The 144,179-nt window shown below is 38.2% G+C and overlaps 1 protein-coding gene across 1 annotated transcript; it reads right to left on the bottom strand.

The window, feature by feature from the left end:
* Positions 1-102,058: 102,058 nt before the first annotated feature.
* Positions 102,059-105,645, bottom strand: LOC145570517 (RNA-binding protein CP29B, chloroplastic-like). The gene is made up of 4 exons (XM_081629634.1): positions 105,194-105,645; positions 104,860-104,961; positions 103,236-103,538; positions 102,059-102,524 (listed from the first exon to the last, which is right to left on the bottom strand). Exons 1-4 carry the CDS (start codon positions 105,548-105,550, stop codon positions 102,462-102,464), a joined length of 825 nt encoding a protein of 274 aa, XP_081485760.1. The 5' UTR covers positions 105,551-105,645; the 3' UTR covers positions 102,059-102,461.
* Between the last annotated feature and the right edge of the window lie 38,534 nt (positions 105,646-144,179).

The raw sequence follows: 144,179 nt of genomic DNA, 5'->3' as shown, positions 1-144,179 counted from the left end.
TACAATTTTTTAATACTCTAACTACTCCACTTACCTCTTATTTTATTTAAGTCAATTAAATTGTCTAAAACTATATGATAGTCAAAGTGTAATACTCCCTCCGTTTTTTTTTTATTTGCATCACTTTCCTTTTATGGGTGTTTTTTTTTAAATGCATCACTTCTATATTTAGTAACTTTATACTATATTTTATCATTTTTCACTCTTACTTTAAACCCCACTCAACTTATTTTATCATTTCTCTCTCTTCCATGGTCCCCACTAAAATAATAAAAATATTTATCCTCTCTCACATATTTTCTCTTTCATGGTCCCCATCTTACTTTAACTATAATAATTTATTCACCCACTCACAATATTATATTAATTTCCTAATACTTTGTGCAATCCAAAGTGATACAAATAAAAAAAACGGAGGGAGTACTTATTAAATCATGGAGGGAGTATAAAATTGTACAATAGTGGGGTTCATTAGAGGAAAAAAAAAACATTTCTATTCATAGTGTTGGTTTGAAATCTTATGAAATAATAATAACTGAGTTAGTTTTCAGTTAAGCATTTCAGGAACAATTTTACCAACTTATAACCTTTTTTTTCCATGTTTTAACTATACTGAAACAAATCATGCTCACATCGATTATTTTGGACATATGTCAAGCTATCATTAAAAAATTTCGCACAAATACAATATATGATGTCAGCTTTAAACTTTTTTTTTTAAACTAAATTTATTCGTTAATTAAAACTCAAATGACATCTACATTGTATAGTTTAATTGGGAATAACATGCATTCTTAATGTAATATAATGTATACTAGTTATTTTTAAATATTTTCAACACAACTAATAAAAAATAATATTTTTTTTGTCAAAAAACAAAAGCCTTACTATTTCATTGTTCTTATATGCATTGCATTTATTTACTCCATATAATCGAGTTGCCTCAATTTTACATTATATCAAAAATTAATTATATGGAAAAATATTATTACTTCCGTGCAGCACACAAGTACTAATCAAGTTAATCTACTAGTGATATGTACATTAAGTGTTTTTGAGTGATAAATATCTTCCTACCTTTTAAGTTCAAGAATCTAACTTAATAGGATAGAGATCGTACCTTTAAAAAAAAAAAAAAAAAAAAAAAAAAAAAAAAAAAAAAATAATAATAATAATAATAATAATAATAATAAAGATCGTAGCTCAAAAATCAATAAGTGTTAATTAAAGTCCAAAGACATCAATATTTTGCAATTGTTTTTTTCTTTCCATGAACTTCTACAAACTTTTAAACGGACCTAATTCACACTAATTTATTATGGACCGGTAATATTAGTGATACTATATATGGTTATTTTATTAATAAAAAAAAAATCCGTTACATTAAAATAAAGGTTACTATGCTAAAATAAAAAATCATTGTAGCATTTAAAAACTATAAAGGGTTATTTTATTTTTACAATGAAATTTTTTATATACTGGTCAATATGAATAAACCATTACGTCATACTCAAGGTTCATCACATTTATATTAAAGGTCACACATGTTTTAACAAAAATTACTATATTAAAAATAAGGTTACCATGTTAAAATTAGGGTCATTATGTTCCATATAACGTCAGTTGCATGCATATAAATCTTAGGTTCATAGTAATATTATTTTAAACTTGAAAATAGTATGGTGCACCATGCGCATGGTGCACCCGGAAAGAACATTAGGCATATTTTAAAGAACATGGGCAAAAAAACAAAAGAACATACTAATGTTTAAAAAAGAACATACATATTAGTGTTTGATAAAAGAACATGTTTATGTTTGACAAAGAACATGACAATACAAAGAATATAAAGTCTTTACAAAAAGAACATTTTCTTTTTCATGGTTTGCTCAGGTGGTTGAATGTGTTTGAAAAAGAACCCTATGTTTGACAAAAGAATGTGTTTGTTTTTGACCAAGAACATGATATTACAAATAACATAAAGTCTTAGAGGTGATCATTGGGCGGCTCGGGCCACGAGCGCAAAAAATTCACTTCTCGGTCCAGGCCGGGTCGAGCCAAGATTCAAGCTAGAATTTATGTGCCCAAACACACCCAAAATGGCGGGGCCGTGCGGCCTTTTCGGGCCATTTTCAGGTCGGGAAAAAAAAACAACTAAAAACACATTTCCAAACCCGTCCAAATAAAATAAAATTTCGGGTTGTGTCAGGCTGACCCGATTTCAGGTCGAAAAAATATGCGCAAAATCCGTCCTAAATCGAGCCAAGCTAAGTATGATCGGTTTATAAAGTCTTTACAAAAAGAACATGATAATACATTAAAGAATATGTTCTTTTTCATGGTTACTCAAGTGGTTGAATTTAACATTTTTTTAATGTACATACATTAAAGAACATATTGTATAATGTAAAGAACATATTTTCTAATGTAAAGAACATATAGTTCAAACTCAAAAAACATATTAGTCAAACTCAAAGAACATATTATGCTCGTGTTCGTTATAATTGTCTATAATGTTCTTTTTTTCACCCATGTTCTTTTAAATATACATACATTTTTTTTCGGGTGTACCATTCGCATTATTGTGAACCAGGTCCACACAAGTTTTTTCCCTTGTACTTGTGGGGGAATATTGTAAGTTAGCTGGAGAGCTCCAAAGAAAAACTCATTCAAGAGTTGGAAGGAAAAGGTTGAGTGAAAACCATTGTCCCATATATAACATATACACATTAGTTTCTTAGTGGTGTCAAAACCGAACCAAACCGGAAAAATATGCGTTTCTATTCAATTTGGTCTGAGAAATTCAAGACCCAAAGCCGATCTGTAATTGAAGTGAACTCAACCCGAAACCGAATTGGACCCGATTTGAACTTAACCCGACATAGATTTGACTCAACTTGAACTTAATCCGAAATTGATTTGACCCGACTTGTACTCAAACAGAACCAGTTTGACCCAACTTGAACTTAATCCGACCAAAATTGACCCGAAAAACACCCAATTCAATCCGATTTTTTTTTTTTTTTTTTTTTTTTTATTTTTTTTTATCCAAAGTGATATTAACCTGACCCGATTTTAATCTAACCTAATTTTGACTTGACATGATTTCAAATCAGCCATTATTTTATGCCCAAGCTATTATTTACCTTTTATTTTATTTAAACACATATTAATGACACGATATGGAAAGATGACACATGAATAACTTAATACCAACCCAATAACAAGATAAAATAAACTCAATAATTACTCTAGTTTTTAAAATGAACTTATTTGAATATTAAATTTGGTCAATTCAACCAAAATTCAACAAAACATGAAAAGTATGTGAATCAAAATTGACCTAATATATTGAATCAACCTTAGTAACCAAACCGAACTTAACACAACCAAGATCAGTCGAACCGAAACCTACCCGATCCAAAGTCATCTGACCCTAAGTTAACCCGGTTAAACTCGCTTTTGAACCCTATCCGAATTTATTCGAACCGAATATGAACCGATATGTAGTTGACCCGACCCATAATACCCTATCTAGACCCGACATATCGTGACTCGAAAATGACCCGATCCGACCCAAGGTGGATTAAGGGTAATTTTGAACCGAATATACCCCACCCAACTAGACCAGACCTATCATTGACCAACCCAAACTCTATCTGATTATCCGAATTAACACCTATAGTTATACTTTATTTATATATGGAAGTATGTCTTTACGTAATGTTTAAAAACGATCAAGAGGTTATGTGGAACACACATGTTCGAGATCACGTTGACCAGGCTTGTGATGTGCGTGTGGGCTATAGGTATGTATGTATTTATTAGGACCTGGCCTTTCTTTTTTGGTATCTCGTTTACTAATTTTTTTATTTATTTTTTATTTTTATTTTTTTTTTTTGACAAAGAGTTCTATAAATGAAAAGCAAGATTACAACCTAAACTAAGTAAAGAAAGTAAGATTACACGATAGAACATACTCGGTGGGACATGATGCTTTTCTTTGATTAGTTGTTACAAGCAACATTACCTAGTTGTTACAAATCAATTAAAGGTTTGATTGATTATTGGATACTCAACCATTTTTAATCTTCTTTGTTGAGCCTATAAAACCCGAGGCCATTACACAATTGTTAAACTTCTTTGTTCATTATTGGATATACCTACCCTATTCTCTTGAAAACAATCTATGGTTCTAGGCAATAATTATGATCTCCATCCGTCAATTGTTAGTTATACAATTCAATTTATAGAGTCGTGCTAATCTTAGAGGGGGCCGTTTACTTTTTACAGCATTAAACGAGCGTAAAATCATCTTTAACATTAGTGGCTCATCTCCATGTCGTGATAATTCTTGATTTCATCAATCTATGTCACATCCATATATATAAGTTTTGATTACTTTTTTTGTAACACCTAATTGCTAAGGAACCTACAATTAATCCGATAATCAGGAATATGAAGCATTGAACTTTAGTTGTCGGCAATAGGAGTTGCTATTTTGCCACCAACTTTCGGAATTTGCTTTATGTTATAGAAAATTTCAGAATAGTCAACAAACTTTTGAATCCTTTATTACAACGTCTTATACAAAGTTAATGTGATAATTAGTTTTAGACTATTTGGGAATCTAGATTTTGTAGTTAGTGCTCGTTAGTTATGTACTTATGTAGTTATGTTATTGTTTAAACATTCTACTGTAAGTTACACCCCGTAAATTCAACAAGATAAGTTTTAGTGGACATCTATGTTTTGGACATGTTTTACTTAAATACTTGTACGTTGTTAAATTTTGTTTAAACAGTGTATAATTTCGGTTTGACTAATTTTATAAATAAATTAAAAAAGTTTCTGTTTGACTAATGACTATAATTATTCATTTATTTGAGCATACTAGCTAAAAAGCTGTCCTCAATATTACTTTCCGACACTAAAGGCCACTCTTCTAGTTGATCAATCACAAAAGGCTAGCAAAAATGAAGAAAGGCTTAGGCCTTGTTTTTTAAAGCTGCTCTAATATGTTGAAATATGTTCTGCTTTACTCTATTCTGCTTAGGGTCTATTCTGATTTAATGAACTGAATTGAAGTGAATTAAACTGAATATTTTATGAGAGAAAGAAATTAGGAACTGATCTAAATTGAATTGAGCTGAGCTGAACTTAACTTAACTGGACCAAAATTAAGTTGAAGAGAATAGACCCTAAAATTTGCTATGCTGAAATCTACTTTAATCTACCTAAAACCTCAAAAGAACGAAACCTTTTGATGATAAGAATGAACATGGAACAATCTTTTATTAACGACCTCAAATGAAATATGGGGTAAATAATTAGGGATATGAAGAGGGACGATCCTCGGTAAACTAATGCGTAGTTAGCCGGAAGAGATAATGAAACATTGGGGAGTGAGGAGGCCATGCTAATGAGATGGTAAGTGCCTAATAAAACAAAAAAAAAAATGTTCCCTAAATCCAACACACATTAGGAACAAATTAAGAACATCCCATAATCAGTTGCTCCAATTCATGCCTTCATTGTCAGACTGTCAGTTATATCTCAACAATCCCACTACTCCTCTTTATTTCCTTTTTTTTTTCTTAATTTTTGAAATATGTTCTCCTCCATACTCTAGTATAGCCCAAAAGCTCGTTCACTACAAAACCAATACAAACAATGTTTCTCAAAGGAAAAACAATATACTTACATCCATATTGTCATGGGCTAATGGCATGTTAAAATTCTATATTAAACAATTATATATAATCTATATAGAAGCAATTGCTTTAATTTAAAAAGTACTTCGTATTATTTATTAAAAAAGAAACGAGTGCATAGTTTGTAATTTATTGTAACGACTCTTCATCTTTTACTTGGGGTTGTAGAATGGTATGTTTCTTCTTGATTTATTTATTTATTTATTTAAATGCAAGCATATATGATAATTCAAAGGTTACTATATTATGACTAATTAGGATTTGAGATAGATCAAATTCCAATTTGGGGGTTAAAATCTCTCAACAAGCTAAGTGAACTGTTGTGTTCCTAAGTCTCAAGCTTAAGAATTGGGTTAAGTTAGACTAGCTAAAATACCAATTGCTCTAACTCTCTATGCACTTGTTGGTTCCCTATGGTTGTTCGCATTAATCAATACATATATATAGCTTCATAAACCCAAAATACCGAGTGCGTGTTTTACGAGTATAATTTATATATTGACTCTTCAATGCATTATCCTTTACTTTATAAAAAATAAAATAAATAAATAAAAAAAGATACATTAAGAAATTAGGAACGTTTTTTAACAAGACCGTAACCTTGTCGAGTAAAAGAAAATAAGAAATCTTGCTATCTAAGAAAGGGTCAATATTTTAATGCGTTGGAGTAGAATAGCCAAGAAACGCAACATAATCTGCTGCTCTATTTCCTTCACTGTAGATATGCTGAGATTTGAATATTGAGAACGATTCCAAAATCCTCCTAATGTCCTCCATAAGCAAATGCAACTTCTTGGGAAATTCATATTGTTCCTGCAAAATATTAATTACAATCAAATCATCACCTTCAATTAAAATGTGGGTAATGTTATGATTTCTAGCCAAGAGCAAGCCATTTTGTAGGGCAATTGCTTCAGCTTAAAAGACCGAGCAGCAACCCTTGTAGGTCCGATTAGCTACATGATTGCTTAAGTGGTCTTGAATGACCAACCCAGCGGTAGCAAATTTAGACAAGGCTGAACCATCAACATTAAGTTTACAAAAGCCCATTGGTGGAGGAGACCAAGCGACGTATTGATCATCCGAAGATATTCCATTCTAGGCGGCGAATGAGAAGTCGAAGAAGAAATTATAGCCGATTGGGGGGGGGGGGGGGGGGGGGTGTCATCAGCAAGCGATCTAACTAGCCATTCTTAAAAAAAGTCAAAAAAGCACGAGAGAAAACATTATTTAAATTAAAAGCAGTCATCTTAAATACAACCGCATTCCGACACTTCTAAATGCTCCATAACAAGCTATTTTAGGAATAGAACGAGGAGAAGACAATTTAAGAGAGCGTAGTAAGTCATGAGGAGAGGTAGTTGTGACTAATTTTCCTATGCCTTAAGAAACAGCATGGTCAGACCAAACATTATATAAGGACATAGAAGAAAAAGATGATCCTAAGTATCAGGGCAATTTATACACATGGAATAGGCCGAATGGAGCATAATATTAAGAGTTACCAGGTTTTGTCTTGTCGGAAGGCTGTCGAGAAGAATCTTCCATAAGAATATATGTATTTTGGGAGTGAGGGGTGGGAGGATATCCAGATTCCATATCCAGCGAAACTCCCATTTTGCAGAAACTATAGGAAAAGAATGGGATAACCAAGTTGCAGATTTAGCAATAAACTGACCATCCGTCGAGAGACACCAGCACGGCTCGTCAGGAAGTTCGGAAGAGGGGAGGGGGATACCTCGGATTGGGAACTAAGAAGATCTCGAGGGAGAATAGACTGTAAAAGAGGAATATTCCAGGAGTTATCTTCATTAATAAAATAATCAACAGTACAGTGATTTCGATTTTAGTAACATTATATAGATCGATGTTATAAGAGCAATTAGATTTGTTTTTAACACCATATATTCACCCAAAATAAGATGGAGGAACCATTACTAACTTTCCATCGCATACCCCTTATCAGGAGAGAACGAATCTGAAGAAGCTTTTTCCAAATCTTAGAATCTCTTGGCTGAGAGATGTAGGATAAGAAATGTGAATTCTTTAGATATTTTGCAGTAACGGACTTAGCCCATAAATTAGTAAGTTTTGTAAGAATTCTACAACCTAGCTTAGCTAAGAAGGCAGAATTTACAGCTTCAGATTTTCGTAACACAAGGCCGCCTTGGCTTTTTTGTTGACAAATGATATCCCAAGCAACCATATGCTGCCCTTATTTAGAGTGGGATTGTTTCCAAAAAAATCCGATTAATTTTATCTAGGGAAGAAGTAACAGTAGAAGGTAATCGAGTTGTTGTCATAGCGTAAGACGGGATTGACTCCAAATGGCTTTGAATGAGGACCACTTTTCCGGCTTATGAAATTAAATTAGAAATTCAGAGATTCATTTTCTAATCTGCTTTTTCAATAAGATGATGGAAATTTTCCTTATTATAACAGGTGGAGGAAAAGAATTTACATGGGGTACTAGAATGGTATATTTCTTCCTGGATTGTTTTTCTATTTTTTTTAATGCACACATATATGGTAATTCGAAGCCTGCTATATTTTGACTAATTAGTATTTGAGAAAGGTCAAACTCCAAACTCTCTCAACAAGTGAAATGTGTTCCTAAGTCTCAAACTTGAAATTTGGCTGGTTAAGTTAGGACAATTCGCTTACCAATTGCTCTAATCACTTGTTGGTTCCTTATGATTGTTCTTATCAATCAATATATATAGCTTCATAACCTAAAATTTATTTAGTAAACATATATAAACCTTATTAATCCTAAATAGGATTTATAAATCTTGACCATATTTACTACAAATTTACATTTCTTGATTGATATAAGTATAAATAAGCTGAAATGGATAGGGCAACCTTTCACATTATGCACATTTATTTTTGATGCTTATCAATTGTCCAGCAGCATGAAGTTTTATTTTTTATTTTTTTTTAAAGAATACCCAATCAAATCTTAAAGTGGCTATTAATAGGTGATGTCAGCAAAAAGAAATGGGATTAAAAATATGAATAATAATAAAAAGTTAAAAAGAGGGTGGGCACTCACTGTTGGTACAAGTAATTTACAATCAATATTACATGCTTCAAAGTTCAAACCGTCAACTTTGACTCGTGCCTCTTGCTATTGCTCTTCTACGCTTTCGTATAGATCTTGAACTAATTATACCAACCACTATATTATAATTTAAAAATATAATTATAATTATAATTATAACGAAAATTTTTTAAGTTACCACCCAAAAATGACTTCATTTTCAAAATAACCACCCGTTTAATTTTTTTATTTTGTTTTACCACCCCTTAAATTAAAAAAATTACTCAGATTCTCACCTTTTTTAAAATTTCTGTGGATTTTCCGTCTATTGGCCCAACCTAATGGCTACTAACTGCTATTTTGACCTTTTTGACTAATTTTCCCCCCGATTTTTCTCTTTAAAACAACTCTCCTAACTTCAATTCGCATTTCCTTCACCAAATTCCACTATAATTGGGGTAAATAGGTAGAAATGGGGGTTTTATAAAATTAGGGTTCATGATTCAATTGAATTGGGGGTTTTCTTAAATTAGAGTTTCTATTTTAATTGAATTGGGGGATTTCTGAAATTAGGGTTCCTACTTCAATTAAATTGGGAGTTGTTATGAAACTAGGGTTCCTTCCTCTTTTCCCTTTGCTTGAAGTGTTTCCGTTGAGTGCAACTCCTTCCTCTGCCTCCCATGGTGGTTTCAGATAAGGAGGAGAGAGAAAGTGAAGCAAAAAAATGGAGAAGAGAGGTTTTGCGGTGATGCAACAGAAAATGGAAATGGAGGTAGGGCCACATAAGGAAAAACCATCGAAATTTTGAAAAAGGTGGAAATTTGAGTAATTTTTTAATTTAATGGGTGGTAAAATAAAATAAAAAATTAAACGGGTGGTTATTTTGAAATAGGTGTTATTTTTGGGTGGTAATTTAAAAATTTTCCTAATTATAATATAATATAACAATCAAAACTACTCCGTAGAAACTAAAGTGGATGTACTTAAGGCGAATGAATGTTTTATTCTATTTTGGGTGATCACTGATTCACCGATCAGTTGTAAAGTATGATCACGTTTGCCTATTCATTAATTTATTCTTTTGAAAATTATACATTATTTGTTTGTAAGAATAAAGCGTCCTTTTAGGCTAAAACCTCTCACATGTCAATCTGACCTAAATTAGCAAAGAATAAGTATTTAAGAACAGACAACTGCAACGAAATCCTAACCCTCAAAGTACTTTTTATGAGATTTTATCCCACAATAAAGTTATAAGATACATGTACCATAAGACCAAATTAATACCCTTTAATTTACGATATGTTTTTTTTGTTTTTTGTTTTTTGTTTTTTTTAAGAAAGATGCTAATTAGACCTCAACTCTCACTCTTTTTTTGGACCATTTTCAGAAAATTATTCATGTTGACGTATAATTATAGTATACGATATATATGATATTGGCCACATTCTTAAGTAACTCTCACTTTTGCTGATCTCCAACATGCCCTTAGAATTTCTTTATGGCTAAATTTTAGTGTTCTATATTTTTGACATTTAATTGAAATAGATAAATACTCTCCTATTAAATCCAACCAAAATTAGTCCCTCTCTATTATTTCTCTTCAACCCAATAATAAAAACCGGGGGTGAGTGGTTTCAGGGAGGTGGCCCGAGGTGGTTTCAGAATGGGATGCGGTCGGATTTGGTGGTTTTGGGTGGTGTTGGGATTGGGTGGGATAATTTCAAATGGTGCAACATTCACATATAGGATCCACTAGGCCAACTAGCAACCACAAATGTTGCTTCTTTATTGTTTATTTTTTAAAACTCTTAAATTTTTTTTCTTAAAAAATGATTATGGTGTAGCAAACAAATAAAAATGCATGCAAGTCCCCATCATTTTATTAATCAATGATAATACACATATAAAATTTTACATCGTAACTTTGAACAAAGTAACTTAAGTTACCTTCCTTGATTTGTCATGCCTAGTGATTAATACAACATTGATTGTTTCTCATGCAAAAAATGGAAATAACTTGATTTAATTTTAACCTAATGTCTCCCCTTTTTTCACGAGCTCTTTCAACGTGTTAGGCAACTAAAGACAAGCATGTTATTGTGGTAAGAACTTTAAGAGGAGGTTTTCTCTACACACATAGAGAATGACGGCTTCTTATATCTTATTCATTTCCTTTATTTAGTTTCGTATACTTTGATGTTTTTTTCATTTGAAATATGACTATTGTATTATTATTACTATTATTATTTTAGAAAATACTATTATCTTATTTTAATGATAAAGAAAAAGATCGGTTCATTTTACCACATTATAATATGGATATAGTTAGTCTTCTAATGTGTACAATGTAAATATAATTTTTTTTACTCTTTTTTTTTAATGAAGTCCTAAAGGACACTAAATTTAATTAAATAAAGCCATACGACATCTACAATTGACAATTAACGATGGTGAAAACGAATTTAACAAAATCAAACAAGAATTAATCGGGGAAGGACTAAGAATCCAAATACAAAAATCTAACAATTCGGCACATTTTCGATTCGCCGTCTCAAATAATTTTTCGAGTGGATCTGTCGTCACTTCGCAATTTTGTGTGAAATAAAATTCTTGTGCTAATTTTGTAACCCGAATCCGAACCATAACCAATCGTAGCCCCGCACAACTGGTGACCAAATTAAACGCAAATAATATCTTGTCTTTCAAAGGAGACCGAAAAACCTTATCATTTGAAGGAGATCGAAAAAACCTTGTCTTTCGAAGGAGATAAACCCTTTCTTTCTAGGGAGACATTATTATAACCATAATTTTTGAAAATTTTAATCTACTTTGAGAAATTATAAAATAAAAATAACATTACATAAATGAAACTAAAAATTTGATAAATAAAAAAATGTTGATAATATTGTTATGGGTAATGGTATATGTAGCCCTTATGGCTTTATAATTCCTAAAATGGAATTAAGTTGGGAATTCATGACAAAATCACGCGCAGATCGGTGTAATTAATGTTAATTTTTCTTCAATATTTCTTTTTTTAGCTTCTTATACAAAGCCCTTAGGGCTATGTTTATCATTTTCCTACTATTATATACCGAAAATAAAGTATTACAATTTATTACTTGAAGAAATATATGTCACCTATGAACTACTTAATCATTAATACATTTTGATAGTCATACTTCTAACAACCACTATAAAATTTTCACCTAAACTTACTTGTTACTAAATTATAACTTATGTCCTGAAATTCTGATGTATCAATTACAAGTTTACTCGGTATTAAGGAAAATTTTCCAATTGCAGCAACCATTTTAAAAAAAAAAAATTACAAATTGAGGCCCAAAAGTTCTTATAAATTGTAAATTATAGCCCATTTCAACTTTTTCATCGGTTTATGTGTTGAAAAATATTCGGTTAAAGTTTTAAGGGCCATTTTAGTGCTTAAGGATAAGAATTGAGCTCGAAATTAGCAAAAAAATAACATAAGTGTTTCATTTTGGGTAACAAAAATGTATCGATTTGTGGAAAACTATTTTTTCCAGTAAAAACGAGGTATTTACGTTATTTTTTTGCTAATTTCGAGCACAACTCGGAACCTTAAGGGCTAAAATGTCCCCTAAAACCTTCACCAAATATTTTTCGCCAGGTAAACAGATGAAAAAGTTAAATCGCGGTACAATTTACAATTTTTAAAAACTTTTGATCTACAATTTGCAAATATTATGTATATAAAAAAAAGTACAGGGATCAAGAAAGAAATAGAAAACTAACAAATAAGGATTAAAATGCTCGAGACAATAGTAGAGTTAAACAAATTAAATGTTGCTCATAACATAAATTCTTGAACTTTGACTTATGATATTAGTAATATTACATCTTATGTTTAATCATATTAGACATGTTGATTTGTAGTATAATTTGAAATATCAATCAGTCAATTTTATTCGGACACGTATTGTTTCGGGTGATTTTGTGATTTTTCCCTAGGACACTGGTCACGTTATTCTAACAAGTAGACTCGGACACCTGCAAAATATGAATATTTCGGCGACGGAATATTTGCCTCTGACGGTTAAGTTAGTAACTTGAAATCGGAAAAACTAGAGAGAGAAAGTAGAGAGAAGTTAGAGCTGTTTTTTGCTCTATTAAATGATATGTTTTTAATCCACCCCTTCCATCATAAATGATTGGGGTATTTATAGGGGTGGGGATATGAGATTTTTAGGGTTTTGTACCTAGAATGATGTTTTCTGATTGGCAGCGCAATCAGGTAGGGACACGTATCCTTGGGAAGCGCCGTTTTGCGGCTTTCTCGGGATTTGAGCCTCTTGATGCAAGGAGGCTCATTTTCTCTCTAATTCAAGTGCCCTTAATAGGGTTTGTTTACGTGGCATCTTGCTATAGTGACACGTGTTGCCTTTTGATAAGGCCACGTGTCAATAGAGGATTGATCCACTTTTGCCCTAAACATTCGCCCCTCAAAGGGGTGGCTCGTACTCTATAGGGCGCCTCCTCTAATTTTTTACTCGTACAGACATGTCCGACCCTTTGTAGAATTTTTTAGCATTGTCTTGGTATGCAAACAGTACCGTCGCCTTATAGGAGGATGTCTCCCTTTGGCCGGACGCTTCGTCCTGTTCGCCAGTAATTCCTTTATTTGGACACTTCAGGGTCTTGGGGTTTCGAGAAAACGGTTTGGATTCGGCTGACCCGACCGTCTATTTTGACGTGCCATCAGCCCGTTCGTCTTCCCTTCCGTTTAAAGTGACGGAAGAGGGTTTTTTTAACCATTTGGATTCTAGGTTAACTTTTTGAAAAAGTAACCGTTCGAATTTTTAAGCGGGAAAGACAGATTTACCATTTTGCCCCCATAAATTTGCCTATAAATATAGGATGTTTGATTTCATTTTGTTACTTTGTAACTTTGAGAATTCTAGAGAGAAGTCAGAGCTTATAAAGAGAGAAAGTGATTTCTTCCCTGAATCTTCAAGAGCTCCGCCGTACGTTTGATTTTTCCGGTCAACCTTCGAGATTTTCCCAAGTTTTTTCTACTCGGACGAAGGTAACTGCCTGCTCCTCTTTCTTCCCCTTTTACTTTGTTTTGTTTTTCTTTTTGTTTTTAAATCTAGCTCAACACTCGTCTTTGTCCGTTTCTCCTCATGAGGCTGGCCGTTCGCCTAGGACTGAGGAGTCTAGAGTGGACGGGGATGAGTCGTCTCCCTCGTGGAGTGGGTCCATTTCTAGTGTGTACCGACTCACATCCACTATAATTCTCTGTCCCTGCTGTCGTAAATGGCTCGAACGATGCAGACGTACGACAAGTACACCGTTAGAAATCCAGATGGCAGTCTAGTAAACCCAAGAGTCCCCTATGATCCGAATAACACGGACGGGGAGACGGCCACCACCACAAACACTAACACAAACACTGCTATAATTTGTGGCAGCGAATGCTCGGTGGTCGAAGTGACCGCCTCATTCGAAGAACGTCAAAGGCAAGGCGTCTCTTCAGGTAGGGAATCGTCCGAGCAGGCTCCTGGCCTTCGCTTTCCACAATTTTCCAACTCGATCATAGATCCGGCCGAGTTGCTATCTTTGAAAGAACCTTCTTATTCTTCTCAGGTGGACGTTGAGGCGTTCGCTCAAATTCTTGAACAACCCCTTCCATAAACTACCAGGTCGGCCAAACCTAGAACTGGCAAAGTAATCGCTGAACCAGCCGACCTGCCATCTCGCAGCGCTCCTCCTCCTAGAAATCAGGCGGACACTAGGAGGAAGGGTAAGGGCAAAGGACCCTTAGTTTCGAAGGGAGTTTCTATCTCCGAAGGTGGCTAGGGCTCTAAAACTAGGAGCTCGGCCGAAGTTGCTGAATTGGACATCGTGTTGTCCTCAGAATTTGGGGCCGCCCCCCACCCTGATGAAGGGGAGGCGGAGAATCAATAGACCGAGGAGGCCGGTGAGGAGGCCAATGCGAACAATTCTAAAGATCTGAATGCCTGTCCAGTTGGGGACACGGCCCTAGGCTTCCTTAATTATGGAGGAGTTCAAGAGCTTTCTTAAGCTGGGGGAAGGATATGAGCTCAAGGCTCCAAAGCGCTCTCATTCAGTGGTCGCCTGGGAGGATGAGCGACCACGCAGGTACTCCTTCAGCGTGTACCGCGCTGCCCTCGAAGTGGGACTCCGTTTCCACCTTCATCCGTTCGTCTGAGAGCTCCTGGATAAGTACAACATTGCCCTCTTCCAGCTAATGCCAAACAGCTGGTTGAACATCTTCGGATACTTGGTGACGTGCATCAGGCAAGGCTTTAAGCTGGACATCCAAGTATTTTGCGAGATACATTCCATGGTCCGCCTGGACAAAGTGGCGGACGGATGGTTTATTTTATGCACCACCATGGATTATCTAGTGGTGATGAGCCGGGTTTCTAAGTGGCGCAACTAGAAGAATCGATTCTACTGCATTAAGATAAAGGACGTGGACTTCAAACTGCGGATGAATAGGTTCAACGCTGCTCCCATCCAGCTTGGTCGAGGGCAAAACCGTCTGTACAAGCCACCCTTCTATCCAGACTATGCTTACCAACTTGACTACTTTGGATTCAAGAGAGTAACTAAGGGCGGAAAGTCGGTGGCCGTGCCTAAAAACTGGATTCCCTTTTCTAGCTGGCTTAGGGATCCGGTATTTATGTTGGCATGCAGCCTGTACCGCAACATCCCCCAAGGTAGAGACTCATACCTTAGCCACTTGCGAGTAAATTATATCAAAAATTTTACTAACTCTTTTTCCTTCTTCTTGCACAAATGAAGCTCTAGCCATGTTGGACCCAGAGTAGAAGGGGGAGGTAGACATGTCCTAGCTTGACTTGGCTCGGTACAAAGCCCGCTAGCAATTGTACAAGTAAACCAAGGAGGTACTGGCCATCTGCTTGCCTTTCATAATTTTTCTCTCTTTTTTTTTTCTTTTTTTTTTTTTTGCCGAGCTGGTATGTTAGAAGAGGAGTCCTTCTGGATTTAACACGGACATCTCCATTTTGGCCCTTCGTTTGACTCGGGACTCTGGAGAGGGCTTCCTTTACACCCAAGCTCGGACGCTCCATCTTGGCTTTTCCTAACTTCATATTATTTTCTTTCAGTTAGCCACTCCCACCCCAAGGTCGATGAGGAAGCAGCCGGTCTCTGCTTCAAAAGAAGGGAAAGCGTCCAAGTCCCGTAAGAGCACTGCCTCTAAGGGGACGCCTCCCGTTCAGGCGGTCAAGACAAAGTCGCGGACTGCTCCAAAGCAGTCCGAAGGAGAGCCACCCCAGCTGTCACCTAGTGGGGGCTTCAGGTCCGTGGATCAGAACGCTTAGTCAATCCACGAAAATTACGTGCGAATGAATGACGGGGGTAAATCGATTCCGGCAAAACCGACTGGCCCCATATCGACTCTGCATGTCGAGTTAGTCAAAAAATCTGATTGGCAGACAGTTGCCTCTCAGTCAGCCGAGGATCAGCTCGGTCGCCAGAACGGAGAGGGGGTTGAACCCATTCCTCCTCCTACTTTCAACCTTCCCACCCCACCATCTTTCTCGGACGGTAAGGTTCTTGTCATGGTTTTTAACTTGTCTTTTTTTTTTTAACTCATTTTGTTTATTCTGACCTTTTTCTAAAGCATGTGCAGATATTGCCGAGGAGATGAATATGAAACCACCTGGCCAGTCGCTTACGGGCGCGGACCGAAAGGCTATGAGGGAGGCTATGTTACGGGCCGTCCCTCAGGAGCGGTGAGAAAAATTCTGCGAAATAAACGAGGGCTTTCTTTGCCCCATGGTCAACTGCACCGCTGAGATAGTCTAATCTTTTATTCTTGTGTCCTTTTTTTATTTTTACTTAGAATATTTTTCACTTTTTATGCTTGCTGACTTTCTCTCGTCCGGATGTAGCACTTCGTTCGTTTCTGCGCCTTCCAGGAGTGGAAGGACAAAGAGAACGAAAAAATCAAGAAAGCCTGGGCCCAAATCCGGAAGGCTGAGGACGCGAACACTTGCAACGTCGCCCTCCTGAAACTTCACTACCCCCACAACGCTTTGTCCGACGAGGAAGCTCTACGGAGGACATCGTCAAAATAGGGAAGGCCCTTGAGAGGGAAAAGCTAGCAAGGCAGGCGCTCTAAGTGGAGCGGGACGAGGCGGTCCTAAATGCCTCTTAGTGGAAGGAGGGCTTCGAAGCCTCCGAGAAACTGAAGGCCGAATTATCCTCGTCCCAGTCTACCCTCAAGTCCGCCCAAGACGAGGCGACCTCCCTCAAGGTCCTGGTAGATGAGCTGAACAAGTCCGTGGCTGACTTGACTGAGAAGCTGAAGGCCCCTCGGCCGCCTAGTGTAATGGAAATTGTCCACATTGAGTACAAGGCCAAGGAGAGTCTCAAGAGTCATTTCTTCGAGGCCTTCCAGCTGATGAGCAAGGAAGGGACGGCTACCTACCATTAGGAGCGCTTTACTAAGCGCTTAGAGTGCGTCTGCCTCAAGGAGGAAGCCGAGAAGGCCGACCAACCTCCCCCAGAACTTGAAGTTACCTCGTCCGACTCTGAAGACCAGGAAGACGATGATGGTGATGAGGAGGAGGAGGACGAGGCCGAGCCAACTGAAGAGGGGGAGGCAGCCAAAGGGGAGCCAACGGACGCTTCGGCCAAACCTACTAATGAAGGGGAGGCAGCCAAGAGGGAGCCCGCTGATGCTGCGACCGAGAAGGATTTGGCCTTGGAGGAGCCTTCCAAAGATAATAAGCCGGCTGAGTAAAGAGCTCAGGTCCTCTAGTTGCAAATTTTTAAAGCTTTCAGTACTTAGATTTTTTTTTTCTTTCATTTCTCTTAACCAAACAATTTCAGATCTGACTGCCTGTTTGAGCGTTCTTGTATAAATTTTATTTGTGCCGCCTTGTTTTGAGCAGCTTGGTTTGAATTAATTCAACTTTTGTTTCTCCATACTTAGCATTTTTAACAATTTTTATGCTTTTATATATGCCTGTACGAGTACTGGGGGTATGCCCCTTTGTTCGGCATTCGCATAGTCCATATTCTAGGTGGTTTGATTAACTTAGTAGGTTTCATACCTCAAAGGGTATGACAACTAATAAGTTAATCAAATCATAATAATGATTGCCCTTGGACTAGGTGAATGCCGAATCAATTATCATATATGGCCGCTTTATTGGCTTTGTTTAAGTTGTCCTTTGATACTATGGCTCGGACGCAACTCAAGAAATTTCAAGTAATATTCTGAATATTGGCTGGGCTTGTAAGCCTAGGCATGCCCTTGCCCCCGTTTAGGTAATATTACCTTGGGCAGCTTTTGTGGCTTCCTATCGCTCAGTCGTCCGACCATGTTGAGGTCGGACTGGCTGGTAGACTTTTTAGTTTTTGTGGCCAAGTTGTATAGCTAAGGGATGCCCTTTCTACACTTCTACTCGGCTATGTTATAACACTTTTGTAAGGGCCAAGCTACTATGTTGCAAACAACATCATTATTACTTTTATCCGGCATTTCTGCTTAAGTAATCATAAATAAATGGCAAGAATTTAAATAACAATGTTCGAATTTTCATTAATTATGTCAAAATTACATTGTTGAGGGTCGTACGGCTTTAATTACAAAGCTCGTTCATCTAAACCCAGTTGCATATACAACTTTTTGGCTAAGTACTAGAGTTAAACATAATACTTTCTTAGATTGTCCGTATTCCAAGTACGAGGAATAGGATGGCCATCTAAGGATTCGAGGCGGTATGTACCATCCCTTACTTCTTCTTTGATTCGGTATGACCCTTCCCAGTTAGGAGTTAACTTTACATCTTCATCAGCTCGGCCAACCGCTTCCATTTTTCTCAGAACAAGATCCCCCATCTTTAGCGGCCGCTTAGACACCTTGCGGTTGTATGCCCTTGTCATTTTGAGACGATAAATTTCATGTCTAAGTGCCGCATTGCCCCTAGCTTTTGGAAGAAAGTCTAGGGCTGTCTTCATAGCCTCCTAATTGGCCGACTCATCATATATCATTACCCGAAGGGTAGGTTCGTACATCTCAATTGGGAGTACGACTTCAGCACCGTAGACTAGAAAGAATGGGGTCTCTCCTATTGTACTCTTGGCTGTGTTTCGAATAGACCACAACACATTTACCAACTCATCCGCCCAAAGGCTGCCTGCTTTCTCAAGCTTACGCTTGATACTGTTGGAGATCAGCTTGTTGTAAGCCACAACTTGGCCGTTAGCTTGCGGACGTCCGACTGAGGCAAAACAATGAGTGATGCCCTGATCACTTAGCCAGTTTTTGAGTTGGGGTGTTTAAAACTGGGGTCCATTGTCGAACACTATTGATTGTGGCACAGCATAACGAGTGATAATATTTTCCCAGATAAAGGCGGACACATCCGCCCACTTGATCCCTCGAACAACCTCATCTTCCACCCATTTGGTGAAGTAGTCTGCTGCTACTAACACATACCGCCTCTGCCCGGACACAGGAGTGTACGGCCCCAAGATGTCCATGCCCCATTTTGTAAAGTGGAGTGGATTACTTATGGCCGACAAGCTATTTGCAGGTCGGTGAATAAGGGTGGCAAACCTATGGCATTTGTCACATTTTTTTTTACCATTTTCATGGCATCCGAATTCATGCTCGTCCAGTAATAACCCAGATGGGTAGCCTTTTCCGCTAAGGCCCATCCACCTATGTGGGATCCACATTGCCCTTGGTGGAGGTCGTCCAACACATCATACCCTCTCTCTAGGGTGATGCACTTCAAGTAGGGCTTAACAAATGCTTTTTTGAATAGTTCCCCATTCTTCATTTCGAACCAGGATGCTCTCCTTTTTAGCAGCCAGCTCTCCTTGGGGTCGTCCGGGAGTGTCCCATCCCTCAGGTAGAAGACCACCCCATCCATCCAAGTGGAGCTTCTGTCTATGTTGTGCACGGGCTCGGCATTCATACTCCTCTTTTCTTTTACTTTCCAAAATACTGATATGGGAGTATCACATGATGCCGAGGATGCTAACTTGGAGAGTGCATCTGCTTGATGGTTTTCTGAACGAGGAACTTGTTGTAGGGCAAAATGTTCTAGACCGTCGGCCTCATTTTTCACCATCTGAATATATTTCATCACGGCCAGCTCCCTGGCCTCATAGTCACCATTAACCTGGCTGACTATTAGTTGGGAGTCTAAACTAGCATCAATTTTTGTTGCCTCGGCCGCCTTACGCATTGTAAGGCCGGCCAGAAGGGCCTCATACTCGGCCTCATTGTTAGAGGCTTGAAACTGAAATCTCATTGCGTATTCAAACTTATCTCCTTCAGGAGACTAAAAAATGATACCAACACCACATCCAGTTGCTATAGCACTTCCATCCACAAAAACCTTCCAAATTTGATCCCCTACCGGCTGTAAATCCAGCCGTGTCATTTCAGCTAAAAAATCAGCAAAGGCCTGCCCCTTGATTACTTTCCTGGGCTTGAACGTTATATCAAAACCTCTTAACTCCAAGGCCCACTTAAGCATTCGGCCACTGGCCTCTAATGTTGTGAACGACTTCTTCAACTGTTGGTCCGTGTAGACCACTATTGAATGAGCAACGAAATATGGCCTTAGCTTTTTTGATGCCATGAACAATGCCAGCCCAAATTTTTCAATGGGTGGATACCTCAGCTTGGCATTGTGTAAGACGTGGCTTATGAAATACACGGGGATCTGATGGTCGTCCCTCTCTACAAGGAGGACGACACTTCAAGAGTGATCTGAAATAGCAAGGTACATGTATAGCTTCTCATTTTTTAGCGAGCTGATGAGCCGAGGAAGTGTATGTAGATGGTTCTTTAATTGTACAAAGGCTTCCTCGGCCTCTTCGGTCCACTCAAAAATAACCTTTTTCTTGATTGTTTGAAAAAAATATCGGCACTTATCCCCTGACCTTGACTGAAATCGGCCGAGCGTCGCTAAACAGCCACTTAGTCTTTGCACTTTTTTGATTTTCCTCGGCGACTTCATATCTAGGACCGCTTGGATTTTTTTAGGGTTGGCCTCAATGCCGCGTTGATCAATCAAATGGTCGGCCAACAACTTTGATTTAACAATCACGTCATCAATGTATGCCTCCATGTTCCGGCCGATTCGATTTCTAAAAACAGTGTTAACAAGTATCTAAAATGTAGCAGGGGCATTCTTAAGGCCGAATGGCATGACTTTGTAGCAGTACATACCCTGCTCGGTCACAAACGCGGTTTTCTCTTGGTCTTCTTCCCACAAGGGGATTTGGTGGAATTTGGAGTATGCGTCCATAAATCTCATTAAGGTGTGTCCGGCCATTGAATCGACCAGTCGGACGATTTTAGGCAAGGGAAAGTTATCCTTAAGACACGCCTTGTTGAGGTCAGTGTAATCCACGCATATTCTCCATGTTCCATTCGGCTATTTTACCAAAACTACATTTGCTACCCAATCAGGGTAGTAACATTACTGAATGAAACCGGCGTCCAGCAGCTTCTTAACTTCTGCTGCGGTTGCCTGATTCCTTTCTTCTCCATGATTTCTCTTTTTCTGTCAAACAGGCTTTATCATTGGATTTACCGCCAACTTGTGGATGGCCAGACTTTGATCTATACCCGGCATCTCAAGAACCTCAAATGCAAACACATCCTTGAATTCTCTTAACAACTTTATCAGGTCGTCTCCTAGCAAGCCCACGGCCATAGTACCCACCTTGATCGTTCGATTAGGTTGGTCCGGATCAAGCACTATGTCCGTATGATCGCCATCCGGCTGTGGCCTTAACTCTTCTGGCCGGTCGACGACCATTAGCTGCTATGCCTGCTCTTTCTTGATGCGCTTCTGGGCGACCTGCTGTGTTTGGAGTAACCCTTCTTTGAAATTTGGCTCGGACGACCATTGTCGTCCCCTAGCTGTTGGCTTCACGGCCAGCTAATTACATTCCTTAGCCACTTTTTGGTTACCATGAATGGTACCAATTTTTCCGCCCGTCCTCTCAAACTTCATCAGCATTAAGTGAGGTATGAATACTGCTTTGGATGCTGTTAAAGTCGGACGGCCGATGATGACATTGTAGCCTATAAGCTCTTTGACCACCAGGAAGCGGACGATCATGTCTCTTCCTTCTCCCTTCTTCCCAAATCAGACGGGTAAGTCAATCCGTCCAACCGGGTGAATAATACTCCCACCAAATCCAACAAGTGGATGGGAGATATCCTGGAGAGCATCTTCTGGAAACTTCAAATTTTTCAAACATCCTAGGCTGATGATGTCGGACGAGCTGTCGGTATTAACTAGCACCCGACCGACATTCAGGTTAACTACCTTCATGATGAACACCTTGGGGTCATTGTGAAGGGCCTTTATCTCACCTCGATCAGCCTCGCAGACCGTCACCTCCGGGAAGGGCTCGTCCTTCACCCCCTCGGCGTGCATCACATTCCCTAATTTCTAAGCGTCTTGCTTGATTCCCTTCATGGTAGGGCCGCCTGTGGCAAAGCCGCCTTATATGACGGCCACAAAACCAGAATCAGTGCTATTTCCATCCTCTTATTTGTCATTTTGCTTTTTCTTCTCAGATTTGTTGTCTGTCCGAGTGTATGTAAATTTTGACTTCAAGACGTACGAATTCAACATGCCCTTTTCAGCCAGTTTATCCAACAAGCTTTTTAAATTGATGCACTCATTCGTATCATGTCCTACGTCCTTGTGGTAATGACAGTATTTGTTTTTGTTGTGGTACTAGGCCGAGCCTCTAATTGGTTGGGGTTTCTCGAACTCAAATTTATCTTTGATTTCCATTAGGATTGAGTAACAATCCTTGTTAAAATCGTACTGTGGCTCGTACGTCTTGACCTTCTTTGATTTTGTCTGCTGGCTGTCGGCCACCCAGACTTCCTTTCGCTTGCTTCCTTCTTTTTTCTTCCCGGCCGAGTTTTGCCGAGAAGGTTAGTTCTTCTCAGCCCCTTGGCCGACTGTTTTGCTTTGGTAAGCGAAAAAAAATCAGATGCTTCAATATAGGCTTCGGCCTCCCGCAGCACTCCTGTGTACGTCCGAACCTTTTTCCTAACTAAATCAAACTTGAAACCATTGTGCCTTAACCACCAAAGAAATTCCGAATAGGCCATTTCATCCGGTAGGTTATGAATTTGGGCTTTCTTTTGATTGAACCTTTGAACATACGAACACAAACCTTCATTTTTCCCATGGACAATCGTTGCCATGTTCAGGCTTGTCTTCCTTAGGGGAATATTGTATGAGAAGTTCCCAACAAATAATAGACTGAGAGTGATAAAGAAGTTGATGCACCCGGCCGGCAGACTATTGAACTAGTCCTGCGCCACGCCCTTAAGGGTGGCCGGGAAGCACCTGCACCATGTAGCATCGTCCACACTTTGCAAATACATCAGGTTTCTATACGAAGTGACATGTTCTTCCGGGTTGCCTGTACCATCATAGGCACCCACAAGTACACTTTTAACCTTTGCTGGTTGAGGGGAGTTAAGAATTTCCTGAGAAAACGGAGGCGGCTTGTCACCAAGATTTAACAAACGCATTTTCCAGTTAATGGGCTGGGGTTGTGCGGCCGGTCCGGCCAGGTAAGCTGCTTGGTCGAACGGCTGGCCATATTGCCCGTATTGTCCGAAGACAAGAGGGTTAGGCGGCAGAAACGCATTAAAATTCTAGGGGGTCTTATATTGAAGCGGTTGAACAACTAGAATAGGAGTTTGAGTATGATGAGCTTGACTTCTGCTGGTCCTGGCCGAGTTGGTATGCTTGGAAAGAGAGGGGTTTGAGAACTCATCCGGCATTGTGGGAGTAGAGGCAGTGTCCGAGTAGGCTGCTCATTCCCGTTGCTTGTGTCGGATGTATTCCCTTGCGTCTTTCCAGCACCGAGATGACTCAAGCTTTTCCCATTGAGGCTCTCTGGTCTGCCCCCCATCCGACTGTGTTTTCTCCAGGAACTTAAACATGTTCGTCCGTGGCACCCTAGGAGATCTTCCAGGTCGTCTGAAAGGGGTGTTTCCAGAATCTTCGGCATTAGTTGCCTTGCTCTGGGTCTTCTCGTGAGTGCCTTCTCCTCCTCTCCTAGGCGGCTGCCTAGAGGAAGAAGACATCTTACCCTCAAGCTCCTTTCGGAGCTTGCTCAAGGCGAGCTTAAGTGAACCAGCAGTGACAAGAGGATCCTCGGCCTCATGAAATGAAGTGGTCAGAGGATCACTAGAATTGATTGTTGCAACTATATCCTCTACATGTCTGTCCTCACCAGGAGCAGGACCTGTGTTCAGTGTCTGACCATCTATTGCCATAATGGACGAGTATCCCCATAGACGGCGCCAAATGTTTCGGGTGATTTTGTGATTTTCCCCTGGAACATTGGTCACGTTCTTTTGACAAGTAGACTCGGACACTTGCAAAACACGAATATTCCGGCGATGGAATATTCGCCTCTGACGGTTAAGTTAGTAACCTGAAATCAGAAAAGCTAGAGAGAGAAAGTAGAGAGAAGTTGGAGCTGTTTTTTGCTCTACTAAATGATATGTTTTTAATCCACCCCTCCCATCATAAATGATTGGGGTATTTATAGGGGTGGGGATCTGAGCTTTTTAGGGTTTTGTACCCTAGAATGACGTTTTCTGATTGGCGGCGCGATCAGGTAGGGACACATGTCCTTGGGAAGCGCCATTTTGCGGCTTTCTCGAGTTGGGTCTCCTGATGTAAGGAGGCCCCTTTTCTCTCTAATTCAAGTGCCCTTAATAGGGTTTGCTTACGTGGTATCTTCCTATAGTGACACGTGTTGCCTTTTGATTGGGCCACGTGTCACTAGGGAGGATTGGTTCACGTTTAAGGGTAATTTTTGCCCCTAACACGTATAATAGGGATAAATTTTAATGAGGATTTAACCGATGGTTTTTTTTTTTTATTTATTTTTTTTAATGGGAACCAATGGTCTTGATATTATAACATACTACGCCCGATTCATGAGTGTAAATCATAAGCGAGCACAGAATAAAAAGCACATACAAGAATTAGAAGCGAACACCTTCATTAATACAAAACATGCACTATTTTCACAATAACATAACCTTGAAAATAAAGCAAGATATTAAGAGGGACACAACAGTACAAGCCCTCCTACAACAGATTTAACTATAGTAATAACACGCCATTAGCGGCAGCCGTAGCACACCACCCTAAACATGGCGTGCATGCGCCTCGGCCAAGTGGAAACACACTTCACTATGACGCCAAGAATTATTATAAATATGCGTTCATTAATCCATGAAACTTAGGACAATGCAAGCACCAACATAACAACAGCCGGAAGCAAGGGAGCCTATATTTGCCCATTGTAGTCTATGTCCCCCATCCCTCACATTAAATTTATGCAGATGATAGACCTATTTCGTTCCGTAGTCCATGATGAGTACTACCAGCCTAGACATTATCTTAGGATTAGAGAATAATGTCTACGTCCCTATATAGTTAAAACAATTTAACTGCTACAAAGTTTTAGACATGTACGTAGGGTCCGAATCCTCTATCTCACTATTGTGTCTCATCCATGTCCCATTCAATTTGATTGGTCTACGTCATTATAAATATTAATATTCTTTATTTTGATAGAAAATTAAATTAAATAAATTTTTACATATTTTATATTCTGGTTCTTATCAATATTTTATATTCTAGTTATTATATTTAGTAAACATGGGTTGTAGAGGTCAAGTGAGATTTAAAAAATATATAATAAAATGAGTTAGTACATGTTTTACTTGTTTATGTGAATTTAAATATATATATATATATATATATATATATATATATATATATATATATATATATATATATATATATATATATATATATATATATATATATATATATATATATATATATATATATATATATATATATATATATATATATATACATCTTCAAAGACAATCTCCATATTTAAAAGGGATGGAGAGTATTCCAAATCCAATGTTATTAGCATATCTATCATCTTATTTCTCTTCATGCATGTCATAAATCATAATATAGAAGCTAAGAGACATAAGATAACTGTCTTCATTTTTTTCAATATATTATATTTTCCTAACAACTTAGACACAATAAGCATTAACACTTGTTAATGGACATTAGAACTGAGTGATCCATTATTCCAATGATGTGTTTAATTTGAAAAGGTATCTTGTGATTATACTTTTATAAGGCTGTATACAACTATTGTAGTTTGCAAATTATACCATATTAAAAATATATCTACTTAAATTTATTATTGTGATACCATATTAAATTAATAAATTGTACGGTATTGAAAATTAAGCTCAACATTCTCTTTTTTTCTTTTTATTTATTTATTTATTTATTTATTTTTTTGACAAGAATACATGACTCTATTTTATGCTCTTACAATTATTGTCTACAATTTTCCGCGTCATACATATTCACAATTCAAAAAAAAAATATAAAAAAATATTTGGTCAAAATTAAACTACTGTGACAACATTTAAAGTAAGTCAAACCTACTCTATCATTGAAGGAATGAAGAAATAACTCATTTGTATGATAGTGTTAAAGGATGATTTTTAATCACTTTTTACTAGACATGCAATCACCCAATGGTTGTTAGAATTGTAAAGCTAAAAAGTGGTCGTTCTATACAAAAATTTAAAATTCATGCCTTTTCTTTACACTTACAAACAAAGTTTCGTTAAATGTTTAGTCAAAAGGCCAGGTGTAATATAAAATTACGCTCACTTTATCAAATTATATGAATGGAAAACATGTTAAGTTCTATTACCCTTATCCAATTTAATATTTTTTACTGCAATAATATTTATGTATTGAGTAATATAAATTCGTTTACCTTTTGTGCTTGTCAAAGATCTTTTTGAATTTGTTTTGTCATAAAATGTTTTCAATATATCTATTAAATAAAGAAAAAAAATCTAAAACAAAAATGTATATACTCCCTTAGTCCCTCTTTATCAATAAATGCATTATTTTGACTAACACATATGCTAATAAACAACTTTGACCAATAATACAATATTTAATTATCACGTACAGAAATATGTAGTGTGATTAAACTAGTAAAATTTTACATAGCATCATTTGTCCTTTCTATAAAATAAGGTAATTTAAGTATAAAAGGTAAACAAATTTCAATTTAGTAAAAATAATTTCATTTAAGTAAAAATAAATTCAGCTCAGTAAAAATTAGTAATTTCAAAGAAGAAAAATATAATCGACAATAGTAAAAATAATTTTAGTTTAGTAAAAAATTTAGTTCAACAAAAATAATTTCATTTCAATAAAAATAATTTAAGTACAACAAAAATAAGGTGAAGTGAATAGGACATAAAACTTATTTAGAAATTGAGGGAGTAATTCTGTAAGTAAAATTAGATTTGCATAACAATCAAATTAGGAACAGAAAAAAGAATAGAACATAATATTTTCAATGTAAGAAAGAAAGGACTACGACATTCTATAGATTTTTTTTTTTCTTTTTTTTTTTAAAAACAGGAAATGACATTCTATAGATACTACCCCACAAGATTGGAAAGGAAATAATGAATATTAACAGAAAATGTATGCTAAGTTGTTTCAAATATAACATTCGACATCATTCTCATGCAACGTCCCAATAAAATGTATGATGATTATTGTGGTCGTTTTCCACTATGACAAACTTTTACCTTGGACTTTTTACCTTTTTTTTTTATTTTTTTTTTTTATTTTTTTTATTTCTTTTATTTTATTTTTATTTTTAGTAATTTGGGTTCCTAGATTATGGTTGAATGCAAGTCATTATAATGCCGGATGCTTTTTAGGGATTAGGATCATTTTACTAAAATCTTAAGAACAAACACATGTCTTTCCCTTGAAAATCAAAAGGTTTTTCTTGGATTCCAACCTTTTTTAGTGGCTTCATTCAGAAGCACTTAAAAACTATATGCACTCAAATTGCCTTATCCAAGTGTAACAGCTTCATGTGCTTTGGTTTAGCTTGAGCTAATTAATGGTTTTGTCACACATTCCAAAGTCATAAACTAGAGTAGTAGTGGAAGGTTGTAACCAAGGGGTCCATGTTTGCCACCCTCTTAGGGTGCTAGATGGAGTGGTCTTCAATCAAAATATTGCTGCAATTGCTGCTATGTAGTTGAGTGAGTTTCAGAGTCACATCTCAATGTTCGACGTGAGGACTCCCTTACCTAGGGTCCCTACTTGTTTTATTAGTCTCAATCCGATTTTGTTATGTCTATATACTATAAAAGTATGTGTTTTTAACTATGGAATAGTACTCATTTAGCGATTGCTTAAGTATCAATAGGTAAATACGATCGAGAAACATATTCACAATTGCATAAATTTAAATTGGTAAATATATATACTACGTACTGGCAGTTAACAATGATTAACAATGATTAATGATCGATGAATGTTTGAGACCTTTTTAATCATTTTTGTTAACAACTCAACTATTTAATCGGTCAATTGCCTCCTTTCCCCTTAGATAAACAAAAACCCTAAAGTCCACCCTTGTGTGTGTGTAACTTTTATATGTCACCCCTAATTTGTAGTTCCACCTCTCTCTCTCTCTCTCTGCAACAAATAAAGCCTAAACATTGGATGAAAGGAGAAGGAGAGAAGTTCCCCCCCCCCCCCCTCTCTCTCTCTCCTAGCAACGAATAGCGCCTAAAGATTGGTTGAAAGGAAATGGAGAGAAGTCAACACCATCAGCTGTGGGGTTAGGTTTGATTATTGACACAAAATGTGATACTTGTGTCTATGTGATGGGATTTAATAATTTGGATTAAATCAATTGGGACAAATTGATGGACAAAGTAGGAACTTGTAATCCGTTAACATGATATTTGAGCTGATAGGCTCACGATCAAAACCTTTAATGGCCTCAAAAAGGGGAGGTGATGAAACTGCACGCTGGCCCATGAACATGTGATGTATCAAACTAAAAAGGGTCTCCTAACATGATACTAGGAATTAAAATAATTTAAGCATGCTTTCTATATAAAAAGAATAATTAAAGTAATTAAATTACTTACTTAGATGCCTCGTATCTCTTTCTAATAACGAAATACACACGTTAGTAACTTTCAGGAAAATAATAAATCAAACAATTAATTAAATAATTGAAATAGAGATTTGAGACCAAACCCTCAGAAATTATCAACCTTTCACGTCTAGGGCGAAGGCAACTTCGAACTTGGCTAGGTGTGTCTAGGACTTGTGAATGTGGAATTTTGTAAAAAGGGAAAGGTTTAGAAAAAGGGAGAAAGAACAAGCTTCTAGCTTAAAGAGAGAGAAAGAAAATAGAATTAGATGGTTGTTGATAATTTTTGATAAAAAAAAGGGCAAATACGACCCCATTTATAAGAAAATAGTATGGAATCTGGATCGGAATAAAACTGCTCCCTGTCGTTTGGCGACAGGCTTGTCGTTTTGCGACAATTAAAAGATAAAACGCGCTTCGTACGAAATCTTCTTCTTAATAAAATTAAGCAATTAAAACTCCGTGTTAATCAATTTCAAATCAGATTTAATCAAAATAAAACACTTGTTCTATTTCAAACCAAATTCATTAATTATCAAAGATATTAATGATCAATCCTAATGCTATTAGAACTCAAAATAACTTTCTAGACTATTCTAGAAGATTATGATCAATCCTAATAATTTTAGGAATAATAATTAATGGGCCCTCCACTAGATCATTGGGACATAAAACCATTTCAGACCCAAATTAGTATTTGGACAATAACTTCCTCATTATTCATCGGAATTGGGCTTATAATATATTGCTGAAAAGCTCTTTACGAGCCCGACCCAACTACACTATTAATGGACCCTTATCACGGACCAAACTAAATTGGACTGGCTATTTTCATAAATAGAGCACATTTTCAAAAACAGAAAGAAAGATTTTTATTAAAACTATCACATCACAAGGCTTTTCACACTTTCACCTCATTCGATAATCAAGCGACGTGAAAAGTATTCATCACTGAGTTTGGTTTTGGGGAGACACATTTGGGTGTCTACACATTGTTATTAAAATCCTGATTTAAATCTTAGAATCTTACGATTTTACGATTCATGTATGTCATACGATTCGATTTTACGATTCTACCTGATTTTACATATTTCTCTTAATTAGTGAATTCCTTACAAGATTAAAACATTCCTACAAAGTTATTTATTAATAAATATTATTAATTATTGGTTGCTTAAGGATAAACAACTATTTTCTATTAATTATTAGGCTTCAAACTCATAATTTATATATATTTAATTAATTTTGAATATCACCTCTTGATTATGCATGTCCGTAGAATCTTAAGATTAAACGATTCGATTTTGAGAGTCCCTTTTGATTCAAAGTAGAATCTTGATTTTGATTACCCTAGTCTCACATGTGATCGATAAGGCTACCCTAAAATCCCTATAAATAGCCCATTTGTTCTAAACTGAACAAAAAAATGAAAAGGACAATTTTTTTATAGATTCTGTTTGCCTTTTCTTTTTTTTTTTTTACCTTAATGTTTTTTATAAATGCTTTTTTTGGTTTTCGTTTTCATATTTTTTATTTTTTATTTTTGCAAGTAGGTGCACAGTAAATTTACGACATTGCCCCTGTTAGAGTCCGAGAATTTCTCTCAATTTCATGCATGCCAACCAAAAAGAAGAGAAATAATCATTTACTATCTTTCTATTTTTGATATTAGTTTATGTAATATAAGGCTACAAATAAGCATTAACTATCTTTCTATTTTTGGTATTAGTTTAGGAATATATGACAAAAACAAGCACAAATAATCATTAATACTTTCCTCTTTTAGCTTCTTATACATAGCACTTAGGGCTGTGTATAGCATTTTCCTTATATCATTGCGAGGGAATATTAATTTTGTCATCACTTTAAACTTAAGAACAATATGTAACCGTAGAAGAAAATATTATTGTAACTATTAGGAAATTTTCTAGAAATAATACCGTATCACCTTTACGCGGTAAAACCATATTTGGATTATCTTTATATAATACGACCTTTAACACAAATCTTTTTAAATGGAACGTGACCGGTAAAGGTGGGCATGGGCCGTGCCGGGACACGGGCGGCACGGGCCCGGCCTGACACGGCGGCCCACTTGTGGGCCATGGGCCGTGCCGTGAACACATATTTTGAAAATTGGCACGGGTCCGCCAGGCTCGGCCCATGCCAATATAGCCGTTGGAACTAGCCATTTTCCCCAACAGCCATAAACGGCTAGTTTCCAACGGTTTTCTCCAAAATTTTGGCGCCAAAACATGGCGAGAACAAACCGTTGGTGATAATCTTGTTCTATCTTTTGCTGTTGATGGTATTTTTATGATACCAACGAACTTCTTGATGGTATTCTTTTAGATACCAACAGCCCTTGATGAGTTGATGGTATTCTCCAACAATTCTTGATGGTATTGTTTTAGATACCAATACCCCTTGATGGTATTCTCCAACAATCCTTGATGGTATTCCTTTTTTCTATTTGTCATTGATGGTATTCTTTTAGATACCAAGTACAATAAACTTTGATTTCGATTTGTTGGATAATATAAATCAGGGAACAATGAACTTTTGGATGGTATTCTTGTAGATACCAACAACCCTTGATGAGTTGATGGTATTCTCCAACAATTCTTGATGGTATTGTTTTAGATACCAATAGCCCTTGATGGTATTCTCCAACCACCCTTGATGGTATTGCTTTTTCCTATTTGTCGTTGATGGTATTCTTTTAGATACCAAGTACAATAAACTTTGATTTTGATTTGTTGGATAATATAAATCAGGGAACCTGTTAATTCGTCAATACTCAATATCAGTACATCTTTCTTACACACACACACACACACACACACACACACACAATGAAGAAAAAAGAGCAAAGAACCCTAAATCAACGCCCAATATCGTTTTTGCCAAATTTCGAAATAAAATCGGATCTTGAAACCAAAGCTTGAGGAGTTGTTACCTATAGGCCGTAATAGTATGGACTTTTGCTTTAATATTGGCCGGAAAACGATCGAAAGTCACCGTAGATATTTCCCATTTTTAAAAACTTAATTTATATAAAAACTACTTAATTTTGTTATTGTTATTGTTGTTATTATTATTGTTATTGCTAATTTGTTATTATTATTTGTAATATTATTTTTGTTGTTATAATTATTGTTATTGACTTATTGTTATTATTATTATTAAATATTAATCATGGCATCAAACCCGAACACTTCCTCCTCTTCTAGGAAAGCCAAGTCAAAACATAGGGAATCACCAAACCCAAACACTTCAATGCCCTCCCCTAACATGCCCTTTCCCTCCCCTAACATGCCCTTTCTTTCATCCCCAAACCACGGGAGGATTCAAACAAATGGATGATATGTCTCCTTGGACTATGTCTAGTTCGGGATTTCAACAAAACCAATTCTCACCTCATTTATATGGATCACAACATGAATTTTCTATTCCTACTAGCCAAGGTAGCCAAACAGAAGCCGCCAGGTCGAGTGAACAATCCACCCAAATGCCAAACACCCAAGTTCCAAACCCATTAGACGAGAAATTTGCCCAAACCAACCAAAAGAGTAATTTTTGGGCACATTATCAATTAAGTAAAGATGGAACCAAAGCTAAGTGTCGGACTTGTAGGAAAATTTTCTCAGCCGAAACCAAGGGAGGGACGGGACGCCTTAGTAGACATGAAAAAAGATGTGGTGGACCATCTAGTGATCCAACCCAACCCAAAATTTCTCAATTCCATCCACAAGGCTTCACTTACAGTTACGAGAGAGATAGGGATGAACTTGAGAGAATGATAGTACTTGCCGAACAACCTTTTCTTTTCGCCAAAAATGATGCCTTTAACAATTACATTAATTGAGCACTACAACCCCAACACAAAAAAAATCTCCCGAAAAACCGTTCGTTCTGCTGCCATGAAGAATTTTCAAGAGTACAAATTGAAGTTAGAAAATGAATTGAGTAATCTTCCTAGTAGAGTTTCTTTAACTGTCGATGCATGGGATAGTGGTTACGGACTTCACTATTTATGTGTTACTTATCATTGGTTGGATAATGATTATTGGTTGTTACAAAAACGCATTATTCATTTTAAAATGCTTGAGTACCCTCATACCGGTCTTAACATTTCTCATCATTTAATGCAAGCTATTGATGCATATAGTCTTAGGGATAAAATCATGTTTATGACTTATGATAATGCAACTTCTATGACATTTAGTGCAAATTTGGTTAAACCCCAATTGATCGATGTACTATTAGATGGAGATGCACTTCATATTAGATGCATTTGTCATGTTCTGAACTTGTGTGTGAAGGATGGAACACAAGCAATTGGTCCATTTTATCACAAAATTAGAAATGCTATTATGTCTATTAATAGCTCTAACTTGAGATTTCAAGAATGGAAAGGTTTTTGCAGGAAACAAAGGATAAAGGCTATTAAAAGCACCGGATTGTCCAACTAGGTGGAACTCCACCTATGAAATGTTGAGTAGGGAAATCGAGTACAAGGTTCATTTAACACTTTTTTACAACCAAAAATTTCCACAACTTGCTTTACTATAAGATGGTTGGTCTAATTGTGAAAAATATATGCATTTTTTACAACTACTATATAGTATGGCACATTGTTTTTCTTCTGTATATAATCTTTGTTCCCATTCTTTTCTTAGCAATGCTTGTTTACTTGCACAACTTTTTGCCGAACACCGATCACAATACGATTATGATGGATATTTTCCATCTATGGACGAAAAATGGCGTAAATATTACACTACTATTCCTATGATTTATATTTTTGCTTCTATTTTAGATCCAAGGCAAAAGTATGATGACACTTTTTTATTAATTGATATTTATTTTAATAACATGGATTTTGAAGATGATGTTGAAACTTATAAAACTAAGGTGACTAATGATTTTTTCTCTTTATATAGAGTTTATGAATCTAAATATGAAACCATGTCTTGATTTGCCCCTTCTCAAACATCCATAAACGTAAGTAAAAGGGCCAAAGGTTTATTTGCACAAGCTGCTAACATGATGTCTAAGTTTTCAGGTACTGATTCATCATCTAGGAGAACATAAAACGATATTTCGGAGTTGCAAATGTACTTAAGTTACGACTTCATGAAAGGCATGAACGATGAAGAGAAGTACGGCCTCGACATCCTTGATTGGTGGAAAACACGAAGCACGAAACATCCAATTTTGGCGGTAATGGCTCGTGATATTTTTGCTATCCAAGTCTCCTCCATTGCCTCCGAAAGAGCTTTTAGTGCATTGTAACGGGTTTTAGACGATAGAAGAACAAGACTAAAACTTGAAACACTTGAAATGTGTATTTGTTTCAAGGATTGGTTGGGTACCGAAACTCGTTCTCAAGATCGTACTATGCACAAAACGACGACGATGAAGGAACGTCGGGTTCTACTAGTTCTCAATCAATTCAATTGGGCGATGAACTTGAACAAGAAGAAGATGAAGACGAAGAATAATAATTACACATTTACATTACATAATATTGTACAATTTTTGTATTATCAAACCCCGTATTCCGTATAATAAAATGAAGTTATTCACCAATTATTGTACGAATTTTAATTATCATTATAAATTTTTGTATTATCGATTTATCGTACCGGCATATAATAAAATAAGTTATTCATCAATTTTTGTGTTATTGGCTTATCACACTCGTAAATTTTTTTAATTATATGTATTGTTGTTTTTTGCTAAATTAATAAAGTTATTTATATAAAGTTAAACATAAATTATTTATATAAATTTAAACATAAATTATTTATATAAACTTAATTTTAAAGTTGTTCAAAAAAAAATATATTAACATAAACATAAACATAAATTAATAAAATTATTTATATAAACTTAATTTTAAAGTTGTTAAAAGAAATATATATATCGATTTTTTTTTATATATACATATATATTAATAAATAAAATAAAATAAAATACCGAGGCGGCCCGTTGCCCGGCACGACACAGCCTGCCAGGCACGTGGGCCGTGCCGTGGGCTGGGGTGTCCCAAAAATTGGTACGGCACGGCCCGACACGAGCCCTCCCCGACACGGGCCACGGCAGCCCGACACGACACGTTACCCATGTTTAGTGACCGACCTGTTGGTAACTTGTTTAATATGTTACCCTTGTGACATGTATCACAATCTTACAATTATTATACATTCCATATTTCTCTTCATCTTTGATTTATTTAAAATTTTAACCATTTCTCATTCCTACCCTAATAATTTCATTTTTATTTATTTTATTACTAGCTTTTTATAGCAACCAAGGAGGCGTGACATTGCTACATTTTTAAACAATTTTCTTAATTTTTCATGTTTCAATCAATCATTTTTGATGAATGTTAGAAGTATTAGTGGGGTACTTGCAAAAGATCTCTTTTTTTTTTTTTTTTTTTTTTTTTAATACCATACTATGATAGTAATAAAGGATTCCTTAAAGATAATTTACATGGTTTTCTTAAAATTATGCATGACTTTAGTGAATAAATTGTGTAAAGGTCAAAAGTTATCATATTGTAATATAATTTTGGGATGAAATCTCCTTAAACCCTGTAACTAAACACTATCGCATTATGAAATATGCGACGTAGACATTAATTCATATTTACTTACTACATCCGTTTTATATTAGTTGCAAATTTGGAGTATTTTATATCTCACAAATAGTACCCCAAAGTTGCAACTAATATGAAACGGATGTAATACAATAGTTTAACTAGTCCAACCTTGGTGTCTTTAATCTATTGACAATTTCCCTTGCACCTCCCGGCGCCCATCCACTTCAACTTAAAGTGTAGCATAACATGTTAATAATAAATCGATCGACCATTCCAAGTATAGTTGAGACAAGAAAACAAAAGAACAATTTTAAAGATTCTTTAAACAACCTTTATACAACAAACTAACTTTCACCCTATTTCTTCCTTTAACTGAAAACATGATGAACAATAGTTCCATCCTTTTGCAACTTAATTCAAAGGCGCACAAAAGTTATATGCTTTTGTTGCAAAATGTACTCTTTCCTAAATCTTTATATTCCTTTTCAATGGATTATGAAGAAAGAAATGGTTACCACCGAAAGCCAAAAATGGAGAAGTTTAGCCTTTTAACCAATTACCGACTAATACATTTTCATGCTATTTAGGAGGTTGGTCAAAAAGAAATAAATTCATTCAATTTGAACTAATTGATCATGTGATCATATCCCTTGAATCTAGGCTTTCTTTATAAATGATGTATCATATTATTCATATATATCCATAATTTTCATGTTTAACTAAAATTTAGACTATGCTAGAGTCTAAAATTGTACATCTTGTCAAAAGATGATGTGTAGTTCCATATTTTGGGTCAATCTTGACACGACATGATTATTGCTCATCATGTTGCCATCATTATTGTTGGTCTCGTGATTTCCAGCATCCAGAGTGATGGTTTATTCTATTGTTTCTCATGTTATTAAACCTTGAGAGTCTTAACAATTTATATTCAAAATTAGTGAAAATTTTGGGAAGTAAATCTTAAGATTATTTTTAAGAAATGTGAATATTCTTTGTATGAAAATGAAGTATATTGTTAGATTTTGGGAAAACTCCTCAAGATTGGAGTGTGTACCATTGATTCATTATATAGAATTTACAATCGCTAGGCCTAATCACGTTAGGAAACCTAGTACGATAAGGATATAAAATATACATTAAATCTATCCTAATCTGCGACAAATATTATCCTAAATATAATATCTATCACACCCCCACAGTCGTAGCGGGAGGAGGTCGTACGCTAAGACTGGATCTGAAATCCAGAAATAACTCTCGTGGTAGGCCTTTAGTGAAAATGTCCGCAAACTGATATCTAGAAGGAACATGGAGAACCCGAACTTGCCCCAAAGCAACCTTTTCTCGAACAAAATGAATATCCATCTCCACATGTTTGGTGCGTTGGTGTTGTACCGGGTTGCCAGAAAGGTAGATAGCACTAACATTATCACAATAAACAATAGTAGCCTGCCGTAGAGGACAATGTAACTCAAGTAATATAATATCTATCATATATATTTTGATAAAAAGACATATAAGTAAAGTTAGATTCATCTTCAATTAAAATTAAAATAGAGCAGTGCAAAGCAGAGAATTAACTTGGCAACTTGAGAACAAAGAGCCATTAACCAATTTTAGAAGAATAGTGACATGAATATTAAGTGATGATTAAGTATTATAATCAAATTTGGGGAATTATTATCATGAAATTTTTTCCTCTTGCCACAATTAAAAAGTTACGTAACTATATCCATTTCATTGCAATGGAATTTTTTTTAGTGATGTAAGAACCGAGAGGGGGTGAGGAGTACACAATACATTCTTTTTTCCCTTAATTAAGGTTTTGTCCCACTATATTTTCTTAGTAAGGTGCAGTTTTCAATGAGATACTATCTCAGGCTTATCATGAAGAATGAGGTACTTTAATCCCTAAGGTTTCTCCTAAGCTTTTAATGAGACACGCATAATTTTCAATAATGGACATCTAAATTATTAAATATTATGAGGATGCCCATTATACACCTGAGATCTTATGGTTGATTATCTCCATGCAAACCCTAATTATAATGCATGCATGTATATCTCATTTGTTCATAAGAGGCATGATTATTCTCTCCCAAATTTCTCACTTTCTCTTTATTTTTAAGGTATTAGTAATATTTTTTTGGCATATATTTAGGCCATGTTTTCTTTTCTTTAAAACATACTCGATCAATAAAATAAGTTAAATTCAACAAAAGTAGTTTATATAAATAAAAACAAGTTAAATTTAGCTAAAACAATTTACTTGAAAAATAAATTTTAGTTAATAATTTAGGGCATGTTCTCTTCAGCTTTATTTCAGTTCAGTTCAGTTTAGCTCCTTGCAATTCAGTTCAGTTCCTAATTTCCTTTTTTCATAAACAATTCATTTCAATTCAACTCCAATCAGTTTAATTCAGTTCATTTGTTTTCAGTAAACCAGAACAGGCCCTTAAGTAGCTTCAAAAGAACAAATATGATAGAGAAAAAATTAACAAACAAATATAAATTACTTACAGTGATGACAATCAACCGAAGAGAATATGGTTTTAATCGTTTATTTTTAGAAACCATACCTTTTAAAATAATTTAAAGCATCGTTCACATCTAACTTCCTGATATTTGATGATCTTATATTATTTGTTGTACTTAATATATTATTATTGAACTTAAATTTTTTACAGATTAGACCTTATTCTCTTCATTGTAAAAAAAGTATGGAGTAGTATTTATTAAAAATAAAATAATCACAATAAAATAATTCTAGTTTAGTTTATTTAAGTAAAGTCTATCAAAAATAAAAAAAATAATAATTAATGAATAAAACTTAGTAACTTTACAAAAAAAAATATAACAACAAATTAGTAAAAGAAATTTTAATTAGCAAAAGTAATTTAAATTCAACCAAATTATTTAATATTAGTTAAGAAATTTTTTTATTATTTTTTTTATTTTTTAAACAAGGCAGCAACAAGGAGCCTAGCTCCTAACAAACTCTAAAACACTACAAGACAAATAGTGGAAACTCGCGACAAAATTTAATTTCAACAAGCTAAGGACGTTTATTTTTACGGGTTTGTTACTAATATATTTGTTGTTTATAATTACTGATTTTTACTCATTATATCTTGTAAATTAATTTATGTTTTTTGAACTTAACTTTTAATGTATGGATACTCTGTATCATTATTACAACAAGAAAATTCTATTATTTTATGGTTAAAAGAAAAGGATTTAGTCCCTACATAAAGTAAATGCACATACACATAAAAACTACTCGTCCAATCAATTTCACAGGCCATAAGGGCTAACATATACTTCGTATTTACTATAACAGAAGAAATACTAAGGGCTCGTTTGGTTGAATGTAGAAATTGCAAATTCCTTGAAAAATTGATTTCCCATGAAATTAAAACTTTCTAGGAAATTCTAAAAAGTGTTTGGTTAACTAAGGGAAGTGGAAATTCCCATGGGAAGTTCCACTTACCTAGATCCCCCTAGGTAATTAATTTTCCCCATTTTGTGGGAAATGAAAATTCATGGGAATTGCTACTTCCCGTGAATTTGTTAACCAAATAACTTCAAAGAATTTCAATTCCTAAGATTACCAACTTCCCATGTTTTTCTTTGACAACCAAACAACCCCTAATAGTCTTCGAATTGCAGTACCAGTCATTGACAATTTGAATTCAGATCAACATTCATGTATGAGTTTGCTTGCGTGCGTGTTTGTGTGTGTGTGTGTGTGTGAGAGAGAGAGAGATAGAGAGAGAGAGAGAGAGAGAGAGAGAGAGAGAGAGAGAGAGAGAGAGAGAGAGCAAAGCAATACCTAACTAAGTAACTAACACAAGCCAATATGGTAGCCTAAAGAATCAATAGAAGCTGTAAAAGCCTCAAGGAACATGGATACAATACATCAAAAGACACCATATGCAGCACCAATGTAACACTTGTTAACTAAAAAGGCAACAAAAATTATCAACACTAACTTATAAACAAGAACTTATAAACAAGAACTTATAAGTCATTGTTCCAGGGCAAAGTTTGTTTCGGTATAAACGTGTTCAAGCTAAGGGTGTATTTCTTAAGTTGTACGGAAAATGTTGATCTTGAACCATTGACCCGCACACAAATATTGTAATCGGGGAGTGTTTCAAAATACCCGCTTCGATGCCTAAGTTAGTTTACTCGAGAGAAAAGGATGTGTTTACGATATTTTAGAGTAATTGTGATAGAATTTTGTTACCTTGGGTGGCTTGGAATTTGCCCTTCAAGTGGTGGCTAGGCCATTTGGACCTTTGGACTCTTGGATGTGGACCACTTTGCTGGGCCTATCTAATGTTGTACTGGGCTGGTGGAGCTTTTAGACTTGAACATGAGATTTGGACTTTGTCATTGGTCTTTGGACATATAGAGGCCCAAATGGGGTAGCAAAACAGTCCTTCAATTTCAAATTTAATCATGCGAATTCATATCTGAGTTTTCCACTACTTTAACAACAGCATCTACACCGAAAATCTCATCAGCGGCAACATTGAGCGAAGAAATTTGATAAATGCCATATTAATAACCAATTTTCTAAATAACAGAAATCATAAACAACAGCAGCTTCTTCAGGAGAGCTCAAGAAGATACACCATTCGTGTATCTGAGATAAACAAAGTGAGCTTGATTCTAGGAGCTGCACATTCAAAGTGCACTTTTGCATTTATATTTCATCCAGGGTATCTAGTTCAGATAGAGCTCCATTCCACGCCTGAAGAATGCAAAGCAGAGCAAAATTATGAGGCATAAAATGCAGAGGAAGTCAAAATGCACGACTTAATGTACATGGTCTAACATATTACGGAGTAAGAGGGTATGAGAACAAAACCTACTTAAAAGACAATAAAGATTGAACAACACCACAAAAGCTTTAGTAATGTCAAATTCCAGACCAGTCACAGTCCAAGATGTTGATTAGTATTCGCTCCAAAAGATCGCTAATACTTAAGACAACGATGCAGCAATAATAATCGACATAACAGTTCTTCAGCAAGACCAACTACAATTAAATGCACCTATGAAAATTACATAGATTATGAAAGCATATACTAAATATGAAAAAAATTAATTAGTGGGAAAAGGAAGCTAAGAATAAAGATGTGTTATGAAACATTAATATTACTATCATCAACCAGCTGCCTGTATATCATCTGAAACTGTTCTAAACTTGAAGTGTTGAAATGACAATTAACATACCAATTCACCATAAAACTAGGACCTGGCATTTAAACTCAAATTGGGAAAAGATCACTCTAACAGACGTCAAAGTCCATTTTCTATTTCTGTACCACTTCAAATCAGATGTACCATATTCGGATCTAAACAAACTAGTTTTAGATCAACATAAAACCCTTATGGATTATCATAGGAAAAATAGTAAGAGTCGGACATTATTAATCCCAAATCCTTAGGCCAAAGAATATAATAGAAAAAAATCATATATATTACAAATTAGTTAAGCAAAAACCTAACAGAAGTGAGCCCCTTAACATATCTGGATAAACATACCCTAATCATCTTTAGCAGTGTGTTTGGATAAAGAAAGGGAAAGGAAAAGAAGGGGAAGGAGGAGAAGAGGAGGGGAGGGAAGAATGATGAGTTTCCTTCCAAATCTCTCCACTGTTGGAGGGATCAATTTCCTACAATTTAATCCCTTCATTTCTCTCTCCTCTTATTCCCTTCCTTCCTTATTTGTTATCCAAATGAAAGATACCCCATCTCTCCATTTCTCTTCCCTTCCTTTCCCTCCATTTCCTTCTATCCAAACTCACCGTAGAGGAAGAATAAACTATTGCAATTCCTCACTAACTTAATCAATTTCAAAACCCAATTCCTGAAAAAAATAAAATAAAACAGATAATAATCTATATAATTCAATCAATAAAACTAATCTATAATTCAATCAATAAAATGTACAAATCTAAAAGTTGCAACCAACTATTAAGTAACAAATTCACCGCTTCATGTTGCCATTAGAATAATTTTACAAAGAATAAACATGTACAGAGTATAACAATAGCAGCTGCAATCAACAGAGATGGTCTTTATAGGGAGAGAAACTTCCAATTTGATAAATTCTTACACTTCTTAGCATTAACAGCTTTGCTCATAATCTGCTGCATAAGATGTCATAAAGTTAAAAGTTGTTACAAAAACGATAAAATATCACACTATTCTATTGGTATAACAAACACAAAACGTAATGCCAAAACATGTTAATATGAATTTTAAATCTTTTATTTGTCATATACACTGTGATAAGCCAAATATAACTCTCAAAAATCTAGGCACGAAATGGTTACCTATATTAGCTCTCTAAATCCTAGACACTCAGGAAAAAGTTCGTTTTGAACTTAATTATGCTGGCTTCAGAATATGCCAGAGCTAGCAAGTAAAAAAATAAAAATAAAGGTGATTACATTGTATGTGAGGTCAAATTGTCTTATAAAATGAAGTGAAACTTCCCACATTGTAATGATATAGTCGATATAGACATGACAACTAGAATAAAGAAAGCCTGGCTAAGCAGCGGTACCGAGTACATTCAAAAAAGTGTTGAAATGAGTATGAGTCTAAAGAAACTTGCACCTGAAAGAGTAGCAAGTGCTGCAGAATTGAAGTGCAGAATAAAATCTTCAAACAATGACTTCTCACTTTTTCAGCAAAAGAGTACATGCTTTTCTCCGATTTTGGAGCTTTATCATTTACAATATATGAGAACCAACTGTGCCAATCAGTTATTTCAGGTAGACCAAATATGATCTCATGCTCTTTTGAGGAGTCACAAAAATTACAGGTGATGAGAACACACTCATGGAGAATGACACAATTACCATCCAGCTTAAAACAACTTCATCGACGATAGATTGTTGTAATATCTAGGAGAGAATCTCAAATGTCCTCTCTATTCTAATTTCATTAAAGCTTGGATTATGCATATAATGCAAAGTTATACTTCATAGCACGTTGCTCATGATTACTTCCGAGATGCTCCCATATGTCATGGAACGTTCCATGAGTGTGTTTCCAGATGGAACAATAAGTCAATTATTTGATAAATTTCATTTGTTTCCAGATGGGTCTCATCTCTGGAGGTGAAAAGGTACGTCTTCCCCTTAATTTCAACCCAACTACAGCCCATATCCTGCCTTGTTTCAGAATCCTTTATCTGTCTCCGAAAATTAGGGACACCATATGATCTGCAAGAACCCTGAACATCAACAGTCAAGGGAAAGGTCCTTGATTCAGTAGACTCAAGCCTCCATAGCTGATCAGCAGCACAAAGACCTAGCTCAGAGTTTCCCCAAATGCTGCAACCATTCAGAATTGATCGCCAAAAGACAGGTGTTGGTTCAATGGGCATTTCCATGACAAGCTGTAATGCTTCTTTGAATAACCCAGCTCGTGCAAAAAGATCAGTGAGGCAGCTATAATGCTCAGGTCCAGGATTAATTCCATAATCCTTCTCCATACTTTGGAAATATTGCTTTCCTTCTTTAACTAAACCACAGTAACAACAACCTTGGAGAACTCCCAAAAAGCTTATACGGTCCGGAAACACTTGGTCTTTTTGCATCCGATAGAATGTCATCATTGCGTTTAAACCATTACCGTGTTGAGCATAACCAGTAATCATACAGTTCCAACTAACAAGATTACGATAAGTTAAACCCTCAAAAACGCACTTTGCGTCATCATAGCTACCACACTTCATGAACATCGAAAGAACTGAATTTCCAATATGGCAATTCTTCTCATACCCTCTTTTGAGAAGTTGCAAGAAAAGCTGCTTGCTCATTGACAGCATTGCTAAATCTCCTGAAGCAGCCAAAGCAGTAGTATACGAGTGAGAGTTCGGTTCAACACCAGCCAACAACATTTCCTTAAACAAAATCAAAGTTTCAGCTGCCAACCCATTCTGTTGAAAACCTGACATGATAGCAGCCCAAGAAACAGCACTACGCTCCGGCATCTCCTTAAACAAACGCCAAGAATCACCAACACACGACGCCATACAAAGTCCAGAAATCATTGCTGTCCAACTAAAAACATCTTTACCCGGCATACATATGAAAAGTTTCAATGCAATGTGAATCATATTTCCTCTACTATACCCAATAATCATAGAATTCCAAGAAACATTGTCTCTTTCAGGCATTTCATCGAACAGTTGGCGTGCATGATCAATCATTCGATTTTCCATACACTCTCTAATCATGGCATTCCAAGCAATCGTATCCTTGCATGAAATACTGTCAAAAATCACTTTAGCATGATCGATTTTTCGTCGGATGGAAAGATTCAGTATTCTTTTAGTCAATATGACTGTATCTTCATTATTTGTATGAGTAAAATTGTTGGGAAAATGATGCTTGTTGTTATCACCGAAAGGTTGTAATGTTGGAAATTGGAATAGAAGACAATTCTCTGTTGTTAAGGTACACAATGGAGTTATAAGCAGTGTTGATGGTTGTTTTGGGTTGAAGAAGGATATTCTTGAAGTAGGTATGAATTCCATTTCGAGCCAACATTGACTGTTTCTGAGTTGCAGATCTAACATACATTGCACTAATACAATGATACATCATACATGTATTTTATCATATCATCAGTTTATGTACTTACATTAGGAATATGCCTCCTAATGAGGGGTTTCTAATGTTTAATTTTTTCCTACCTTTATAAAAATAAAAAATAAAAAGAGTTATGTACTAGGCATTTTTGTACTTTTGCGCTTGTAAAATGGAAAGGGTAAAAACGTTTTGTGAGGTTTACATAGACAACCACTTTGAACTTTTGAAGTATTATTATGATTGACTATTGATATGGATCTCGTGTTTAGTCTTTAGTGGCATTAGTTGTTTTTGGGGTTTTTCTGGTCCCTCGAGAGTTACGTCACTAAGTTTGGAGTATTCTGTCTTTACCTGCAAAATAACGGAAACTCCGGGTAGTAGGAGCTCCGCCTCCGACGATCAAGTTAAAACGTGTTCGTAGAAAGGTAAAGAATGCGGAAAAGGTAAAAGTGAGATCTTCTCGAATTCCGAGATTAAGTGTTTTCTCTGATGTGAGAGAATGTAGATATGATGCAATAAATGAACGTGCTTCAAAAATAGGGGAAATCTCCCTATTTATAGGGTCGTTGGAAAAGGTGCCCTCTCTTAGGTCACGCTGACCTAGGTTTGGTGGGCTGCGCCGTTTTTCGGCTTTCTTGGGAATTGGGCCTTGAAGGTCGCAATTTCCTTTTGTCATATGAGGGTGACACGTGTCAGCTGGTGAGTGGTCCATGTTGGACCTGTCCAGGGATGACACGTGTCTAGAGTATTTTTACCCAAAACATTTGCCCATCACAGTGGTGACTTGGCATGCCACATGGCACCTATGACATGCGTCACTGCAGGAATGGCGAACGTTTATTACCGTTGCTCCTTCTGAGGGAGTTACGGGGGTGCCCCCGTTTTACCCTTCTATAAATAGATTTACCCCCCTTCACTCTCTCATCTTTGACATTTCATAAGTCTAGAGAGTCGCCTGTAAGAGCTGCTGAGAATTTTTCCCCTGACTTCACGTTGACAGAACCGGTCACCGCCTAAGACATTTTTCAGAAAATCTCATAAAGGTACTCGTCTCTCCTCTTCTCTACTCTTTCAATCTTTTTCCGTTTGTGTATATAGTTTTGTCAATAAATGGATTCACCATCAACACACATGGCGCAGCCGAGGACAGAAGTCAACCGGTCTCATGGTACGGCTGAGTCTAGGACTGGGGGTGTCGTCTCTAGATGGATGGAACTGCTTTGCTCATCCCCAAATCCCATCGTCTCTGTGTCTGTGCAGGACACAATGGCGAGGGTAAAATAGAGGGCCAGAAAGTGTTGGCTGATGAGGTTACCCTAGATGGGGAAAATGAGCAAGTAGATTCTCATTCGTGCACCCCCACCACTCCTAGTGATGGGATCCTAGAGGAGTCAGACGGTGAAGAGTTCGTCTCTACTCCTAATGAAAATGCGCCTAACCCGGGAGACGGTGAGGAAGCCGCCAAACGGTGAGGGTTTGAGGGCTCGAGCTCTCACTAGGCGGCTGCCGACTGTGATGAAGCTCAGACATCAAAAGGGGCATCCATGGACAATCCTACAGAAGTCCGGATGGCTGTCAAAGATAGAATAACTCTGGAGGCTAGCTTCCCAGCCTTCAAGGACAAGTACCCAATAGGGAAGAATTGGCAGATAATAGTACCGCCTGCAGAGGCGACCGTTATCTGGGAGGATAACCTTGACCATGCCGACAATTACTTCGGCTGTTATGAGGCGACAATAAAAGTTGGCCTCCGCTTCCCCCTTCACAAAGGAATAAGAGATATTTTGAACGGGTATGAGTTAGGCGTTTGGAAGCTCACACCCAACTCGTGGGTGAATATACTGTGCTACATTGCCGCCTGTGAGATGCAGAATGTGAAGCCTAGCTTTGGCGTTTGCTTATATGCATTATATGAGCCTTGCCTTAGGCGGTTGGAGGGGGGGGGCGTGGTATACTCTGACTACATATGCGGAGTAAATGATGACGCTTGACAAAGTGTTGAATTGGTCAAACTCGAAGGACAAGTTTTACTAGATCTTTTCCCCGTATGTGAGACACAACCACGCCCTCCGCCGGTTTAATAAGGATCCGGCTCTGCTAGGAAGGAAGTGTGCTCATCCACGTATCCCCGAAAAGGCATGGGATGAAAAAATAGAGTCGGAGCTTTTTAAGACTACGACTACACCCCTGGACGATGGCACTAAAATAATCGTCCCCAAGCACCGGATACCTCATCCAGATTGGCTTAAGGACGAGGCGTTTCTATCCGCCTGCCGCCTTAGCACCATGTTTAAGAGAAGTACACTTAGCCTCTTAACCAATCATATGTAATCATGTTAATTTAATGTTGTTTTCTAATTTATCCTTTGCTCTTGCAGCGGAAGCCTTGAAGATGGTTGACGAGAACAAAACGCCTGCCAAGTTAGCCGTTCAAATCCGAAAGGACTTGCTGGAACAAAGGAAGGCCTAGCTGGATGCCAAAAATGATGGGGTAAGCCTCGCTTGACTTTCTCATTTTTGTGAAGTTTTGTTATCAGACGGTATCTGACCGGCTATATCCCCTGTGCTAAATTTCAGAGTGGGAGTAGTGTTGTCCCTAGGTCCATCTCCAAGATGCTCAAGAAGGGCAGGATGGAGGAACCTGAAGAGGCTCCCAAGGTCAGTAGGACCAAGAAAACCCAGACGGCTTCAGCTGTGCTGGCTGGCCAGATTAGGCCAACCACCGAGGGTAAAAGCCCGGCTGCATAAAGGGTCTCAGCGAGAGCACTGAGATTGGCGGGAATGAGCCGGACCTCCCTAAGACGTTGAAGAGTGGCGAGCCACTCAAGGCTGTATACGGCTCTGCAACGGCTAGGGGTGGAGAGATCCCTCAGCCTGGAGCCCAAGGTATGAACGACTGCTTTGAACTTCCATGACCGCTTAAGTATATATATGAGAGTTAAATCTCATATCACTCAATCGGGGGATTCATCATGCAGCCGGCACAATATAGGTGCCGCCTATGCTGCTATCTCACGGTACACTTCTTCTGGTGCAGATTTTTCCCAAATGCGCCCGGACATCCAACAGTATTTAAAGAGAATGCCGAGGACCATCACCTAGTCTGAGAAGGAGAAAATACCGGCTTTGCATACGATCAATCAGGAACATATCTGTTCCCTGTTGGCTGAGGTAACTTGAATTTTTTATTACTTAATCAAGTTTTGTTAGTGTCTGGACTAACATACTATTTGCTGGCTGCGCTCTACAGGCGATGCTGAGAGTGGACGAACTTAATGTTCCGTTTAGGCGGAACCAGGAGGAGGTAAATGATGCTAACTAGAGGGCTGTTAATGTTCTCAACTCTGCTCAATATCAAAATACCTTGAGTGAACTTGAAATTAAAGCTGCGGAGTTGAAACAGGAGGATCTGGTCAAGACCCTAATGGCTGCGGTTGAGGAAGCCAACAAAAAGGCTGAGGACCTTGAGCTCAAACTTAAGAATGCCCAGTCTGAAGTCAAGGCATTGGAGGGGGCTAATACTGAGAACACCAAGGTTCGGGAAGAGGTCGGCCGGCTCAAAGATGAAATGGTCCAAATGCGGAATGAACACAAGGACGCAATTGCCAAAGAGCAGACCCGGCTAATTGCAGAGAATGAGAAAGACTGCGAGGAACTGATGAGCATCATTTATGGAGCTCAATAGAGTAGCTTTTAATTCCTTTTTCTATATTTTCTTGCTTTATTTTCATATAATCTTTCTAGTTTTCTTTTATTTTCCGTCTTTATAACTCATTTTGGTTTTTCGTTCACTTTTATGAGTTTTTCGTGATTTTTGTTCTTATTTAGCAATTTTAGTTTAGTTTCTATTCATTTTTCTTTCTCTATTACTTTTACTTAAATATTTGTAAGTGAAGTTTCAAAGTTTTATTTGCTGCGCTCTCACGGTTGCGCTCTCATTGATTCTATGGCATGAACTTGCAAATATTTGAAGATCAAGGGCTGTCCTCCTCGCGGGCATCATCACGAGAGCACCGACGATAGGAATGCACGAGAGCGCTAGGAGCAAAACTTCGCACAAGGATCTACGAGCAAGCAAGAGGAGCCGTGCACGCCGCAACACCACAACAGGGGTCTGTGCGTGCGTGCAGACCCTTGCGTGCGCACACAAGAGCCTGCGGTGCGTGCGCACGGCCCTCCTCCGAGCCCCTACGCTTGTTTTACTATATATACCCCTTGACTTTTCCTTTTTTAGGGGGATGATGTTTTCACTTGTACTTGAGATTATTTCCAGATTTAGTAGAGAGAGAAAGTAGAGAGAGAAACTTTAGATTACTTGTTTTGTACTTCAAATTACATCTTTGAGCTTGGATTTCATCTTCAATCAATGAAAATTTGTGAGAATTTCTTTCTTTGAATTTACTTTTGCTTGATTTTTCCTTTAACTCTTGAATGTTTGATTTGATTGCTGATCTTTGGTATGAGAATTTGTTGAATTTGATTTTCTCTTTGATTAAGCTTGAAATGATGATGTTAGTGATTCTATTTGCTTTGTTTTTCAATCCCATTATGATTTGTGAGTAGATTAGTAGCTAGGGAGAAGGGGAAGCATGCTTGATTGATGATTTTTGCTAGTTGATGATTCTTGGTTAATTGAATTGTTGCAATTAAATTGGTTGACATAGTTGTGTATGTGATTAATTTGATTAGGAGTGATCAACCTAGATGATTAATCTATATTGCATAGAAAATTTCAGTGACATGAACTCTTGATATTAGAATTGCGTTAATTGGTTGAATTTGATTGTGATTTTCCTTGTTAGTCATTCTTAGTGAACCCTAGCTTGACTTATAGGAGATAGCTTTCGAATTCTATTAATTGCTACTATTGTTTGTCCTTTGCAATGTTTGAATCAATTGAGTTATTCATCGATTAGCATGATCATTGAGCTTGCATGTGGAACCTTAATCCCTAGTGTTTAGCATATTGATTTTCTTGACTTGATTAGTTGATTGAAACCTTAGTTACAATTCAATTCACCTCTCATTCTTCGAAGTAGCTTGACCATAGGCTATCGCATTCTCCCTCTCATTCCTCGTGGTTCGACTCAGACTTGTCCTATACAAGGAATAAGTTTGTCTTTCTTAATTGTTTGATTGGTGGTGCTTTAGATTTCAATGACCTAGATTACCCCACATCAGGAACGCATGAAATTAGCGTGGAAAATCATTCACTCGAAGACCGACTGGGAGTTCTTCCGGCTGAGGTATGACTATGCCTCAGAAGTGATTGATGCTCAGGTTATGGGCCTGGCTGCTCCGGCTCCCTTCAAGGAATGGGCCAACATCGCGCTCAGACAATGAAGAAGAAGAGGAAGACGTGGAGATAGGAGATCAACAGGACAACCAGACCCCGGCTGTGACTGTTCAAGCCTCGACTCCGGCTGACCCCATTTCACCTCCAGTTGGTCAGACCCAAGGAGATCCTTCCTCCAGCCAAGGCCAGACGATGCCCCCTTCTCATCAAACCCAAGAGTCTTAATTTTTTCAGATGGCAGTTAGCCACTTGCATTTCCGGCCTGCGTGCCGATTACTTTGTATTGTTACCGACTTGGGAGTCGGGTAACTCAACAATATTTTTTTTTATTATTTGTCCGGATGGATATCCGGTTGACATTATCTCCCGGCCATTTCGTCGGGTTAATCTTATGAAAAACACTGACTGAGTCGGTTTTGTTTAATTTGTTTCCGATTTTTCAATTTTTGCATTTTTAAATTTTTACATATATATGTTTGTATTTTTGCAAACTTATTAATAGCATGCGGCAATTAATAAATGGGCTGCCTTTTCCCTAGGTGGCTGTGTGGTTGGTTTCTAACCTTGATTGGTCGACTTGGAAACTTTTAATACTTTAAAGAGTATGATATGTTTCTGAGTCAAGAAATCACAGTAGTGATTGCCCCAAACCAAGTACACAGCCGTCCAATTTGTAGGCGGTTTATGCAACTTAAATGAACTACTTTTCTTACCGTTTGGGGTGTTTGTAATCCAGTTACATTCTCTAGGTCCTGCCCCATTGGGATGACTTTTTAGGTACATAATTTCAAGCTATAATCTAAGTAAGAATTGTGCTTGATCTCTGGCTGTGTCTTTAGGCACCCGGTTTTGTTATAAGCCCGGTTGCGTTCTTTTTAGATTACTTAGGTTAGACAACTATGAGTTGGCCAATTAGGCTGATCAATCTTGGCAGTCTGTATATGTTCATAGAGTAATGTGCCACCCAAATTAGAGAAGCTCTCTGCGACGAATTCACCCAGATGGGCGTTGCCGGACGCCTTACTTATGTTGGCGCGGACGGATTTATAAATTTTAATGTCATCTGGCCATTGGCCTCGTCTTAACCACTAAGTTTTTGAACTTAGCTTAAATTCGTTAGGATTAAGCCGTTTGTGTTTGCACGGACGGTATTTCCAAAAAATGCATGTATAGAAAGAAATAAGCAACAAAATTTGAAAATAAAAAGCAACTTTTCATTAATAAGCTTCCTATTTAAAAAAATTACAAGTCTTAGAAGTAGTACTTTTTAAAGTTATCTACATTCCAAGTTCTAGCTAGATTCCTGCCATTTGGGGTTTCCAGGCGGTAGGTGCCGCCTCTTACTTCTTCATAGATCCGGTAGGGGCCTTCCCAATTAGGAGTAAGCTTGATTTGCTCATTGGCCCTACCGGTTGCCTCCGTCTTCTGTAACACAAAGTCCCTCACTTTAAGGGGAATTTGTGTACTCTCTTATTATAGGCTCTTGTCATTCTCAGACGGTAAATCTCATGACGCAAGGTGGCATTGCCCCTGCGCTTCGGGAGTGAGTCCACTGTTAGCCGCATGGCCTCCCAATTTGCCTCTTCATTGTATAACATGACTTGTAGAGTCGGCTCATAATGCTCGATGGGCAAGACGACTTCTGCACCGTATACCATGAGAAATGGGGTTTCACCGGTTGCCCCCTTTTTTAGCCGTTCTGATGGCCCATAAGACATGAATTAGCTCTTCTGCCCATAAGCCACCAGCCCTTTTTATTTTCTTTTTTATGCCGTCTGATATGAGTTTTGTTGAAGGCTTCAACTTGGCCGTTTGCTTGGGGTTGGCTGACTAATGTAAAACAATGTAAGATCCCTTGATCTCCCAACCAATTCTTAAGCTAAGGCATCTATAACTGCAGGCCATTATCAAAAACCATGGACATAATTACCCCGAACCAGGTGATGATACTCTTCCTAATAAAGGAGATGACATCCTGTGTCTTGATGTTTATGATCGCCTCTACCTCCACCCACATGGTGAAGTAATCCAAAGCCATGTGGATATATCGCTTCCTGCCTGGTGCAGGCGTATATGGACCCAGAATGTCCATGCCCCATTTTGCAAATGGAACCGGGCTATGGATTGTCGTCAAGTCTGTGGCCGGACGATGGAATAGCTTGCAAAACCTTTGGCACTTATCTCATTTTTTCACCATCTCCATAGTGTCCGACTCAAGGGTAGGCCAGAAATATCCTTGCCGCCTGGCCCTGACTGCAAGTGATCTGCCGCCTATATAGGAGGCATAGTATCCCGCATGCAATTCTTCAAGAACTTCTTTCCCCTTTTCTGGGGTAACACACTTTAATAGGGGGTTTTAAGAAATCCGTCTTGAAGAGTTCTCCATTTCGCATCGTGAAATTTACAGTACACTTCTTCATTACGGCTGCTTCAATTCCTAGGCTGAATCAAGCAGCGTGCCGTCTTGCAAGTATGCCAGAATGCCATCTATCCACGTTGAGCTTTGGTCTAGTACTCCAACGGGATCTTCCTCAACAATACTTCATTTTTCCATAACTTCCTAGAAGACTGACCGAGGCGTATCATAGGAGGCGGAAGATGCCAGTTTTGACAAAGCATCCGCCTGATCGTTCTCAGACCTGGGCACTTAACTTAGATGAAATTCTTCAAGTGTCCTAGATTTAGTTTTGACCGCCTGAAGGTATGATCATAGCCGAATGGGTGGCCTCATAGTCACTATGGTATTGGCTAACGACCAAATGTGAATCAAAGCAGGCGTCAATTTTTGTTGACCCTGCCGCCTTACACATGCGGATGCCGGTTAGTAGGGCTTCATACTTTGCCTCTTTATTTGAGGCCTGGAACTTGAACCGTAGTGCATACTCATACTTGTTCCCCTTAGGAGACTTACATATAATCCCTACACCACAGCCGTTCATGGTAGAGCTTCCATCTACATACACTTTCCAAACCTGATCAGTAGTCTTCGGTGTAACCGGCCTTGTCATTTCGACAATGAAGTTGGCGAACTCCTGACCCTTCACTGCCTTTATTAATTCAAAAGTGATTTCAAGACTTTGTATTTCAATAGCCTATTTGATTATTCTACCAGATGACTCTAGGGTTGTCATTGGTCGCTAGAGAGGTTGGTTTGTATAGACTACAACCAGATTTGCCAGGAAGTAAGGTTTCAACTTCTTGGCATCCATGTAAAGAGAAAGGACAAATTTTTCAACCATGGGGTATCGTAGTTCAGCATTTCTGAGTACATGGCTAATGAAATAGACCCGGAGTTGAATGTCGTCTCTCTCAGTGAGGTGAACAACACTGAGGGCATGATTTGAAACGACTAAGTACATGTAGAGCGTCTCTTTGGGCAGAGGGCTAACAAGCTTAGACAAAGAGTGTTGATGTTCTTTCAACTTCTAAAAGGCCGCCCGACTGTAGAGTCGACCAGACTGTCGATCTTTGGAAGCCGGTAACTGTCCTTTGGACATGCCTTGTTCAAGTCAGTATAGTCAATACACATGCGCTAGGTAGCATTCGGCTTCTTTACGAGCACAACATTTGCAACCCAATCTGGGAAGTTACATGGCCGAATGAACCCAGCGTCTAACAGCTTTTTAACCTCGGCAGCTACCACTTGACTTCTGTCCTTACCGTGATTTCTTTTCTTTTATCGTATAGGCTTCTTCTTCGGATCAACGACGAGTTTGTGGACAGCGAGATCCGGGCTGATGCCTAGTATCTCTTCCACTTTAAAGGCAAAAATGTCTTTGAATTCCTTCAGCAGAAGGTGTAAGTCTACACCAAAGTTTGCAAAAGCAACCGTTTTTACCTTAATAGTTCGCTCCGGACGGCTGTCATCTAGAGCGATATCAATGTGCTCACTAGCCGGCTGGGAATGGAGTTCGTCTGACCGTTCCCCGGTTAGTGATTGCTATTGTTTTTCCTTCTTCACCACCACTAGCTAATCAGTTTTTCTTTTCTTGGCGGCTGGTGGGGCTAGGTCAAGATCCTTTACATCGTCAAGGTCTATCGGCTCTTTCCCTTGTCCGGCTACTGCAACCATTGGTTTGACGTTTGAGAGGTAATACTCCCCAATCGTCTTCTGATCCTCGTGTAGGGAGCCAACAGATCCATCATCCCTTTCATACTTCAACAGCATGAGAGCTGGGATGATGATGGCTTTGCACTCGTTCAGAGTGGGACGACCCAGAATAAGGTTATAGGCGGTCAGCTATTCGACCACCAAGAACTGGATGACCATGTGGCGCCCCTTTCCTTTTTCTCCTAATCAGATGGGTAGATCAGCCTGCCCGACTAGGTGCACAACTCCTCCTCCAAAACTAACAAGAGGGTGGGAGACGCTGTGCATGATGTCGGCTTTGTACTTCATCCTGGACAAGCATTTGTAGTTGATGATGTAAGTGGGGCTACCAGTATCTATCAAGATCCGGCCAACCAACTGATGGGCGACCTTGAACTCAATGACAACTGGGTAATCATGCGGCCGGTGGATTGAGCCGCGATCCTTTTAAGTGATGATGACCTCACGAAATTTGCTGGTAGACGCCTGACCGTCATCAGTATAATTAACATCCATTTTTCTCAAGTGATCCTTGGTGCCCCGGATGGTAGGGCCCCCTCGAGCAAAACCGTCTGCTATGGTGTAGATCAACTCTTTGTTAGTGTTTGAACTACTAATAGGCTGAACAGTCTTTTTGGACGACTGCCCCGGATTTGTCTTCAGGGTAACCTTGGACTTGAAGATGTAGGACTTCAACACCCCCTGATCAGCCAGACGGTCCAACAACTGCTTGAGGCTATAGCAGTCGTTGGTGTCGTGGCCAATGTCCTCATGGAAATGGAAGTATTTGTTTTTGTTTCGATTTTTAGCAGAACCCTTTAGAGTAGCGGGTTTCTCAGTGGTCACCCGGTCTTTTATCTCCATGAGGATGGAGTAGTAGTCTTTATTAAACTCGTACTTATGGACGTACAATTTAAATTCCTTCTTTTTCTTCTAGAACGGTTGATTAGTGTCATCAACCTCCCAGATCACTTTTCTCTTTTTGCTCTGTTCAGCTTTGGGAGCTGGCTGAGCAGACCGACTCTCCTTTTGTTTGTCAGACATTTTAGAGTCTGACTAACTGCTGGGAGAGCAGAGGTCGGTTGCTTGTATAAAGCTTTCCGCCTCCATTAGTGCCTCTAAGAGGGTAAAAACCCTCTTTTTGACGAGGTCAAACTTAAAGGTTGACTCATCCTTCAGACCCTTAAAAAAGTCTATGTATGCAACTTTGTCAGACAGTCCTTCAATCTGGATTCTAACCAGATTAAACCGCCACCAAATTGAACCGCCTGACGTATGAGTGAAGTCCTTCTCTCTCTATCTGCCTGATGGTGCTCAAGTCGAGACTTGTTTTCTTGGTAGGGATGTTCATCGAGAAGTTTGAAGCAAACAAGAAGACAAGCCTCTTGAAGATGTCAATACATCCGGCTGGCAAGTTGTCAAACCATTGTTGGGCTACGCCCTTCAATGTAGCCGGGAAACATCTACATCACGTGGCATCATCAACCCCAGTAGGTACATGAGGTCGGTGTAAGCCATGAGGTGATCTTCAGGGTTGGCGGTACCATCATAGGTACCAACAAAGACATTCTTAACCTCGGCCGAATGTGCCGCCTCGGTTATCTCCCAGGTGAACGCAGAAGGTTTTTCACCAAGCTTCAGCAGTTGGAGCTGTCAGTCTAGAGGATGGACATTGTATGCCTCCTGTCCTCCAAAGAGGGCCGGCTGCATGTAAGGTGGGACATATTTCCCGTATGACATCTGAGGCACATACGGGGCTGACCCAATCATCTGAGGGCCTGAGTGGACGATCATGCCACCTGTATAACTCTCATGCAAGGATCGAGTATTCCTAAGGTGTTTTTGAAGCTGTCTAGGAAGCTCGACGTAGAAGCCAACTCAGACAGCTGCTGATTTCTCTTCTGCTCGATGATGCGTCGAGCATCAGAGAATGATTTTTTGTTGCCATCCGGTTAAACTTGCCGGATTACCTTTGTTAAGCCCGTCTAGGGCAGAAGAACTTTAGACCAGTCAATAGCAGTTGTGGCCTTCTCCTTTGGATGTGGAGTAGGCTGCCTGTCTGTGACTGGCTTTCTCCTCTCAGCTTGAGGAGTCGTCTTGGCCAACCGACCCTTGCTAGAGCCAACTGTCCTTTTGCTGATGAGATCCTTGATCTCCCCTTTGAAACTAGTCATGAACTGGAGTAGTTCCTCTTACCGACTGGGTTTCCCCAGCCAGTGGTCTAGTAGATTTACATGGACCGACTTCATTGTTACCCCGCTACAGTTTATCTCTAGGACAAATGCGTTTAGAGAAGAGTGACCTATCGGGGGCCACATGAGTTTCAACTTAAACGTCATTATCTGTGTCATGGTACGAATAGACCTCCCCATCGACTCGAGGCCGGTTGGGTTTAGGTAGCGATACAGACTCTTGAACTATCTTAGAGGTACTCTCCCCCCATAGACGACGCCAAATGTTTTGGGGTTTTACTGGTCCCTTGGGAGAGTTACGTCACTAAGTTTAGAGTCTTCTGTCTGTACCAGCAAAATAACGGAGACTCCGGGTAGTAGAAGCTCCGCCTCCGACGATCAAGTTGGAATGTGTTCGGAGAAAGGTAAAGAATGCGGAAAAGGAAAAAGTGAGATTGTAGGGAACATTTCAAGTATCCCACACTTAAGCCCCACTGTGATCATACACTTAAGCATGGTGGCGTCCAAAGGGAAAGAAGCAAGAGCAAAAGAGTCGCCAACAAGTTTTAGGAACTTGTAAACCGTTCACAGGGTGAAGGTTACACCCCTTCACAATTGCTGAGATCGCTAACTCTATAGTGGTCCTGAACCATAACTGGATATTCGGGGATGAAGGTACAAATCTAACCTAAAACAGATTAAACCTGCCCTAAATAGGCCTCTACTTTGCTCTTCTCATATTCATATGCGCCTTTTGACTAACATACAATCATTATATTAACCTTAAACCTGTTTAAACTATGTGTTTAACGCACAAATAAATCTATTATCGGCGATCACTTGAATTAAAATCATATTAGCCTAATTCAAATTATTAAGTATCTTATTAAGTGTAATTTCAAGTTTAAATTCCCTTTAAACCTGCAAGAGAGGGCGTGATTAAGAAACAACAATAATATATCAAGCAACATAACAATATTGACACAACAAATCATCATAATATCAATTGCATAGCATAATAATATTAGAAAGATCCTAGACATGATACTAACATGATTAATAACAAATCCTAGCATATCACTAAACATTAAAGATCAAAGCTTTAGCCCTAACATGATACTAGAGACATATATGATATAAGAAATAAAAAGCAACCTAATCATGATACTAGAAAGCAATAAAAGACATCCTAACATGATACTAGGAATTAAAATAATATAAGCATGCTTTCTAAAGATATATAGCAATGAAATTACTCACTTTGTTGTCTCGTATCTCTTTCTATCAAAACAATACACACGTTAGTAACTTCAATAAAAGTATTAAATCAAACAATTAATTTAAATAATTGAAATAGGGATTTGGGACCAAACCCTAAGAAATTATCAACCTTTCACGTCCAGGGCGAAGGCAACTTCGAGCCTGGCTAGGTGTGTCTATGTCTCGTGATGGACGTATGATGTTTTGAAAAAGGCTAGGCTTAGAAAGAGAGAGAAAGAACAAGCTTCTATCTTAGAGAGAGAAAGAGAATAGATGATGATTTTTGATGATCGAAAACGGGAAATATCGACCTTATTTATAGATAAAAGCGACCGTAAACGATAGAAAAGAGTTAGAATTTCAATCGGAGTATAGCTGATCTGTCGCGACGCGACAACTCTGTCGTTCAGCGACAGGCTTATCGCAGCGCGATGGTTATGCATGAAAATTTCCGTACGGAGTCTGTTTTCCTATATAATAGGGATTAATAAGTGTTTTGGGTAATTTTACCCATGCCACGTGGGCCAATGAAGTCTTGACACGTGTCATACTTTGGTTGGTTTGAATTGGACCAGTCTCCATTTGACACGTGTCCCTCTAGAGCTTGGGAGAAAAAAGCAGCCTTCAAGGGCCCAAATCCCGAGAAAGCCGTAATACGGCACAGCCCAGCAGAGCTAGGTCAGAGTGACCTAATCAGGGGCACGTTTCCCCATGACCCTATAAATAGGGAGATTCCCCCATTTTCGGGACAAGAATTAATTATTACAGTAGACCCTACATTCTCCTATATCAGAGAAGCACCTGATCTTAGAATCTGAGAAGACATCACTTTTCATTTTCTGCACCTTCTCCTACCCAATTTCAAGTACTAACTTGATCATCGGAGGCGGAGCTCCTACCACCCAAAGTCTCCGTTGTTTTGCAGGTACATGCGTAGTCGAATTAGTCCTCGAGCTGTAACTCTCCCAAGGTACATGCGCATCCGTCCCAAAGACACTCTGGAACGAGGTGAAAGCCAGACGGGTACTAGTAGGCCCCCTGGTCAGCCGGTAGGGGAAACCTAGTCAGCAAGAGGTCAGGCTCCAGTCACCAGGGACGAGCTCATGAAATTCATGATGAGTTTCAAGGGTGAGATCAAGGACCTGATCGAAAAGAAAATGGCTGGCTCTAGAAAGAGTCAGCCGGCTAAGAAGTCTCCTCGAACTGCGAGGAAGAAGCCAGTCAAGGACGGCAGCCGACTCCACATCTAAAGGATAAGGCAGCCGCAACCCTTGACTAGTCCAAGATCCTTCTGGCCCAGAAGGGTCCAAGAAGCCCCCGCCAGGAGAATCAACCGGTGGGTAGCAAAAAATTTATACCTGACGCTCGGAAAATCATCGAGCGCAGGAGAGGCCAGCAGCTGTCTGAGTCAGCCTCTACTTCGAGCTTTCCAGACAGCTTCAAAAACACATCTGCAGGGAACATTCAATCCTTGCATGAGACCCATACAGGCGGTAATACCGTCCATTCTGGCCCTCAAATGATTGGGAATGCACCGTATGTACCCCCTATGGTCTGCGGTCCGTATTCTCCTCACTTTATGCAGCCTGCCCTCTTTGGGGGTCAGGCGGTGTATAACGTCCAACCTTTGGACTGACAGCTCCGTCTGCTCAAACTTGGTGAACAGACTTCTGTGTTCACCAAGGAGATAGCCGAGGCGGCACAGCCGGCCAAGGTTAAGAATGTGTTGGTTGGTGCTTATGATGGTACCACTAACCTTGAGGACCACCTCATGGCCTACTCTAACTTCATGCACATGAAGGGGCTAGAGGATGTTATGTGGTGCCGGTGCTTCCCGGCTACATTGAAGGGCATTGCCCAATGATAGTTTGGCAACTTGTCAGCCGGATGTATCGATAGTTTCAGGAAGCTTGTCTTTCTATTTGCCTCGAACTTCTCCATGAACATCCCTGTCAAGAAAACAAGTCTTGACTTGAGTACCATCCGGCAGGGAGATAGAGAAGGTCTTCGCTCCTATGTCAGGCAGTTCAACCTGGTAAGGATTCAAATCCAGGGGCTGTCTGACGAGGTAGCCTATACAGATTTATTTAAGGGTCTGATGGACGGATCAACCTTTAAGTTCGACCTTGTCCGAAAGAGGGTTTTCACCCTCCAGGAGGCGTTGATAGAGGCGGAGAGCTTTATTCAAGCCACCGACCTCTGCTCGTCCAGCCATCAGTCGGACTCCAAGAAGTCCGACAAGAAAAAAGAGGGTCGGTCTGCTCAGCTGGCTCAGAAACCTGAAGAGAGCAAAAAGAGAAAAGAAGTCTGGGCGGTTCTAAAAGAAGAAGGAATTCAAACCGTATGTCTCACGGTATGAATTCTATAAAGACTATTACACCATCTTTTCAGAGGTGAAGGACCAGCTAACCATTGAGAAGCCGAATCCTATGAAGAGTTCCGTTCAGTCGCGGAACAAGAATAAATTCCGTCACTTCCACTAGGAGGTGGGCCATGACACCAACGACTGCTATAGCCTCAAGCGGACGTTGGACCATCTGGCTGACAAGGGCTTGTTGAAGTCCTATGTCTTGAAGTCCAAAGTGACTTCTAAGATGAATCCGGGGCAGTCGTCAAAAACTGTCCAGCCTACTAGTAATTCGGATACCGACATGGATCCGGTCTACACTATAGCAGGCAGATTCGCATACGGTGGCCCATTCATCTGAGGCATCAAGGATCATCTGAAGAGGATGATTCACTCGGTTGATGATGGACGGGCATCCTTAAGTGGAACATTCCTAGATGTCCTCATCACTGAGAAGGACCGAGGCAAAGTTCGCCGACCGCATGACGACCTAGTCGTTATTGAATGCAAGGTCGCTAACCAGCTGGTTGGCCAGATCCTCATAGACATGGGTAGCTCCTCTGATCTCATCAACTACAAGTGTCTGTCTCGGCTTAATTACAAGCGGGATAGCTTGCGTGATGTCTCCCATCCACTAGTTGTCTTTGGCAGAGGGGTTGTGCACCCAGTCGGACAAATTGACATACCCATCCGGCTGGGGGAGATGGGAAAGGTGCGGCACATGGTCATCCGGTTCCTGGTGGTTAAAGAGCTGACCGCCTACAACATCATTCTTGGCCGATTCACTCTGAACGAGTGCAAGGCCGTCATCATCCCAGCTCTCATGCTTCTCAAGTATGAAAAGGATGATGGCTCTGTTGGCTCCCTTATCGGGGATCAGAAGACGGTAAGGGAGTGTTATCTCTCAGACGTCAAGCCGACTGCTGCTGCAGCCGGTCAACCAAAGGAGCCAATAGACCTTGACGATGTAAAGAACTCTGATTCACCCCCTCCAGCAGCCGCAAAGAAAAGAAAAACTTAACAGCTGGTGGAGGTGAAGAAGGAGAAGAAATAACAATCACTGACCTGGGAACGGTCAGATGATCTTCGTCCCCAGCCGGCTGGTGAGCACATTGATATTCCTCTAGACGACAGCGGTCCAGAGCGGACTGTTAAGGTGGGGACGGCTGCCTTTGAAAGGCTTGGTGCAGACTTGCACCTTCTGCTGAAGGAATTCAAAGACATCTTTACCTTTGAAGTGGAAGAGATGCCAGGCATTAGCCCGAATCTCGCTGTCCACAAGCTCGTCGTGGATCCAAAAAAGAAGTCCATCCGGCAAAAGAAAAGAAATCACGGCGAGGAAAGGAGTCAGGCGGCAGCTGCTGAGGTCAAGAAGATGTTAGACGCCGGGTTCATTCGGCCATGTAACTTCCCTAATTGGGTTGCGAACGTGGTGCTTGTAAAGAAGCCGAATGGAACTTGGCGCATGTGTGTTGACTACACTAACTTGAACAAGGCATGTCCAAAGGACAGTTACCCGCTTTTGAAGATTTACATCCTGGCATGCCTTGATGAGTTTTATGGATGCCTACTCTGGTTTCCATCAGTTACCCCTGTGGAAAAAAGATCAAGAAAAGACGACCTTCGTCACTGATCAGGGGTTATTCTGTTATACGGTGATGCCGTTTGGCTTGAAGAACGCGCCTGCTACTTTCCAACGGATGATTAATACAGTCTTCATTAATCAGATTGAAAAGAATGTTGAGGCATACATTGATGACATGATAGTCAAATCTAAGCTACAGACGGATCACCTTGCTGATCTCTGAGAAACCTTCACCACACTCAGGCGGCATAAGATCATGTTAAATCCCAAAAAGTGTGTTTTTGGTGTTGTGTCTGGGAAGTTTCTCGGATTCCTGATTGACCAAAGGGGGATAGAGGCTAATCCCGAGAAGATACAGGCGGTGATTGACATGAAGTCACCCCGCTCTGTGAAGGAAGCTCAAAGGCTTACCGGTTGTCTTGGCTGCGCTTGGGAGATTCCTCAGCCGGTCAGGTGACAAATGTCTTTACTTCTTCCAAGCAATCAGGAAGAAGACTAGATTTGAATGGGGAGATAATGCTGAGGCGGCCTTTCAAAAGTTGAAAGAGCATTTACACTCTTTGCCAAGGCTTGTTAGCCTTCTGCCAAAGGAGACGCTCTATATGTACCTAGCCGTCTCAGATCATGCCCTCAGTGTTATTCTCCTTGCTGAGAGAGACGAAAATCAGCTCCCGGTCTATTTCATTAGCCATGTGCTCAGAAATGCTGAACTCCGGTACCCCATGGTTGAAAAATTTGGCCTTACTCTCTACATGGTTGTTAAGAAGTTGAAACCATACTTCTTGGCACATCCGGTGCCAATCTATACAGATCAACCCCTCAAGCGGCCAATGATAACACTGGACTCATCCGGCAGAATGCTCAAACGGGCTATTGAAATGCAAAGTCTTGAAATCACCTATGAACCAAGAAAGGTAGTGAAGGGCCAGGCGTTTGCCGACTTCATTGTCGAAATGACAAGGCCGGTTGCTCTGGATAACCTTGATCAAGTTTAGAAGGTGCATGTAGACGGGAGCTCTACTATGAACGGCTGTGGTGCAGGCATAATCTGTCAATCTCCGGAAGGAGATAAATATGAGTATGCACTACGGTTTAAATTTCAAGCCTCAAACAATGAGGTGGAATATGAAGCTCTGCTAGCCGGCATCCGCAAGTGTAAGGCGGCAGGGGCAACAAAAAATGACGCCTGTTCTAATTCTCAGTTGGTCGTTAGCCAATACCATGGTGAGTATGAAGCCACTCATATGGCTATGATCAAATATTTACAGGCGGTCAAGGCTGAAGCTGAGACACTTGAACAATTTCATCTAAGTCAAGTGCCCCGGTCTGAAAATAACCAGGCGGATGCTCTGTTTAAGTTGGCATCCTCCGCCTCTTGTGATACGCCTCGGTCAGTCTTTTGGGAAGTAATGGAAAAACGAAGCATAGCTTATGATGAACCCATTAGAGTGCTGGACCGAAGTTCTACTTGGATGGATGGCATCTAGGCGTATCTGACAGACGACACGCTCCCTAATTCACCTTAGGAGGCAGTCGTGCTGATGAAGTGTGCAGCAAACTTCGAGATGAGAGAAGGAGAACTCTTCAAGGCAGGGTTTCTGAAGCCTCTATTGAAGTGTGTTACCCCGGAAAAGGGGAAAGAAGTTCTCGAAGAGTTGCATGCAAGATACTACGCCTCTCATGCAAGCGGCAGATCCTTAGCCGTCAGGGTTAGGCGGCATTACTTTTGGCCCACTCTTGAGTCAGATGCCATGGAATTTGTTAGAAAATGTGATAAGTGTCAAAGATTTGGCAAGCTAATCCATCGGCTGGCTACTGACCTGACAGCAATCCACATCCCAGTCCCGTTTGCTAAATGGGGCATGGACATTCTAGGTCCGTATACGCCTGCACCAGGAAGAAAGCGCTATATTCTTGTGGCTGTGGATTATTTCACTAAGTGGGTGGAAGCAGAGTCGGTAAAAGGCATCAAGACAAAAGATGTCATCTCCTTCATCTAGAAGAACATTATCACCCGGTTCGGGGTACCTATGTCTATGGTATTTGATAATGGACCTTTTGAGACGCCTCAGCTTAAAACTTGGTTGGGAGATCAAGGGATCTCACATTATTTTGCATCAATCGGCCGACCCCAAGCAAACGGCCAAGTTGAAGCCTTCAACAAACTCCTCTCAGACGATATCAAAAAGAAAATTGAAAGAGCCAGTGGTTTATGGGCTGAAGAGTTGATTCATGTCCTATGGGCCATCCGGAAAACCGAAAAGGGGGCAACCGGTGAAACCCCATTCCTCATGGTTTACGGTGCTAAAGCCGTCTTGCCCATCGAGCATTATGAACAGACTCTACGAGTCATGCTATGCGATGAAGAAGCAAACTGGGAGGCCATGCGGCTTGCATTGGACTCACTCTTGGAGCGCAGGGGCAATGCCGCCTTGCGTCATGAGATTTACCGTCTGAGAATGACCCGTTCCTATAATAAGAGAGTGCACAAACGACCCTTAAAATTTGGGGACTTTGTGTTACGAAAGATGCAGGCAATCGGTAAGGCCAATGAGCAAGGAAATCTAACTCCTAATTGGGAAGGCCCCTACCGGATCTATGAGGAAGTAAGAAACGGCACCTACCGCCTGGAAACTCCAGACGGCAAGCGGCTGCCTAGAACTTAGAATGTAGATAACGTGAAAAAGTACTACTTCTAAGACTTGTAAATTTTTGTAAATAAAAAGCCTATCAATACAAAGTTATTTTTTGTTTTCAATATTAATTGCTTTGTATATATACATGCGCAACAATATACTACCGCCTGTTGAAAACACTGACAGTCTATTGAATAAATAAGCTAGGTTAAAAACTAAGCGGCTAAACTAATATTTAAAATTGGTGGACCATTGTCAGTGCAATGCACAGACGGCCCCGATAATGAATTAAACTAAGCTAAGTTAAAAGACTTAGTGGCTAAAATGATATTCAAACCGAGGCCAATGGCCGGATGCAAACTTATTTTATAAATTCGTCTGCTCCTATTTGAGTATGGCGTTCGGCGACGCCCCTCCGGGTGTTATCGTCGCAAAGGGCATTCTATCGTTTGCTCTACCAGCATATGCAGACGGCAAAGATTGAACGACCTAATTGGTCAACTCATAGCTGTTTGACCAAAAGAGTCGAAAAGAATGATTAAGCTTAACACCGGATGTCAAGTGACATCAGCCGGTTAATTACCGAAGTTCTCTGTTAGGTTGTTCAACGAAATTTTACCAGTCACCCCAATGGGGCTGACGAACCAGGTGCAATGGATTGCAGGTATCCCAGACGGCCTTTAAGCTGTCTGGGCCCATCAGGCAGGCGGACAATACGTTCCTTGCTCCATTAACTGTCAGGCGGCAATTTCTCGTCTAGCTTACAAAGAAGTTATATTCGAATATCCGGTTGGGTAAAACGGTTGTTTTTGACGGCTGTGTACTTGGTTTGGGGCAATCACTACTGTGATTGATTTACTTGGGAATATTCCATACTCTTTAAAGTATCAAGCATTCCAAAGTCAATCAATCAAAGTACTGAAACCAACCACACAGCCGCCAGGGGCAAGAGTAGCCGGTATACTATCTGGATTGCCGCATGCTTTAAAAAAGTTAGTTAAAAATTCAAAAATTGAAACATAATAGCAAATTCATCAAACCGACTCAATCGACAAATTTCATTCCAAAACCGGTTAAAACCGGATAATATTGTTAACCAGATATATATCCGGGATAAGAGAAAGTATAATCGTTACCCGACCCCTCAGTCGGTAAAACTACAGAAATACTCGGCACACAGGCCGGAAAAGCAAAAATTTGGCATATTGCCGCAGAAAAGTCAAGGCTAGGCCGCCTGGTTCTCCTCTTTGGGATTTTCCCCATCATATTAAAGCTCAATGGCTTCTCCTTCTTTGGGGAGCTCTTGGCAAGTTCTTCAAGCTTAGCGTTTGCCCAGGCCACGAAGGACTCGGGCTTCGGCTCCCCTTTCTTTCTCAAATACACTACATTTTCAGCATATTGAAAAGCCAGAGCCCACAAACCATAGTCCTTGTTGGGGTAGAGAGATTCCCAGGCGATCTTCATCTCGGCGCCGGAGTCCGCTTCATTTTCAGCAATCAGGCGGTCTTGCTCCGCCTCGATTGTTGCCTTGATATTCATTTGGACTCGCTCCGCATCCTTCTTCAGCCTCTCAACCTTCGCCTTGAGCTTTACATTCTCCTTGGAGGCACCCTGCAAGGCCTTGAGGTCTCCCTCCGCCTTCTTGAGGTTGGTATCAGCCATGTTGGCCTTCTCCTTAGCCTCATCCAGGGCTTTTTGAAGACCCTTGATCTTATCCGCCTATTGCATTAATTTGGCTTTAGTTTCAAGTTCATTAATTGTACATTGATATTCAGCAACATCTTGAGAATCCCTAGCTGATCTAGTGGCTCTCTTTACCTCCTCCCTCTTCCAAGCATATGGCCGTTTGAGTCCATCAACCCTGAGCATGGCCTGTAGACACAAACGGTGTCATTCATGCGGGATATATTATACTTAGTTCCGACAAAGGGGAATTAGGTATACCTCAGACAGGAGTGCAGTGATACATTCAACATTGAACGCCTCAATGCGCGGGATGACATCCTTATCCTTCTTGGGAACGACCGCCAGCATGGACCGGGCATGCGCCTGGACGTCCGGCCATCAGGGGGATTGATCTGCACCACATGTGAAAGGGGGTGAGTGAGCTATATAGGCGGCACCAGCTTGATGCCGGCTGTCGGACGAAGAAGTCTGTTGAGAGTGAGATTTCACTCGCAACGGCCATCCCAGCTCAGGCTGAGATTCGAAGGGATTGTATTTACCTTCAGGAGTTTGGGGGATTTCACCACCCCCATGCGTAGAGAGGCCGGATGGGACCATATCAAAGCCCACTCCAAAGCCTCTGATGGCCTGGTGACATTTCTCCCCTCGATGCGGAGGCGGTTCCTCTTAGAAGAGCCTTCGGGGCCCGTCTTACCTAAAACCGCTTTGGTGGATTTTGCAGGCTTGGTTTAGGTGGAAGCGGTCTCATCCCGTCCCCATTTGTCTAGGTTCTTATTAAAGGACCTAGGTGCCTCTACACCCTGCAATTAACGAAGTATTAAATATACTACCGGCAATGTCTGTTGGAAAAAATAGTTCAAGGAGTTAGATGGTTCTTTACCTCAGCCTTCAGCTTCGCGGCCTTAGCCTCCGCCAGGTCCCTTCGAATTTGAGCAGAGGACCGCTTGGGAGTCTTCTCGTCAGCCACCATGTTCAAAGCTTCTTCTGCAAAAATAATGAACACATGATTAGTGCAAAATCATAATTGGCTAACAATAGTACAAGCGGAATTAAACCGGATGTATATCAAACATACGCTTTAGAAACATCGTGCTAAGCCCACAGGCGGATAAGAATGCCTCATTTCTAAACCATGCGCACATGGGAATCCAATTATTAGGGACCTTTATTACGTCCCCGATTGAGAGTGTCTCCGTATGGAGCTCAAAAAACTTGGTTTCCATGATAGCGTCATAGTCGTCCCCTGGAGTCCGGGGAAGGGCACATTTGCGACCTAGTAGGTTGGGCTTTTTATTATACCGGCGCAGCTCCCGGTTCTCTCGACGGGTTGGGGCAGACAGCAGGTAGAAACGAGTTTTCAACCGTCATATTTAGACACCTTGTTTAATGTCATTTGGTACTGAGGGAGAGTGGTCAAGGTGTACAACGCCCTCCAACCGCCTGGGTTGCGGATGAGATAGTGCATGTGAGCAAAAGCTCCCCAGCTGGGATTCAAGTCTTGCATCTCACAAGCGGCAATATACCCCAGAATGCTAGCCCATGAATTTTGGGGAGAGCTGCCAGACGCCCAGGCCATAACCCCTGAGTATGGGTCTCACAACATAGTGAAGCGGGAACCGGAGGCCTGCTAGGAATGCCGCCTCATATCATCCAAAGTAGGCATTGGCGTTCTCCTGGTCATCTTTCCAGGAGATGGTGCCTAGCTCAGGCGGCACCTTGATAGTATATCCATTTTCCAGAGGCCGTTTCTGTACAAAGTTTTCAATACCTTTTAGCATTGCCCGCCTGTCTTTAGCGGAGATATGGATCTGAAAGGGATCATCCTTTGCTTCCCATGTTTTCCTCTCTTCGGCCTCACTATCCTCAAGCGGGGAAATTGGGGCATCACTATCATCCTCAGAGCTAGACCCTGAGGCGGAGCTTTCACCGTCTCCCTTGTCGCCGGCTAACCCCGATGCAGACTTTTCCCCGTCTCTTTCTTCGGGGCCAACTTCCTCAAGGTCCATTTGGGAGACGGCTCCCTCCCCGTCTCTACCCTCATCGTATAGGATTGTGTCACTTGGGGTTCTAGGAATCCCAGACGGGGAATATTCCCCTGAGCTTTCATTGCTCTATAACCCCTCAATCAGGGTTACCTCATCAGACGACACTTTCAAAGTACCGTCTCTTCGATGCCGTCTGGTGGCTGTCTGTTTAGTTCTAGCCATCGTATCCTGCACAGACACATAGATGGTCGGTTGAGGAGTATAAAATTGCTCCATGCACCCAGAGCCGGCACTCCCAGTCCTAGACTTAGCCGTACCAGGAGACCGGCTGACTACTGACCTAGGCCGTGCCGTGTGTGTTGGTGATGATTCCATTTATTGAATGAATTGAAGCAAATGTAAATGAGCTGAAGTGAGTAGAGGCGGTACCTTACATTTGTCTCTGAAAGGGGGGCAAACGGTGATGACCGACTGAGATGCTGCTGAAGTCGACTTTGCTTGCTTGGGGCACAGGCGGTTGTAAACCGGCTGAGGCATGCGGAAAATGAACAATGCTTGTGTGCACGCGGACAGACGACAGACTTTCTCTCTCTAGGATTGGTTGTTTTGCAGGTACAGGCGCAGTCGGATCAGTCCTTGAGCTGTAACTCTCCCGAGGGACAAAAACACCAAAAACAATTAGAGTCCGTACTTATCTTTAAAAATCAGATTTAATCTTCTAAAAGTACTTGTTTTATTCCAAATAAAATCCTTTATCTTTCCAAAATCAAATAAAAATATAATTAATAGTCCTAATTCCATTAGAACTTAAAACAATCTTCTAGATTATTCTAGAAAATTAAGGTAATTCCTAATAACTTTAGGATTAACAATTAATGGACCCTCCTCTTGATCATTGGGCCGTACATAAAACTCATTTAAGATCCAATTAGTATTTTGGCCATAACTTCCTCATTATTCATCAAAATTAGGCTTATAATATATCGTTGGAAAGCGTTTTTCAAGCCCCATCCAACTAGATAATTATTGGACCCATATCATGGACCAAACTAAACAGGATTGGACGTTTCCCATAAACCTGATACGAAATGAATGCTTTTCGAAATCAGAAAGAACTATTTATATATTAAAAAACAGAGTAATCACGAGACTCTTTCGCATTTCACCGTGTTCGATAATCAAAGACGTGAAAAGTAATCATCACCGGGTTTGGTTTTCTGGGAGACACAATCAGGTGTCTATAGAAGCCCCCACTTTGACTGAGTTTGGAGAAACGTGAGTTTCAAAAACAAAAGTCAAAGTAGCGATAAGGACGGAGAATGATTCAGAACGTTCTACAATCCTAAATCATTCTTTTAACGCCGATACCGGCAAAATAGAGTTAGTTAAATAGATAAGAGAGTTAGAAACGCGTATCTTGCACTGTCAAGCACACGTCTCTAAAGTAACCGATTTTGTTGTTGCATTTGTTGTGACAACCTCCACAGTGCCTTGTGAACGCCATCTGAAGGTAACAGTGCCTTGCTATATTCATTTGTTGTGAAAATCCTCCACATCCTAGGGAACATCGTCGAAGACCGCTGCTTATAGCCATTCTCAGTTTTGCCGTGACAATCTTCCACATCCTAAGGAACATCGTCGAAGACCGCTGCTTGTAGCCATCTTTAGTTTTGCCATGACAATCTTCTACATCCTAGGGAACATCTTCGAAGACCGCTGCTTGTAGCCATCTTCAAAATCTCGTTTGTGCTGCGACTTGATCATTTGATTGACAATTTTCACATTATAGTGCAAGTCGCCGAAGAACTCGATACCTTGGGATCCTTAGTTTGCTTATGCTTCTTATTGTTGATTACGTGTTGTGCTAATGTTTTGATGTAATCTTGTTGTACTAGTACCTCGGTGCTATTGTAGGTGTGATGAGCCGGCACATTGGCACTTATGCTTGCTTGTGAACCAATACCTCGATGCTTATGATGAGCCAATGCTTAGGCACTTAAAGTCAAGTGAGATGATAGTCGTCAGGCCAATCACCAGTTGTAATCGAGTTGAATAGTGATCATGTCAGTTTCTTTTTAAAGGGCTAAATCGCGTACCAAGGAACCCAAAATGTTGCAAAAGGTTCACATAAATTGTTTATGAGACCTTAGGATCGCTTTGGTGAAGGAAGAAGGATCAGTGCATGTGGCCAAGCATTATCGCAGCGTGTCATGTCTGTCGCGACGCGACAACACTACCCAGCGCAAAAACTCTGTCGTGTTGCGACAGAGTCGCGTTGCGACAGAGTCGCGTTTTTTCGAATTTAAACCCTTCTTCCTCATTTCGCCGTTCTGTTTTCATTTTCTTCAAAAATCGTCACAATCTTCGAATTGCTCGTTCTTGGCCGTTTCTCAACCAAATTCGCTCAAATCTTTTGCAAATCAAAGCTCTTTATCTCTAGTTTGCCGATCTATGTAAGTTTTGCTCCAACTTTTCTCATTTAGGAAGAATTTCGTGCTTTTTTCTTCACGGATTTTCGAAAAAATCTGAATGTGTTCGTGCTTGTTTTGCTTTGTTTGTCAAATTTCTTGCCATGAATTTGCTTATACGTATTAGTATATTTCATTAGGAGTGTTCTGAGACTTGTTTGACTCGATTTGTTGAAGAAACGATCAATTAGCCATTGTTGAACACCTTGAGTTTGTAAGCAAAATGTGTCTTGTTCCACATGTTTTTGTTTGATTTTTGTGCTTAATTTGTCACAATAACTATCATAGTATTGAAAGAAATTGTTTGATTGCTAAAAAATCTTGTTATTTCTTGAACTAAAATCATGCTCTGTTTCAGTACTACGTACTCTGTTTTTTTACGAACTTAGTATCATGTGGCAAGGCAATCTCTAGATACCATAGAATCTCTTAATTTACTATTCTTATGTATTCAACATAGTTAGAATGGCACAACGTCGTGGTTCTGGCTCACGTTCCCGTGGGGCTCACCGAGAGGACGAGCCTATCGACGCAGGCGTGGGGACTTCCACCAGTCTTGGTGAGTTCCTTGAGTGGGATAAGCGCGTACGACACGTCATTGCGGATGACAGAGTTCGTTGCCACGGCTCAGGCAACAGTGATATCGAGCAGCTGTACGATCTTTACTTTCGCAACAACGCGGAGCTGTCCGTGCTTTAGGAGTCATGCAACTTGACTCCTATTTTGCAAACCACATTAGCGCTCTTTTCTTTGTAGTCGAGCCGTTACTTGGTTTGAGCTCTGGTGGAGTTCTTTTGGGACACCACCAACAATTTTCAATTTCCCTGAGGTGAGATGACTATCACTCCCCTCGACTTCTTTATCATCACCAGTTTAAATTTTCAGTCGACTGTAGTTCCCCTAGGTAGGGACTTGACTCTTTCCTCACCGGAGGTTTACGAGCTGCCGGGTGGGCTCGTGTTGAGGTTGGGTCGGTACCGCAGCGTCGTCGATCCATTTGCTGGTCCTTATTGGCAGAGGCCTTTCGGGATTATGCGACCACCCTGGAGAAGTGGGTGCGCATTTTCGTTTAGATCCTTTTGTAAAGGACTTTCTCTCCTGACAAGGGTAATCTAGTGTTGCTCTACTACCTTTCTGCCCTCCGCAACCTTCGATTGGTCGGGACTTTTGGTTGGGACAACTTGGCCTATGCTGACTTCCTACTTGGGTTGCGACTCGCTTTTCATCATCAGAGCTTTGAGGAGGAGGTCACTCTTTCTAGCTTCTGGAGGATCGTAGAGGTATACCTGTTTTGCACTAGTGTTCGATGTCTCGCGCGTGTTTGCTTTACTAATCTTTAGACCTTCTCTATAATTATAGATCTGGTTCTACGAGTACCTTCCAACCTTGGCACCAGCTAGATATTTGTCTTGAGGGCTCCCCATTGTTGTCAGTTGGGGAGGCCGTTATCCTGGTATGGTTGCTACTGCGCTCGTGAAAGAGTCACTTTTCATAGTACGGATCGTCATTTATTTCTGTTTGCTCCTTTTTGTAGGATTTTGACTAATGGATGTTCCTTTTACAAGGTCCTGATGTCAACTTCCGCCCATGGGTTGGATTGAATGTCTTTACGCTAGCTCTCCAGTATACAGCCCAATGGCGCTATTTCTAGGGGACGTACTATGTTGTGGTGTATTTGGGCAAGAGAGTTGCGATTCAGCACTCTTTAGAGTTTTTCATCGTTCTGACTCGTCCCCTTACGCATATGATGGACCAGGCGAGTATTAGGACTCACATGGATTCGGCAAAGATTGGTGTAGAGTGCGGAGATTTAGCCATCCAGGCTAATTTTATGGCGAGAGGCTATTGCCGCGGCTGGTCCCACCACCTTGTAGACTGGAGGAGGAGGAGGATGAGGTATGTTTTTGTATCTTTTGATTTGCCTTTCTGTAGTTCCCAACGTTTTTTAATTATTAGCGTCTAATCTTGCAGAAGGACGTAGCTGCGGAGTTCGTACCTCCAACTATGTCCATCACCTATCAAAGGTCTTATTGTCCGATCGAGGAGATGATACCCCCGACTCCTGAGGAGTGGCGTCTGATAGAGAGATCGATCCCTCGATGTCAGACCTGGGTGAGTTTATTGCCTGTTTTTATCTGTATGTATATTTTGATTACTTCTATCTTTTTACTTTTGCAGTTTAATCGCGAGGTGATGACGAGGATGGCGGCAGCTATAGACGCCTCCCGTTACCAGCCAGTGAGGTTGAGGCATTGAGCATCATGCCGTCATGATGGTGATGCGTCAGAGGTATATTCTTGACTTGCATTGTGTTTATCTTCTTGTTTCTCTGTTTCCAACTCCCCTTTTTGTTTTATCTCAGCCTGTTCCTCCAACCCGTACTCGCTCGAGACCAGAGGATAGGATAGGCGAGGCGCCGTCGTACTTCGGTTGAGACCCAGGACGGGCGAGAGGGGTCGGATCATACCGTCGTTTTACATTATTCCGGCTGTTCTTCTGAAGTGGGGTGATGAGACCATCTGGTCAGGGTACTCCGACACTAGCTCCTTTCATGGCATGTGGGACGTACGAGGTTGGCTCGTCATCGCAGCAGCCGTAGCAGCAGGAGCCTCAGCAGGGTAAGACAGGATGGGTTGGTCCTACTCTTTCGGTCCCTACGACTAGAGAGGCTAACGCTGATTAAGGAGTGACTCCGCGAAATTTGCAAGTTTATGAGGCCTTGGGCATTCGTCCTCTGGCGCCATAGCTTTGTGCCCGCATTTATTTATTTTGGACTATGTAGGACTTTGCTCTACTTATGTGTATCTATTGACTTGTACACGTGATGTATATACACTAGCTTTATTATGTATATTTATTCCTTGCATTTTATTTTTACATTTTATGTGCATGTGAGTGTGTGAAAAATTAATGCAAATTTTTGCGCAAAAATTTTCGTCATTTTTATTATCATTGGAGGATATCCGACTTTCTCCCCTAAAAAGAAACATGAAAAATAAAATGGAGTTTGACTAAAATAAGCTTAAAATAATTTAAACTTAAAATAATCATAATAGAATAAATATGTTTTGAAAAATTGCCAAAAATAGAGTTAGATAATGCTTTGAAAAACGTAAAAGTTAAAGTGTAAATCTGATTCAAAATTGAAGAAAACACGGTCTGCATAGCGTGTTTTCCCATCACTGAAGTTATATCTTATCGCGGCGCGACAATTATGTCGCGGTGCAATATGCCTGTTGCGGCGCGACAGCTTTGTCGCGGCGCGACAATTCTGAATTTTTCGAATTCGAATGGAATTCAGTTCGCGTCTTTATCTGTTTATAAAAGCCCCCAAATATACCGGTTCCAGCACAATTCGAGCAGATAAAAATTTTAGTTCTTTAATTCTCAATCAAGTAGTCATGGCTAGGAACTTTTATGATACAACCCGTAAGTGGTGTCGTTCTCTAACCGCTAAAGAGAGGAAAGAACTTGACTTTTTTCATTTGGGGGGTTTATATGGTATTAAGGGAGTTAATCTTGACATAGATTTTATTCATACTGCCTTAGAATATTGGGATTCAAACACCCATTGCTTTAGACTAGGGGATGATGAAATTTCCCCTTTGCCGGAAGAATTTGGTGCCATTCTTGGTTTTCCTTCTCTAGATCTTGCGGTAATTCCTAGGTTGAGTAAATATTACTACAAATATTTTGAGTGGTTTCTCAACCTTAAAGGCAATGATTTGAAATTCATAGTTGATGGCATCGAAATTGATCTTAAAAAGTTTGCATCTTTTTATTTTTATAGGCCAAAGTTGGAGTCTCTTCATGTCTACAAGAGAGTAGCCTTCCTTTTTTTCATGTTTAGACAATATTTGCTTACCAATGGTAGTACGCATAAGGGTCAAGCTATATTAGCTTGTGTCATGGAATAATTGGATGCCTAAAGGAATCCCATGCCACTAATCGTTGGAGAAACAATGCTTAGCTTAGATGAGCTAAAGAAATATCCAAAAGCACCTCTTCGAGGTTCTCCAATTTTATTACAGGTAGAAAATCAATACTTCTAATCACAGAAATAAAAAATATATAACTTTGAATAGTAATAATAATTTATTGCATTGACTTTTTGTAGATTTGGCTAATGGAAAGGCATGAGCTAATTAGCCCTCCTGACAATATTAAAAAATATACTCCCAATTGTCTTGTAAGAAGAAAGAAGTGATTCTCTATAAAAATGGGGCATTGGGAGTGGAGTAGAATCTTTGAAACTTGCGATTTTTCCATTAAGTGGATTGTTCCTTGGTGGAGAATTGAGAAGATTGTTGGTGTCAATGCTCAACCCTTTTGCCATATTCCAAGCTTATCGAAGTTGACTTTTTATTACCTTTGTAGGGTAAAAAGAAAATATGGCCTTGCTCAATCTATTCCTTGTAAAGATCTTCGTCGCCCTTATGAATTTCCAGTTTCGCAGGATGTGGAAAGATTTGATGACTACTGGTGTGCGAAACCTTTATGGGAAGTTGTTTTCCACAGAGTTCCTCCTCCTTTGTCTAGAGATGTAAAGCAGTGGTTACTTGGTAAGCCTCAAAGGAACAAGAACAAAGCCCGGAACACAAGTAAAGACAAACCAAGTGTTAAAGATCGCTTAGGGGATAAGAAGATTCCTCCTATGGACTGTCTTGGTTCAAGAGTTAAATTCAAGACTCCTATTATGCCTAAAAAGAAAAGTATTGCTAAAGGCAAAGAGATAAGAAAAGCTGACCCTATAGAGAAAAAGTTGTGGGTTGAGAAAAAGATTGGTGTACTAGCTAAGGGGGAGACTATCTCTACGAAAGTTGTATGTAGGTCATCTAATGGACTCCTATTGGTGAAAGAGATGGATGATGAAGAGGCAGTGGATAAGAATTTGAAAAGAGCTAGGAAAGAGAAGGCCGAATAGAACATTGCTTTACTTTCAATTTATTAGGCAATTCTAATTTAAGTCAATTTTATTTTAAACTTTCTTTAATTCCATCAATAATGTAATTATTATTTACTGCATTTTTAACTTTAAATTAAATCAACTTTTTATATTAAATTCTTATTTTATTAAAGCAATGGAAAAGAACTTGAATAAATTTCGAAAGTACTTTGAGTGCGGAAGTCATAATTTTCCGAAATTCACCGAAACTTGCCGGATCAAAGAAGAATTTTTTTCACTGAAAATTCGAGTCCATCGCGGCACGACAATCCTGTCGTGGTGCGATGGCCTTGTCGCGTCACCATAGAGTTATCACGTCGTGGTGATCTAATTTTTTGTGTGACGATGCTTCTGACTTGACGCGTCGATGTAGAAATGCGAGATTTGCAAAAATTAAAGCGGTCGCACCCCGTAAAGGGTTGCCTACATATCCTTTCTTAAGGAATCAGGCCAAATGTAGCTCTTTTGAGTATTGTACTCAAGCGATCATGGGTAGAATTTCTTAAGTTGGTCAAGATTCGTCATATTTGAGAACTCATTACCATCCATGTCAATTAGTTTCGCGGCACCTCCTGGTAGGATAGTTTTGACGATGTATGGTCCGGACCAATTAGGCCTAAATTTGCCTCTTGGGTCTAAAACATTTTTACTTAATGCTTGTAATACCAAGTTTCTTACTTTGATGTTTCTTGTCTTGACCTTCTTATTAAAGTGTCTAGCCATGCGGGTTTGATAGCATTGAGTGTGATGTAGAGCTTCTAGTCGTTTTTCGTCGAGTAGAATTAGCTCCTCATATCTCGCTCTTGTCCATTCGACTTCATCAAGCTTACTTTCCAACGCAATGCGTAAAGAAGGTATTTCCAATTCTATAGGTTGTACAACATCCATTCCATAGACTAGGGAGAATGGCGTATTTCCTGTGGATGAACGAATTGACGTGCGATAACCCCAAAGAGAGAAATGGAGTTTGTCAGGCCAATCTTTGTAATTTTCTGTCATCTTCTCGATGATAGTCTTTATGTTCTTATTGGCTGCTTCTACCGCACCATTTGCTTGAGGTCTGTATGGAGAAGAGTGATGATGTTGAATGCCATATTTTTGAAGTAATTCTTCACATTCCGCTTGAAAGTAAGTTCCATTATCTCTTATCACTTCATGTGGGACTCCATATCAACATATTATGTTTCTTTCGATGAAAAATGCTACATGTTTTGCGGCGAGTTTTTCATATGATGCTGCTTCAACCCATTTTGTGAAATAATCAATGGCAACAAGAATGTATTCATGGCCTCCTGTCCTAGGAGGGCTTATATTTCCAATGATATATATTCCCCATGTTGAGAATGGCTATGGAGATGTATAAGTGTAGAGTAGAGATGGAGGAACATGTTGTAAATTAGCATATATTTGGCATTTAGGACACCTTTTCACATATTGATGGCCATCCCTATTCATGGTAGTCCAAGAGTACCCTTGGCGCATTATCTTTTAGACTAGTATTTTGCCATTCATATGAGTTCCACATGCTCCTTCCTGGATTATTCTCATTTCGCTTTGTGCCTCCTTTTTACCTACGGATAGGAGAGCTTTACCTTTGGGTACTCTTTTGTGTAGTTTATGACCACGAATTGGGCTGCGAGAAGTCTTAGAGCTCTCTTTGCTCTTTTGTTAGCATGAGGTGGATACTCACCTTTGGTGACATAATTGAGGATTTAAGTGTACCAAGGTTCCTCTTCCTCTTCTTCTTGAACTACTTCATCATCTTCGATAGCTTGGATGTAAGCCGGTTTATATCTTTTTTCTATTGTTAAAGTTATTTGTTCGATTTCCTAAGCAATTCTAACCATCGAGGCTACTCTTGCCAGACATCAGCAAATTGATTCTCTTCACTTGTTAGATATGTGTATTCTACCTTTTCGAGTTGATTAGTAAGGGTCTCTAAGTATGTTTGGTAAGGAGCCAAGCTTTCACTCCTTACTTTCTATCTCTTGGTGATTTGATTGATGATGTGGAAAGAGTCTCCGAATATTCAAAGCTTCTTTACTCCCAATGCCAAAGCAGTTTCGAGGCCTACCACACATGCTTCGTATTCCGCAGCATTGTTGGTAACGTCGCAATCTAGCTTTATCGAGATTGGGACATGTTCCTCTTTAGGTGATACTATTAAGACTCCCACACCACATCCCTTTTGGTTTGAGGCTCCGTTGAAGTATAATGTCCATGTATCATCTTCTGTAACCATTAAGTCTTCATCCGGAAAGTCATTGTCATGCATTGGTGTTGAGTGTTCAATCGGGAAGAATACTAGGAAATCCGACACCATTGATCCTTTGATTGCTTTTTGAGGCATAAACCTTACATCAAATTGGGCTAAGTTGACTATCCATCTAGATATCCACCCGTTGAGTGTAGATTTCTCGAAAAGGTATTTAAGGGGATCCATTCGTGATACTACATATACTGTGTGGACAAGCATGTAGTGTCTTAGCTTGGTTGTGGCCCACACAAGTGCGAGGCACAACTTTTCAAGTGGTGTGTAGCATACCTCATACTCGAGCATCTTTTTACTTAGGTAATAGATGGCGTTTTCTTTACCTTAACTTTTTGCGCAAGAATATCCCCAATTGTTTCTTTGGTAACTATTAATTATAGGCGAAGGGGAATTTCTAGGAGTGCAGGTGCTAATATAGGAGGATTAGCGGGATAAGCTTTGATTTTATCAAAGGCTTTTTGACATTCGTCGTCCCATATTATTGGCACGTTCTTCTTGAGCTTCTCGAATATTGGTTCACATATCGTGGTGAGTTTCAATATGAACCTACTTATGTATTGCATCCGGCCAATAAATCCTCGAATCTGTTTCTCGGTCTTGGGCAGCGGCAGCGGCATTGACATGATTGCTTTTATTTTGGTTGGATCCATCTCTATTCCTCTAGAGCTAATGACATAGCCTAAGAATTTTCCTGAGGTGACTCTGAATGCACACTTGGCTGGATTCAGCCTTATGTTATATTTTCTTAGTCTTTCAAAGAATTTCATTAGGGGTATTTGATGTCAAGGACGGTCCTTTGATTTTACAATCATATTTTCCACATATACTTCAACCTCTTTATGTATCATGTCATGGAGTAAGACAGTTGTTGCTCTTTCGTAAGTGGTACCCGCGTTTTTTAACCCTAATGGCATTACCGTGTAACAGTAAGTGCCCCAAGATGTTATAAAAGTAGTCTTTTCCATGTATTCTTTGGCCATGAGGATCTGGTTGTGCCCTACGTATCCATCCATAAACGAGAGAAGCGTGTGATTTGTTGTATTATCTACTAAGATGTCGATGTGTGGTAAAGGGAAGTCATCCTTTGGACTTGCCTTATTCAGATCTTTATAGTCGACACGCATTCTTACCCTACCATCCTTCTTAAGAACTAGTACCACATTTGCGACCCATTCGAGATATTTGGATACCTTGATGAATCCCGCAGTTATTTGTTTTCGAACTTCTTCTTTTATCTTAAGATCTACGTCGGGTTTCATTTGACGTAACTTTTGTTTTACAAGTTTCATTCCTGGAATTAAAGGTATAGTGTGTAGAGTAATTTCTCTATTTATTCCTGGCATATCTTCATATGTCCAGGTCGAAAACATTGATAAATTCCTTTAGCAGATTAATTTCGGTTATTTCATCTTGATTAAGGGTTAAACCAATTTTAACCTCTCTTTTAATAGTTGGATCCTTTGAGATATTAACTGTTTTGGTGTCTTCAATTATTGGTGTTTTATTTTCAAGTGTTTCCACTGCTTTAATTATTTCTTTGTCATTTTCATTGTTAGCAAGCAATGCTCATCATCTTGGGTGAGAATGATACGTGAAAGAAGACATGATATTAAACTCCGAAACCATTACATTAAAAAGCGATACGTTCGTTGGGATTTGAATACTGACTATTATAGGAGTAGGTTCTAAACTAGAAGGGATGGAAGGAGATACAATTGTGGAAGACTCAGAAGACATAACTACAAAAGACTTAAATTCAGACTCAGACTCAGACGACTCAGACTTATCGAACATTGGTCCTTGTCCTATGGTGATGGAGATTCTTCTTCCACTTGGCATAGTCACCTTCACAGTCTTTCTCTATCCTTGAACTAATCCTTCCGTCGGAGTAATGAGCTTTAAAGGGTCAAAGTTTTCACTTTGCAACACCGTTTGGATAAGCGCGGAGTTTTCATAGACACACTTAGGCTCATTTCTCTCGTACCCAAAGAGGAGACCCATAACATTAAAGTCGAAGCATAGAGGTGCTTGCTCCTTGTAGATGGGAGTTGGGATCTCATCTCAGAAGTTACAGTCCAAGAATATTTCGAACCCTAGTTGTCTTCTCCCATCTTTGACAAAAAGTTCGAGGAATTCATGGCATGGGTAATCTTCACCCTCCTTTATGAATTGTCCATTTAGAGTGTGGGAATAGTGATCCATTGGGATAGCTTTTTTCTAGGTACGAACATTTCTCCGTCCGTTGAACTTTTCCCGAGCTCACTTAAAGTCTTCCAAATCAGTTCAAACCAAGTCCAAAAGTATCTAACTTAGGGAGGCCAGGCAGTCCCATTTGTTTTTCTATTCCTTTCTTCTTCCCTAGAATCATTCCGGGAAAGTGTCCTTGTCTTCTAAGAATTGCGTTGATTAACATGTTTGAATGGAGGTCGTAGCGAAGAAGGGTCTTTTCATCTTCCTTGATTAAAGAGACCTCTTCAACATTAAAGCCCCATAAGTCTTCATCGTTTTCATCGTGCTCCAGATTTATGATTGGTTTATCAATTGCTTTGGTTCTCATAGGGGAAGCATCGGTAGTGACAGGTATTCCTCCAACTATAGCCTTGACTTGTTGGTGGAGGGATGAAGGGACAGCCTTAAGGTCATGAAGACAAGGGTGTCCCAATAATAGGTTGAACGAGGCTTTAATATCTACTACTTGAAAAATAGTAGCATGCTCAATGACTCCTGTCATGACATTCATAATGATAGTCCCAAGAGTTTGACGAAAAATGTTATCGTAAGCTCTTATGCCTTGCGTTGATGGAGATAAATCTTCATCTTTTATCCCTAACATTCTTGCGGTTCGGAGTGGACAAACATTAATTGCTGACTCATTATCTACAAGAGTCATTGGAACGTTCATTCTCTTGCAAATAACTGTGAGGTTCAAGGCCTTATTGTTCTTGTCACCTTCAAGAGGTAAGTCCTTGTTAGAAAAGGTGATCAAGTTGATGGGACTATGGAGATCACTAGTGATGAAATTAGCCAAACCTTTAGGTGAGGTTTCTGAATCTATCCCTACTTTATCCAAGGCATCCATTACTGCGAGCCTATGCTCGTGGGATGTGGCTAATAATTTCCATACATTCATTTCAACCTTAGTCTTTTTCAATTGTTTGACAACATCTTCGTCTTCTATAATTGGTATTAGGACTCGTTAAGTGGTAGGAATGGGTTGATTTGTGATGGGAGGTTGCATTTTTCCTGATCTTGTGAGGACATCTATAGGGGAATCTTCTTCATCCCAAATGTCGTCAACCGGATAAATCGTGGAGAGTGGGGTTTCTTCTACATCTTTGGGGTAGACATCCTCATCATCGCTTTCCCAAACTCCATTGATGTTAACATCTTTTTCTAGCAGAATTTGAACAAATTTTTTTACTATCAATCAATCTTTGGACTAAGTCCTTGAATTTGAAACAGTATTCTATGGTGTGTCCTCCAGATTGATGGTATGGACAATAGAACCTATCTGTCCTTTTTAATGATTCAAATGGTCTTGGCTCGAGAGGTTTGATCATTCCATTCTCAATGAGCATTTTGAACATGTTTGCATAGGAGGTCCCAATAGGTGTATATATTTTATTATTCCTTTTGTGTGGTTCGGCTACATTGAGAGAAAACGGTTTTCTTTCAGTAGTTTTAGTGGGCATCATCTTTTCAGTGATACGCATATTTTCCATTGACCTTGCTTCCTGGATGGAATAACTAAGAAGGGTCATTTCCGCCCTCATTGTATTTATGAGAATCCATACATCTTCTTTGGAGGCAAGCTCTTTAGTTGGGGGAAAATCACTTAGGGCATCGAAAAAGGTTTCCTCCTCTTCTTCGCTAGCATGAGTTTCTTCAATCGGTTTGATGAGGTGTGATGGGTCAACGTGATCTTCCTCATCAAAAATTTCCTAGGCGTCTTAAAGTGGAGTGCTATTAATACTTGGCTTCTTACTAGCAGGATGCAATGGAAGTTTATTGCAATCAGTTAGATCTTGAATGGCTTCTTTCAACTTCCAGCAATTCTCAGTGAGATGGCCCCTGCCTTGGTGGTATTTGCAACGTTCATTGGGATTCCAACTAGCCGTCCTCCTTTCGACTGGTAGATCTCCAAACAATCCAATAGGAGTTATGAGTCCTTTAACGTAAAGTCAATCGAACGTTGTGTCAAAACTCATGCCAATAGATGTGAATTTTTTCCTAAATGGCTTCTTTTGTCCTTGATTGTTCATGGCAAGGACCTTATTCAAGTTAAGGGTGCTAACGTTGTTTGAGTTGGTGGTTTTGGAAGAAGAAGGATTGTCGTTCTTCTTTCCTTTCCAGCCACTATTGTTGTTATTACCAGCTTTTTGTTTTGCAAGGTCGTTTTCAATATCGATACCTATGTCATAGATGGCCTTGAAAGTACTTAAATTGCTTTGGTACTTCAAATGTTTAGAATACTTTTCTTGGAGGTTCTTGATGAACACAGACTCTTTTGGTAGGAACTTCTACCATCTTAGCAGAAGTTTCCCTCCACTTATTGAAGAAGGAAGTAAATCCTTCGTTTTCCTTTTGTTTCAACATCTCAAGCTCCCTATGGTCAGTTTCAACTTGATTGTTGCATTTGTACCTATCAATGAAAGTGTTTGTGATAGAGTCCCACGAAGGAGTCTGCTCCTTGTCTAGGGAAAAAAAACAATGTTGACAAATGGTTTCAAGGGATAGTGAGAATAATGAAGGGAAGACCTTCTTGTCAATTGCGAAAGCTCTTAAATGAAAGTAAGGGTTGTTGGTAAGCTTGAATTTTAGGGATATCATTGGCATTGAACTTCTGCGGAAGAAGTTCCTTGTCCACTATGACCCATTGTGAACTAATTCCCTGAAACTTGTAGTCGTTGGAAATTTTGCTGAGACTTTCTTCCATACTCTCAAGTTGTTGTTGCTTGGTAGGATCGTTAACTTGAAGGGCAATATTCTTTATCATCTCAGTCAGGTTATTCATGTTTTGCCTCAACTCATCAACTTCTTGTTGGATAGCCATTAGTACGAACTTTTTCCTGTGTCTGATGGGTTTGTCGAAGAGTAGAACTTGAACGAAGGTGTTGTCCTTGAATAATCGTCCTTCCCTTCTCGACCAAGCGCTGTAATATTAAACCATTGATTTTATTGATTTGACTCAAATTGACTTTTACTGGTTTTAAAAAGCAAAAAGTAAAAATATCGGATGCATTTTTGGGAATCAAGTTTATGGTTTAAACAACATAGTTATGTTGGGAGGATTAATATCCGACTTACCCCCCTAAAAAAATGACGAAAAACACGCGCACACGAGACTTCCTATACATGGTCATAGTGAAACATATACAAAGTGTGTGCTTTTAAATAGTGAGTGAAAGTGACATGCTTGACACTTATGTAAGTCCATGGGAGTGAGTGACTAGACTCGATTAAGGACTAAATATAACCTTGGTTTATTTATTAATTAAGCAATTAGACACGTCGTGAAGACCCAAGCCGAAAACTGGACCATAGCGCAAACAATGGTACTGTCACGTCACTACAGAGCTATCGCGGCGCGATTTCACTATCGCGTCGTGACAGACACTTGTGTGTCGCGCCACATGCCAAACCTCTGCATCATAACTGAAACATTAGTTTGAACCTGTTTTCAGTGTTCTACTTCAAAAGGAATAAGCCTATAGTCGTGCTAAGTCATGTTTAGTCAATTTATATTAAACTTTAATTATTCATATTAATTAATTAATTAAGCAAAGTCTTTTAGTCATTAGTTTATTTAGACTCAATCACAAGTCAAACAAACGGTTAGTGTAAACACATACAAGCTATACACAAGCAAATAATGCACAAGTAGTCAAATAGTCACAATATGATGCAATGAGTTTACAACCTAACCATGGCTCTAGTTCTCTAAAGTTCAAGGATTAGGGTAGTTAAAATAAGGTCCACGGTTATGAGTTCGAATGCATCGCACGGAAGCCTTACCTTTGGAAGGGTTGGCGTGTATGGATGGGACCCCGCAAGTTAAACTTGCTTCCATGGTTTGGTGACTTCAAATTATCAATTATCAATTATCTTATTAAGCGTGATTTCAAGTACAAAATCCCTTTAAACCTTCAAGAGAGGGCGTGATCAAGCAACAACAATAATATATCAAGCAACATAACAATATTGACACAACAAATCATCATAATATCAATATCATAGCAGAATAATATTAGCAAGATCCTAGGCATTATACTAACATGATTAATAACAAATCCTAGCATGTCACTAAACATTAAAGATTAAATCTTTAGGCCTAACATGATACTAGAGACATACACGATATAAGAAATAGGAAGCAACCTAATCATGATATTAGAAAGCAATAAAAGACATCATAACATGATACTAGGAATTAAAATAATCTAAGCATGCTTTCTAAAGATATATAGCAATGAAATTACTCACTTTGTTGCCTCGTATCTCTTTCTATCAAAATAATACATACATACGTTAGTAACTTCAATAAAAGTATTAAATCAAACAATTAATTTAAATAATTGAAATAGGGATTTGGGACCAAACCCTAAGAAATTATCAACCTTTCACGTCTAGGGCGAAGGCAACTTCGAGCTTGGCTAGGTGTGTCTAAGTCTCGTGATGGACATATGATGTTTTGGAAAAGGCTAGGCTTAGAAAAAGAGAGAAAGAATAAGCTTCTAGCTTAGAGAGAGAAAGAGAATAGATGATGATTGTTGATGATTGAAAACGGGGAAATATCGACCCTATTTATAGTGAAAAACGGCCGTAAACGATAGAAAAGAGGCAGAATTTCAATCGGAGTAAAACTGATTTGTCGCGACTTGTCGCGAAACGACAACTCTATCGTTCAGTGACAGGCCTATCGTTCAGTGATAGGCTTGTCGCAGCGCGATGGAGATCACTAGTGATGAAATTAGCCAAACCTTTAGGTGAGGTTTCTGAATCTATCCCTACTTTATCCAAGGCATCCATTACTGCGAGCCTATGCTCGTGGGATGTGGCTAATAATTTCCATACATTCATTTCAACCTTAGTCTTTTTCAATTGTTTGACAACATCTTCGTCTTCTATAATTGGTATTAGGACTCGTTAAGTGGTAGGAATGGGTTGATTTGTGATGGGAGGTTGCATTTTTCCTGATCTTGTGAGGACATCTATAGGGGAATCTTCTTCATCCCAAATGTCGTCAACCGGATAAATCGTGGAGAGTGGGGTTTCTTCTACATCTTTGGGGTAGACATCCTCATCATCGCTTTCCCAAACTCCATTGATGTTAACATCTTTTTCTAGCAGAATTTGAACAAATTTTTTTACTATCAATCAATCTTTGGACTAAGTCCTTGAATTTGAAACAGTATTCTATGGTGTGTCCTCCAGATTGATGGTATGGACAATAGAACCTATCTGTCCTTTTTAATGATTCAAATGGTCTTGGCTCGAGAGGTTTGATCATTCCATTCTCAATGAGCATTTTGAACATGTTTGCATAGGAGGTCCCAATAGGTGTATATATTTTATTATTCCTTTTGTGTGGTTCGGCTACATTGAGAGAAAACGGTTTTCTTTCAGTAGTTTTAGTGGGCATCATCTTTTCAGTGATACGCATATTTTCCATTGACCTTGCTTCCTGGATGGAATAACTAAGAAGGGTCATTTCCGCCCTCATTGTATTTATGAGAATCCATACATCTTCTTTGGAGGCAAGCTCTTTAGTTGGGGGAAAATCACTTAGGGCATCGAAAAAGGTTTCCTCCTCTTCTTCGCTAGCATGAGTTTCTTCAATCGGTTTGATGAGGTGTGATGGGTCAACGTGATCTTCCTCATCAAAAATTTCCTAGGCGTCTTAAAGTGGAGTGCTATTAATACTTGGCTTCTTACTAGCAGGATGCAATGGAAGTTTATTGCAATCAGTTAGATCTTGAATGGCTTCTTTCAACTTCCAGCAATTCTCAGTGAGATGGCCCCTGCCTTGGTGGTATTTGCAACGTTCATTGGGATTCCAACTAGCCGTCCTCCTTTCGACTGGTAGATCTCCAAACAATCCAATAGGAGTTATGAGTCCTTTAACGTAAAGTCAATCGAACGTTGTGTCAAAACTCATGCCAATAGATGTGAATTTTTTCCTAAATGGCTTCTTTTGTCCTTGATTGTTCATGGCAAGGACCTTATTCAAGTTAAGGGTGCTAACGTTGTTTGAGTTGGTGGTTTTGGAAGAAGAAGGATTGTCGTTCTTCTTTCCTTTCCAGCCACTATTGTTGTTATTACCAGCTTTTTGTTTTGCAAGGTCGTTTTCAATATCGATACCTATGTCATAGATGGCCTTGAAAGTACTTAAATTGCTTTGGTACTTCAAATGTTTAGAATACTTTTCTTGGAGGTTCTTGATGAACACAGACTCTTTTGGTAGGAACTTCTACCATCTTAGCAGAAGTTTCCCTCCACTTATTGAAGAAGGAAGTAAATCCTTCGTTTTCCTTTTGTTTCAACATCTCAAGCTCCCTATGGTCAGTTTCAACTTGATTGTTGCATTTGTACCTATCAATGAAAGTGTTTGTGATAGAGTCCCACGAAGGAGTCTGCTCCTTGTCTAGGGAAAAAAAACAATGTTGACAAATGGTTTCAAGGGATAGTGAGAATAATGAAGGGAAGACCTTCTTGTCAATTGCGAAAGCTCTTAAATGAAAGTAAGGGTTGTTGGTAAGCTTGAATTTTAGGGATATCATTGGCATTGAACTTCTGCGGAAGAAGTTCCTTGTCCACTATGACCCATTGTGAACTAATTCCCTGAAACTTGTAGTCGTTGGAAATTTTGCTGAGACTTTCTTCCATACTCTCAAGTTGTTGTTGCTTGGTAGGATCGTTAACTTGAAGGGCAATATTCTTTATCATCTCAGTCAGGTTATTCATGTTTTGCCTCAACTCATCAACTTCTTGTTGGATAGCCATTAGTACGAACTTTTTCCTGTGTCTGATGGGTTTGTCGAAGAGTAGAACTTGAACGAAGGTGTTGTCCTTGAATAATCGTCCTTCCCTTCTCGACCAAGCGCTGTAATATTAAACCATTGATTTTATTGATTTGACTCAAATTGACTTTTACTGGTTTTAAAAAGCAAAAAGTAAAAATATCGGATGCATTTTTGGGAATCAAGTTTATGGTTTAAACAACATAGTTATGTTGGGAGGATTAATATCCGACTTACCCCCCTAAAAAAATGACGAAAAACACGCGCACACGAGACTTCCTATACATGGTCATAGTGAAACATATACAAAGTGTGTGCTTTTAAATAGTGAGTGAAAGTGACATGCTTGACACTTATGTAAGTCCATGGGAGTGAGTGACTAGACTCGATTAAGGACTAAATATAACCTTGGTTTATTTATTAATTAAGCAATTAGACACGTCGTGAAGACCCAAGCCGAAAACTGGACCATAGCGCAAACAATGGTACTGTCACGTCACTACAGAGCTATCGCGGCGCGATTTCACTATCGCGTCGTGACAGACACTTGTGTGTCGCGCCACATGCCAAACCTCTGCATCATAACTGAAACATTAGTTTGAACCTGTTTTCAGTGTTCTACTTCAAAAGGAATAAGCCTATAGTCGTGCTAAGTCATGTTTAGTCAATTTATATTAAACTTTAATTATTCATATTAATTAATTAATTAAGCAAAGTCTTTTAGTCATTAGTTTATTTAGACTCAATCACAAGTCAAACAAACGGTTAGTGTAAACACATACAAGCTATACACAAGCAAATAATGCACAAGTAGTCAAATAGTCACAATATGATGCAATGAGTTTACAACCTAACCATGGCTCTAGTTCTCTAAAGTTCAAGGATTAGGGTAGTTAAAATAAGGTCCACGGTTATGAGTTCGAATGCATCGCACGGAAGCCTTACCTTTGGAAGGGTTGGCGTGTATGGATGGGACCCCGCAAGTTAAACTTGCTTCCATGGTTTGGTGACTTCAAATTATCAATTATCAATTATCTTATTAAGCGTGATTTCAAGTACAAAATCCCTTTAAACCTTCAAGAGAGGGCGTGATCAAGCAACAACAATAATATATCAAGCAACATAACAATATTGACACAACAAATCATCATAATATCAATATCATAGCAGAATAATATTAGCAAGATCCTAGGCATTATACTAACATGATTAATAACAAATCCTAGCATGTCACTAAACATTAAAGATTAAATCTTTAGGCCTAACATGATACTAGAGACATACACGATATAAGAAATAGGAAGCAACCTAATCATGATATTAGAAAGCAATAAAAGACATCATAACATGATACTAGGAATTAAAATAATCTAAGCATGCTTTCTAAAGATATATAGCAATGAAATTACTCACTTTGTTGCCTCGTATCTCTTTCTATCAAAATAATACATACATACGTTAGTAACTTCAATAAAAGTATTAAATCAAACAATTAATTTAAATAATTGAAATAGGGATTTGGGACCAAACCCTAAGAAATTATCAACCTTTCACGTCTAGGGCGAAGGCAACTTCGAGCTTGGCTAGGTGTGTCTAAGTCTCGTGATGGACATATGATGTTTTGGAAAAGGCTAGGCTTAGAAAAAGAGAGAAAGAATAAGCTTCTAGCTTAGAGAGAGAAAGAGAATAGATGATGATTGTTGATGATTGAAAACGGGGAAATATCGACCCTATTTATAGTGAAAAACGGCCGTAAACGATAGAAAAGAGGCAGAATTTCAATCGGAGTAAAACTGATTTGTCGCGACTTGTCGCGAAACGACAACTCTATCGTTCAGTGACAGGCCTATCGTTCAGTGATAGGCTTGTCGCAGCGCGATGGTTCTGCATGATAAATTTCCGTACGGAGTCCGTTTTCTATATAATTCGGATTAATAAGAGTTCGTACTTATCTTTAAAAATCATATTTAATCTTCTAAAAGTACTTGTTTTATTCCAAATAAAATCCTTTATCTTACCAAAATCAAATAAAAATATAATTAATAATCCTAATCCCATTAGAACTTAAAACAACCTTCTAGATTATTCTAGAAAAGTAAAGTAATTCTTAATGACTTTAGGAATAACAATTAATGGACCCTACACTTGATCATTGGACCGTACATAAAACTCAATTAAGATTCAATTAGTATTTTGGCCATAACTTCCTCATTATTCATCGGAATTGAGCTTATAATATATCGCTGGAAAGTTCTTTTCAAGCCCTATCCAACTACATAATTATTGCACCCATATCATGGACCAAAATAAATTGGACTGGACGTTTTCCATAAACAGGATACGAAATTAATGCTTTTCAAATGCAGAAAGAAATATTTATATATTAAAAACAGAGAACTCACGAGACTCTATCACATTTTCCGCGTTCGATAATCAATGACGTGAAAAGTACTCATAACTGGGTTTGGTTTTTGGGGATACACAATCAAGTGTCTACAGAGATCTTCTTGGATTCCGAGAACAGGTGTTTTCTTTGATGTGAGAGAATGTAGGTAAAATGCTATAAATGAACGTGCCAAAGAAATGGGGGAAAGCTCCCTATTTATAGGGTCGTTGGAAAAGGTGCCCTCTCTTAAGTCACTCTGACCTAGGTTTGGTGGGCTGCGCCGATTTTTGGCTTTCTTGAGAATTGGGCCTTGAAAGCGGCAATTTCCTTTTGTCATCTGAGGGTGACACGTGTCAGCCGGTGAGTGGTCCATGTTGGACCTGCTTAGGGATGACACGTGTCCTTCTCTTATTAGGCCACGTGTCTAGGGTATTTTTACCCAAAACATTAATTATTTTCAAGGTTTAGTAAATCAGTTTTCTATAATGAAATTGGTGTTAGAACATGACCTACACACATTACTCTTTATTATAGGACTTTTGGTACTATAAGTGGAATTTCATGAATCATATTTATACGCACCTAAAACAAGATCGCATGCATAATACACAAGAAGAACATATTTATACCTTTGAAGTGTGATTTCCACGTAGCAAATTGATTGAAAAATCAGGGAGAGATTTGAGCCCCAAGTGTAACACCTCTACTTAGTCCATAAGATTCGATCAAGCATTCACCAATACTAGATTGATCAAGTGAAAGTGTAATACCTATCATGATTTCTTTAAAAGAGTTTAATATACTACTCATATCAACAAGTTGCATCTTTCTTTTAGGGAGCTCATGTGCTAAGATACTTCTTAGTTAAACGTGCTTGGCTGAGAGTGCTCTTGGGATGAGTGATCTCCTGGTAAGTTTTCCCGGGGTGCTCATGCGTGAGGACAAAATGTGCAGAAAGGACTTATGTTGGTCTATGAGGACAATTGTTGGCCCTTGATGCACATTACATGACAATAGGCCCCTCCCTAATTTTTTAGGGGTCGGGGTGTTACAGAAAGCGAAAACTGCAATCACCACCTTTAATAGACAACCGACACCACAACGATCACCACTACTACCGAGCACACCACCGGCGTCGAGGAGCGAGGAGAGAGCCATGAGTGAGAGAGAGGGAGTTTGAGGAAGTTTGTTTCGTGTTTCTAATTAGGGTTTGATCTTACTGATCATAAATTGTATGTTCAACCCTAGGCACCTAGTCTATTTATAATGCTATTATAATTGGACTAGGAGCAAAGCCCAAACCCTTCTAGTTTCTTCTCATGGCCGGCCACCTAGGGGAAAAGGCCCTACGAGTTCCCGAAACCATGGTATGACCAACGAACCCCACCCATTTACCACCAATGTGGAGTAGCAGTTCGAACTATGTCGCTCGAAGAAGCGCTCTTTCAGCTACCTTCTCCTCAAGGTATGCTTTGAGTCCGGGTGATGGGCCTTTTCCTCTTATGCTTAATCTAGACCCTTTGTGTGACCTTATAGGATCCGTCCAATTAGGCTTTGGCCTATCTTACTGGCTCAAAGATCATTATAACCTTTAGCTATGATATAACGATGACCCAAATGGTCGAACTTAATTATCTCCATAATTAAATCCATTATATATCTAGTGATTGCACTTGACGAAGACATAAATCCTTCACTTATACCATTGTCTAATAGTTAGGAGACTCTTGTTGTGTCAGTTAGTAACTCCGCTTCGAAAGAAAAGCTCACAATGGAAGTCATGAAGTCAAGTTTAATGAATAATGAAGAATGTCGATAGAAGGAATATAACTCCTCTTTTGATCATTCGGAGGCTTATGTAGCTGAAAAATAAGGTCGAGTAAGAACCATGAGTAGAAACCATAAAGATAAAGATTCTAATTCTAGGGGACCGAATATCGAAGACTAGGGGAAAAGTTATATATTTCTATTGTAATAAGTCAAACCATAAAAAAATTAAGTTAGGAAATGGAAGTGTGACATATTAAAGTCAAACAAAAGGTGGAAAAAGGTAAGAAAAGCTGAAAGCACAACATTCTGAGAATGACGAAGATGATAAAAATACTTCGACTTTTGCAACTAGTGATGATGATTTGTATTTTGTTGGTGGTGATACTAGCCTTGAGATTTCTCATGATGATTGCACTTGGTTTGTTGACTCAAGGTCATCATGTCATTTCACCTCACACTTGGAGTTTTTTTCATCATACACTAGCGGTGATTTTGGCTATGTGAAGAAAGAAAATGCCGAAATGACAAGCAGTATCCAAGGTTATTCGCTTGGGTACTATCTACTTAGAGAAATCCTTTGGTTGCAGGTTGGCTCTTAGAATTGTAAGACATGTTCTAGATATCCGTGTTAATATAATCTCTATCGAAAATTTTAATGATGATATGATAATTATGCTAGTCACTTCACTGAAGGTCAACGGAAGCTCACTAAAGGTAATATTGGTCGTAACTTGAAGAAGAAATTTGGAAAATGGTTGTTTCATGATGTAACATGCAAGCTAAGATATATGTGCCAAGTTTACCTCCATTTCCACATTGGAAGCTTGATCACATGGTGAAGAATGTCAAATTCCTCCTTTATGTTAATTCCCTTTCTCCTGGTATTGTTTATCATTGTGTTGATCATAGGAGTAAAGAAGTGAATTTGTGTAGTGGTGATGTGCTAAGTTCATTGCTTGTTGACATGTTTCTTGTAAGCCACCACATGTTCGTCGCTTGAGAGGAGACTGATAGGAATGATGTCCTTCAAACAAGTGTATTATTCCGATTGAGGGTTCTAAATTATTAGAAAGCTAATTATTAAAAAGTTTGTGTTTTGAGGCTCTTAAGTACTAAAGATCCCATCATTAATTATTTTAAGTGGTTAGAACTTTGAATTACTAATTCTATTTATGTTTATTGAACCTTCTTGATTTAATCATTTATTAAGTTGATTGGAATCATAAAGTTTCAAACTTGTGATTGAATTTTAATCTTCATATTTGAAGATGTAATTTTTCAATAATTCACAAGATAAAGTTAGAATTTTTTTCATTGAATATTTATGATCATTATTCCAACTCCCTTTAAATTTTGTAAAATCTCGTGATTAATTTATGTTGGTTAAATTAATAGTGAGAATAGCCCTTCATCTTTGTAGCATCAAGTTGAACCAAATTTTATTTAAAGAATAGTTCTTGGAATTAATTTGGTTTGTGCACTTAAATGAATTTTATTTAGTTGGACTTTTTTTATTTTTCATTTTGCTTAAAATATTAATTCTAAAATTAATTTAGAATTGATTAGAAACTTCACACAAAAATCGGAAATTTTTCCAAGGCACGAGCACGCAAAACGAGGCACAATAGCCAAGTGCATACCTTCGGCCAGCCGAGCTGCTTGAGCAGCCCACATGTGGCTGCCGAAGGTAGCTGGCTGATGCTTTGTGTGCGCGGTGTTCAAGCTATGTGTGTGCGGGGCAGCAGCTTGATGCACGCAGACAAGTGTGAGGGCTGTGCGGGCTGAGGTTGCTACCCAACATGAGCCCAGCACATCAGCAAGGCCAATGCAAGCAACAACCTCGCACCATGCCGAGGCTTGGTGCCTAGCAAACCAAGCCTTGGTGCTTGGTGCTTGGTGCTTGGTGTTAGGCACACGATCATGAGTGGACTATGTAATTTTGCGTTTTATTGTCGTTTTAATTATTTTATTTATGTTTATTTAATTTAATTAAATTAAATGTTAGAGGCTAGGCCTTGGTTTTGAGCGGCACTTGCAAATTTTTTAATTTAGCAAAATATTGGGTTTACCGGCTTAATTAATCGGATTAATTAAGTTGGATGCGGAATTTAGTGGGAGCTTCATTATTTGAGCTATTTTAATTACGCTAAATCACATAATTGGTTAACAACTTTGAATAGTTTTAATTAAGCAAGTTAATCGGATTAAACACCTAAGTTAGTTACTAGTTTACGCGTGTTGATGCATTGTTACTTGTTTTTCGTTGTAAAATGCATGGGCCATTCACATTCACATATAGTGAATGGATGAATGGAATGTATATTCTCTCATAGGTTTTATAAAATAGCAACTAGTGGGGCCCGATTAGGATAGAAAATAAGGACTGTGTTCCGTCATGTATTTTTGTAAATCTAAATACGGTATGCGAACCGTTACGTATGTTTGTACCTTAATATTTAGATTATTCCTAATCATAGATACTAGTAGTTGAATAATATTGGTTATTTCTTGAAGATGGAGTTTCTTGGAAGACGAAGCCATGAAGTTGTAAATCAAGACCCTTGAAGAATTGAAGACTCAAGGGGTCATGCTAGTTGCCAAATGCATCATTTACTTATGTTTTCGATATATATTTATGCTTGTATATGAATGATATGATAGATTCATGTTCAGGATTTCGAATGTTGTGATGATTAATTAAGTTCACTTAAATCAACCAATATAGAAACCCTAGGTTCCTAAAATATTAAGTAAAACCTGCCATTCCAAAACAACACTTACCGAACTAATGTGCATAGTGGTGGGCTATGCCAAAGCTAGGCATCACTATCTCCCTAGGAACGTAAGGTATGTTGATGGGTTTGGCAAAACAAGACATCACGTACATGTTGGTTTTGGTTAGACTCAATGATATGAGTGATGGAATCCTAACATGTCGTGGCAAAAGATTTAAATTGTCACGAGAGAATTAGATGCGACGATTTATCAAACCAAGAGTGTCTTGGAGCCATTAGCAAGGAGTTTCTTACCTTAGAGTAATAAGTGTTAAGATAAGCCAAAGCATGCTTAAACTCATTGACTTTTTGGATCTTGGAATCGCCTTATTCTTTCCAATTGGGTACAAATTTAATGCGTGGATAAGACGCTTAATAAGATTGAAAGTTTGCATGAATGCTTTTAAATTTCAAACTTATTATGTCATTTTCTTGATAAATGGTTATACTTTTCACTTATATTTGTAGAATCCTTAATCAAATCATATTGTTTTCAATGACTGATAAAGGAAATCTTTGAGAATAGTTCTCAAAGAAATGAAAAGGCATTTCTAAAATACAATTCTCATAAATGACTTTTATAAACTAAGGATGGTTGGATATCATGTATTCATAATACTAGGTAGTTTTGATAAACATAAAGTATTGAGTTGAAAACTCAAATTGTCAAAAGTTGACAACCAACATATCTTTTTGCTTCATACACTAATGAGTACAACTCATTAATGTAGTAATTCTAGTATGAATTAAAGGAAAAGATGGAACTTTGTTTTACGGCACACTAGATGCTCAATTATGCTTAACAAAGTATAAAAGTCAAAATACTTAAAGAAACGGTTCTTAAAGATTATGAGATAAAGTATGATAAGAAATATAGGAAACAAGGAACAAAGAAAAAGGATAAGATTCCATTTCTACTAAAGAGTTCATGTTATTATAGTTAACTTAGCAACTCATCATCTTCACAAGTATTAGATACTGCTTGAGTGTTCCACCTTGAAAGTGACCTCAAACCATTGAAGTAAAGCTAAGTTATTGACTTACAAGTTTAAAATGAAGCAAGAAGTGCTACATCAGTTGTAAGATCGTATGCTTTGTTTAAAGACCTTTTAAAGCTAAGGCTGGAACGAATAATGGTTATTATCATGCTCCATAATCAGCAAACAATTCGCTTACACACGAAAAGATACACATTCAAAGTAAAAGCGATAATTGCGAATTTATTTGAATGGAATGGTTATCTAAGCCATGAGTCAAGAGTTCTTGATCATAAACAAACATTTCCCTAAGATGAAAAATCACAAAGTTCAAATCATAGGCATGATTTGTGTTTCGAACAACTTTAGCAATGTCACGTTAACAAGAACGTACTCAAGGCTATATAGGCTCTTGATAATTGATCGATTCTGAATCATTCTAAGACAAGCAAGTCTTACTTGTTAAAAACCGACAAAGTAAAGAGCTATTGTTCTTGGCATAGATATTTGACTCCAAAAGCTAAAAAAGATTATTCAATTACTTCAACGTTTCACAAAAAATTTGAAAGAATATGGCTATATTCATCAAATATGAACAAAGTTGACCTTGAGTAGCTTAAAAGTTCAATGAAGTATAGAATCGACTTGGCAAGGTATCAAAAACATCTAGATTAGATCGAGCGATATTTGCTTGATCCAAGTGTAACCATCTCAAAGTTATGAAATTGAAATTTTCATAAATAACTTCACAAAGAACATAGTATGTCTTCACGGAGACCTCGATGCCATTTGAAAATGACTCGAATGATGATGGATCACATCCTTCTTATAAAACTCTTAAATATTTGCACAAATTACTAATGTTACACTAAATATCAAAGCTAAGAAAGGACGCCATATTTAGTTATGGATAGAATTAACTTCTAAATGTCTTTTCAACTATATGTCTAAGGCTCTTAGCCTCAGTGGGAGCTCACCAGCTTAGCAAGAGTTAGGTGGCTCAGTGGGAGCTTAATGGCTCAATAAAGGCTAAGATAGCTCAAGTGAGAGCAAATTGTTTGTTTCACAACAAACTTTAACTAAAGACAATATACATATCTCTTTATAAGCATACAAGAACACAACCTAATTGAGAACATAATGTTTGTTGCTCTACGTGGTGTCTTTCTGGAATGTAACACATTTCCAAAACAACAAGTGGGAGGAATGAACTCGATGACCATCGAGCTTAGCAACAAACTAGAACTAAGAATCTCGGAAGACTCAAAAGGGCTTCATGAGAATGATTGATCAAGAATACTCAAAAGGACTTTACAAGTGCCTTAAAAGAGAATTCATTACTCACAAAACATCAAAAATGATGGAGTTAGATCAACATAATCAAAGGGCTTTGAAAGCGCCTTGAAACTCAGTGTTTGATGCAATTACCCCAAATAGTTATAGAATTCACCAAAGGTTTGGATTGAATCCTATGAATTTCTATTAAGTTAGAAATAAACCTAAGACTTACAAGCATACTATTTACTATTAAATGGTAAGGGAATAGTGTCTTGTAAATTAGCTACGACAAATCCAAATTCTGAATAATGGTTAGAGGCCATAAAATCTGAAATAAACTCCATGTTGAAAATCATGTTTAAAACTTGATTAATTTGCATGAAGGGTGAAAGACCCATCGATCACAAATAAGTTTTTAAAGAGAAAACTAACAAATGTGGAAATGTGATGAGTGCCATTTATGGAACTCATTTGATGAGTATTTAGGTTATTTTTACCTTCTTTTCATAGCTTTTTTTCTTAATAAATGCTTAGTTTTATGCGTTTTTCTCTTCATTTCCCTTTACTCTCATATTTTGTGTTTTTATGGTTTTTCTAGTGTTTTCTCCTTTATTTGCACTTTTTTCGTGGTTATAGGTATTGTACAAGGTTCGGGTCTTGATATTGGTGGTTTTCTAGGTTGGAAGATGCATTTGGAGCAATCTTATAGCATTGGGAAAGCTCAAGATGCAAGGAAGTGGATGCTCCAAGTTCTAGCTCCTACGCTCTCAAGCCACGCTCTGATGGAAAATGGTGTTGAACCCACCGTGGAGGCCCTTAGAAACTGCCACCCCCAGTGTTCATCAAGTGGAGCGCATGAAGACCCATTTGTGAACGCACGAGGCTACGAAGAAGTCGAAGAAACCCGAAAGAGTGCGGGCGCGCAGCCCATATGCGCTGGCGCGCGCAGCTCATGCGCGCGGGCGCTCCTCCCTGGGTTTCAGTTTCTCTCGTCTTCTAATTTCGGCATCCTATAAATACCTTTTGACAATCAATTTTTTTATGAAGTTTTAGACATAATTTTGATCATAATTTTAGCTTAGTTGAGAGTTTCCCTCTCTAGTTTTAGGGTTAGTTTAAGAGTAGATTTAGAGAGAAAAGTAAGAGATTTCAATGGTGATTTGAGAGATTGATGATACAAGGGTGACAATTTTGTTGAAGATCTTCTCTATTATCAATGAGCATTTCTAACTCTATTTCATTTTATTGCTTGGTTTAATTTCATGTTTGTTTGATTTGATTTTGATGTTTGATTCTTGATTAGTGCATTTGTTCTTCATATTTTGTTGATTCTTGATTTCTTAGTTGCTTGTTGATTAGATGATGATTCTTGAGTAGTTGTTTGGCTAGGGATTGGGTGAAACTTGTATGATTGATTGATTGTGATTAATTTGGGAATTATGTTGATTAATTGTTGAGATTAAAGTGATTAATGTAAGTTTGCATGTGTGTGATTTGATTAGGCCTTGAGAATTATGCTAGATTGCATTGTGATTTCTAATGATACGACACATTGATTTAGGAATTGCAATTATCAATTGGTTTTGGATTGTAATTCTCCTAGTTTGTTATTCGTAGAGACCACTAGCTTAACGATTAGGAGATAGCTCTTTGATTCCAATTGATAGCTCTTATCATTAGTCTTCGCAACCATTGATTGGCTTGTTCTTCCCAAGTTGTTGCAATTGTCATGATTACTTGTTGATCCCTATTCCCTAGTGTTTTATTTGTTTGTTTCTTTGTTTTGTTAGTTGATTAGTGTTACATTCTTTACCTTTGACTTCGACCTAGCTTAGGCGTTAATTGGAAACACTTGAACATAACCGTTCCTTTGGGTTCGACCCTTGACTTACCTCTATACTTGTATTTAGGTTTGTTAAGCGATATCAATTTTGTTTAGCTTAGGGAGGATTAGTCAACGACATAGTTTTCCCCATGTCAAAATGTATATGCATACATAGCTAGATTGGTTGAAAAGGATAGAATTATGTTCACAGCCTTGAATAAAAACCTATTTACCAATCGGAATGCTTAAGTCTTTTCGTGATTATTCTAGCAAAATTCTACATATGAAATATTGCAAATAGATACCAAAATTGCCTTCCTAAAAGGATTTTGAAGTGACTATAAAAATAGTCTAAGGTTTTGAAAATCTAAATAATGTTAGATTTGAAAGCAAGCTTAAGAAATCCATTATGGGAATGAAGGAAGCATTTCATAAAGGAATTGGAACGTGTTTTCTCATAAAGTTAATAAAAGGATTGACTTATGGAGAAACATAGAAATTCTTATGGATAAGAAGTTTAGTGGGAGCAAGAGTCAATATTGTAAGGTCCAACAAGAAGTTTAAGAACTCTGTTATAAATTAACTATCAAATGCTAAATGCTTAAATGTTTGAACGAGTAAAGGAATTTACCGTGTTAAACATGAATTAAAGGACTTTGAAAGGCTTTTAACCCATATGTTTAAAACTAAGTAACTGTTTGAACTAAGTATGAACTAGGCTAAATACTAAGTCAAATAAGAAAGACTCTAGTAGCGACTTTCAACCGTATCACATAGCAAACAGTTTAGCAAGACTCGGTGAAACTGGATGAGCTAAAAGGTCACATGAATGGAATAAAATTGAGAATAATTCTGCAATTGAAACCATCATGTATGCTATGGAGTTGTCACACAATTTACATGTTTAGAGCATGAGAAGAATAAGTTACCAATCAAAATAAATCTAAGTCATGGATCGTTAGACTATGATAAAGAACATCCAAAGTACTTGGATAAGTAAAAGGGATGGGTTCTTGACGCATGAAACAAATGTAATTTGAGAATTGATGTTGCAAGGACATCCTTAGGAAGGATCAAGATCCTTAACAAGGAAGTCATTTATAAGCACAAGCTAAAATGCGTCGTGGCTTGAGAATGGTAACATGGACGTGCATCCATGTGCAGAAATTTAAGGAAAATTTCCATGATCACAAGTGACTAGGGTATCCCAAATCACTGTGACTCGTTTGGAATAAAATCCAAGCAAAGCACCATTAGGAAGTCTACTGAAATATATGTTGAGAATATTGTTGTTGCCTTAAAGGCAATAATAAGAAAGTTGTTCAATGGAAAGTTCATTATTGAACGTTAATGATTATAGATTGTCAAGTTGAAGATCTCAGATCATGAAAATGAGTGGGAGCCATCACTTGGACAATAAATCCTGAATCACATATAATCTATAACACTCTCAAACTTTATCATCTTATAATGAAAGTGATCGATAATGAAGATGCTAGGATTTGCAAAAGTAATCGTAACTTAACCTATGCAATAAGTGAATGACAACATTCATAATTGCATGAAAGAAATCACTCATATTAAATATGGGGGTGATTTCTATAAATGTTTATAAAGAGTATTACTCTTAAAACATTTGGGAAAACCATTTATCATAAAATGAAACGTTGAAAAGTTTCATAGTGGAATAAAAAAATTTACTAATTATTCCACAAAACTTTTTAATTGTGGTTTGGAATTAAATATTGAGTCCATTTGATTTTGAGAATATTCAAAATAGGGTATCAAGACCAGTCTTGGATAAAGAAACACCTATTAAGTGAACATTGAATATTACAAAAATTATCCCTAATCAAGGTTATTTAAATGATGGACGATTAATGACCACTTGAGATTAGTGTGTAGTTCGATTTATAGCACTGTTTCTTGTGCTACAAGGACATGATTGTCATAAATCATTTGCAAGGGTACTTATTTAGAACCATACCGGATCGACCTATGAGAATACTTTAAGAGATTTAAAAATCGTCATAAGTACACCTCTCATTATGGCTATCGGAACCTCATTCCTCGACCATGAGTATTGTAAGTTCTTTTATTTGAGTACTAGTCCGCTTTGATGTTCGTCAAACGTCTGCTGTACATGGGGATTATAACGGCAACACTCGGGCGGCTAGGTCCTCTTAGTAAGAGAAGCTGACAGTACAAGACTGGGAATGTCCCCCTATTAACCATAGGGAACATGTCTTTGTTGTTTATAAGTCATTTCGAATAGCGAGAATGTGAAAATGCATGGCCGTGCTCAGATAGCTTTTTTAGAAATCATGTGCTTATTGACAGTTTAACTCGGATTTCGAGAAACACTTCTGGACGTAATAAGGATGACGAATAATCTTACCTTATAGCTCATGGAGAGACATTAAGTGACATAGGAAATAGGCTATACGCAAAAAACTCACTTGTCCGGAAGGACAAGTGGGAGATTGATAGGAATGATGTCCTTCGAACAAGTGTATTATTCCGATTCTGAATTATTATAAAGCTAATTATTCAGTAAGGTCAAGTAATCGGAATGCCTAGTTGGAGGCCGCATCCGATCAGTAATATTAATATATTATTAATATTTAATATTACAACTTAATCTTGACTGAACCCTTCGGGTCACACCCAAGCAACACAGACGATCCGTCAAAACAAATTAATCCGAAAGGAATTAATGAGTCGCTTGAGTATTACGAACAAAGACGTCAGATTCCGAGCTTAGAGTGTCGAAATCGAGCGTCGTAAGTCAAGTCGATTTTAGGAATCGACGAAGATGGATAAATAAGCAAATTCCAAATCGTGTAAAAAGGAATAGCACGACCCCTAGCCACGCCTCGGATCGAAGGCAAGTGGCTAAAGGGCCGCAAGCAACAAGGCACCAAGCCACCGCACCCCTTGCAAGGCCTAGTTAGGCTTGCCATGGAGTGTGGGGCTGGCTGGGGCAGCTTTGTGGGCTACGCACCACAGTAGCCCAAGCCGGGCTTGCCCAGTAAAGGCCAGCAAGCATGCGAGGCTGCTGCTAGGCCTATGCTGCTACTGCTTGCGGTAGGCGCATGGGCCTGCGGTAGCAAGCATGGGCTTGCGGCAAGGGGGCCACCAGCCTAGCCTTGTGGCGCAAGGCTGGCAGCGAAGCTGGCCTTGCTGCCCAAGGCCGAGCAGCTGCCCATGCTGACCGATTTCATATGGGCAACCTTTGCCTTGCTCTCCAAGCCCAATGGTTGATGATGGTCTTCTCTAAGTTGACCAAGTGTGCCATGCACATGGGGTTGGTAGGTTTATGCTTACCCTCAAAGGATGGGTTTGTGGTACTTACCTACTCCCTCCGTATGTGATGACACTTGTCATTTTATTATTGTTTCATGACTTTTAATTTAATTTAGAAATAAATTAATTGCTTATTATATTTCTCACACTATCATTTCTCCCACACGGAAAGATGATTGGAATTTATGGGAGCCTTTGCCTATAAATACCAACCTTAGGAGTTGAGATTATTCAGTTGAGTTGAACTCATTAAGGCATCTCCAAAAGAGAGAAAACCTTTAAGTTCATTAAAACTCGAGTAGTTTATTTTTGGTCTAGCTCGGCTAAACTCCGAGTAAGGACCGGACGGGTCGTGTTGCGGATGGATATCTTTTGGAGGTCTACGCACTTGCGGGACTCGTAGCTTTCAAATAAGAGCTTGTAAAGCGAGCGAAGCACGCATCAAAGGTAATATTGTCTTTCTCCTTATCTTGTTAATTTTGCTTGTTACTTATATTAATTGTGAGCGGGTCTTGGGGTCGGGTTTTGTTTCCGCAAAAAGTTGGAATTTCCGAAACCCAATAGAGACAATGAAACCTACTAGAATGATAATAAAATGCTCCAACAACAGAGTGTGAAAGTCATGCAAGATGAAACTATTGTCTTGCATGAGACTTCTTGTTGTTTGTTTAATCCAATAAAGTTGTTTAAAGTATGAAAATACCTAAGGGTAACCGGTGTTTGGTTTGATAAGCCCACCTCCAAGAGACATGGCACACTAAGTTGTGAAAGGCTGTTGAGATCCTTTGTCATTGCTTGGATTCATGGTGATGAAATCGAGTCCAAAATGATGCATTGTAGATTACTTAAAAACAAGCGAAAGACTTACAAAAAAGCAGGTAATATAGACTTCTATTTAGGGGGAGATTGAAATGTTTGTTTCATGTTTTTCTTTGTTCCTCCCTCACATAGGAAGGAGGGGGAGATTTGTTGGGGTTATTCCCTCCTACTTGGAGGAAGAACCCATTTATATAAAAGATAGGTTAATTATTTTAGTCATACATCTATATGGGCAAATGCATGTTTGATCCCATGTAAAGTTGGTCTTTTTTAATGAGACCAAAAGCAAGTCAACGAGGGGTTTAAAATAGAATAGAATCTGCTAGAAATCAAGTTATACACAGCAAGCATCTCACACACAAAACACAATGAAAGGCAGTGGAGGAGAAATGGAGTTCTCCATAGAAGTTGTTCGATTTTCCATTTGATCGAGACTCAAACGAAAGTAGATCGGGTACCAAATTTTGACTCAATGTTCGTGCCATCCCATGCTACATATTTAATGGTCGGATAATCTTTTTGTGATCCGAATGTTGGAAATCTCTATTTAACAGTTTAGTGAAAGGACTTGGTGTCGGCTCTCAACACCCATAATTGGGTTTCCGCACACACCTTGATGTGTTTTAGTATAATGCATTTGGGCTATTTAGAATGCCTTTTGTTGTCCATATTGTGTTTGCTCAAATTTTGTAGTGTTTGTCCATTCTACAAGACATTAGAGAAAATGAGATTGTTGTGCTTCTACTTAAAAAGATATGTGTGCATCTTTCTCAATAAGGGATTGGGTAGCGTCTCAAAAATTAGAGAACGAAAAAAGTAATTTATTCCATTCCAAGTGTTGATGTGTTGGTTCGATTCAATATCAAAACGAGCTTGCTTAATAAACAATTTTTGTTTATCACATGGCAATTTTGTAAATATATCAATAATTACATCCAATCACCATCAAATGTAAAGCCCACATTAATGAAAAAGTTGTTGATTTATTCACGAAAATGCAATGTGATAAACAGTTTTTGTTTATCGAAACTTGTATTTTCTCTATCAAAACTAGGTCATAAGTGATAAAATAAACAAACAGCATCTGTATTACTGAATCACTACCGGTCAACCAGTTTCTTACAAGAGGCTACACTGTTAATCAATGTCGAGCATCGTTGCAGGGAAAGAAATATTACATCCAAACCAGCCCGCTGATAAAAGTGTTTTAACTACTAATCACCTAGACTGCAAAAAAGCACAACACACACAATTCAATTACCTAAAAGGACATAGGTTCCAGAACATATTCAGTTCTCCATGCAGATTATAATGATATCTAAGCCATTTCTGTGCATTTGAACCAGAAAAATGAGCAAACTGATGCACAGAACAGCACATTGTTCAGCACTAGTTGGGTTTCCCTGCAGCAGCAGCCTTCCTCTGGCTACCAGCCTAAGATATCAATTTATCACAGATTTTCACTTTAAAATGAGCGCCTCTGCCTTGCTTCCGCGGCTGATACACGTATTTCTCTTCCATTCAAATCCTGCATGACAAGATAAAGGATATGTAACCATGGAATTCATCAGAGGATGGGGAAAAGAGCTATAACTCATATCAACAACATCAAGGATCAGTGTTTCATATGAAGTCCACCAATATGAGCACGGTCATAGCATGAACATAATTTACCATCTAACTTTACATACACACACCTTTAATGGGAAAAAAAATAAATAAATAAAGAATGAATGACACACTCAAAATCCAATAGAAGATATTATTAATGGTATGACATTCGACGCACAAGAATCACATTGCTAGCCAAAGATCTCAACATAAACACACAAATCTCAATGTGAACCACAAGATTTATGATGCTTACTATACTTTCAAATCACAAACTTGAGTTACTTGACCAATACTTTCTGATATTAATAATTTGCATTCCATTATGTAACAAACACCAATAAGTATTTGACAGTTAAATCCAAATAGTATAATACCTAAATCATTTATCAATCAAACACAAAAGTAACGTAGAACATATAGGGGGAGGAGAGAAGTTGTTGAAAGCAACATCTGTCCTTGAATACAAGGAAATATAGGATCGTAGGGTGGAAAAGAGTCCTTCATAGGACCATGATTTTGCTACAAATTTTCACAGAATGTATAACCAATAACTTCACACCAAATCATCAATAAAAAGATATCTTTCAAAGTAAAACATTTTAAGTTTATGTAATGAAGTTCTTACCACACCGTCCAAGGATTCAATGGCACTATTGACCTCATCAGCAGAATTGTAAGTTACAAATCCAAAACCCCTGGAACGACCACTATCCCTGTCATAAATCACCTTTGCTTCCACTACTTCTCCCTGTTCACTAAAAAGTGACTTGAGGGCAGCATCATCAACTTTCCATGATAGATTGCCCACATGAACCCTGTTGGAGCTTCCGAAGCTTGATCCACCACCTCTGGCACCTCTAGGAGAAAAATCGTCTCTTTTAGGTGGTGGAGGTCCTGCATTCACCCTTAAGGGCCTGCCATCAAGTTCCTGCCATCATTGTAACATTTATAAGTGCTTGTAACCAAAAAAACATTTATAAGTACTTGTTATGTACAGCAAAGAAAAAGCAGACAAAGAGCATCACCAAAAAATTAATTTTGCTACTTGAATGATCAGCCTCCCTCCATGACATAAGTGCTTGTTATGTACAGCAAAGAAATTGCAGGCAAAGACCATCACAAAAAAATTCATTTGGCACTTAAATGATCAGCCTCCCTTCAATAACAGCATTTCAATCTTTTAATTTAAGAGTTCCATTATATGAAGTTTAAAATACAAATATCTACTGGATTCGTAAGAAGATTATGTGGTTCTCATGGCAAGATTGATAACTTTGACAAAGATACTTAATCCACAAAAGCAAGAAAGTGGAATACCATTGGCCATTCCAAATAAATTTTGCCTTACTTCACAGGCGGTAACAATGGAAAACAATGCTATTATAGAAGGCTAAAACCATGTACATAAACAATATGACCTCTATGCCTCAATAGAAACTTCAGCACATGGCAGGGCCGAGTCGAATATGCACAGACTTACCCTTGCAACAACAGAATTATTGTTTCCATGTACCTCACAATACATAGTGCATTTACAATCATTTACTAAAACTAAATTAGCCATTTTGAATTTATTTACTTTACTCCACCAGACCACCACCAATGAATTGTAAATTTTTACATTGCGCCATAAATAGACAACAAAATACATATAAAACCTACATGCTTTATCCAACATACAGATTAAGTTAGTTCAATTCACAACTAGTACAATAATACAAGTGTTCAGGTTAAGTTAGTTGAAATAAGGAAACTTAGGTAGTAAAGATAAGATAATATATTTACAAAGAAGTTCACAAATGGGAATCCAAGTGATAGACCAAACCTTATTAAACCTTATCTAAACCCATCTTATCTTTATGAATCTATCTAAACCTGTTAAACCTTATTTTGACTTTCTTCAGGGTGAAGTGGACAAGGCCATTCTACTGAGTAATATCTTGTACAACCCAGTAGTCCAGCAATCACTACTCGTTTACATGGGCTCACTAAACAAAGAATGTGTAATTGTAATTGTACAATATACACCCTCCGTCCAAATTTAGTTGTCACATCAATAGTTCGAATTACACCATCAATGTGACTATTAATTCCGGACAGAGGGAGTACATGACCACCCTATTTCCCTACATAAGTAATGTAAACAAACACACATCTTATACAACTAGCTTTAACCAACATACAGATAAATCACAAATTTCTCGAACAAATAATCAGAAAATTCAAGTTCAAATAGTAAAGAATTTTACATAGCCATTGAATTGCTGAGCAGCTGCTTCAACTTCTTCAACTGAGGACATGGTCACAAATCCAAACCCTCTGCTCCTTCCAGTCATTTTATCATATATAACCTGCATAAATTCATAACAATTTTTGCTCGGTAATGTTAACCAAATGACAAATTTTACAAATTTTCAAAATAAAAAATAAAAAATTTAAACCAAAATTACATGCAAAACAACCCCAAAACCCCACATAATTAAACAATAAATTTATAAAAAAAAAAAAAAAAAAAACCATTAAATTACAATAAAAATTAATTCAACAAAAACCCATAAAATAAAACAGGAAATTTGAAATTACCTCAACCATTTCAACAGTACCAGCAGCACCAAACAACCCAGCAAGTTCAGCACTGTCAACATTAAAAGGAAGATTACCCACAAAAAGCTTAAGGTCAGGGGAGAAGTTAGGCTGTGGTTCACCATCATCAGACATAACATCTTCCTCTTGTTCAAACTCAGAAGAAATTGCAACATTTTGAACAAAGCGAGAAGAAAGGGATTGGTAGCGTTTCAAGGAGTGAAAAGACAGAGAATTGGGTAGCATTTTGGAAGGAGAAGAAGAGAGGAGAGAGAAGAAAGGGAGTGAAGGAGTAGCGGATTTGGATAGAACCAGCGTTTTGGGTGCTAAAGAAGCGAGGAAAGTGGTGGAAGCCATTGTTGAGAGTTGAACAAGGAAGAGATAAGGCTGCTGCTAAGAAATGGGGAGGAGGAGAGAACGATAAGGTTTTAGGAGCAGCTGGAAATGGGTTTAAAGGGTGAAGAGGGGATATTTATCTTCACAATTTAATCAACTTGGAATTTTTTTTAAAAGGATTTTTACAAAAAAAAATCAAACAAGTTGTGAATTGATATTTGTAGTTTGGTGGATATTTTGGATTTGGAGATTTGGGTGGGCTGATCTGATAGAGGAATTGGTAGTCTCTAGTGACAGGTATGGGCTTAGGTTTCACTTGTTTTGCATTGTGTGAAGATAGTAATGAGGCTACTGACTGTGTGGTTAAAATTGTGGCTATATAAATACTTTTATAACTTTTCCTATGGATGTTAACTCGGGTGTTCAAGTTAGGTTTGGGTTGGGTCATTGCAGATCAAGTCAAACTTGGGTTGGCTCATGATAGGTTAATGAACTATCTATGTAGGTGTGGTTTGAGACGGGTTGTGTATGGGTTGAGTCATGTCAAGTCTCATATCTGATCAAGTTTGGGTCGAATGTAAGTCGGGTCAAATTCTTATTTATTCAATTCATGTTTGGGTTGGGTTCGATTCAAGTCAAGTCAAGTTTAGATCAATTTAAATTAGGTTTGATACGGGTTTGTAGCAAGTTATTGTGGGGAGGATCATTATTGGGTTCAAGTCAATTTTGGATTGGTTCATTGTCGAAATGAGTCATTGGGTATGGTTAAGGTTAAGTCGAGTTTACAATGGATCAAGTCATTATTGTGTTTAGGTCTTCTATTTCGTACAACGATCACAAGAAAAGATAGTATGTTAAACTCAAGAATATTGTGGAGAAAACGACTTAACCTTTGTATTGATATTGATCACATACATATACACTATACAAATATAACCCAACTTGCCTTAAACTCCGAATAAGATAAACTTGCCAAATATACAAACCGACTCTAATACTTCCCTCAAGTTGGAGAATGCAAATCACGAATTCCCAACTTGCGTAACAGAAAATCAAACTGCTCACGTCCAAGGGCCTTGGTGAGAATATCTACCAACTGATGACCAGTCGAAACGTATGAGATAGAAATATTACCGTTTAACAACTCATCATGAACAAAATGACAATCCACCTCAATATGCTTCGTACGTTCATGAAATACCGGATTCTTAGCTATATGCAGGGCCGACTCACTATCACAAAACAACTGCATAGGTTTCGAATACTTAACATCAAGAATAAACGACAACTGCTTCAACTATTCCAACTCATGAGTAGTGAAAGCCATAAACCTGTATTCGGCTTCCACCGAGGATGTGGATAAGGTAGGTTGTTTCTTAGTCTTCCAAGAAACAGGGGAACGACCCAAGAAAACAAAATAACATGACAAGGAACGCCGAGTCAACTCTACCCAAATCGTTGTATGGTAATGTGTTTTCATCAAAGTTTACATGATGGTAAGTAACAATTTTGTTTGTAGTGAGATCCAAACATTGATACCACGGTGTTGGGTAACCTAAGAAAACACAAGGATTTAATTTACTCATAACGGTAACAGAACGATTAGGAAAATTTAGGCACCTATAGAATTTTTTTTTTTTTGGTGTTTAGAGAGCCTTAAGGGCGGGGTAAGAATCGATCTCAGGACCTCCTAGAATCGGGAGGGAAGCTCTAACCACTTGAGCTATCCCTCACTCTCACCTATAGACTTAAATGTGATCATACGAGGGATTTCCTCCAAATAAGGCTTGAGCTAGAGTAATAAATTTAATAACCCTACTAAAAAATCAAGAGAATAGCATATAACCAATACAATAGAGGGAGAAAAGCATGAAATAAGAGAGGACGTTTTATATTATAATCATATGAATATAAAATAATTCTAGCTTCACAATTTTGAGAAAATGTGTGTAGACAAGAGAAATGAACAACCATGCCATTTTTGACACAAAATACTTTGAATGGAACATTATCAAATTTTGTACCATGGTTGCTATGAAAGGACTTATAGAATGTCCAAATTGATCTAGCACAGAAGCCCAAAAGTTAAGAACACTTGAAAAGATTGAGATTTATTGGTGGAGGGGATAGTTTAACAATATGGGTATGATCTTGATCATCAAATAACACTCGGTGTTGACATGCAATTATTTGCATCTAAGATAGACATGCATACAAAATTCAATTAGCTCCAAACTAATCATTGCTAATAAGTCAGTTAGTATTAAAGCACACATAAAATCTAATACCCGAAACCAATCATGATCCAATAACTTAACCTGAGAAAATGGTGACCCAAACATGAATATAAATTGTACTAAAGATGTGCAAAGTGTGAATCGAACCAAACCCTAAACCTAAGAATGACCCACACCCAATTTAATCGTACCATTATTCTACTCGATTCATATTCAACCTAGCCAAACTTAACCTTCTAAATCTTTTCTATTAAGGCCCTGCTTGACAAAAGTAGTGGGTATATTTTAGCGGTCGAGTAGTAGGTAGTGGTTAGGATAGTGAGTAATGGTTAATTAGTAGAGGTTAACTGTCAAAGTAACGATTGATAGTATGAATGTTTGGCAAAAGTAGCGGTTGCAATAATAAAATATTTAATAATCATACAAATTATTAAAAAAATTAAATAACCAAAAATTAAAAAACGCTACCCCGCTACTCTTAAACGCTACTATTTTTAACGTTTAAGAAAAACTACCTAAACGATACCTCCACCGCTAACCGATACTCACACCGCTACCTTGTAAAATACTATTTTTTTTCCTAATAGTGTTTTGACTGGTCAAAACGCTAAACGCTATCTCAAATGCTACTACCAAACAGGACCTAAGAATAAATTTTATTCACCAAGCAATGCTATATCGAATTGATGTTTGACATTTTTTTGTCAAACCCAAGGCTCTTTATGACATGAATATACATTTTATAATTACCCAATAGTAATAAATTTTGTGAGTTTTAAATATAAAACATCTATTGTAAATAATTGCATATCTTTCACTTTCCTAATGTACTATATTAGAGTCGGTTTGGTATATTTATGTTATGTTTATATATTTGACAAATTTATCTTGTTAGGAGTTTTAGGCAAGTTGGGTTATATTTGTATTGTGTATATATATGTGATCAATATCAATACAAAGGTTGAGCCGTTTTCTCCACAATATTCTTGAGTTTAACATGGTATCAGAGCTAGGTTGCGGAAATCTTTATATGGCTTGAAACAAGCCCTGAGATAGTGGTTTTCAAAGTTGTCTAGTGCTTTGCGAGCTTTTAGGTTTAAAAACGCATATGCTGATTATTCTCTTTTTAGCTATGTACAAGGCAATGTCTCTTTGCATGTTCTTGTATATGTCGATGATTTGATTATTGTAGGCTCCTCTCATGATGCTATTATTCAGTTTAAAGCCTATTTGTGCAAATTCTTCCATATGAAGGATTTGGGTGTGCTTAAGTATTTCTTAAGCATTGAGGTTGCTCGGAGTTCGGAGGGCATCTTTCTTTCTCAACGAAAGTATGCTCTAGATATTTTGACTGAGGCAGGAATGTTGGGTTGTAAACCCATTGATACTCCGATGGAGCAGAACCATCGTCTTGCACATGCTTCCGGTGAGCCGTTTGCTTAACCGGAACAGTATCGTCGGTTGGTTAGACGATTGGTATATTTATCGGTCACTCGACAAGAGTTAAGTTATTTAGTGCATGTTTTGGCACAGTTTTTTAGTGTGCCACAGGTTTTCCATTGGGATGCGGCCGTTCGTGTCTTGCGCTATCTTAAGGGTAGTCCGGGACAAGGCATCTTGTTGCGACCTATGAAGGATTTACGCGTGACGACGTTTTGTGACAGTGATTTGGCGTCGTGTTATACCTATTTTTTTCTTTTTTTTTTTTCCTTTTTTTGCGTTTTTCTCTTTAGAATTCTCTCTCAACTTATTTGATTGCTTTGGTGAATAACTAGGGATTTTCTTCACACCCCGGTGTGTGAGGGCCTTGGGAGTTTGCTTTAGTTTAATTACTTAAGTTGTTTTCTTTCGTTTCTCACTCTTCATAGCGATGGAAGAGGATAAATATACAAACAAGCCAATATTGCATAATTTTGATGTTGTTATGGAGGAGGATCATATGATTGAGGATCATACGCTTAGCCAGGTTATTCCTAATTTCACTGCTAATCAAAATGGGAAACCTTTAAACCCACCGCCTATCTCTTTTAGAGAAGCCGATGCTTCATCATCTCAGTGGTTTAATGAGGCACGTAATATTGCTATCACATTTTTGGATTGGGAAGAACAAGCTAATGAACTTCCTAATAGCGATCTCGCTGTGAAGTTCATTCCACAAACTCTTTCAAGGCTATGTGAACCATGGAAGCTCACCTTAATGGGTCGTTTCTTAGGAATGAATATCAGGCCTACCTTTATGGCTTCACGTACAAGTATTATGTGGAAAGTCAAAGGTTCTTTGGAGAACATTGATGTAGGTAATAATGTCTATCTCTTTCATTTTTCTTCCATGGATGATTATGAGTGAGCCTTATATGGGGGGCCATGGTTTATCTTGGATCACTATTTGGTATTATCAAAGTGGAACCCTAATTTTAGGTCTTCAATAACAAACTTTGATGTTATGTCTGTTTGGATTAGGTTTCTTGAATTGCCAGTGGAATACTATGATACGGAAGCCTTGTTCCAAATTGCTCAAAAAATTGGTATACCAATTCGTGTTGATTATGCCGCTTAGGGTATGCATTGAAATTAACATGACCAATCCTCTTGTGACAAAAGTGTGGGTTGGCGGTGGATTGCAACATGTCTAATATGAGAATATCCATTCTCTTTGTTTTTCTAGTGGAAAGATTAGACACCTCCTAAAAGATTGCAAACATGTGTTTACTCTGGATTAAGGTGCGTCTTTGCATGGATTAGGCCCACAAAAAATTTTGGCTTCTAGTGTGGGGCCCACAGCTTCAACAGTGTCCCACCATATCCTGGCTGATGTTGCCAAACTTTCACCAACCGTTTCAAATGTTAATGTAGGGGCCCATGTTGAGAATTTTGCTGAATGTTCTGATGGGTATGGCCCATGGAATTTGGTCACAAGATCCAAAAAAGGAAAAGCGAGAGTACAACCCAGTACAAAAAGTGGTGCCAATACTACAAAAGGAAGAATAAAGGCCACATCGCAAAAATTCAAAATCAAAAGTAAATAACCCCCATAATTAAAATTGCTCAGGGCTTTAGGCATTTATGGAAAGCTTTAGATGATAACATTTTGAGAGATGAATAACTTCAAGCTATTACTGTTGAGCATTCAATGCCACCTAATTCTACCCAATGTAATAAAGACACTACTTCTATTTCTCTCTCTAAGTTGAGCTCTGTTTGTACTCCATCACAAGTAGAGTTAACTCCTCCTTCTAAACACTTGGATATAATGTCAGAGGAAAATAAAGTGAAAGATATTCTTTTGCTTAATTTACACTCCTCCCCTTCTTTTGTTTTTTCCATAAAAGAAAACCCTACCCTAGAATTGAATACCCTAACCACTACTTTAACTCCTATTAGTATTCCTTCTTCTGATATACCTACTAGTGTCTCTTCATCTTCTCCCTTGTCCTCTCCAAAATTTGACAAAAATGAAAAATGAAAAAATCATAGTACCATCCTCCTTGACAATGAATCAACCATCACCATCAGTAACAGCATTACCTGTACGAAAACCAGTTCCATCGAGACATTGATATGTCTATTTTATATAGTGTTTTACCCCCGTCCCTTGGTCGTAATTGGTAGTGTTTTTGGCTCTTTTGGGCCACTTTTATTAATAATTGTTGTTTTTTAGTTTTTTCGTAGTTTTTGTTGAATTTTGCAGGGAATTGCACATTTGGAGCATTTTCCCGAGATTTTATGAAGCAACTACGAGCATTGGAGGAGCACAACCGATGTACTGAGGCAATTGGATCGAGTAGTCAAGCCCCAAGGAGGAAATCCGGATTGGGCCGAATGATCGGGGCCCAATCGAAGTCCAAGCCCAAAGAGGGCTAGAGTACCCAAGAAGGTTTCGCCCGAAGGTTCGCCCGGCCGGGCGGGGCGGAAGAAGCAAGACACCTGATCTCGCGCCTGGGCGCGAGAGAAGACCTGATAGAGAAAAGGCGCGCCCGACCGGACGCGTGTTTTTGGAAGATAATTAAGCTCGATTTTAGTTCGTTTAAGTTTAGGATTTTCGAGTTTAATATATATACGATTTTGTTAAGTAATTTGAGTACCCTTTTCTCTTAGCTTTCTCTCTCTAATTAGTTTTTAGATTAGATTTCTCTCATTGTTTTCTCTCTCTACAACTCTACAACCTTGTTCTTAATACAATTCATTATTTCCGTTAATTTTGGTAACGATTTCTTCTCTAATATTTTCAGTAATTTAATTTCTTTATTTCATCATGTCTTGTTTAATTGCTTTGATTAGTTTAGATTTAATTATGCGTGAGTAGTTTTTTTTTCTAGGGTTTATGGGGATCCATAAATAATATGAAGGGGTAATTTATTGTTGTTGATTGTCAATGCTTGATTAATTTCCTATTGATTGATTTAATGTTATGCAATTAGATTAGGCTTGGTTTAATTGTATGAGTTATGCAATATTGATTCAAGATTCGAGAGATGAGACTTGATGTTTAGGCTTAGTTTCAATAGACGGACTAATTTATAAATGGTTAAGTCAAGATTCGAGAGATGATATTTAATACCGGTAAAATTAATGATTGTAATACGTAGCGAAAGCCCTTTATGATCTGATTAATTAATGCATTGATGATTGATTATTATGTTTTACCCTGAAATATTATTTATTGGTGAACCTAGGCCCTAGGCATTTAGTAATTGATTTATCCCTATTTTTATCTCCCTTAGTTAATTCCTTACATCTAAATTTAATCACTTTATAATTAGATTATTTTAATTAATTAGGAATAGGAAGACTTGTTTCCTTGTGGATCGACCCTTCTTCCCTATCTATATAGTTAGAGGAATTTAGGAATTTCTTTTGACTAGGTGATACGACTTTATCCTGTCAAAATTTGGCGTCGTTGCCAGGGAAACGGTTTTATTTTTTTTCTGATTATTTTTGTAGTCTAAATTATTTTTTCCTGTCTCTTAGAACGCAAGTTCTTTGAGACAACTTTCTCATATTTGTTTGTTTAGTTCTGTGTTTATGCCCAGGAGTTCTAGATCAGGCTACATTCCATTCGATCCTGAAATCGAACGATCATTTCATTGACAGAAGAATTTTTTACAGGTAGATACGAGACATTTCTGGAGGTAATCCACCTTCGGAACCCCCATCTGATTCTAGTGATTAGGGAGATTTTTTAGAACCTGAATCAGAGATGACGACACCACCACCTCTTCCACCTCACAAGCTCAGCGATTATTGGCAGCCGTCGCTGACAAATTTTCCACACCTTACTCCTACTCCGGCTCTTGATGGAGTGCAATTTGAGATCAAACCCCAATTTATCACGATGATAGAGAGGAAGCAATTCAGTGGAGCTAAGGGTGAAGATCCTAATCTTCACATTGCAGATTTCTGCCAATATTGCAATACCATTAGGCAAGCTAGGGTCACGCAGGACCAAATCAGGGAGATTCTTTTTCCCTTTTCTTTATGTGGAAAAGCTAAATTATGGTTTAATGGTTTGAATAGAACTGCAGTTGGTATTACTGACTGGGAAACTCTTGCTTTGAATTTTTATAATAAATATTATCCTGCAGAGAGAACAACTTTACTAAGGAGTGCTATTCAGAACTTTGCCCAAGAGCTAGATGAAACTCTATATGAGGCTTGGGAAAGGTTTAAGGATCTACAGAGAGAATGCCCCCACCATAATCTGGCACAATGGTAATTGATCTAAGCCTTTTACAAGGACTTGGAAACTCATCTAGATTAATTCTAGATTCTGCAGCTAGTGGGAGATTCATGAATCTTAATGTTGAAAATGCAGGTCAGGTTATCGTAGACATGGCAATTCACAATTCCCAATATGGGAATCCGAGAGGTTTGCTAACAAAGGAAAACATAATGTCGGTCCTGTATCCTTTTTGCAGGCTCAGTTAACATCTATTTGTCAGAAACTAGATAATCTTACTGTTGTTCCTAACTCTGTAGCTAATGTTTTTGATGTTGCTAACAATGAAGCTTTTTGTGAAAATTGTGGAATTGTAGGACATTGGGAGAAAGATTGTAGGAGTTCCATAGAGCAAGTTAATGCCTTCCAATCCTATAGGCAAAATAACCCATACTCCAACTCTTATAATCCTGGCTTCCGGAACCACCCATATCTTTTCTACCCAAGTACTAATGTACAAAACCCTCCACCTCCACAACAAACACAACAGCAACTACCACCACATCAAAAATATTACCATCCTAATTCTGGCAAGAAAAACCAGTCACAACACTCCTCGTCTTCTGACCCTGCTACGTTAGAAATTAGAGCAATGCTTTCAAGCATGCATAAGAACATGGAGAGTAGGGATGCACAAATTGATTCGATTATAGCTCATAAAAAATCATGGACAATCAAATTGCGCAGATTTCATCTACCCTATAAACCCGTCAGCAGGGAGCTCTACGCACAACCAATCCATCCTACAGATCATGCTAATGCAATCACTCTAAGGAGTGGTTCACACTATGATGGGCCTCCTATGCCCAAGGATGATGGACCTAATGCTAATTCAGATTCCCTTGTACGAAATGCTAATCTTACTAACCTTGTAGGGTTACAAAAGGAAACTAACCCTTCTAATGTTTCTTTGCAGGGTAAATCTTAGGACAAGGGTGGAGATATGTAGAGCCCAATTATCAAACTACCATTCCCCAATAGACATTTGAAGACTAAGTTTGATAAGCAATTCGGTGAGTTTTTGGAGGTTGTGAAAAACTTGCAGGTAACTGTTCCTTTTACTGATTTAATCACTCAGGTTCTTGCATATGCTAAATTTATGAAAGATATTTTGACTAGGAAAAGAGCCTTTAATGAGGTAGAAACTGTAGATTTTACAGAGGAATGTAGTGCTTTATTACAAAATAAATCCCCTCCTAAATTAAAGGATCTTGGTAGTTTTTCTATCCCTTGTCATATTGGTAATGTCTTCATAGATAAAGCATTATGTGATTTGGGTGCTAGTGTCAGTGTTATGCCATCGTCTGCGTGTGCTAAGCTTAATATGGGTGATTTGAAAGTTACTAACATTACTTTACAGATGGTAGATCATTTTGTTAAATACCCCTTAGGTATTTTAGAGGATGTTCCTGTTAGAGTTGATAAATTTTTTATCCCTGTTGATTTTGTTGTGTTAGACATGGCTGAGGATACACAACTTCCCATTATATTAGGTAGGCCTTTTCTCCATACAACAGGAGCCATTATTGATGTTAAAAATCGAAAACTAACCCTTTCTGTAGGAGATGATAACATCACTTTTAATTTAGGGAATGTTTTAAAAGGACCTATGCTAGAAGAAAACTGTTGTTTAGTTTATGTCATTGATATAATGGATGATATTTGTGAAGAGAGCTTACCACAGGTTCTTGCAAGGGATCCCTTGGAGGAAGTTCTTTGTGGAGATTTATCTGCAGGTGATGCAAGCATTTGAAGTACTGAGGTGGATGCTATTGAAAAAGCACTTTCAGTAGAAGAGCTTGATCCTAAAGAGACCATGAAGGTAGTGAAATTAGTTTAGGAATCAAAACCTGTAGAGGTCAAGAAACCTGAACTAAAACCTCTCCCCTCTCATTTAAAATATGTTTTTCTTGATGAGTAGGAAATATACCCTGTGATCATTAGTACTGCACTTGATGACCCACAAATTTCCCAACTTCTAGAGGTTCTTCGAACCCACAAAAGGGCAATTGGGTACAGTATTGATGATCTCAAGGGTATTAGCACACATTTTTGTATGCACAGGATACATTAAGAGGACAACTACAAGCTATGTATTCAACCCCAGAGGAGGTTGAATCCTAATATGCAAGAAGTAGTCAAGAAAGAGGTGATGAAATTACTTGATGCAGGTATTATCTATCCTATTTCTGACTCAAAGTGGGTAAGTCCTGTTCAGGTGGTTCCTAAAAAGGGTGGGATGAATGTGATTAAAAATGATAAAAATGAATTGATTACCACTAGAACTGTTACAGGATGGCGTATGTGCATTGATTATAGTAGATTAAATATCGCCACTAAAAAGGACCACTCCCCTCTCCCTTTTATTGATCAAATGCTTGAGAGGTTGGCTAATCATAAGTTCTTTTGTTATTTGGATGGGTATTCGGGATTTTTCCAAATTTAGATTCACCCTGAAGATTAAGAAAAGACTACATTTACATGTCCTTATGGTACTTTTGCATATCGTAGAATGCCTTTTGGTTTATGTAATGCCCCTGCTACCTTTTTACATTGCATGATGAGTATCTTTTTTGATTTCATAGAGTCTATCATGGAAGTATTTATGGATGATTTTAGTGTGTATGGGTCTTCATTTGATGCATGCCTTGTAAATCTCGCTAAAATATTGAAAAGATGTGAAGAATGCAACTTAGTATTAAATTGGGAAAAGTGTCACTTTATGGTGACAGAGGGAGTAGTCCTTGGTCATATTGTATCTGATAAGGGTATACAGGTAGATAAGGCTAAGATTTCTATTGAGCAATTGCCTCCTCCAGTCAATTTTAAGGGGGTTAGAAGTTTCTTAGGTCATGCGGGGTTTTATCGTCGCTTTATCAAAGATTTTTCTAAAATTGCTAAACCCCTAACTCATCTTTTACTCAAGGATGCCCCATTTGATTTTACTGACGAGTGTCTTAAGGCTTTTCACAGGTTAAAGCAGGCATTGATATAGGCGCCCATCATATGTGCACCCGATTGGACTCTTCCTTTCGAGATCATGTGTGATGCAAGTGATTTCGCATTAGGTGTCGTGCTAGGACAGAGAAAGAACAAAGTTTTACATGCTATTTATTATGCAAGTAAAACTTTGGATGAAGCCCAAGTCAACTATGCCACTACGGAGAAGGAGTTTCTTGCTGTTATTTATGCTTTAGAAAAATTTAGATCATATCTAGTTGGTTCTAAAGTTATTGTTTTTACTGACCATGCAGCTTTGAAGTATTTAATTGCCAAGGCAGAATCAAAGCCTAGGCTCCTCCGTTGGGTTCTCTTACTCCAAGATTTTGATGTGCAGATTAAAGATAAGAAGGGTGTAGAGAATGTTGTGGCAGACCACTTGTCAGTATCAGGTATGATGAGGGTAAGAATTCTCTCCCTATAGATGATTCTTTCCCTGATGACCACTAGTATGCAATTGTAGAGCAACACCCTTGGTATGCAGATTATGCAAATTATTTGGTGGGTAGTACACTACCCCCTAACTTGTCCTACCAACAGAAAAAGAAGTTCCTTTATGATGTTAAACATTATTTTTGGGATGATCCTTTTTTGTTTCGTAAGTGTGCAGATGGATTATTTCGCAGGTGTGTTCCCAAATGGGAAGTTCACGGTGTTCTTACCATTTGTCACAACTCACCGTATGGAGGACATCATGGTCCCATAATGAGTCGGGTTTCTATTGGCCCACTATGTTTAAGGATGCTAACACTTTTATGTAGGCTTGTGACTCTTGCCAGAGGACTGGCAATATTTCGCGGCGGTATGAGATGCCTCAAACTGGAATATTAGAAGTTGAAATTTTTGATGTTTGGGGTGTTGATTACATGAGACCTTTTCCCTCTTCAAGAGGGAATCGCTATATACTTGTCGTCGTTGACTATGTATCCAAGTGGGTTGAGGCCATTGCCAATCCTACCAATGATGCCAAGGTGGTCCATAGGCTTTTCAAGAAAACCATATTTCCAAGATTCGGAGTGCCTAGAGCTATAATCAGTGATGGAGGATCTCACTTTCATGTGCGAAAGTTGGACACCCTCCTCAAAAAGTATGGTGTATACCTTAGGACAGGTTTAGCCTATCATCCCCAAACGAGTGGTCAGGTTGAAGTTTCTAACCGTGAGATTAAGGCCATTCTAGAGAAGGTGGTAGCAAAATCAAGGAAAGATTGGAGTGACAAGTTGGATGACACCCTTTGGGCGTACATAACTGCATTTAAGACCCCGATTGGCACTACTCCCTATAGACTTGTGTACGGTAAAGCATGTCACCTCCCGGTGGAATTGGAATACAAGGCATATTGGGCTATAGGAACTCAATTTGGATGCTAAGCTAACGGGAGAAAAGAGGCTTCTTCAACTTAATCAACTAGATGAGTTTAGGTTGATGGCCTATGATAGTGCACGTGTCTACAAGGAGAAGACCAAGAGATGGCACGACAAGATGATCCTTCCGAGAGAATTGAAAGAGGGTGATAAGGTGTTGTTGTCCAATTCTAGACTTAAACTTTTCCCAGGAAAGTTAAAGTCAAGGTGGTCCGGTCCTTTTACTATTAAAAGGGCAAATAAATTTGGTTCTGTGGAATTAATCGATGAGCATGGGAACGAGTTCAAGGTTAATGGCCAACGACTTAAGCAATACCATGAAGGAGCTACGGTTGGTGCAGTTGAACTATTTCACCTAATCGATTCCAGTTCATCCTGATTAACATGTGGTAATAGGGTCGTGCGGGACCTAGATAAACCAGCTCTTTGTGGGAGGCAACCCGTATTTTCTTGCCTTTTAATTTAGTCTCCTTTCTTTTTATTAGTGTGAGGAGAGAGGAGAGAAATTAATGAGTTTTATGAGGATTTGTACAGGTTTGGTGGAAAAAGTTAGTCAAATTTGGAGACAAGAAAAGAAGAGGAAAAAAATCGGACTCAATGCTGTAGCACGCCCGACCGGGCGCGAGAGTAGGGGTTTAAAACGAGGAAACTCGCCCGACCGGGGGAAGCTCCGCCCGACCGGGCGCGAGAGGAGCATGGAAAAGTAACAATTCTCGCCCGACCGGGCACGAGAGTTGACGAGTACGGAGTTTTCTCACGCCCGATCGGGCGAGAGGGCGCCCTACCGGGCGCGAGAGTTGAAGTAATTTTAAAAGGGAAGCTCTCCCGATCAGGGCGAGATGGCGCCCGACCGGGCGCGAGAATTAATTAAACCATAGCATCAGATCGCCCAATCGGGCGGTGTAGCGCCCGACCGGGCGCGACCTAATCCGGCTCTTTTCCTCTTTCTTTTTTCTTCTTCTTCCTTCTTCCTCCTCCTTTCTTTCTTCCTTTTTTCTTCTTTCCACCATACTTTCTTTCTCTAAAACCTTAAATTCTCTACCTTCTCTCTAAGATTTCCTCTCCAATTCTCACCCAAATTCAAAAATTCTTACATATTTCTTCTCCTCTCTTCATCCTCTACATTCCTACACCAAAATTTCCTAATTCTAAACAAATTTTTTGTAAACCCATATGTGCAAATGGCTTCAAAGAGGGCAATAACATTGATTGTGCGGAGTTCTTCATCAAACCAAGACTATGATCCGGATTTGCAACTTCCACAGTGGCCAACCATCCGAATCACCACCCAAACACAACAGGAGCGGCTTGAAAAGCTCTATGAGCGTGAGGTAATCCCTTCTCGGTGGTTATACCTCCCTACTCTTGACACCCTAGGTTTATATGATTATTTAGACGATTCATATTAGGAGCATTTTTCCGGGGTTTTGTGAAGCGACTACGAGCATTGGAGGAGCACGACCGATGTACCGAGGCAATTGGACCGAGTAGTCAAGCCCTAAGGAGGAAATCCGGATTAGGCCGAATGTTCGGGGCCCAATCGATGTCCAAGGCTTGCCCAAAGTGGGCTAGAGTGCCCAAGATTGCCTTGCTCGGCCAAGAGGGTCTCGCTCGAAGGCGTGCCCGACCGGGCGGGGCGGAAGAAGCAAGACACCCGATCTCGCGCCCGACCAGGCGCTAGAGAAGTCCTGATAGAGAAAAGGCGCGCCCGACCGAGCGGTGTGGCCCCCGACCGGGCGCGTGTTTTTGGAAGATAATTAAGCTCGATTTTAGTTCATTTTAGTTTAGGATTTTTGAGTTTCATAAATATACGATTTTGTTAAGTAATTTGAGTACCCGTTTCTCTTAGCTTTCTCTCTCTACTTAGTTTTCAGATTAGATTTCTCTCATTATTTTCTCTCTCTACAACTCTACAACCTTGTTCTTAATACAATTCATTATTTCCGTTAATTTTGGTAACGATTTCTTCTCTATTATTTTCAGTAATTTAATTTCTTTATTTCATCATGTCTTGTTTAATTGCTTTGATTAGTTTAGATTTAATTATGCATGAGTAGTTTTCTTTCTAGGGTTTATGGGGATCCATAAATAATATGAAGGGGTAATTTATTGTTGTTGATTGTCAATGCTTGATTAATTTCCTATTAATTGATTTAATGCTATGCAATTAGATTAGGCCTGGTTTAATTGTATGAGTTATACAATATTAATTCGAGATTCGAGAGATGAGAATTGATGGTTAGGCTTAGTTTCAATAGGCGGACTAATTTATAAATGGTTAAGTCAAGATTCGAGAGATGAGATTTAATACTAGTAAATTAACTCTGTGATTGTAATACGTAGCGAAAGCCCTTTATGATTTGATTAATTAATGCATTGATGATTGATTATTATGTTTTACCCTGAAATATTATTTATTGGTGAACCTAAGCCCTAGGCTTTTATTAATTGATTTATCCCAGTTTTTATCTCCCTTAGTTAATTCCTTACATCTATAATTTAATCTCTTTATAATTAGATTATTTTAATTAATTAGGAATAGGAAGACTTGTTTCCTTGTGGATCGACCCTTCTTCCCTATCTGCATAGTTAGAGGAACTTAGGAATTGTTTTTGAATAGGTGATACGACTTTATCCTGTCAGACATCACCCCATTCCAGTCCTTCCTCCAAACATCACTCCACCCCAAAATCCCAATCAAACATCACCTGGCTTGATGAACCTAAATCTACCACTACCACAAACTTCACCACCTCAATCTCTGACTTACCAGTTTCAGGGACCATCACTGGTTCGAAATTGGACTTATAGGGACCAGCTACCTATGCAGAAACAAGCATCAATTCTCTCCCTCTTCCCGGAGATACCAACTCCAATCTACACACCAATTAGAATTTCGACCACAACTTCTCTTCAGACTACATCATGTCTAGCAGCCATGGATGCTCTAAGACAAAGGGAGGAGGAGATGCCTCACCATGCAAGGATGAGCTTGTCTCTCCAATGGCCATCTCACGAGAAACTCTTTCAATTCAGGCGCATGCATGAAAGTTTACCAGTTATTCCCTTGCAGTGCGTCACAGAAGGCCAAAACATGGCACAACAGGGATGCCTTATGGCGATAAATCAAACTCAAGGGGAAGTTCTAGAGATTCAGGCGCAAGTGCTATGTTTGGAGGAATCTTGTCCCCTAATAGCACTGAGGAGTTACATCTCACCGATCAAGGTGGAAGATGTTCACGGATTGGGTCATTGGACTCATTGGAGGGACTGGGAGGAGTTCTTCCTGCTCTAAACCATGAACCAGGTTTCCCTCGATTATCCCCTCAAAAACCTCTTCCTGATTTAAAAATGAAGCTCATAGTTTGGAATGTTAGAGGAGTTAATAATGATGATTTTATTTAACATGCATGGGACTTGGTTAACACTCATAAGCCTGATGTTTTGATTCTGCTTGAGACAAAGTGTGATGAGGGTAAAGCGTCTGATATTAGGAAATAGCTCAATTTTGTTAAAAATAGAGTTATTCTTGCTCGAGGGATAAGAGGTGGAATTTATGTTTTCTAGAAAACTACTTTAGATTTGGTTTATTACACTGAGAATGAGCACAAATTCCACTCTCTTTTCAAGTTTCACAATCACCAACCTGAAGTACTAATTACTGGGTTGCATGCTCAAAGTATGGCTAGGATTAGACATGCATTTTGGAATGATATGCAGTCTAACCTTCCTCCTCCTACCACGCGTTATTAGTTGGGGATATGAATGAGGTCTCTTCATAGGGGGAGAAGCAGAAGCGTTTAAATCTTCTTAGTATCAAGACTTTAATAATTTCACAGATCCAGCTGGTCTTATGGACTTGGGAGCTGTTGGTAATCCCTAAACTTGGGAGAATGTAAGATTTGGAAGGTGTATGATTATGGAACGCCTTGATCAAGCTATTGCCAATCTTGTTAGGACATACTCGATTATCCTCGGGTAAAGGTTACTAACCTTGTTAGGACATACTCTGATCATAATCCAATCTTGATTAGTTTATGTGATGAACCTACTAAAGGCCCTTTTCCTTTTAGATGTAAGGAAGTTTGGATGCAACATGATAAATTTAAAACCTTATTTATGTCAAATTGGAAAAGTTCTGATCATCATTATCCTTTTCTTGTTAGGAGAGCTAAATTCCTTTCAAAAATTCCTCTTTGGAATTCAAATGTTTTTAGAAGTTTGCATAAACGTAAAAGGTTCATTTAGATAGATTAAATGGGATTCAACTTTATTAGCAAAGAAATACTCTAGATTTCTTGTCAATTTGGAGTATGATCTGATACATGAGCTGAATTTAATTTATAAGATGGAAAGGGTCATTTGGGCTCAAACAGCTGGTATAAATTAGAGAAAGTTTGGTGATTACAATACCAAATATTTTCACGTCTTAGCTAAAGTTAAGATAAGTAGAGGGAAAATACTTCCTTTGAATGATTCTTCTGGTTCTTTAATCACATATCAGCTGGTTTTAAAAAGCTTAGCCAGAAATCACTTCATTACTCTCTTTACAAGTACCATTTCATCCAATGGCCCTTTCTTGTCTTGTTCTCATATAGTCACCCTTACTGCCTCAGAACAATCCTTGCTTGTTGCCAGTCCTTGATCTGATGAAGTCAAGAAAAATTTGTTTAGCATGGACCCTATCAAGAGCCCTGGGCCAGATGGTATCCAACCCCTTTTTTACCAACAATTTTGGGAAGATTTAGGGCCTTCAATCCATGAATTTGTTACTTAAGTCTTTACTGATTCCATCATCCATGTTGATGTTAATTACTCAAACATTTCTTTAATCCCCAAAAAAGATCATCCTCTTTCTATGTCTGAGTTTAGGCCTATAGGTCTTTGTAATACCATCTATAAGCTTGTCACCAAGATTATATCTTCTTGACTCGGAAATGTATTACATAGAGTTATCAGTCCTTTTCAATTAAGTTTCATAAAGGATAGATATATGGGTGACAACATTATTCTCATCAAAGAGGTTGCACATCTTTTTCACAAAAGTAAGAAAGGGAAAAACCTAATGGCTCTAGAACTTAACCTAGCAAAAGCATATGATTGTTTAGAATGGTCTTTCATCTCTGATACACTTTCATGCTTTGATTTCCCTCCTTCTATCATTAAGCTAGTGATGCATTGTGTGTCTTCCACACAAATCTATGTGCTTTGGAATGGTGAAATCACTCCTAGTTTCACTCCTTCAGGAGGAATTAGGTAGGGAGATCCTCTCTATTCTTACCTTTTTGTTCTATGTATGGAAAGATTATATCTTCTAATTGAGGATAGGGTTAGAAAAGGAGATTGGAAGCCCCTCAAAATTTCAAAAAATTATAGCCTTTCTAATCTCTTTTATGATGATGATGTCTTCTTATTTATACAGTAAACATGCATAATCTTACCACAATGATTGCATACCATTGAGGAGTTTGGAGTATTTTCAAGTCTCCAGGTCAATGAGCTTAAATTTAGTATTATTTTTCCACCAAAAATGGAATATAATATTAGACATCAACTTGTTCAATACTGTAATTTTAAGTCTAGCTTTTCTTTTGGAAAATACTTGGGGATCAACATTAGTCCTAATAAATTAAGGAAATGGGGTTATTGGGAGCTAGTCACAAAGACTATGGATAAAATTAAGGGTTGACAGGCTAAGTTGTTAAATATGGCTGGTAAGTGTACCCTTATAAAATCAGTTCTAAGCTCCTATCCTGTTCATGCTATGCACCACAGCTTATGGCCTATCTCTATCTTACATGACATTGAAAAGCATTGCAAAAAATTCCTTTGGAACAAAACTGACTCAGGTAGGTATACCCCTAGAATTAAATGGGATAATGTTACTATTCCAATTTCAATGGGGGGTCTGGGATTGAGATCTTTAAAAGAATGGAATATTTCATTCATGGCTAAGTTAGGTTGGATTTATTTAACTAAGCCTGATAAACTCTGGGTTAAAATTCTAAAGGATAATTATGCCGGAAGAACTAACCTCCAGGATTGCTTCCCAAATTCTTCACGGTCTTCTATGTGGAGGGATATTTTGAAGGGAAGAGACCTGTTGTTTAAAGGTATCATCATTAGGATTAGCAATGGGGAAGATACTTCCTTATGGTATCATTACTGGGTTGGTGAAGAACCTTTTATAAAATAATTCCAACAAAATATACCCCAATCAAAATGCCGTTGGAGACTTTATAACATTATTCGAGATGGAAAGTAGTATATATATATAGTATCAAGCAACTGCTGCCAGTCCATATGTACTTGATACTTAATACTCCTTTCTTTACTGTTGATCCCTCCTCTTCTCCAGAGCAACTCAGATGGAAACATCACATTTTTGGAGTTTGCGCTATTAAAACTGCTTACTTTCTCACCAAGAATCCATCTCCTTTTTCCCTCCATTTTCCTTTTAGTTGGAAGTCTTTTTGGAAGCTTAAGGTGCCTTTTAAGTAGAAAATGCTCATGTGGAATTGTGTTCATTTAATCATACCATGTGCTTCCCTTTTAGCTTCCAAATTCCCTAATTTTGATCCCATTTGTACAAGGTGTATGTCGTACAATGAAACTTTCATCCATTTATTCAGAGATAGCCATACCTCTAGTACTCTTTGGAAAATGATCTTCTAAAAAAATCAAACCACCACCCTCTTTCAATTATTCCATTTTTATGTATTCTGATTGGAATGATTGGCTTCTGTTTAACTTTTCTTACACACCAAAATGGAAGTCCATCTTCATTATGGGCCTTTGGCATTTTTGGAAGCTGAGAAATGGATTTATCTTTAATGATGAAATGTATAATTGTAATTCTGTGTTTAACGGATTCATTATAGATGATCAAATTAATTCATTTGTTTTACAGGGTACTAGAGGATGTAAGGGCAAGAATTCAGATGGTGCAGGCCCATCAATTGTCAAACCCCCCTACTGGAAACCACCAAAGACTGGTTGGATGAAGCTTAACACAAATGCTGCTTGGATTCCTTTAGAGGAAGGTAGGGGAGGAGGTGTTTTCAGAATTGCAAAGGGTGAATGGTATTTTGGATATTCAAGCAAGTACAATGCTCCTAGTGCTTTAGGTGCAGAATTATATGCTTTAAGGGAAGGCCTTAACTATGCACAACCTATGCCCTTACAGTACTTGGAAGTGGAAAGTGATGCTCAAACTATAAGGGGGCTTTTAAACAGAGACAGAGATGATATGAATCATGAGCTATCTGCAGTCAGCATTAATGTAGCCAGAGCCCTGAACAACAAGAAGATGGTGATAGTTTTCAACACTATCCCTAAAGAACTTAATTCCTTAGCCCACTATTTGGCAAAATATGCTATGACAATGAGTTTGGGACATACTCCACACTATGTTGTCCCTACTAGTGCTGTTGCAGCTTATGAGGAGGATATGAGGGCTTTGCATGATGTTCTAGCACCCTAGTTTTTTCCATGATTTATTGCTTTTATTCAGCTTTGTTTGTAAACACTATAACTATTTCTATGCTTAGATACTATGGTTACTATGGTTTTCAAAGAGTGCATTTTGCTCCAAGCAGCTCTTTAAATGTTATGATGTAATTAATAGGGCTTTGCCCAAGTAATATATGCTTCCTTTTGTGTTAATAAATACAACGATTTGGGTAAAGTTTGTAGTTGTGACAATAATATTTTAGGATGTGACGATCCATCACCTGTTCTAGCCCAACTTCAGTACCTAACAACAACTATAACTCCCTAAACCTCCAGCCCAATAAAACTCCAGCCTATCCTCCTTACAAGTGCCAGCTCATTGAGCCCACTCATATCACCCTCATCAGCCCACACACCACCATCCGTCCCTTATTGTTTACATCATTTGACCTAAAAAATCTTACAAAAAGTGAACCATTATTATTTCTTTTTACCTCAACTAATCACTTACATGGTATTATATTAAAAATTATTAGACGATAAAAGTATAACGCTTTAAAAAAAATTTGTGAAAGTATTGTTTGAGATGGTATTTCATAGTAAATAGAGTTGATTGTGATGATACATTTAGTCCAATTGTAAAATCGGCTACTATTTATATATTTTTGATGATTAAAACGTAAATACAGTATCTGAACTTTCGTATTTGTACACTTTTAGTCCCTGAACTTTCATTTGTACATTTTTAGTCCCTCAAACACCACTCTTGGTGTTTCTGACCAAAAACTTATAACTTGAGGGACCTAGCCTAGTTAACAAAAGTTTAGGGACCATAACTCATTAATAATTTAATTTATTTTTTTTATCAGTTTTTTATTTTAAAAGGAATTTTTTATCTGACATTAATATTTTTTTTTCACCAACATTAATATTTTGATTATGGTTTTCATCAATCAATACTACTATACTAAACTAATCACTTGTATTATCCTCTAATACACCTGTCACTTTCTTAGCAAAAATTTTCCCGCTCAAAGTTTGTTATTTTTTTTTTTACATTTTTGTGGTTATCGTCTAAAGAAATTTTTACAATATGATTGGATATTGATTTAAATTGGTAATTATCTCTTAAATTATTAAGAAAATAAAAAACTTTTGATATTAAAAACAAATAAAAGGTTTGTTACTATTAACTTTTGATGAGTACACATGTCGCATTAACCACGCCAAATTTTTTTTAATTTTTATTTTTTTCCCTTAAAAAATAACATGATGATAAAAAGTTACAATAATTTATACCAGATTGGAAGCCCTGTCCTCTCCTCGGGGAAAGGCCCTTTTGAATATATATATATATTAAAGAGAATTTTAAGGTAGACATTAAATGAATTCAAATTTTTTTAAAAAAATGTTATATATTACCTAGTGGTCTATTTCTCCTTATTATGTGAGTAATAAATATTAAAAATAGGCCACTAATTTAGTGACGAAGGGAGTAACTCATTCTATTTAATCGAATTTAATTTTACGATTTACATGCCTTATTATTATGTAACCGTGCATGGATTCCTAAAAAAAAAAGGCAACCGTGCATGGCATGGGGCAAAAACTAGTAAAACTATATTAATTTCCCCCTGCTTTCACCTTGTCTCACCTTACATCACCAATAACAACCTACCACAAACACATAGGCACATAGCCCCATCTCCACTAGTCTGCAGCATCACCACCGTCATTAATCAACCACACAATCCACCAATTTACAGCCAACACAACAACACCAGCAGCCCTCACTCCCCTACAAACTACTACTCTCTATACTCATGAGCACGCATCCACCAGTCAATCCCCCACTCACCACTGCTGCTACTCGATCCCCACCACAACTACCACCAAACATAGCCCTTGCTTCCCCTAATATCCCGCACCGCACCAACCTTACAACTTGCATTAATTCACAACACCACCGCTACTGCTACCTCTCCTCTCATCTTGCCACAATCGCAGCTCCCCCTCCCCGCATCTCCACCACAACAACCTCCACCTTCGCACACCTAATTTGCACAATCGCATATCCAACACCAGCCCGCAATTGCAATCCAAACAAAAGCCTAAAATGTCTCATTAACCGAAGTAATTTTAATCTATGTAATCGTATCACCCAAATCACCTTTAATTACACCATTAGAGAACAATTACATCTGCCTTAACCTAGATAAATCCTTAAATCTGGCCAAATTCAACACATTCTTAAATACCTTTAATTGCACGAAACTTTTGATGCCAGCTATTGTTGGGACATGGTGGGAGGATTCATTGGAGATTTCAAAAGGGGAAATTTGGGTTTGTTTATTGTTTTATAGGTGGTTGAGGTTGGGTTTTTTTTAGGGGTGGGAGCCATTTTTGAAGGATGAGAGGGACTTGGAAGCTATAGGAGAGTGAGGAGAGAGAAAATGGGGGGTAAGGAGAAGGGTAATTCTTAACCCAGCACGGTGCTGTGCCCATCACAGATTTTTAATGATTTTTGTGGGTCCCGATTGTTGTAGTTTAGTAGAAATACGTGTATTGTACCGAATATGAAATACTGGGGGGAATTATTTCCCGTTTGAAACAGTTATGCCATTATTCTTCGGTTAAAGCATGCCTATTTCTCATGCTCATTTCTCAAGTGTTCATCTTCCTTCTTCTATCCTAAATTCCTCGGTTTCCCTCTTGTGATGTATGTTCTGGAAGCCTAAATTCCTCAAGTTCATCTTTTTGTGATCCATGGAAGGAGGTTGGTAGTAAGACTAAAATTGTTAGCGTAATGACTGGAATGCGGACTTTGGTAAATTGCGATTGAAGGTATCATTTTGAATAAGTAATTGAACTAAATTAGGCAATGTCTTTGACAATTTTGATTATATGATTTGTGTTATTCAATTTCAAATCGTGAAGCAATTTAGGTTTAGTGATATATAATTTCGAATGTATGGTTTGTGTTTAGGGTTTGGATGAAGGTTATACAATTTCGATTATATATGGATTTTATAAAATTTACATTATATGGTGCCGTCTTAAGGGTTTGTGTTATACAATTTCGAATTTTTGGTTTTTTGATGTCAACTTGTAAAATATAAACACAAATTTTGAGTTATTTTGAATTGATTTGATTGTATTGTGGTTGGTACTTTGGATTTCTGCTAAAAAGGTAGTAATTGCAGGCTTATGTTTATCTCTAGCAGGGTTGTTGGCAGCTTTTATTTCTTATTGTGTGATTGTATGAATTGTATGATGGTTGTATGAATGGTTATTGTTGTTTGGTTTTTTGAATGGTTATTGATAAGATTGCATTTACACCTTAAGTTGTTGACTTTGGAAATGTTCATATTTAGGTTTGAAATGTGCATAGGTGTAAATGGCAAGTGTAGATGAAGTATTGTATTTGTGTGGTGAGGAAGAGGAGTTCATGGATGATGATGTAGAAATGTTGGAATATAATCAACTAATTGGTGAGGTTGATGTAGAGGGGAGTGGTGACAGTGGAGGATATTTGTAGACACCAAATTGTGTCTCCCCAAACAAAACCCAATGATGAGTACGTTTCACATCATTTGATTATCGAACGAAGTGAAATGTGAAAAAGTCTCGTGATCTCTCTATTTTTAATAAAATACTTCTTTCTATTTTCGAAAATCTTTCTTTTTGTACCTTATTTACGAAAAATGTCCAATCCAATTTAATTTGGTTTATGATATGGTCCAATAATTGTGTAGTTGGATAGGACTCGAAAAGAGCTTTCCAACGATATATTATAAGCCCAAATCCGATGAATAATGAGGAAGTTATGGCCCAAATATTAAATTGGATATTAAATGAGTTTTATGGGCGACCTAGTGATCAAGTGGAGGGTCCATTAACTATCATTCCTAAAGTCATTAGGAATTACTTTAATTTTCTAGAATAATCTAGAAGGTTATTTTAATTTCTAAAGAGATTAGGATTAATAATTATATTTTTAGAAAAGATAAATAATTTTAGTTGAAATAAAACAAGTGTTTTAAAGGATTTAATCTGTTTTTAATGATAAAGTGCGGACTCTAATTATATTGGAAAAAGGATTCCGTGCAACAAAAATTATCCTGCAGTACCATCGTGCCGCGATAGGTCCATCGCGCCGTGATAAGCCTATCGCGCCGCAATGGGAGTTGTTTTACTTCGATTGGAATTCGATCTTCTCTGATCGTTTCCGGATATTTTTCTCTATAAATAGGGTCGTATTTCCCCGTTTTTCAATCATCAACAATTATCTTTCTCTTCTCTCTCTTTCAAAGCTTGCCTTTTCAAAAACAATATTCGTCCATCATGAGACTTAGACACACCTAGCCAAGCTCGAAGTTGCCTTCTCCCTAGACGTGAAAGGTTGATAATTTCTTAGGGTTTGGTCCCAAATCCCTATTTCAATTATTTAAATTAATTGTTTGGTTTAATATTTTTTATTGAAGTTACTAACGTGTGTATTGTTTTGATAGAAAGAGATACGAGGCAACAAAGTGAGTAAGTTCATTGCTCTATATCTTTAGAAAGCATGCTTAGATTATTTTAATTCCTAGTATCATGTTAGGATGTTATTTATTGCTTTCTAGTATCATGTTTAGGTTGCTTCCTATTTCTTATATCATGTACGCTAGTATCATGTTAGGGCTAAAGCTTTGATTTTTATTATTTAGTGACATGCTACGATTTGTTATTAATCTTGTTAGTATCATGCCTAAGATCTTGCTAATATTATGCTTTGATGAGATTATTATGATGATGATGATGATTTGTTGTATCAATATTATTACGTTGCTTGATATTATTGTTATTGCTTGATCACGCCCTCTCTTGCAGGTTTAAATGGAATTTGTACTTGAAATCACGCTTAATAAGATAATTAATAATTTTATTTAGGCTAATATGGTTTTAATTCAAGTGATCGCCAATAATAGATTTGTTTGTGCATTAATATTCAGCCAACATAGATTAAACAGGTTTAGGGTTAATATATTGATTGTATTTTAGTCAGAAAGCGCACATGAATATGAGAAGAATAAAGTAGAGGCCTATTTTTAGGGCAGGTTCAATCTCTTTTAGGTTGGATTTGTACCTTCATCCCCGAATATCCAGTCATGGTTCAGGACCACTATGGAGTTAGCGATCTCATGGATCGTGAAGGGGTGTAACCTTCACCCCGTGAATGGTTTACAAGTTCCTAAAACTTGTTGGCGACTCTTTTGCTCTAGCTTCCTTCCCTTTGGACGCCACCATGCTTAAGTGTATGATCACAGTGGGGCTCATGTGTGGGATGCTTGAAATATTCCCTACAGTTTTTTGAGACTCCAATGAGGAGGATTTCTATTTTAATTCCTAAAATTTATTTTGGCAATAATTTAGAATGAGTGGATGAGTCTCGAAAAGGTCTAAGTATTCATGTGCGTAATTTTGATTGACATTATTGGCGTAAGCATAAAAAAGGTCCGCATTGGAAAGACCATCCGTAATGCGTAAAAATATAGGCCTTTTACACATAGGAAATTAGGAAAATATCTTTCACAACTAGAATCGAAAAAACGCTGCGAAAATTGGAAAATTCTAAGAACACAAAAAACTGCCGAGGCATGTAGGAACCGTCGCTTAGAGAACAGATCCCATCGCAGCACGATGACTCTGTCGTGACGCTAGAAGACTACAAGCGAGCCCGGGAATGCTCGTACCCAGAAAAAGGCTATTCCAGTGGATCACTATCCCCTCACTCTAAATGGCAATTCATAAAAGAAGGTGAAGATCATCCATGCCACGAATTCCCCGAACCATTTGTCAATGATAAGATAAGACAACCACGGTTCGAGATATTTTCGGATTGTAATTTCTTAGATGAGATCCCAACTCCCATCTACAAGGAGCAAGCACCTTCATGCTTCGACTTCAATGTTATGAGTCTCCTCTTTGGGTACGAGAAAAATGAGCCTAAGTGTGTCGACGACGATTTTGTGCTTATCCAAACGGTATTACAAAGTAAAAAATTTGATCCTATAAAGCTCACTACTCCAGCGGAAGGATTAGTTCAGGGATGGCGAAAGACTGTGAAGGTGACTACGCCGAGTAGAAGAAGAATCTCCATCACCACAGGACAAGGACCAATGTTCGATGAGTCTGAGTCTGAATTCAAGTCTTCTATAGCCGATTCTTCTAAGTCTTCTATAGTTGCGTCTTCTTCTATCTCTTCTATTTAGAACCTACTCCTAGGATAGTCAGTAGTCAAGTCCCAACGGACGTATCTATTTTCGAAGTAATGGTTTCAGAATTTAATAACATGTCTTCTTCCGCTTATTTCTCGTGTCATTCTCTCACCCAAGATGATGAGCATTTCTTTGCTAACAATGAAAACGATAAAGAAATAATTAAAGCAGTGGAAACACTTGAAATTAAAACGTCGATAATTGAAGACACCAGAACGGTTAATATTTCAAAAGATTCAACCATTAAAAGAGATGTTGAAATTGGTTTAACCCTTAATCAAGAGGAAAGAACCATTTTAATAAATCTACTAAAAGAATCCATCGATATTTTGGCTTGATCATATGAAGATATGCTAGGAATAAATAGAGAAATTGCTCAACACACTATACCACTAATCCCAAGAATGAAACCTGTAAAACAAAAGTTACGTCGAATGAAATCCGACGTGGCTCTTAAAATAAAAGAAGAAGTGCAAAAACAAATAACTGCAGGTTTTATCAAGGTATCTTAATACCCCAAATGGGTCGCAAATATGGTACTGGTTCCTAAGAAGGATGGTAAGGTAAGAATGTGTGTCGACTACAGGGATCTAGATAAGGCAAGTCCAAAGGACGACTTCCCTTTACTACACATTGACATTCTAGTAGATAATACAGCGAATCACGCACTTCTCCCGTTTATGGATGGATACGCAGGATATAACCAGATTCTCATGGCTAAAGAAGACATGGAAAAGACTACCTTCATAACACCATGGGGCACTTACTGTTACACGGTGATGCCATTCGGGTTGAAAAACGCGGGTGCCACTTACCAAAGAGCAGCAACTACTTTACTTCATGACATGATGCATAAAGAGGTAGAGGTATATGTGGACGATGTGATTGTAAAATCAAAGGACTGTCCAGGACACCAAATAGCCTTAAGGAAATTCTTTGAGAGATTAAGAAAATATAACATAAGGTTAAACCCATCCAAGTGTATATTTGGAGTCACCTCAGGGAAGCTGTTAGGCTATATCATTAGCTCTAGAGGAATAGAGATAGATCCAACAAAGATCATGGCAATCATGTCAATGCCGCCACCCAAAACTGAGAAACAAATCTAAGGATTTATTGGCCGGTTGCAATACATAAGTAGGTTCATATCTAAACTCACTACGATATGTGAACAAATATTCAAGAAGCTCAAAAAGAATGTACCATAAATATGGGACGACGAGAATCCCTCTTCGATTGTATCTAACGGTTACCAAAGAAACAATGGGAGCTATGCTAGCACAAGAAGTAGAAAATAAAGAAAACTCCATCTACTACTTAAGCAAAAAGATGCTAGAGTATGAAGTTCGCTACACACCACTCGAAAAATTATGCCTCGCATTAGTGCGGGCCACAACCAAGCTAAGACACTACATGCTTGTTCATACAATGTATGTAGTATCTCGAATGGATCCTCTAAAGTACCTTTTTGAGAAATCTACACTCAACGGGCGAATATCTAGATGGAACGTCAACTTAGCCCAATTTGATGTAAGATTTATTCCTCAAAAAGCTATCAAAGTATTAGTGGTTTCAGACTTCTTAGCGGATTTCCTTATTGAAGATTCGACACCAATATATTAAAATGACTTTCCGTACGAAGACTTAATGGTCACGAAAGATGATACTTGGACATTACACTTCGATGGAGCCTCAAACCAGAAATGATGTGGAGTAGGAGTTCTATTAGTGTCACCAAAAGAAGAACATGTCCCAATCTCAATAAAGTAAGATTTTGACATTACCAACAATTCTGCGGAATACGAAGCATGTGTGGTAGGCCATGAAACAGCTTTGGCATTGGGAGAAAGAAGCTACGCATATTCGAAGACTCTTCCCTCATCATCAACCAAATCTCCAAAAGATGGAAAGTAAGGAGTGAATGTTTGGCCCCTTATCAAACATACTTGGAAACCCTTACTAATCAACTCGAAAAGGTAGAATATACATATCTACCAAGAGAAGAAAATTAATTTGCTGATGCCTTGGCAAGACTAGCTTCGATGGTTTGAATTCCTAAGGAGATTGAGCAAATGCCTTTGACAATAGAAAAAAGGCATTAGCCAGCTTATATTCAAGCCATAGAAGATGATGAAACCATTCAAGAAGAACAAGAAGAGGAAGAAAAACCTCGGTACACTGACATCCTTAATCATGTCACAAAAGGGGAATATCAACTTCATGTTGATAAGAGAGCAAAACCCGCTGTAAGACTTTTGGCTTCCCAATTTGTACTCATAAATGATGAGCTACATAAAAGGATAACTAAAGGAAGAGCTCTCTTATGTGTAGACAAAAAGGAAGCTCAAAGGGTGATGAGAATAATCTACGAAGGAGCATGCAGAACTCATATGAATGGTAAAATGCTGGTCTAAAAGATAATGCGCCAAGGGTATTATTGGACTACCATGAATAGGGATTTCCATCCATATGTAAAAAGATGCACTAAATGCCAAACATACGCAAACTTGCAACATGTTCCACCATTGCTACTTTACATTTATACATCCCCATGGCCATTCTCAACGTGGGGAATAAATATCATTGGAAAAATCACCCCTCCTGGGACAAGAAGCCATGAATACATCGATCCTTGTTGCAATTGATTACTTCACAAAATGGGTTGAAGCAGCATCATATGTGAAACTCACCGCAAATCATGTATCACTCTTTATCGAAAGAAACATCATATGTCGATACGGAGTCCCACATGAAATGATAAGTGACAATGGAACTCACTTTCAAGCGGAATGTGAGGAATTACTGCAAAAATACGGCATTCAACATCATCACTCTTCTCCATACAGGCCTCAATCAAACAACGCAGTGGAAGTAGCCAATAAAAATTTGAAAACTATCATCGAAAAGATGACAGAAAACTACAAGGATTGGCCTGACAAACTCCAATTTGCTCTTTGGGGTTATCGCACGTCAATTCGCTCATCCATAAGAAATATGCCATTTTCCTTAGTCTACGGAATGGATGTCGTACAACCTGTAGAATTGGAAATATCTTCCTTACGCATTGCATTAGAAAGAAAACTCGATGAAGTAGAATGGAAAAGAGCAAGATATGAGGAGCTAATTCTACTCGATGAAAAGCGACTAGAAGCTCTACATCGTACTCAATGCTATCAAACTCGCATGGCCAGACACTTTAACAAGAAGGTCAAGATAAGAAACATCAAAGTATGAGACTTGGTGTTGAAAGCACTAAGGAAAAATGTTCTAGACCCAAGAGGCAAATTTAGGCCTAATTGGTCTGGAGCATACATAGTCAAAACCATTCTATCTAGAGGTGCTCAAAACTAACTAATATGGATGGTAATGAGTTCTTAAACATGACAAATCTTGACCAACTTAAGAAATTCTATCCATGATTGCTACATTTGGACTAATTTCTAAGGAAAGGATACGTAGAAAACCCTTTATGAGGCGCAGCCACCTTAAATTTTACAAATATCGGTACACTGAATCAGAGTTACCATCGCACAAAAATTCAAGCCATCACGCCACGATAAAAACTGTCGCGCCGCGACAGGAACGTCGCGCCGTGATGGATCTTTATTTCTAGCGTAAAATTTTTTTTTCTCAATCTGGGAAATTTTTTGTGCATTTCGGAAAATTTCGACTTCCGTACTCGAATTATTTTTTTTCAAATATATTTCAAGTTGTTTTCCGTTGCTTAAATAAATAAAAGAATTTTTATATAAAAGTTGATTTAATTTTTAAAGCTGAAAATTGCATTAAAAAATAAAGTAAAAATTACATTATTGATGAAATTAAAGAAAGCTTTAAATAAAGTTGACTTAAATTAAAAATTATATAAGTAAAGCAATGCTCTAATTGGCCTTCTCTTTTCTAGCCTTTTTTCAATTGTTGTCTGCTTCCTCTTCATCATCCATCTCTTTTACCAATAGTGTAGACACCCAAATGTGTCTCCCAAAAACCAAACCCAGTGATGAATACCTTTCACGTCATTTGATTATCGAACGATGTGAAAGTGTGAAAAGTCTAGTGATGTGGATGTTTTTATTAAAATATCTCTCTTTCTGTTTTTGAGAACATTTCTTTTCTTACTCTATTTATAAAAATAGCCAGTCCAATTTAGTTTAATCCATGATAAGGGTCCAATAATAGTATAGTAGGGTTGGGCTCAAAAAGAGCTTTCCAACGATATATTATAAGCCCAATTTCGATGAATAATGAGGAAGTTATAAATTAAATTAAATTGGGCTCAAAATGGTTTTATATGCAGCCCGATGATCTAGAGGAGGGCCTATTAATTATTATTCCTAAATTTGTTAGGATTAATTTAAATCTTCTAGAATATTTAGAAGGTTAATTTTAAATTCTAATGGACAGGTTTAATAATTATATTTTAAAGATTTTATTTTGAATTAAATATGTGATTTGGCACAAATATGATTTTAATCTTCTAAACACGGAATTTTCTGCTTAATCATATTAAGAAGAGGATTCTGTACAAAAGCGCGTTTTCTCTTTTAATTAGTGCCAAACGACAATGTTTGTCGCCAGGGGCTAATGGCAGTCGCCTGGCGCTAATCTTGTTGCCTGACGCTGATGTCTGTCGCCTGGCGACAAATGCTAGTTTTATTCCGAATAGGACTTGATTTGTTTCCAGACTATTTTTATATAAATAGGGTCCTAGACCTCCGTTTTCAATCATCAATCATTCACAACAATCATCTCTCTCTATTCTCTCTCTAAAAAAGCTAGACTCTTTTTCTCTCTCTATTCTTTTTCTAAACCTTTCCTTTTACAAAATTCCTCATTTACAAGTTCTAAACACACCTAACCAAGTTCGAAGTTGCCTTCGCCCTAGACGTGAAAGTTTAATATTTCTGAGCGTTTGGTCCCAAATCCCTATTTCAATTATTTAATTAATTGTTTGATTTATTATTTTCTTGGAAATTACTAACGCGTGTATTTTGTTATTAGAAAGAGATACGAGGCATCAAAGTAAGTGATTTAATTTTATTTTAATGTAGAAATCATGCTTAGATTATTTTGTTAATTCCTAGTATCATGTTAGGATGTTTTATTGCTTCCTAGTGTCATGTTTAGGGTTAACTAATATTTCTGATATTATGTATGTTTATGATGCTTCCTATTTCCCTTCTTTATATTATGTTAGTATCATGTTAGGGATAAAGCTTTGATCTTTAATGTTTTATGACATGCTAGGGTTTGTTATTAATCTTATTAGTATCATGCCTAGGATCTTGCTAATATTATTATGCTTTGAGATTGAGAAAATATTATTATTATGATGATGATTGTTATTATGTTTCTTTATATTATTGTTGTTATTTTCTTGATCACGCCCTCTCCTGTAGGTTTAAAGGGAATTTGTACTTGTAAACACACTTAATAAGATAATTAATAATCTTGTTTAGGCTAATATGATTATAATTCAAGTGATAGCCAATAATAGATTTGTTTGTGCATTAATATTCAACCAACATAGATTAAACAAGTTTAGAGTTAATCTATTGATTGTATGTTAGTAAAAAAGCGCACATAAATATGAGAAGAATGAAGTAGAGGCCTATTTAGAGCAGGTTCAATCTCTTTTAGGTTGGATTTGTACCTTCATCCCCAAATATCCAGTCATGGTTCCAGACCTATGGAGTTAGCGATCTCATGGATCGTGAAGGGGTGTAACCTTCACCTTGTAAACGGTTTACAAGTTCTTAAAACTTGTTGGCGACTCTTTTACTCTAGCTTCATTCCCTTTGGAAGCCAGCATGCTTAAGTGTGTGATCACAGTGGGGCTCAAGTGTGGGATGCTTGAAACATTCCCTACAGTTTTTTGGCGACTCCACTGGGGAGGATTTAGATTTTAATTCCTAAAATTTATTTTGGCAATGATTCAGAATGAGTGGATAAGACTCGAAAAGTTCTAAGTGTTTCATGTGCGTAATTTTGATTAACATTGTAGCATGTGCATAAAAAGGTCCGCATTGGAATGGCCATCCGAAATGCGTCAAAAACATAGGATTTTTACACGTAGGAAATTAGGGAAATATCTTTCACAACTAAAGTCGAAATAACGCTGCAAAAAACTGGAAAATTCAAGAACAGAAAGCTGTCGAGGCATGTAGGAATTAGCGCTGAGAAAACAGTGCCATCGCCAAGCGATGGCTCTATCGCCTGGCAACAATAATTATCGTCTGGCGACAGTTCCATCGTCTGGCGACATACGCTAGTTTCTCGCATTGAATTCTTCCAATACCGAGCCAGAAATCTACCTTCTTGTTTCAACTAGTTTCTAGTACTGTTTGCTCAGTTTTACTTCCTAATTGAGTTTTTCCCTTTTTTCTGAAACCCATATGTGTTCTACATATGGCCATAACCCTCTGGGAATTCACGCTCCATCTACCCAATCGAACACTCCTTGCAATGAAGGCTACATCCGAGTTTGTTGAATTCACCAAACCGTGGAAGCGAGTTTAACTCGCAGGGTCCCATCCACTCGCGCCAACCCTTCCAAAGGTAAGGCTTCCGTGTGGTGCATCTAGACTCATAACCATGGACCCTCTTTGACTAACCCATATCCTCAACTTTAGAGAACTAGAGCCATGGTTAGGTTGCAAACTCATTGCATCATATTGTGCTTACTTGACTACTTGTGCATTATTTGTTTGTGCATAACCTATATGTGTTTACACTAACCGTTTGTTTGACTTGTGAATGAGTTTAAATGAACTAATTAATGACTAAAGGACTTTGCTAGATTAATTAATTAATTAATTAACAAATGATTAAAATCTAAATAAATTGATCAAACTTGACTTAGTACGACTTTAGGCTTGTCCTTTTGAAGTAAAAATACTGGAAACAGTTCTAGACCAATGTTCCAGCAATGGCGCAGAAGTCTGGACTGTAGCACCATGCTCTAATTATTAGAGCCTGGCGACAATGTTGTCGTCTAGCACTGGTCTTTAGCGTCTGGCGATAGTCCTGTTGCTCCGGCGACAGTCCATGTTTTTGCTCGAGTCTTCACGACGAGTCTAATTAATCAGTTTGCTTAATCGGTTTAATCAGTTTATTAATGACAATAGTCATGTTTAGTCCTTAATTAAGTCTAGTCACATAGTCTAGTCCCAGGGTCATGACACAAGTCTTAACATGTCACTTACACTCACTAGTCTTAGCACACACTTTGTGTATATGTCATCATGACCATGTCTTAGGTTCATGCATGAGTGGATCTTTCCGTCATTTGAGTTGGGGGTACATTCTATTCCTAATTCTTTCATATCTCTCCATCTACATCATCTTTCCATTCTCTACATGCTTTCTCCATATCACAATCTTCATTCTTCCAACCTCATTCCATCTATTGCATGTTGAATAGAGTTTGAGTGAAATAATTAACAGTAAGTATCCCCAATTTCCCTTTTCACAGCACTTGGTCAAGGAGAGAAGGGAGATTAATCAAGGACAACACCTTTGTTCAAGTACTACTTTTTGACAAACCAATTAGTCGGAAAAGAAAAGCTAAGAAGATAATGGCGTCTCAGGAAGAAGTTGACGAACTTAGGAAGGACGTGGCCGACTTAACCGAATTGATGAAGGCTCTGGCCCTTCAAATCAATGACCTTGTGAAGCAACAACAAATGGAGCTCATGATAGAAAGCTTAAGAAAACTCTCCAGTGACTATAGATTCCAAGGCATTAGCTCACAAGGGGTCTTAGTGGACAAGGAGCTTCTTTCGTAGAAGTTCAATGCCAATAACATCCCTAAGTTTAAAACAACTGACAATCCTTATTTTCACATAAGGGATTTTGAAACTATAATGAACATTAAGGGAATTGATAGGAATATTTTTCACTCTTTGTTCTCACTATCTCTTGAAACCGTTTGTCAACAGTGGTTCTTTTCCCTTGACAAAGAAAAAACCTCTACTTGGGACGGAATAATAAACGCTTTCATTTGATAGATACACATGTAACATTCAAGTTGAAACTGACCATAGACAACTTGAAATGCTAAAGCAAAAAGAAAACGAAGGGTTCACCTTTTTCTTTAACAAGTAGAGAGAAACTTCTGCTAATATGGTCGAGGTCCCTACTAAAAAGGAGTCTGTAAGGATGTTCATCAAGAACCTTCAAGACAAGTATTCGAAGCATTTGAAATATCAACATAATTTGAATACTTTCAAGGCCGTCTATGACATAAGTATTGAAATCGAAGATGACCTTGCAAAGCAAAAAGCTACTAACAATAGCAACAACAGTGGTTGGAAAGGAAAGAAGAACGACAATCCTTCTTCTTTTGAAAACACCCACTCTAGAAACAACGTTATTACCTTTGATCTCAATGAAGTCTTAGCCATGGATAACCAAGGATCTAAAAAGCAATTAAGGAAAGAGTTCACTCCTGTTGGGATGAGCTATGATACTGCCTTCGATCGACTCCATGCCAAGGGACTCATTACTCCCATTGGACCTATTCAAGATCCCGCACCTGAGAAGAGATTGCCTAGTTGGAACCCAGATGCACATTGCAAGTACCATGAAGGTAGGGGTCATACTACCGAGAGCTGTTGGAAGCTAAATGAAGCCATCCAATATTTCATCAATAATAACAAGCTTCCCATACCTCCAGCCGGTAAGAAGACCGAGTGATGATCAACAAAAGACACGAGGCAAGCTTCAACGACAAGATCTCATGACCTCTTTTTCATTTTTTTATTTTTTCTATCCCCATTAAGTCTAGCATAGGCACCTTTTATTTTCCATTAGATTTATTTTGTAGGATCTTTCTTTTCCCTTTAATAAAATGAGCATTTATTTTCTTGCATATGATTTATCGCATTGCATAAAAAAAAAAAAAAATCCATGTCGAACTAAGCACAAGGTATACTTATGATTAGAGGCATCCCTTGTAGCCATATCATATTACCTTTCACCCTTCAAATATACAATCCTTTCTTGATAAACCACTTTGAGCTTGTCTCACGACATACCTTTCTTTCTTCAACCCACACCTACCTAGCCTTGGGATGGGATGGTGTGCAATTTATGAAATTTCCAAAGAATAAAAGCTTGAGTGATTTTATAAAAATTTCAAAATAAAAGAGCAATAAAAGTGTGCATAAGGGAAAGTGTTCCAATGTCTTTGATATGAATATATCTTTGATAAGAACACGCCCCAGATTGCGTCTCTTATCGAGTGCTAGGTACCGTTCCTGAGAAACATGAATGCCAAGTGAGTGATAGACCGCATGATCGGGATTGCCCACACTTATCAAAATAAAAATGATAAAGCAAAAAAAGAGAGAGAGCAAAAATAAAAAAGGAAGAGCTCAAAAGTGGGAAACCTCAAGCATAAAAATATAAAGATTTCAAAAGCAAGGTTGCACACCTTGGGGGCTTATCTAGGGTCTTGAGCCTTCATCCCCTTCTTCTTCAACCTTTAGCCTAACCACGTTAAAATCCTTCAAAGACCTCTTTGAGGTATACACACACTTGTGCGAGGTTCGGCTAGAGCTACGTTCGGCCTGATTCCTAACGGATACAATCCTTCATACTTGTGCGAGGTGCGGTCGTAATAAAATGCATTCATTTATATACACATTCATGCATGATCATATCAAGGGATCTCTTATGCTCATCCCTATCCATTTAGAGCTAGACTTGGGGGCTTGATCCCTACATTATTAGCTTACCTAGCCTAAGAGTCACCATCATTTGACTCTTCTTGAAATATTTTTTCCATACCGTTAGCCTTTGCAGCCTAGCTTTAGTGTCACTTTCACACACATCACAGATACATAGACAAATAACCCTCCCCTTAGGAACCTTTTGTCATGAAATCTCAACAAGACGTTGAAGCATGCCTCGTCATCTTAGAGTCCTTCATCACTCACTCATCATTGCATCACAAAGTATGAAGTGCTTAGCCTCTGTGCCTAAGTTACCTAAATACTTGCATCATCAAGTCAACAATTGAGATAACATAGGGTGAATTAATCCTTGCACTATGAGATACAACATCAATGCATACATTTGACTAAGTTCATTCAACATGAACCTCAAACACTTCACTTTGATTCTTTTTTGTGTCTTTCTTTTTTCGGGAGAAAGTCGGTACCCTCCACAAAAATGATGGAAATTTTTTTCTTTTCTGCATTTTGAGTCAAGCACATCAAAATACAATGCATACACGAGTCATGTACATTGAATCATGTCATGTCATATCACATCAAGTTGAGTCTAACACACGTGTCGATCACCTTGTGTCATGCCAAGTCATATGTGGTCTTGCACATTAAGTTGAGTAACACCGAGCCTTAGGTCAACCCTAAGATAATTGCAAACATGAGCAAAGTCCTATAGTCCAAGAATATAGATGCAGGTACAATCACAGACAATTGGATTGAGCACAAATGAATGAGCAAAAAAGCTCGGACTTGGATTAAACCACAATGCAGCAGGATGCACCCCGACGCAGGACGATACACCTTGGCGCATCACAATATTCTTTGACGCAGCGCGACGACTTTGATTTTTTTCACGGCGGCCTTCGATGGTCTCACGACTTTGATTTCGAGCCTTTTTGAAGAACATTTGAGCAATTGATAGATATTTGATTAGTAGTCGGCCCGATTACGATCTTGATTGATGATCGGCCTGATGACGATCAAATTATCAATTTCATATTGATTAAGGGAATTTGAAAACTTATTTGAGTAGTGATTGATTATAATCTCAAAGGATCCCTAGGATGGAGATTTCTACAGAGATTGACTTGACGATCGAAGAATCTTAAGATAAAATTCTTCCCAAAGCTAGAAAGGTCGATTACTCCTAAAAGTAAAGACAAGAAGATTTGAAGATTCAAGATGATGAACCTTTCAACCGAAGGCTCCAAAAGAGTCTCTCGCTTAGATTTGAGAAGGATGGTTCAAGATGAAACGGCCTTCGATAGCTTTCACTATGATTGGGGAGGTTATTATTTGATTTGAGAAAAGAACGATTCGAGATGAACCGATTTTTGATAGCTTTTGCTAGAATGGTGGAAATTATTACTAGATTTGAGAATATGGCACGAGATGGGAGGTCTTCGATGACGTTCACTAAGATTGTGGAGATTGTCACCTAGATTTGAGAAGATAGCACGAGATGGGCGGTCTTCGACGACGTTCACTAAGATTGTGGAGGTTGTCACCCAGATTTGAGAAGATGGCACGAGATGGGCGGTCTTCGACGACGTTCGCTAAGATTGAGGAGGGTGTCACGTAGATTTGAGAAGATAGCACGAGATGGGCGGTTTTCGATGACGTTCGCTAAGATTGTGGAGGTAGTCACCCAGATTTGAGAAGATGGCACGAGATGGGCGGTGTAACACCCCCAAATCTCCCTCTACGGAAATACTAGTATAATATGTATAATTATACCGTAGAGATAGACTTAGGCGTATTACCGCCGCGTGATTACGCAAGGCTACTCAACTTACTAACAAAACCATACTTTGCAGCGAAAACTTCAAAACTCTTCTTTATTAATAATAACTATAGATAGAAACCAATGTTATGAGTACTCAATTTAAATATGAGTACTCAATTTAAATACAAGACCAAAATTCCTAATTTAGTGAAACCAAATCCCGGGACTCCAATGCATCAATTTATTCACTCCACCTGAAATAACACTGCTTACCATTACGGTAAACAGGGCGAACCAAAACAAATAAGAAGTACGGGTTAGCAAATATGCTAAGTACGGTAAGTGCAAGATAATTAAATTCAATTTATTTGCAAACATGCTTTTGAAATCAATTCCAATAATTATTCCAATAATTCCAAACTCATGATTCAAAACCAATTCTCAATATTCAAATCCCAATAATCAATAAAACCAATTCCAATTATTTTAAAACCAATTAAACCAATTTAACCAATTCCTCTCCCAAGTGTGCACACCCCCCCAAGCTAGTCTCCTTATGTTACAAGGCTATTCTTGAGGAAAGACCCGGTCATACAAAGTCCAAGGCCTTATCAAAATACCAAATCCGCATAGTGGGATTACTAACATGCTTATAAAGCATAAATAATAAATTTAATTCAATGATTAAATAAATCCTCTTGAAATCCAATAACTCCAACCTTTAATAATAATAATTCAAACTCCCTTTTTTTTTTATAAATCCAACAAGCTTTCAAAACCAATCCTTTTTAAACATGAATAATAAATTAATTAATCAAAACATGTTATAAAAATCAATACTCCAATTTAATTATTAAAACCAATCTTTTAAACATACTTTTATTTTATAAACCATAATTCAAGTCAATTTAATTCAATCACCATAAAATCATTCAAACATGCTCATTCAAATCGATCACTTTCAAGGTATCTAGCCACCTAACGTACCTTGATCCTTGCTTAGCCAAAAACACTTCAAAAGAACTCTCAAGAATCTTGATCGAACACACCCAAGGAAAAGAGAAGAATTGGATTTTCGTTGGAAAGAATAGGCAGAATTTGCAGAGGCTATAACTCCTTCGATATAACTCCGAATTGGGTGATTCTTAAGCCTAACCTCAA

Source organism: Chenopodium album, chromosome 12, assembly GCF_948465745.1.
Source record: "Chenopodium album chromosome 12, dcCheAlbu1.1, whole genome shotgun sequence".
NCBI classification, from domain to species: Eukaryota; Viridiplantae; Streptophyta; class Magnoliopsida; order Caryophyllales; family Amaranthaceae; genus Chenopodium; species Chenopodium album.
Note: the sequence above shows the minus strand (reverse complement) of the source record. Positions and strands in the feature narration are given on the sequence as shown.

What these genes read in the sequence shown, in the direction of transcription:
- LOC145570517 (XM_081629634.1), bottom strand. Translation starts at nt 105,550, where the DNA reads ATGGCTTCCACCACTTTCCTCGCTTCTTTAGCACCCAAAACGCTGGTT. An exon ending in GTACTGTTGAAATGGTTGAG is followed by an intron (nt 104,962 to 105,193) that starts GTAATTTCAAAT and finishes GAATTTATGCAG; the next exon opens with GTTATATATGATAAAATGAC. An exon ending in TTGAATCCTTGGACGGTGTG is followed by an intron (nt 102,525 to 103,235) that starts GTAAGAACTTCA and finishes CTTGTCATGCAG; the next exon opens with GATTTGAATGGAAGAGAAAT.